This window comes from Miniopterus schreibersii, assembly GCF_964146895.1.
Source record: "Miniopterus schreibersii genome assembly, chromosome: 13".
Lineage (NCBI taxonomy): Eukaryota > Metazoa > Chordata > Mammalia > Chiroptera > Miniopteridae > Miniopterus > Miniopterus schreibersii.
Window position 1 is genome coordinate 33,394,631 of NC_138113.1, and position 144,179 is coordinate 33,538,809.

At 39.2% G+C, this 144,179-nt stretch overlaps 3 protein-coding genes, 1 long non-coding RNA gene and 3 pseudogenes across 10 annotated transcripts; 3 read left to right on the forward strand and 4 right to left on the reverse strand.

The window, feature by feature from the left end:
• Window positions 1-2,099: 2,099 nt before the first annotated feature.
• Window positions 2,100-24,878, reverse strand: FAM161A (FAM161 centrosomal protein A). Of its 3 annotated transcripts, none has more exons than XM_081157070.1 (7): window positions 24,594-24,878; window positions 16,265-16,500; window positions 13,555-14,709; window positions 13,005-13,172; window positions 11,042-11,141; window positions 3,980-4,134; window positions 2,100-3,522 (listed from the first exon to the last, which is right to left on the reverse strand). In XM_081157070.1, exons 1-7 carry the CDS (start codon window positions 24,765-24,767, stop codon window positions 3,384-3,386), a joined length of 2,127 nt encoding a protein of 708 aa, XP_081013196.1. In that variant the 5' UTR covers window positions 24,768-24,878; the 3' UTR covers window positions 2,100-3,383. The 3 variants fall into 3 exon arrangements, with proteins under 3 accessions (XP_081013196.1, XP_081013197.1, XP_081013198.1); XM_081157071.1 differs by having other exon boundaries at window positions 24,714-24,836; XM_081157072.1 differs by lacking the exon at window positions 13,005-13,172 and having other exon boundaries at window positions 24,594-24,856.
• Window positions 24,879-27,560: 2,682 nt separating this feature from the next.
• On the reverse strand, window positions 27,561-41,980 carry CCT4 (chaperonin containing TCP1 subunit 4). Its single transcript, XM_081155933.1, has 14 exons — window positions 41,494-41,980; window positions 37,746-37,798; window positions 36,267-36,356; window positions 35,465-35,573; window positions 34,031-34,173; window positions 32,926-33,047; window positions 32,451-32,583; window positions 31,777-31,916; window positions 30,269-30,365; window positions 30,074-30,184; window positions 29,850-29,980; window positions 29,273-29,507; window positions 28,025-28,138; window positions 27,561-27,772 (listed from the first exon to the last, which is right to left on the reverse strand). Exons 1-14 carry the CDS (start codon window positions 41,618-41,620, stop codon window positions 27,758-27,760), a joined length of 1,620 nt encoding a protein of 539 aa, XP_081012059.1. The 5' UTR covers window positions 41,621-41,980; the 3' UTR covers window positions 27,561-27,757.
• A 3,035-nt stretch (window positions 41,981-45,015) lies between these two features.
• Window positions 45,016-45,510, reverse strand: LOC308566177 (large ribosomal subunit protein eL21 pseudogene; annotated as a pseudogene). Its single transcript has one exon. The product of its transcript is annotated as a large ribosomal subunit protein eL21 pseudogene (transcript).
• A 2,996-nt stretch (window positions 45,511-48,506) lies between these two features.
• COMMD1 (copper metabolism domain containing 1) lies at window positions 48,507-115,706 on the forward strand. Of its 2 annotated transcripts, XM_081157084.1 has the most exons (4): window positions 48,507-48,707; window positions 62,894-63,175; window positions 78,892-78,928; window positions 115,488-115,706. In XM_081157084.1, exons 1-3 carry the CDS (start codon window positions 48,531-48,533, stop codon window positions 78,895-78,897), a joined length of 465 nt encoding a protein of 154 aa, XP_081013210.1. In that variant the 5' UTR covers window positions 48,507-48,530; the 3' UTR covers window positions 78,898-78,928; window positions 115,488-115,706. The 2 variants fall into 2 exon arrangements, with proteins under 2 accessions (XP_081013210.1, XP_081013209.1); XM_081157083.1 differs by lacking the exon at window positions 78,892-78,928.
• Window positions 53,914-57,584, forward strand: LOC308566615. Its single transcript, XR_014000202.1, has 3 exons — window positions 53,914-54,149; window positions 55,312-55,487; window positions 57,137-57,584. It is a non-coding gene; the product is annotated as an uncharacterized lncRNA (long non-coding RNA).
• LOC308565981 (nuclear transport factor 2 pseudogene) lies at window positions 59,901-60,456 on the reverse strand (annotated as a pseudogene). Its single transcript has one exon. The product of its transcript is annotated as a nuclear transport factor 2 pseudogene (transcript).
• Window positions 97,577-98,318, forward strand: LOC308566472 (large ribosomal subunit protein eL6-like; annotated as a pseudogene). Its single transcript has 2 exons — window positions 97,577-97,922; window positions 98,116-98,318. The product of its transcript is annotated as a large ribosomal subunit protein eL6-like (transcript).
• Window positions 115,707-144,179: the final 28,473 nt, after the last annotated feature.

The following is a 144,179-nucleotide window of genomic DNA, read 5'->3' on the forward strand; positions in this document are numbered from 1 at the left end:
GGGTGCCACAGAGGCTATGGTCAGGGCCAGTGGTCAGAGGTGCAGGCCTCCCACCCCTGTATCAGCTTTCACCAAAATGAAGTTCCTTTCCTGCTTTACATTCTGGATTCTGAAAAGGATTTCTTTCAAGAAAGGGTTCCCATGTAACAAAAGTCTGAAAATCACTGCCTTACCCTGATACAGTGTTTATACAGGAATATATAATGGCTTAGCCTTTTGAAGGGACTGCTTGGCAATATCTGTTAAAATCTAAATATTTGCACTGTTTGCCTCAGCAGTTTTACCTCTAGCAACTGATCTTATACAAATAATCATTCAAGGGCACAAAGATATACGTACAGGATATTTATATAATAGCAGAAGACTGCAAACACCTATAAACATGGAATTGGTCAGCAGGGGGCGTTTAGCAAACTGATTTTTTTTTTTTTTTAATACTCACCTGAGGATACTTTTTCTATTGCTTTTCAGAGGGAGTGGAAGGGGGAGAGAGAGAGAGAAATATCGATGTGAGAGAGACACATCAACTGGTTGCGTCCCACACGAGCCCCAACCAGGGCTGGGGATCAAGCCTGCAACTGAGGTACGTGCCCTTGGCTGGAATCGAACCCGGACCCTTCAGTCCACAGGCTGACACTCTAACCACTGAGCCAAACCAGCTAGGGCACAAACTGAATGTCTCTATAACCATGTGAGGCAGAAAATATCAGGGTAAATTTTACAAATCAATTAAACCAATAGTACCATAGATAAGAACAGATAAATGAAAATTACATATTTCTTAAGTCTCATACCAAATCCTAACGGTGCATTTTAAGCACTTTCAAGACATTCCACTAGAATACATCATGGTTTTACTTCCCATCTTCTAATTAGGAAGGTTGCTGTCTTACACTATATATTGTTGATTCCCTGAGAGATTACAATGGTGAGGCCATGGAAAGCACAAGGAATGCTCATCATCTGGAAAGCAACTTAAGACATATGTTGTCATGCAAGAGAGCTCAGGAAAATTTACAATGTCACAGACGAAGGAACAGGCTTTGCTAGGAACTTATAAGCCAAGATTCTGCGAGAAGGCACAGGGGATACAGTGGGGCCAGGGTGCTCTGTTGGACATGTCATACGTGAGCATTCCAGCGAAGGGACATCCTCTCCCCTTTTGCTTTCTCTTCTTCAAGACCAAAGTGGTGAACATCCTTATCAGTGGGGTCCAGAGACCACTTGGTATCAGGCTGTCTGGGTTTAAATGTCAACTGTCAGGAGTTATCTGAGAGAACCAGATGCCTGTATCTGGACTCCTTGGGTGTCTATGGGAAGTTGCAGCCCCTCCTGCCAAGAGGGAGAACGCCACTAGTGCCATGGGAAGTCAAATTTGGAAGAAACAGGGAGGCCATTGGTCACAGCTGGTTCATTGTTTAGGCAACCCAGAGTAATCTGCTGGGGTCATCTATAGACTATCCTGTCTATTTTACCACTTGCACTGGTCAATAGCATCATTTTTTATATATTTTTTAAGAATTTATCTTTATTGTTGAAAATATTACAGGTGTGTGTGTGTGTGTGTGTGTGTGTGTGTGTGTGTGTGTGTGTCCCCGATCCCTTGCATCATCTTTTTTATATAAATTTTTGATATAACATTAAGGGTTCTGTTTCTATTAAAATTTTAAGATGCCTGCTTCTGCCATAATTATTTGCAATTCTTAGGACCTTTTGTGGGCCTTCCATTTTATGTCATTTAAACAAAATTTAAATACTTTAAAAGCTGGCATTTTATTAAGAATTTTAAATATTCAGCGCCATTCTGGCTTTGGCTAGACTAGTTCTCTTAGGAGTTACTCATTGCCACCTGCTGGGGAAGAGAAGAAGTGCAGTTGGACACTTCACTCAGGCAGCAGACCTAAGGATTACTCCTGAACCAGTCCCACACTCTCCCCACGAAGCTGGAATAGAAGCAAGTCCTTGAAAGCAAGTCACGTAAAATATTACACTTTGTCGTTGTGTTTCACAGGTTCCCAATAAATTGGGAGGGAAATGTTTTTAATCCCATGTGTACTCCTTTTGAAGTAATTATAATTAAAAAACATATTCATCTACTTATCATTTAAACCTTTATTAAGTACCTACCATATGCACAATCCTGGGCAAAATATTAAATGAATACAAAGATGAATTTTAAAATGGTGCCAAGTCTCAAGGAGTTTACAATCTAATGATAGTGACAAGTACCTGAACACAAACTATAGGAAAGGAATTACAAATAAACATTTGCCCTTGATTGGAAAAAATCACTTTATTCCTTCATTTAAAGCATAAACTTCCAGTAGGAAAACACTGGTATTATATATACCTTTATAAGTTCATCCTCTTTAAAGGAAGTTGATTGTTTTTATAAAAGAAAATGTCTCACCCTGTCACATCTTTATGACTGGTTTGAGTTCTTATAACAAAAAATTTGCTTTAAGAGAAAAAAATGATAGATTCATAAAATCAAATTAATATGCGCAGAAAGACAAAGTGTATCTGCAATAATATGTAAAAAGTTGAGCACCACTGGGTCTAATATTAAAGAGGCAAGTCAGAATTACTTTGGAGACTTGCCTTGGACAAGTTATTATGCACAATTTAATCACATTTAAAACAGGGTTGATATTTATTAAGATTATAACTCAGATGCTATCATTATTTCCATCTGTCATAATACGCAAGGTTAAAAAATAGTATAAAAACTTTTCTAATAATTTATATATCAAAAATAATTTGAAATAAAGCTAGAGATAAAAAGAAAAAGTGGTGAATTTAATAGTATACTTTTGGTGCAGAAATAAATATAAATTTGAAAGTATTTTTTCTATATTTTATTGCTTTTTAGAAATGGTTCAGATAAGAAACTTTATAAAACAAGCTTGAGGATTCATTTTGTGAGATGTATTACAGAGAAAAAGAATGTGCAAATAGTATAATTTAAAAATATGTATTGATTCATGCTTCCCAGAGAAATTTTTTCAAACAAAACACCAAAGGCCAGTACTTCTCTCAATGCTAAGCCATTTTTTTCTACCAAAAATAATGACGTAATGTATATTTTTATGACTCATCAGTTTGTGACAGCTGTGATTCTCAACCACTTTAAAAAAATACAACATCAGAGTTGCAAACAGAACATGTGTAGCAATTTAAAAAACTGAACAGGCAAAGCCTTACTTCGACCAAATGACCAATCAGCAGGATTCGGCCTTTTCGGCTACAGATGACTTTGCTCAAGAGCTCTGCACACATCAGAGGGCTCCCATCCATATTCCTAACACAACAAGCAAGGCTGCTAACACTGGATGCTGCAAACCGCAGCTCAGGCACAGAGAGGAGGTCTTGCTGATTCTGTTTTATTCTTCAACAGATTTCTCTTCTCCACTCTCTTCATCGGATTCATCTTTTTCTTTGCAAGAATCCTGGCTGTTGATTTCAGTAAAATAATTTTCTTCCCCATTCTCTCCCTCTTCTACATTTTCTTCTTCATTAAAGCTAGAGGAAAAAATTTATCAGTCTTTCAAAGGAAAATTGATTTGGTTTAAAGGTAAACAAACCCTTTGCAATGTATGTCATCATGATGTCAGTCTTCCTTAAGTGTATGAGCTCCAATTTACCAAGAAACTCTCTATATAAGTCCCAATTGGGAAAGTAAATGTGCCCCTGAGAACTTATTTCAAAACTTGGTTGACTCTTTAAACTTCACTTGAAAGCATGTTATTTTCATTATTTATGTCAGTCAGAAACTTACTCTACTTAAAAACAAGATATTTCATCACCATGTAATATTTTGGATTTGTCAAAAATATTAAAATATCAATGTTTGATAACAATTCACATGAATTTATTTAGGTAAAAGACCTTTGAAAAACATTATAGAACAGAATTTTTGCTTTCCTGCAGGTAAGAATTTTTTCAGAGGTATACCATTCAGACATCTTATATATGTTACCTTTCTTTATCTTCAGTGAAACTTTTCATCTCTTGATTGCTGAAGGACTCGAATATTTTTCCACTTTTGCCTTTCTTTGAAACAAACTCATCAGATATCCCTAGTGCTTTTAGGGTGTTAGAATAATGCTTTTCTGCTGCCATTCTTGCATTTTTCTATAGGAAAAACAAACCTTTTTAGATGAGAGCAAAAGACTTTAACTTTCCATTAAAAAATGTATGGGTTAAAAGTTCCAGTGAATATTAAATTCAGTAATCAGTTGGTTGAAAATATGCATCCCCTCTGACCAGCAATTCCACTCCTAGGTATATACCCAGAGAAACTCCTACATGTGCCCCAGGAGACATGTATAAAAATGTTCAGGACAGTACTGTTTATAACAACCCCAATCTGGAAACAACCCAAATATCTATCAGTAGGATGGATAAATAAATTGTAGTCTATTCATACAATAGAGTAAAGTAAAGCAATGAAAATGAATGAACTCTAGTTATACACCATAACATGGATGAACCTCACAAACATAATCCTGAGCAAAAGAAGCAAAACATAATAAATATATATAATTTCCATTTACAAAAAGCCCCCAAAGAGGCAAAACTAAACTATATTGTATAGAGATAAATCATAGGTGGTAAAACTGCAAAGAAAAACAAGGAAATACCTGTCTCAAAAGTTAGAATAGTGGTTACCTCTAGGGGAGCGGGAGAGGGTTTTGACCCGGGAAAGGTGCGCAGGGTGTAGGGTGCTGGCAACGCTCTATTTGTTAACCTGGGTGGTGGCCACATGAATTCTGATCTATAATTATTCTTTACACTGTGCCTGTTTTATATACTTTTATGACTGCTTAAGGATATCTGGAAAAACAGTAAGAAAATATTTCATGTGATAGTTGTCAGAGGGTTTTTTTATGTGCCTACTGTAATTTCTGCTTTTTATAAGCCATATCTCCACTCCACAGATAATACAATCATCAGTGTTGTTATCTTTACTCTGTGGAGGAAGCAAAAAGAACATGAACTTAGAACTGGGTTCAAATCTCCAGAAAGTTACTTCCTGGCTTTGGGGTCTGTGGGAGTTATGATGACCCTCTCATATCAGAAGCAAGTTGGAAGTTGTCACAGTTCCTGAGACCGTAGGCTTTATGGAGCCACAAGATGACTGGGGTTCACACTAGGGCCTTGGCTTTAGTCCACTTTTAGCTCCCATGAGTGGATATGAACTAGTATAGGGCCAAGAGTTGCCACCTGGACCTCCAACTAAAACAAAGTGACTAGGAATGGCCCAGTTCCCGTGGCACCCAGTCTCACCCCCAAATTTAAAAAATAAGGAAACCAAGATGTCCCCACCACCCTCACTGAGGTTAAACGGTTTGCTTAAGGTCACAAGAATGGTTAAGTGGTAGAAACAAGTCTCTTGACCCTTTCCTGGGTCTTTTCCACTGTACCACGCTGTTTTTATCTAAGTGGTAGCCTAAAGCCTGACTTCAGCAATGCAGTGGTCAAATATTTGCCCAATCCAGGTACTCCAGCATAATGAGGGCTCATGGAGTCTAGTATTTCATGGAAGAAATTAAAATAGCAAAGACTGATTACAATGGATTAAAACGATCAACAGTGCATTTTCTGACACTCTGGAAAACTGAAAAACAGCACTTTAACTGCTGCTAAAATGCACCAACTGTGAATAACAACCGTTTTTTTTAAAAATCCTCACCTGAGGATGTTTTTTCCATTGCTTTTCAGAGCAATGCCCTTGGTGGCAATTGAACCTGAGACCCTTCAGTCTGTGGGCCAATGCTCTAACCACTGAGTAAAACCGGCTAGAGCAATAATACTTTTTAGAAAACAAAGTGAACAAGCATCCAGAGGCTATATTCATAGACTAGGCTTGGGGGAACTGAAAGGCATGGCAAAGTAAGATGAGAACTGTGCCCAAAGACTATAAAGCAGAATAAAGAAACCCCAAGTCTAACTCTGAATGCATTAAGAACAGTATATTCTGATTTAAGCAAATTAAATATAAAAGAGATTAAAATACTAATCAAAGTTAGTACTCATAAATGTTCATCTGAATTTGGTTTAAAATTCAATTTAACATGTACTCAGTTAACAAACCTTGTAATTTCCAAGAAACAGGACAACATGGTTTGTTCTGTACTGGATCACAGGCCTACTGGTAGTGGATAACTCAACAACAGCAAGACCACAGTTAACACTTACAAATGAGTAATGCATAAAGTTTGAGTGAATTTATTACAATAACAGCTTTTAATTAGCACCAATAGTCACAGCAAAACAGACTGCAAGAAAAATGTACTAATTTCTGTTAACAAAAGCAAAGCAGACTGATGAATTTCAGAGGGAAGGCAGGGGTAGGTGGGTGGGTGGGGAGAGATTAATGAAAGAACTTATATGCATATATGCATAACTCATGGACACTAACAATAGTGTGATGAAGGCCGGAGAGGGGGGTGCGGGGTGGAGGGGGTCATTGGGGGGAAAAAAGGGGACATCTGTAATACTTTCAACAATAAAGATAAAATTTTTAAAAAAGCAAAGCAATGGTGAGTCACTGCCAGTCATTCTGTATATAGAATTACCTTTTAATATTTTATATCAAGTTGAATAGTGTGTAATTTTTCCTAATTGAAACAAACATTTCCCCCTTGCATTTCACCATGCAAAAGAATGATAAAGACTGCCCTAGCCGGTTTTGCTCAGTGGTTAGAGCATCAGCCCGCATACTGAAGGGTCCTGGGTTTGATTCCAGCCAAGGGCACGTACTTCTGTTGCAGGCCCAATCCCCAGCCCCTGGTTGGTTGCTTGTGGGAGGCAACCAATCATTGTGTCTCTCACATTGATGTTTCTCTCTCTCCCCCTCTCTTCCACTCTCTGAAAAGCAATGAAAGAAAAACCTTTGGGTGAGGGTTAAAAAAAAAAAAAAAAGACTGAGCTAACCCTGGCTGGTGTGTCTCCGTGGCTAGAGTGCTGGCTCATGTGCCCAACGGTCTCGGGTTCAATTCCCAGTCGAGGGCACGCACCTGGGTTGCAGGTTTGATCCCCGGCCTGGGTCAGGATGCATGTGGTAGGCAACCAATCAATGTGTATCTCTCACATCAATGTTTCTCCCTCCCTCTCCCCCCCTTCCTCTCTTCCACGATCTAAAAAATAAATGAAAAAAATATCCTCAGGTGAGGATTAGCAACAATAAAAGACTGAGACAAAAAAAGGAACAGTTAAAATAACTAAGATTATTTTACTATCACACACTTTATTAAAAAAAAAAAAAGGCTGTTTCTTCAGGAAACCAAAATTAGCAAATGATAAAAGTTTGTCTACTATCAGCACCCTAGATTGAAGGGGAAAATATACTTATTTTTTATAACTATAAATTTAGTTTATAATAATTCATTTATTTAATAATTGCTAAATACTTATTTTGTGAGTAGGGGGTATATAGGAAAAGTATGTGGGGCAAAGGGAACAGCATATGTGAGGGCCAAAAGTGGTAGAAGAAATATCAGGTATGAAACTAACCTGTTTTCTACATTTAAAATTTTTTTATGGGTTTAAATTCATACACACCGCTTGTTTTGCCACATTTTCTCTGGTGCTTAGAAACAGTGGGAATTCACAGCATGGCAAAACTGCTTGTTAATGCTGAGACTCATCACTAATTCGTCAGGGTAGTACTCTCAGTCTGGGCTAATCCCAGAAAGAAAATGACAGCTCATTATCTGGCTAATTTGTTCATAACAGTTCAGTTTTGGTTCAACAGATGTTTATTAACATCTCCTCTGTGCCAGATGTTGTCCTAGGTGCTAGGTGCTGGAAGGGAAGAGAGATCATTAAGATAATTTCCACACAATGTGGTAGGAGCAAAGAGAGGTACGCAAAGGGCAATCAAAGATCAGAGCAAAGGGCACCAACCCCACCAGAGGAAACAATGTAAGAAGTGATTTTAGACTGACTTGAAAGAGTGGGACAAAAGATAGGAAGAGGCCCTAAGGGTGTCCAGAAACAGCATGAATAAAGATTTCAAGTTTGAAACTAGTAGTCTAGTATGGTCTGAGAGTAAAGGGTATATAAAGTGTGACTTGGGGGGAGCACAGTGGCATGTGAACTAAAGAGGTTAACGGGTCAGATCATGGAGGATTCTGTATGACTTGTAGGGATATCTTCTGGGAGAAAGCAGGATAGCTCAGTGGTAAGTGTTTGGAAGCAGAGTGATTTGGGCTCCAATTCTTGTTACCTTATTTAACTATAAATCTTATGAATTACTTACCTTCTTTGAACTTCAGTTTCTTCCTCTGCAGTATAGGAATAACAACCTTGTAGAATTTTTTGGAGAAGTCAATGACAAGACCTCTTGATACCATTCATTGAAAACAAGAATGGTTCTGTGAATGCATGTTATCAAGGGTTATTAACTACCTACCCAGGGTTAACATTTTCACAAGGGAATGGGAATGGCAAAATAAAGATATGACCCATGGCTTTGCAAAGAACAGAACAGGAAAACCAGTCAAACAATTATATTAACTCAGATAGGAAATAATAGAGGTTTCACCTAGCATTTCACCATCAGGAGTGGAGAAAGGCAGATCCAAAAATTATTTAGGAGCAAAGAGAGGTACGCAAAGGATAATCAAAGTTCTCTCAGTGACAATTGAATGGGGAGAAGTGGTTCTGAGTCACCTAAATAGTGGCCCAACCAAAACAGGAAATCAAAGAGGAGGATCTAGTTTGGGGCAAGATGAATGTAAGATGCCAGTGGGAAATCTGGGTCGATATCCACCAGACAAGAGGACATAAAAACCTGCAGTTGTGAGCTACAGATAACTGCTTTGAGCCAAAGTCAATCTCTTTACACTGAGTCATATAAAACATCTTATGACTTTTCCCTCCTAAAGTTGAAACTGAGATGTTAAAAGAAACCCACCCCTTAAAATGACAAGCACTACATAAAATTATATCCAAATCAGTAAGTAAAAGGTTCCCATAACTTTGAGAGATTATAATATGTAGATTAACCCATAATACATGTCCCTAGTCCTCAATGAGTCATCGAAAGGACAGTCTTGTAATGACATCTGTCCCAGGCACATGCTGACAAAGCTCCAAATGTAACAGCCTGAAATTCACCTTAACCTCCAGTGATTCTGTCTATTGTTAAGCTAAGTCACCCATAGGAACCTCTCCCTTATGGATACTAAGGAGATTATCTGAAATTGACAAATCTCTCTTAAGGGAAAGATTGTAAAATTGAGTATAAATTTTGTTTTTCCAATAAAAAGGAAATCCTTTCAGTAATTGTAGATAACATTGAAAATTATAGACTCACTTAAAAAAACCTGATCAACTAAATGAAAAGGCAACCTGCTGAATGGGGGAAAATATTTGCAAATCATATATCTGATAAAGAGTTAATATCCAAACTATATAAAATACTCATACAAGTCAATAGCAAAAACAGACACCAATTTAAAAGGTGGCAAAGGATTGAATAGGCATTTTTCCAAAGGAGATATTCAAATGGCCAACAGGTCCATGAAAAGGTGCTCAACATAACTAATCATAGGGAAATGCAAATCATTTGGTGATATTTCACAATGGGGTAATATCTCACACTGGTTAAAATGCCTATTATAAAAAAGACAAGAGAGAAATGCTGATGTAGATGTGGAGAAAGGGAACCTTTGTGTACTGTTGGTAGGAATGTAAATAAGTACAGCCACTATGGTAAACAGTATCTAGGTTCCTCAAAAAATTAAAAATAGAATAACTATATGATCCAACAATCTGACTTCTAGATATATATCTAAAGAAAACAAAATCACTGTCTTAAAGAGATATCTGCACCCCATTCATTGCAGCATTATTTACAATAGCCAAGAAAGGAAACCACCTCAGAGTGCATTGAAAGAGGACTGGACAAAGAAAATGTGGTGTATATACACAATGGAATGCTATGCATCCATAAGAAGAAGGCAATCCTGCCATTTGCAACAAAATGGGTGGACTTTGAAGACGTTATACTAAGTGAAATAAGTCGGACAGAAAGACTAATACTGTATGATCTCACTTATATGTGGAATCTAAAATTTTTAAAAACACCCAGCTGGGTGTGGCTCAGCGGTTGAGCATCGGCCTAGGATCCAGGAGATCAAGGTTGGATTCCCAGTCGGGGCACATGCCTGAGTTTCGGGCTCAATCCCCAGCAGGGGGTGGCTGATTCATAACTCCCTCATCATTGATGCTTCTGTCTCTCTCTCTTTCCCTCTCCCTTCCTTGCTCTGAAATCAATAAAGACATATTTTAAAATAATAATAAAATAAATTTTAAAAAACTCATAAAAAAAGAGATTAGATTTGTGGTTACCAGGAGGAACTGGATGAAGGTAGTCAAAAGGCACAAATTTCCAATTATAAGCTAAATAAGTCCTGGGGATGTAATATACATCATCATAACTATGTATTGGATATTTTCAAGTTGCTAAGAGAATAAATCCTAAAAGTTCTCACCACAAGGAAAAAAAATTGGGAGGGTAAGTATATGAAGTGATGGATGTTAGTTAAACTTATTGTGGTGATCATTTTGCAATTTATGTATGTGAAGTCATTATGCTGCACACCTTAAATTTATCCAGTGCTGTATGTCAGTTATATCTCAATAAAATAAAAAATAAATCTGATTCAAGTAGCCATTTTGTTTCATTTTTTAATTCTTCAAAGACCTCCAAATCATATCATGAAACCTTAACTTAATATTTGGCCAAGCTGTTACTGAAAAAAGACCAGCCATTAAAAACAGGTTGTGAAACTATTATTTTGAAAACGATTAGATTAGTAGCATGTTCTTCATCAAGCTTACGTGCCTCATCAACAAGATTCAATGCTCAGATTTCAGCAAACTTACTTACTTGACTGATTTGATGAAGCTGTCACAGAAACAATGTCTTAATACATTATATAGCACACAAGAAAACGGACTGTAAATTAAGAGCTGGAGATGTTTAAAAAAAACCTGACAATAGCTCTCAAATTCCAACAAACACAACCTGAGCAACTCTTTCAAACAGTAGCGGCCTGTATTTTAATTTTTCTTCTCTTTCTTCTAGTTCTCGTCGGTATTCTCTCATCCTTTCCTTTTCACTCTTTCTAAAACCAAATAAAAGGAATGGAATTTTAAAAAGAAGAACTTGCATATATACCATTTTAGCTTAGATGACAAATCAGAAATTATGAGCACAATTTACAGTTTACCACCATTTCTTTTCTAGACTGGTACATTTTTATGGAAGCAGAATAAAAATTCCAGGTTCTGAGAACAAACATTTTAAATCCTGGGAGCAATCTTTGTACTTTGCAGATTCTGAAATCTTCAAGACATAATGTAGTAAGGGCCTGAAAAAAATGACTTAATGCCCTCTTATCTCATATATAAGTGTATAAAAAAGAAAATTTGGTCCAAAATAGGTATCTTCTCTTTAAGGAATTTCTTCTGAAAATAAGACCTTGCTCTTCTTTATTCCCTTACATAAGATCTGCCCTAGGTTGGTGGCAAAGTTAATTATATTGGAACAGGTCAAGGGAGAAATAGGGAGTGTGGGACTATAACAGAGGAATAGGAACCAAAATGCATAAATTCATAGTAAGTGTACTTATTATTTGGGCAAGATCCTATAATGAATCCTATGCTCTTTTTCTCTATGTAAAATATATGAATTCTACCAAGATAATAAGATTTCATGGATTAAAGAAAATAGTTATACTATAAAATTATAATTATGCTTAATTATATAAAGTTGGTATTATGAAAAATCTAATTTACTTTTAAGGATGAATAGCATATTTTTAAGGAATTTTTGCTCAAGCTCATCAAACTCCTTCTATCAATGAATTATATTTATAGACATTATAAGGAATATATATATATAACATACATTATAAAAGACCTCCAAATATAGGAATATAATTATATACAATATATATTAAAAGAAATACTTATAATTAAAAGGAAATATAGATTTGGGGGGATACTTATAGATCAGGCTAAAAATTAATAAATCATATTACTTACCCAGCTTTGGGGGAGTTATTTTCCTACTTAAATGTGAACATTTTTATGTTTACTTGCAACATAAAAATGTTCCTTTGGAACACTGGTTTTCAAACTTTGTTCTGCAGAATTCCAGTGTTCTGTGAAGGGGTTCTGTGAATATTTTTATTTACTTATATTAAAACTGTGACAAAATGCAACACATATCACTAAACAACACACCTGTTAATTGACACTTCACATAATTGATATTAATTAACACCAATGTGTTAATTTGTGCTATCAGATTTCGAGCAAACCTTAGAACAAAGCTCTTTTACATATCTGTATATTGAAGAATATGCTGAGATTAAATGGCAAACTGTTAAAAAGCTTTATCTAGCCAGGCCAGAGTGGCTTAGCAGTTGAGCATCGACCTTTGATCCAGGAGATCACAATTTGATTCCCTGTCAGGGAACATGCCTGGGTTGTGGGCTCGATCCCCAGAAGGGTCGTGCAGGAAGCAGCTGATCAATGACTGTCTAATCATTGATGTTTCTGTCTCTCTCTGTTTCCCTTCCTCTCTCTGAAATCAATAAAGATATATTTAAAAAAAAAGCTTTATCTATGTGACTCAAGATTTTTCTCAATATTATACTGTGCAATCAAAAAATAATATAAAGAAAAAGATTAAATGCTGACATAAGATTATATCATATTAACCATGGCCATAATATAAAACATTTCTGTTCATCAACATGGCTTCATGGTCCTCACCATCAGGTGAGTATACAGGTTGGTTCTTACCATAAGGTGAGTGAATGTGAGTGTGTGTGTTTTGAGTATAAGTAACTAATAGTAACTTGAATCCAGAAACTAAAATACTAACACTCTTCTTAATCTGCTCATATATTGGTATCCACTGATTTTGAAAAAACATTTGAAAACCAATGGTCTGGAGGTTCAAGGTTCTTTCATGATACCTGAGAGATTTTATTCTGGATTTAGACATCTGAGCTAAACTTTGATGTGAGTCATAAGCCTTAGTCCGGGTTTTCAGAAGTTTCTGCAATTCTTTCATTCTTTGCTTCTGCTTAGTTAGGATCCGATTTCTCTCTTCTTCCAACATTTTCGTTTCCTCAAGTGATCTCCTGAGGGCAACAAACTAATGCTTAATTCACTTTAAGCCAATGAGAATGTTGCTTAGCAAAGATTTAATACAGGTTAAATTCAACCTTTGAATTTAACACAGGGTAATTCAAAGGTTGAAAAAAGGCAACCTTTTGAGAACGACCTGACTTGTGAAATTGGAAATCAATAGCCTGACTATAACCTTTTCTATGCCCAAGGATTCATAAAATGGACAATACATTTCTTAGCACACCCTCTTACAAAATGTCCTCTATTATAGAGTAAAATATATTACCAGATACAATAACTTCTTCATATTTTCAAATTCACCAACATAAAACAGTGCCGCATATACTATTTTAGCAACCGTAAGTCAGTCAGTGCTGTCTCCTAGTTACTTACCTGATGGCTTGCTCTCTTCCTCTGGAAGAAACTGTGGGCATTGGAGGGTTGTAGTAACAAGGCACACGCTTTGCATTTGTACATCTAACTGGTGACCTGTGCCTTTGAGACTGATAAGGAAAATGTGTTTCTTTTAAATTTTCTTCATATGCTTCTTTATCTGCCAAATTTTTCTCTCTTTTAGTGGATGCATGAAGATCAGGTTGTTTGTAGATTGTTAGGAGTTTTGGACCTTTCTGTTCCAAGAGGTGTTTCTGATTTGTCTCAGGAAGTTCTCCAAGATCAGCAGTCTGGTTCCTAGACTTGCCTTTATACTTCAACTTTTCAGCCTGTTCAGGGCCCTTGGGCTTCCTTGCAGCAAAACTTCTGTGAGCTGGTCTATAAGGCGGAGGGGATGAATTCGATAAAAATTCCTGGGCTGTCAGTTGTGTCTTAATGTTTCTGCAGAGCTCTTCTTCTTGTAATCTGTCATTGGCAGCTGAACTATAAGTAGATCGAGGTATAGGTCTGGCTTTAAATAGATTTGTTGTCTTTTTAGACTTAAACAAGTCTCTCAGCTGCTTTTCCCGGATTGCTTGCTTTTGTTCCTCCCTTGCAATAAACTTAAATGGCTTTTGTGAGGCCAAGAGGGTTTCTTTGTTTTTCTCCTTCATAGTCCGCCTCCGTTCTTCGTTTTGCTTGACTATATCCTGATAAAGGGGGAGAAAGACAAATGCTGGAACTGGGTTGGCTCGGAATTTTTTCTTACACTCTGGATCTTCTTCTTCTTTTTTGAGCAGTTTGTGTACCATTTCAATATCTGATTTAGATTTCATGTTCTCTTGTCTTTTCTTCTGTTCTCTAATCATCATTTGAAAAGGCTCAGGTACTGTAATCTTTGGCACCCATTCTTTTGGTTTCTTCTTTGTTTTTTCAACTGCTAGGAAGTCAGCATCTTTACACTGAATGTAATCTTTAACAGAAAAGTTGGTCCACATGTTGTTGATGAGCTCCTTGGCATAGGTCAACATCCCATTTTTCTCAGGAAACTCTTTTTCTAAGTTGGGCAACTCATCTTCAGAGGAAGACACAATCAAGGAGGAAGAATGACATAAATCAGGTTCTGAAAGCGATGTGAATAAGGAGATAGGGTGACAGTTCTTTTCTGATACAGACCTAAGCGAGAAGAACAATTAGGTTACACTTTCAGTTGTATGTGATTCTTAAATTAAAATATATAGAAAAAATATATAAATTATATATATAGAAAAAATATATAAATTAAAAATTAAGAATTATATATTTTCTTAGATCAAGGTATAATCGGTTAGAAGATAGGAGTTGGATGTGGCTTGTCAAAGTTATCACTTTTATTTAGAATAGAGCTGGAAAATGCCTATAAGTTATCTAATCTGATTTCCTCATTTTATAAGGGAGGAACATGAGATAGTCAAGGCTCCTTGTGTCTAACCTCTGAATTGAATTCTCCACACATTTTCCATAGTCACCATCTGAAAACATACATCTGATCATATCACTTTCTTGAAACTTTCCCATGATTTGTCACTGTTATGAAGTCAAGTATAGATTATAAAGCCCATTAATATTAGCCCATGCCTACCCTTCCAGTTTCACCTCTGACTTCTCCCTACCCCATCGCCATCCTAAGTCACACCCAGTTGCGTGAAGTTCCTCACACACACCACCTCTCCTGCTGCCGTGCCTTCGCACACATGGTTTCAGCTGCCTAGAAGGCCACTCCTGGCTTCCTGCATCTGCTGCAGCTACACCCCCCCTTATGACTGAACTCAGGTATGACACTTCAGTAGAAAATTCCTGCCTGCGTCCCTCCAGTGACACCCTGACATGATCAACTGCTTTTTCCTCTGTCTCCATAACACTGTTATATCACATTGTACTGCAAGTTTTGGTTCTGAGCTAGTCTTTGAGCTCCTTGAGGGCATCAGTGTCCAGGCAAGGTGTGCTACCCAGGAGATACGCAATCAGTACTGAACAACTAGATGAGTTAAGGGATTTGCCTCACATTTCAAAACAAGTGAGTTTATCACAGAAATAGTGAGTTTATCTTGAAATTAAAGACTATTTTGAAAACTTGAAGCAGATTTATGTCATAGTCCTAAACTCTTCATACTATATCTTTAATGAGCTCATGTTAATCCACATATTATAAAGGGCTTTTAAAATTTTAATATTCATCATTTAAAAATGGCCCAGACTAAATATTCTGATACATGTCTACAGTTGTATGAATGATAGGTCAGAGAGAAAAGACCAAATGGCCACCAAATGACTCTCAAAGCAAGAAGCCACCTAGTAGGTTGATAAACCGTTAAACATTTTGAATAAAATCTCACCTCTGTATACAATTAAAAATACAAAGGGAAATATGAGAGAAAATATTCTAAAATAATTTTGTTCTGTACTTTTTAAAAGATTTTTAAACTGATTTTTAGAAAGAGAGGAAGAGAGAGGAAGAAAGAGAGTGAAACATTGATGTGAGAGCGCAACATCGATTGGCTGCCTCCTGCACACCCCTCCGGCGATCTAGCCCGCAACTTGGGCATGTGCCCTGACCAGGAATCGAACCAGCAACCCTTCAGCACACAGGATGACGCCCAACCAACTGAGCCACACCAGCCAGGGCTTGTTCTGCACTTTTAAGTATACATTTTATTTTACAGTCCACAAACAACATTATGTACAAACTTACGTGGAAGAAACACTAGAAGATTCATCTCTGATGATCACTGGCTGAACTTTCTTTAAATTTAATTTATTCCGGTACATTTTCTCTAATTTTGCCATAGTTTCCATGTGGGCAGCCTTCAGCTCTTCTAGTTTCCTGAAATATTCTTCATTAGAGTGGTAAATATCAGAAAAGTCCACAAGGTCTTCATAGTTTATAGATGTTTGTTTCTTCAACCCAGAAATGGTATTAAAATCAGTCTGATAAGAGGAAAAAAACCTGTTATATGGTGTTTGGAATTGAAAGACAAATGACGTTGATATTGATTCTCAATACTGCTTACTTGTGGGCTACATACATATATTAATGGATTATAAGTTATTTGTGAGCTATGTACATTTTCCCCTCACAACATTTTATTAAGAACAAGAGAGAGAGACCAAGTTGCCAGAAAACAAATGCTATTTGGTCCTTTTTATAAAGGATGGTTAGATTCATGGATCATGTATGAACCCATACACTGTAATAGAATAGAACAAAACTATCCTTTATCAAGAGGCTCCTTCAGAGCTGTGATAATTGAGATGAAGAAGAAGGAAGTTCCTCTTGCTGCAAACCAAGCAAACACAGCCCAACGCCCTCCCGGAGCTGGGCTCCTACAGTGTGGGCCACAGGGTGTGCCAGTGGAGAGAAGACAGGAGTGCAGGCAAAGGAGGGCAGGAGATGGAGGGGACACAGTTCTCACTGGCTCAACCAGAACCCGGGAAGAAACCCTCCTGGATGTGCAGGGGAGACCTCAGGAGGAGTAGGAGGGTGTGGAAGGCAGTGGGAGGTACCTTCAGAACAGCCGCTCCTGGGGGCACCAAGAGCAGTAGCTCTCTTGGGTGACAGGGACTTTGGGAGTGAGAAGAGAACAAGAGTCAAACAGTATAGTATTGTAACCACACAGAGTGTAGTTATTCTATATATAGATCATGCCTGGGAGAGTCTCACTGATCTTTCCCCCAACTCCTTTCAAATACCTCTCATAGTTCTTTTAATTGAAGCAACTAGAGATGTAAAACCTCACTTTCTCCATATAGAAATTCAGTATCTTCTCAGATGAGAAACAGTTGAAGTTATTCATGATACTGTGCATAAAGGGCTGCTGACCATGGTCTTCAATTTAGCCTACTGCCTGAAATATACTCATCATGAAAAAAGTGTATTTGCCTTAGAAAATTATAGAGCCAGTCTGATAAGACACTAGGAAATAAATCTGAGTAGCTTTTCCCAATGGGAAAATGCAGAAGAGTCACTTGTATACAGAAGTTATAGATACAGTGTTTTTAAAAATGGGCTAAAAACAATGTACAAGAGGCCAGTATTATACTACTTGGGCTAACTCAGAGAAAACAAATGAAGGAAAACAAATTTCCTTCAGCAGAACTGGTATGCAGAAATGTATTACCAACAAATCTATGACTCAGAGAACTGCTTTATGGTCATACAACTCAAGAGAATTTTCTGATATCTTCTACTGTTTCTATATGTGCTCCTCACCATTTTTAGCTATGGAAATGAGTACTTTGTTAACTTATTCATTAACTACTTAGGGACGCCCAGCATTCATTCAGCAGGCTGCTTAAAGATACAAATCAGATAAAAACTCCGCTTCGAGAAGCTTCCAGCCAGTTTGGGGGAGGATGTGTACATAAACAGTGAGTAGCAGACTTTGAGACACAACTCCTGATTCCTCCCAGCTGAGCACGAAGACAGATGAGTGACCATGTGCGTCACAATGTCAGTTACCGTGACAGTTCAGAGAAGGAAGGCCTTACTCTGACCAGGGGGAAAGACGAGGCAAGGGTGCGCCAGAGAGACATAATGTTAGATGAGGGAAAAGTCTGTCAGATTAGGGAAGCAGTGAAAAAGAAATCCGAGGCACAGTGCCAGAACATTCATCAGATGCTACCTCGCGGTGATGCAGCTGGCAGGCACTCTGCTCTGGATAAGGAAACTGGGCCTGGAGGATGTAGGTGACCTGCTTGCAATCACAGCTAGTAAGCAGTAGAGCTGGGATTTCATCCAAATCCCAGTGTTAGGCTCCAAAGACACGCCACATTCCTCCCAAGGGCAGGAAGGGGTTTTCAGCCACGCGAGGAAGGAACAGGCATGGTGTGCTCAGAGAGAGGCAGACAGTGTGGGGGCTAGTGGAGAGCAGGGTATGGAGCACAGGGCAGGATGGGAAACAAGGTGAAAAGGCAAGTCAAGAGCCTCAACCAGGCAGCAGGAGCCTTGAAGGATGTGAGCAGACGAGTGACATGACCAATAATGCTCAGAAGGATTCTTCTGAAAGCAAATAGAGTGAAACAAAGGAAGAAAGGTTAGCAGCAGTTAATGAGCTACTGCAAAAGTCCAAGTCTGAGATATTAAGGGCAGAATTAAAGAAGCAGAACCAAGGCAGCTGCCTTTGTAGATTTCGGAGACTGAATCATCAACTCAATTATGGCCTGTATTGTGGGCAACAAATTCAAGATTTCTGATTGGAGTGCTGCCTGTCTGGGTAGATGCTGCTGCTGCCGTTCATCAATACAGGGAGTACAGGAGAGGATAGTGCTTTAGGAAAAGAAAACTAATCTCTCTCTTAGACACACTGAGTTTAAGGGATGGTAGGGCAGCCCAACGTCCAGGAAACAGGGGGTAAATATACCTGGAGACCCGGTAAGGAGGCTGGGCTGGAGATGAAGGTATGGGAGCCACCAATGCGCACAGAAGTAGCAGGTGCAGCCTTGCATGTGGATGAGGCTGCCTGGGGAGAGTGTGGGCAATAAAACAAAAACCCAAGGATGGAAATGTTGGCAACACCACCATTTAAATAAGCAGTGAGCCCGGCCAGGCGTGGCTCAGCGGTTGAGAGTCGACCTAAGATCCAGGCCATCGGGGTTCGATTCCTGGTCAGGGCACATGCCCGGGTTGCGGTCTCATCCCCAGCAGGGGGCGTGCAGGAGGCAGCTGATCAATGACTCTCATCATTGATGTTTCTCTCTCCCTCTCCTTTCCTCTCTCTGAAATCAATAAAGATATATTTAAAAATAAATAAATAAATAAATAAATAAATAAATAAATAAATAAATAAGCAGTGAGAGGACGACTAATAAGCAGTGAGAGGACTAATTGAAAGCAATCATGAGAAATACAAATACCAACTGATAAGGGTATTCAAGTGAAGGGAGCTTTTGTTTGGTTTCAGTTTGTAAGATAACTGAAAGACTTCCTGGAGGAGGTGATATTTAACCTGAGTCAAAGAATGGAAGAATCTGGAGGATCGAGAGAGTACAGGGAGAAAGAGGGAAAAGGTACTGCAGACTAAGAAAATGACATTAACAAAAGTGCCAGGGGTGAGGGGCCCGGTGGAGAGCAAGGTGCACACAGCTGCAGGGTAAGAGGAGAGTAAAATGTATAAAGCAATTCTGGGAAGCAAGCCTGGAAAGGGAGGTTATGGCAAGAAAGAGGTGGTTTTCATTTCTTGTCTACTACTGGCTCCTAACTACTCACAGGTCACCTGGTCTCAGCCCCCCTTATTACCCTTCAAAGATAAAAGGGTTGGGTGGAAGCTAGTATCTTTTCCGTTTGGAGCACTCTTAAGGCTTGAGAGAAAGATTACAGATATGGTGTCAAATTCTTATTCAAGCCTAGGTTCTGCACTTCTTAGCTATGTGACATGGGCATTAACCTTCTGAACATCAACTTTACGATACATAAAGTAGGTATGCCGGGCATTAAACTATTGTCTCTTGGCTCCAATGCCACCCTTCTATACCCTGCTAGGTGAGGCTGGGGATGGGACTCCATAAGCCATGTTTCTACCCTGCGAGCTGCTCCCAGGTCCACTCTGCCTAGAGGGAGACTGCAGGGCTGGGGGAGGAAGAAGACCGATTCCTTCCTGTTAGCTCTCTGTCTGCTTGTCTGCTTGAGTCACCCCTGCAGTGGTTCTTCCCCGAAGAATCGGCAAAACCACCTCGGGGCCTTTATTCAAATGTCATCTCAACAAGGTCTTCACTGGCTACCCTATTTGAAATTGCAACTTCTCCACCCACTCACTGTCAGCTTCCCTTTTCTGCTTTATTTTTTCTCATAAGTACACACTACCAACGGACATTCTATATATCTTTATTTATTTGTGTATTGTATGCCTGCCTCTTCCACAAAGTCAGCGTCACAGAGACAAGGATTTGTTTGCTTTGTTCATGGTGGTGTCCCCCACATCTAGAAAAGTGGCAGATGCTCAATAAATATTTGCTGGACGAATGTACAGCTAAAAAAATATTATTTCCACCAAGAGAAGAGGAGAAGTATTCCCTCACAAAGGACTGAATCATTCTAAGAAATACTGGCTACTCTAAAGAGTTATTCTAGGTATTAAGGAAAGGGCTTATTTTAAAAAAAACCAACTAACTAAAACGGGGAAGACATTCCAAAGAACCGTTTTTAGACAAAAGCATCCTGGTACTCTCCATTCATTCTTTTAGAAGAAGACCTTATAACAATCATTTTCCATTAAATGATAAAATTTATTTGGTCCTGAAAAAACTAAAAAAGATGCTGAAAGATGAGTAGCTTCTGAAGAGATGTGGCAGGTCTGATAATTTACACTTAGGCATTGGGTTTTAACAGTATCTGTTCCATTTCTGTTTAATACTCTTAACACTAGCCTGAACTTTTCAGATAAATTGATTCCACAGTGTTTTACCAAAAACAGATGAGTGGTTAATAAGGGAATTCTAACTCTAATTTCATCTTTGTCTTCACACAGAAGAAAACATTTTAGTACATCAAATAACCTAGACCAAGGACATTATTTTCTAAGGGCCTGAAATAGCACCCTTTTCCTTTAATTGTTTGGCTTTTTGTGGAATGTTGTACACACAGCCACTGGATTAGAGGATAATCTTCCCTAGATTGGCTTGACCCACTTAGAAGATGATTCCTTCCAGCACATGTACTTCATTAGTAATCAGCACTCATAATTATTTGTGGTATAATCTATCTAGTATCATCTGCAATTCTGGAATTTTTACTAAAATTTTCTTTGCATTGAAAAGAATTGTAAGGAATGAGGCAGAGCTACATGAACTAACATGGGTAAACCCCCCAATAAGTGATGAGTAAAAAGCATGTTTCAGAACACGTATATGTAAAATGCTACCATATATTAAAATAATATGTACACAGGAGACAGGAAAAAGCCCAGAAGAATGCATACACATATCAGTTTCAAAACAGTTGCTACCAATGGGGAGGGAGGAGGGATCCAGACTTTCTTTTGGGAGGAGAGATAGTAAAAGGGCCTAAACCTTATTTGTAACATTTGAAATTTTAAAAGGAGAATGTGTTCATGTATTACTTCCATAATTAAAATATAACTTAAAAAAAAGAAAAAGAAAGTTTTGTGAGTATTAATATTAAATTAAAAACTGAACAATCTCTAATGACTACTTGATCTGTTTGGCACCCTCTCTCACACTCCCCTAGCAACACTGCTTACCTTTCCCTTGCTCTTCTACCTGCTCCGACCCCCACTCCCCAACTGCCCATGAAAACTTTTCTTTTTTAAAATATGTTTTTCTTGATTTTTTTTTTTAGAGAGAGAGGAAGGAAGAGTGAGAGATAGAAACATCGATTGGCTTCCTCCTGCATACCCTATACTGGGAATGGAGCATGAAACCTGGACATGTGCCCTGACCAGGAATCAAACCAGTGACCTCTTGGTGCATGGGTCAACGCTCAACCACAGAGCCACACTGTCCAGGCTAATTCTTTTATTTCTTTTGGAAACCAGAAACCATCAGAGGAAAGTTCTCTCATCTTCCCATCTTAGGGCCTCTGCATATGCTTGTTCCCTCTGCCTGGAATTCTTTTCCCACACCCACTCTTCAAATGGCTACTCTTTTTTATCATCAGGCATCAGCTTAAATGTTAATTTAAATAGGTTCCCTCCTACTTCTTTTTAAATCATAGTAGCCTGTTCATTTCTTTCTCAACATTTCCCATCTTATGATCACTTGACTGTTTGTTTTTTTATTGTCTAACCTCCCCACTAGAGTGGAAGCTATGTCTACTTCATTCACCAATGACTAGTCAGTGACTAGTACTTAATAAATGCTCAATATTTATTGAAATATATTTCAATAAGAAAAAGAGAAAGCCACCCCATTAGGAAAGTCAGTGAAATTTTAATTGTGGATTATAGAATACTGCTTTACCCATGTCATCATCAACCACATAGCAAGGCCTATGAACGGTTATCTTCAACTAAGGCTAGATTCAAGGAACATGCTTCAGTCCTGCAAGGGATGTGGTGGTGGGGAGAGAGGCTTTGGCAAAGGAAAGGACTGACAGGAACCTACTGTGAAGTTGGTTCTCTAATTGATCTTGTGTGGTGGGTTAGGTATCTGAGTTTACTATATTTTACAGATGACAAAGTGCCATCAAATTAACCTTTAAGAATTGGGGTTGAAACCCAGGCCAGCCTTGTTTATACACTCGCTTTCTTTTTCAGTGATTTTTTTCCCCATCAACAGTGTCCTCTGGATATCAGGCAGTGACAGCTCATCAGGCTTGCTTTTGGATTCTTCAAGTGTAGTGGTCTCAGAACAGTGTCAAATTTATAAGATTATCTCAGCTGGCGTGGCCTAGCGGTTAAGCATCAATCTATAACCCAGGACAACTAGGTTTGATTCTGGGTCAGGGCACATGCCCTGGTTTCGGGCTTGATCCCCAGCAGGGGGCGTGCAGGACACAGCCGATCAATGACTCATCATTGATGTTTTGCTCTCTCCCTCTCCCTTCCTCTCTGTGAAATCAATAAAATATATTTTTTTAAATTATAAGATTAGCTTCTTTTTTTCCCTCTCTCTTTTTTCTTGGTAGGCTCCTGTCCCTTTGAAACTAGCTCATTAGATAAATTAATCTCTCCTAAAGTAATATGTTTCTAATACAAATTTGCAGTTTAACAAGGCATTCTGGAAGTATACTGCAACTACACAAATGACTGACTCCTCTACTACAGCAAGACAAAGTAGAATTTAATCTTTGGGCAGGTTGTTCAAATGACAGTCCCACTGGCAGTAGTTACTGTAATTACTAATTTATACAAACTGTTCTTTAAATATGACAAACATTTTCTCATTTGGTTCTCATAACATCTGAGTGAGACAAGAAAGAGAGACAGTTATTATAGCTCCTTTACAGACAGGGAAACCTCTTAATATCATCTAGCAAATGGCAGAGAATGAATCATAATCCAGGACTCCAAAAACTTTTCCTCCATTCAAATCTTCTTCTTCCATCACTTTGTCTCCTTTGTTGGCTACTGAAACTTGTGTTGAGGGGAAGCTTTATCATGAATGAAACTGGTCCTATGACTCTCACCCTGCTGCATGTTCAGGGTCTCCGTCTGCCTTCCTCTGGATAACCTCAAGTAGTTTACGTCTGTTGGTGAAATGCTGACCATAAAAGGTATTGCTACAGATTTTCTCATTAACTGTTTCAGCGTAGATTAAAGAGATTAGAATTCCAAAATATTCAGTGATTTCTATTAGCCCTAGACCATAATGTTTTTTCTTTATGTATCTGAGAGGCTTGGGAAAATGGTATTAAGAATCTTTAACGGAGGGTAAGGAGGTTTATATCTGCAGATTCAAGGTGTCTATCCTTTAAGGGAATAGAGCAGATGGCAGACTGGGCCCCTCTAACTGGTGGACAGGTGTTCAGGACACGTGACACTGAAAAGGCCATCTCACACCACCCTGAAGGGCCCTTTTGGAAATAACGGGTCCTCTGGATGCTTATCCATATCTGTCTCACCTATCCACTGAACTCTTGACGGTTTTAAACATCGCCTCTCATGTATCCTGCTAAAATGCACTAGTAACCGAGACCTTAAGGCGACAACAAAACACACCTCTGACAGCACAGTCGATGCACCTGAATTTTATGGGCTGCGCTCCGTGCTGTGGGGGAGCAGATCAGTCCTCCCCAAGTTAAAGAGAAAAGGGAATACCTACTTCTGAGACGCTGGAGGATAGAGAGTGAGGTTCTGTACTTTGCACCCTCTAAACTAAATAAAGTAAATGTCCTCCAAGAAATTTTTACAACAATCTCTTTGGTGAAAATTAAGACCTGTTAACGCCTCGGTGTCGACTGTTTTCCATGGAGGCGGAGAGAAGGCGGAGGGCCCCGGGGCCCGGGTAGGGAGGGTCTGGCCCGGGCGCCCCGTTCGCCCGCCCGCGGCTCGGCCCGGCGGGGACTCGGACCCGCCCTCGGCCGGCGCCCAGCCCCAGCCCCAGCCCCGGTCCCGCCCCTACATTACCTGCGCCCGCACGCGCCGCATGGCCTTCGGTTCTTCTTCCTCTTCCTCCTCCTCCTCCAAATCCTCTAAGGAATCCCCCCGTCTGTACTGGGCGACCCGCGCTCCGGCTTTGGGGTTTACCGGGGTTTGGAGACTGGCGGCCGCCAGCTTCGCCGCTCGGTGCGAGCCGGCCATGGCCGCGCCGCCGAGGCCTGAGCGCCCGCGCTGGCCCGGGGCGGGGAAGCTGGCGCGGCCTCCGGCTCCCCCGCCGCTCCCTGCTTGGCGCCGGTGGTTACTAGGGGCGCGGTAACTAGGGACGCTACAGGGGCCGCTAGGGGCCAAAAGTCACTCAAATCCTCGCAAGCTGCGGGAGACCCAAAGCGGGCGCTTCCTGTATAGTGGGAGTCAGTGCTGAATCTGCTGGTTTAGAGGGTTGGCGGGCGGAAAGAGGCACCTCTTCCCAGCTTCGCGCCTCACCACCTGAACTCAGACTTCTCACATTATACTAATAAAACAAATGGTTTTGTTGGGGGGGAAAAAAGCGCATTTTTATTCACTGAAATATCATGTCAGAAGGAGACGGCGGTGGCCAAGGGAAGCAGGGGATGTATTTGTGTGGCAGACTCAGAACAGCGACAAGATTTTCATCCTGCTCTCTAACCTGGCTCCCCCCACCCCAGAGCCAGAGCATGGAAAAAGTGCGTACCATTCTACTCTAATTGACTTGGCAGCTGCAGAAATCGACCAATCAGGAGGCTGCTAAGTACGCGTTTTTCTCGGTCTGATCAATAAAAGCCAGTGAGTGACAGTTCAGGTGTACGAACCGGGCGTGTGCTGCTTGGCTTCATCAACTTTACAGTGGTAGGGCTGGAGGGCAGGGGTGCCCAACAGTAACCAGACATACCCCATCTCCAACTTACCCCATCAACATTTCCACTCGAGATTTGGACGCTTCAAATAGCACCTTCTACACCACGTGGCTGTTAAGAAAGACCTAGTCTAAAAGTAGCAGGCGTGGTGCAATCAGCCACCTGCTATCTAAGCCCCGACTTCCTATCCTTCAGCCTCCTCTTGCTCCCCACCCTGCAACCGCCACCATCACCATAGAGTTAGGGCATGCGGCGCGCGCTGTCTAGAACCCATTTCTCAGGCCTGAGCCTTTCTTACCGAGCCTTTGTTAGCAGGTCTGGAGTGTCAGCATCTGCAACGTGCCCCACTCCGGTGTCTCCTTCAAGCTGCTCTTGGTTTAAACTGAGATTTGCTTCCCCACTGAACAAATACTGGCTGGATTCTGAGCAGAAGCCAGAGCTGGTAGCCAATGAGGTAGGGACGCCCCAAGGGACTTTTAGTTATTCACATGCAGCTGGTTCTGTGCCTCTCTTGAGATTTGGTATAAACTCAATCCCAAAACAGCAAGATAGGTCTACATGTTGAAGCACCGCAAAAGACTAGGACAGGACAGGACAGGACAGGACAGATGCGTGGGGGAGCTGAAAAATTTCCATTCACGAGCAATAGTCTAATTTTCAGATATCTAATAACATAGCCTCAAAATACATAAAGCAGAAATGGATGAATCTATAAGAAAAAGGACATACTAAATAATCATAGAAAGAATTGTTTTTGCACTTTAGTATTGAGATGTAACAGTGCTTATTCTTGGAGAGAGATTAGGATTATAGGATAGAGAGAGCCTTTCATATACCTTTGTATCTTTCCGTAAATTTTTCAAGCAGCATATAACTACTTTGACATTTTTATGTAAATGGGGATTTACCAGGGTGATGAGCATATTATATTGGGCCTTTTTTCTTAATTATTGTTTAAAAAACAACATTTATGATACATCTGATACGGGGTTAATTTCCAAAATATGTAAGGAACTCATACAACCTACAAAAGGACGGCAAACAATCCAATTAAAAAATGGGCAAAGGAACTAAATAGACACTTCTCTAAAGTGGATGGCCAAGAGACATGAAAAAATGCTCAAAGTCACCAATCATCAGAGATGCAAATTAAAAACACAATGAGGTATCACCCCACACCTGTCAGAATGGCTACCACGAACAAATCAGCAAGTGACAAGTGCTGGCGAGGGTGTGGAGAAAGGGGATCCCTAGTACACTGCTGGTGGGAATGCAGACTGGGGCAGCCACTGTGGAAAACAGTATGGTTTCCTCAAAAAATTAAAAATGGAGCTGCCATTTAACCCAGTGATCCCACTTCTACGAATATAGAAACCTAAAACACCAATCAGAAAGAATATATGCACCACTATGTTCATAGCAACACAATTTACAATAGCTAAGATCTGGAAACAGCCCAAGTGCCCATCAGTAGATGAGTGGATAAAAAAGCTGTGGGACATTTACACCATGGAATACTACGCAGCTGGGGACAAAAGGATCTCTTACCCTTTGAAATAGCATGGAGGGACGTGGACAGTGTTAAGTGAAATATGCCAGTCAGAGAGACAAGTATCACATGATCTCACTGATATGTGGAATCTAATGAACAAAATAGATCTAGAGACATAGAAGCATGGAACAGACTGACCAATCTCAGAGGGAAAGTGGGGGTGGGGGAGAGATTAATCAAATAATTTATGCATAAGTTTATGCAAAAACAAAGTACTCAGGATTAAGATCCTAAGGAAGTCAACAAGTAAATGTGAATCCATTCCCCTCCTTTAAAAAAAAAAAAAAGTTTTATTATTTCAGAGAGAGGGAGAGGGAGGAACATCAATGATGAGAATCATTGATCGGCTGCCTCCTGCATGCCCCCAGCTGGGGATTGAGCCCCAAACCCGAGCATGTGCCCTGACTGGGAACCGAAAAGAGATCTCCTGGATCCTAGGTCGATGCTCAACTGCTGAGCCACACCAGCCGGGCTCCCCTCCTTCTTATATAGGTTTTTCAACAGTGTCTGAAATAACAGAATATTTGGGGGGGGGGGGGAGAGAGACACAGACGGCAGCAATAAATTAACCTTTTTGAAACCAAATATTTACTATTTTTATTAAACTGTGTTAATACAATTTCAAGTAAATGCAAACTGGAAGACCAGGCCCAGGAATTCATAGAGGAAACAATATTCCAAACAAGAAACACCAGTGATCATCCTTCCACTCCAGCTGCACTATTAGTGGCCACGACTGTGCCAGTCAGCCAGTGTTATCCAGATTACCGAGTGTTTACCTGACAAGAGAAAAACTTGAGTTACAAAACCTGCAATAATTTTTAAGAATGGAAGACATTTAAGACAATTACCTAAATCACCTATTGTTATAAGTGAGAAAAGACTGCAAAAGTATGAACTGTTTGTTATCACCTCGATGACTAGCAAACTATTATTTACAGCCCTGACCCCACAATCTCTTAAAAAAAAAAAACCAAAACAAAAACATCCTTTTGACCTTGTAGGAAAATTCACAATCTATACATACTTACCACATCATCAATTTTCAGGATGCTCCGGACAGTTTCAGTTGCTAGAGTCAGTGCACTAACTGAAACCAACAGAGGTTGGACAACCAGTTCCTCCAAAATGTTGGAAATACCACCCTGCAAATTACAGTACAATTTGCTTTTAGTGTTTGTTATTATACACACCACAAACTATACTCTTAACAATATGACTCAAGGCCTTTTCTAATGTAGTTTTCCCTTAGTCTAGTCAAGGATAATATACTCTCTAAGTCAGCTCTTCTCTACACTATGGGTTGTACTTCAAATCAAATTTGTAAAAGATAAAATTCTTTCTATGTATCTTGCTCTGCCTTTACATCTCTCAAATCTCTTTTAAATTCTTGCCACTACCATAGTCCCATTCTCCTAAGAATTACTGCTGCTGGCCCTAAAAAGCAACCCCTTCTCTTGTGTTCCCACCTTAAAATACTCTCCATCATCTTAGCCTCTTGGTTTTTTCAGTAGTGGCTTCCAACTACTGGAATAAAAACCCCCATACCTGCCCCAATACTCAAGGGCCTCCTCACTTTAATTTTATCTGATCTTTCCAACCTTAAAGTCCACTGTATCACCAACATATAACCTCTGCTCTAGACAAAATTAGGAACTTCTTAGTCTCTCTCACTTGGAAACCATATTTGCTCCCTCTTCTGAAATTTCCTCATATCCTATCAATGAAAGCTGCATTTTCATAATGTGCCCTCCTTTGGAATTCTGTTCTATTAAAAAAATATAACCTTAGATTGTCAGTTTTCCCTCCATTATTATTGGTCTTCCGAATAAAAAGGGACATTAATAAAACATTAATACAAAAGGGGAAATTATTACATTCTATGTTTACCCTAGTAACTGATTACATTAGGTTGGTGGTGTTTACTCTATGCCTCGCGTCTTTGTAAGAGCTTTCTTGTCAGTAATACATTTAATCCTCACAACTGACCTATGAGGGAACTATTATTGTCTCTGTTTTTACAACTGAGAAAACTAAAGCACAGACTATGTAATTTGCCAAAAATCAGTTAATAAATTGGCAGAGCTAATGAACAAATAATACTTTTCACTTAAGGCATCATCCATCTTCATTCTCATTCAATGACATCCTGCGGGCCTCATAGTTAAATCCAATTTTACTTTTAATTACAAAGCTTTTCATTCAACAAACAATTACAAAGCTTTAAAAAATTTATATTAATCAACATTTTCTGCAATAATTAAAGATTAAATTACTACCTTTCGGACATTAATGCCTGTAGTTTTTTCTCCTTGTGCATGCCGGTTCCTTAGTTCTGTTACTGTAGAAATTGGATTCAGGCCAGCATTTTCAGCTAGTGTAGATGGAATGACTTCCATGGCATCTGCAAAAGCACGAACGCAGTAGGATTCCATACCACTCAATGTTCGTGAATATTCAGTTAACCGTAGTGCCAACTCTATTTCTGGAGCACCACCTCCTGCAATAAGAGCTCTGAAAATCACAAACATATTTTTAGTTTATTTTATTCAAGAGAAAGCCATTTAAAATAATCTACCATTTATACCATGGGCGGGGAACCGTTTTTCTGCCAAGAGCCATTTGGATACTTATAACATCACTTGAAGGCCATACAAAATTATCAACTTAAAAATTAGCTATGAAAAAAGCTCCTAGATTTACTGAATTTCAAGTCCAGCCTGTGGTTGCCTTGGCAGGGCCAGATCAAATGATTTTGGCCCACAAGGCAGACGTTCTGCACCTGATCTATATCTTTAAAATAGTCAAAATACAGAAGCTTTAATGTCCTACATGTTACTTAACAATTTATATTACCTCTTTTTCACTAAACAGCGAATGACACATAGGGCATCATGAATGGAGCGCTCAGCTTCTTCAATAACCAATTTGTTAGATCCACGAACAACAATTGTAACAGTTTTTCCAGGGCTTGTACAGCCTGTAACCTTTAGTAAACAAATTCCAAATTAGATTATTTGGAATAAAGATGAAAATAAACAAAAGCCCAGGCAAATAAAGCTTAATTATAATATTGTTACCTTGAGCAGTTTGCCAGAACCATTTAAATTGACCTCCTCAGCTAACTCAGCTGATCCCAGCATGTCAGCAGTGAACTGGTCAATATGAGCAACTGGCTTGGTTCCAATCGTCTGGGAAAAACAGTCAAATCCACAAATTAAAACATTTGATTATTGGACATTTTCACACATACAGATGGCTAGGGAATATTTTACCTTACAAATGAATTCAATATCTTCTCTTTCAATATCCTTAACCACCATAATCTTCATTTTGTTCAGGAAATGTAATGCAAGATCACTTAGAGCATCTCTAAATAAAAGAATTATGTCAATGCTAGGTTAAAACAAACTTGCTGTTCAACCACTTTTTAAGGTTTTCACTATTTTATTGTTGTTTAAATGACTTAAATTATTTGCGTGGAGATAATTTCCAATGGATAATATTAAAATGTACCCCAATGACACTATTTGTAAAACACACGAAATAATTATGTCATTGCTTATTTATTTATTTTTAAATATATCTTTATTGATTTCAGGGAGAGGAAAGGAGAGGGAGAGAGAGAGAGCTAGAAACATCAATGATGAGAGAGTCACTGATCGGCTGCAGCCCACAACCTGGGCATGTGCCCTGACCGGGAATTGAACCCTGATCGCCTGGATCCTAGACTGACGCTTAACCGCTGAGCCACACCCGACTGGGCATTATGTCATTATTTAAAAACAAAACAAAACTAAGTATACCTCTGATAATGAAAACTTTGATATTTCCTGATTTAGAATGAAGTATGATTAATTCAAGACCACAAATTTACACTTTCCCACAAAAATTACCTGGAATGATCTTGATGACCTTGTGATACCAGAGGAGGAATATTACCACCCCTGTTGTAGAATAAATCACTGCCCCCCCCCAATCAATCAATAAAAACTAATAAAATAAAAATCTGAATCTTTCAATCCCAAGACTTTGATCATTTTTTTTTTTTTTTTTTTAAATAAAAAAGATTACTAGCTATTACATGACTTGGGATGAGAACCACGTATTCCAGCTCTTCAAGGTTTCTATATAAAATGAGCATCCACAGCACTTTCTGACATAACATATTAATAGAGTACATGGGAATGTGTCTACATATTAGAACACTGAAAAACAAAACATTCCACTTACTTAACATTTAGGATACTGGTCTACAAAGATTATACATCCCACATTTAAATTATCACAATGGGAAGAAAATCCATTTTAGAGGATTCATCAGAATGGTCCAAAATGCAGATTCATTAGCTGTCTAGTGGTTTATCCACACCAAATGGTTCTTTAAAAATTGCTAGAGGGGCCCGGCTGGGCGTGGCTCAGCGGTTGAGCGTGGACCTAGGATCCAGGCGATTGGGGTTCGATTCCCTGCAGGGCATTTAAAAAAAAAAATTGCTAGAGGGGATCCAAAATCAATTACTATTAGGAGGTGAACAGCCCGGCCAGGTGTGGCTCAGGGGTTGAGTGTCAACCTAGGATCCGGGTGATTGGGGTTCAAGTCCTGATCAGGGCACATGCCCAGGTTATGGGCTTGATCCCCAGTCGGAGGCAGCCGCTCAATGACTCTTTCATCATTGATGTTTCTATCTCTTTCTCCCCCTCTCCTTTCCTCTCTCTGAAATCAATAAAAGACATATTAAAAAAAAAAAAAAAAAAGAGGTGAACAAAATAAATATTCTCACACCTTAGAATAGACTTCTGTATGAGAAGAACATTACATCCTGTTTTTTTAATTTGCTTCACTAAGTTTAGAATGTAGGCTCGTTCTTCTCGCAGCACTCGGTCCATCTGGACATAGTCAGAAACTACTATCTGATTATCCATCTGTTTAAAAAAGAAATAATGTATTAATAATTTGCATATAGGAGTTTTAAAGTAGATTTTTAACAAAAATATTATAGTATAAATTCAACCAAAATCATAGCAAATATATAAACATGCACAGAAAAGGTCTGGAAAGATGAATATACACCAACCTTAATGCAGGTCTTTTCGTAGATCTATACACCTTGCTGTGATATGAGTAATGAATATATATATATACACACACACACATATATACACATTTTGATCATAAAAAAATGTAAAATGATTATGTTATTTCCTGAACATGCCAATTCTCTTTATACAAATACATTACTGAAATAGTTTCACTTGCATCCTTGTTACTCTGTCATGTTTTCGCATTCAACAATTTCTACTTTCGTTTCAATTTTACTAATTCTTTTGAGATATATGCTTTTTATCACTAGTATACTGATACTAGTGATTTTCCATTTTTACAATAATGAATAAAAGCTGAGTTATTAGAAAGTTAAACACATAAATAAAGAACCAATTTTATTTGGTTCTACTTACATCTGTTTTGGGAGCAGATAAGCAAAACTGAATAAGCCCAATCTTAGCCTTTTCGACTCTGGTTATACCAGAATTTGCCACCTTTTGAGTGAGAACCAGCCCTTCCACCAACTCACAGTCATCAATTGTCCCACTAAGAGAAAAGGAAGCAAGGGGATATAGTTAACAGGGAGTAGAAATCTGTGAGTTTAGATTTCTAACAGATTTTAAAAAATCATCAATCCAATAAAATGTGTTTCAGCCTCACTCACATTTACTAGTGCCCCATTCCTGAACCTCTCTGATCACACTACTGTCCTGCCATCATAAGGGAATACAAACAAATTCTTGAGATTCCCAGATTAATACCAGTTCTCATGAAAATCAAAAAGAAGCTTTGTGACTTTCATCTAGATATTTTTCATTTATTTTTAGAAATAGCTTAAGTTTACTTTCAAACTTTTTGTTCATTAAAGTTATAAATAGGTATGCTTACCCGAGTTTCTTAACTATTTTAATATCTCTAAGATCTACACTAGTAGCTGTGGCTGGGTCAATCACTTTCATCACTGCATTTACACTCATTGGAGAAAGCAGACTTGAATACTGAGAGACAACCTAGAAATTAAAAAAAAAAAAAAAAGTCAGCTTCACAATAGAAATAGTTCTATTTCTTTATTGACAAATCACTTTTTTTTGGATGGCAGGGAGGAGGGAAAGTGAGAATATATGAGAAAACATTCTACACAAACTGTCTTTTCAACTTAGGTCATCAGTCACCAAGGGCACAAAATAAAAAGATATACTAACAACTCTAGAGAAAAGCTAAAACAAAATTAATTTTATGTGGAGGTTTCCTATCTAAAATTAATTTGTGATCAGATGCTACATGTATGTAACCCTAATGCTGAGTAGGCTGGTAAATATAGTTAATGGCTAACATTTATTGAGCACTTATATGGAGCACTTATAAGAAACTGAAATACTCAAACAGCTTAGTTAAGTGGAGTCAGCACTGAACCCAAGCAGTCTAGACTCTATGATCAGTGCTTGTAATCATTATGCTATTTTGTCTGTATTACTTCTGGGAACATTCAACATTATTATCTAGCTCTTCACTTAACATTTGAAGAAAATGAATTGGGTATCAATATAATGCCAATGAAAAGAAAATGAAAGAATGTGTGTGACACAGGACATGACAGAAAACAGAAGGTAACATGATTTCCCAAGAAATTTAAAAGAACATCACTGCTTTAAATTTGATAACTAAGAAAAGCAGCATGGATATTAGGTAAAAGGACCATGGATGGGCCACCCTGTCCTGGTTCAAATCTCAGCACTACCCCTCATTAGTGGGTCTTAGATAAGATTTTTAACTTCACTAGATCTATTTTCCATCTGTAATATGGGGATACAATTTATCCGAAAATCTTGGAGTAAATTTTACTTGAATACAAATTGCTTTAGTTACCTACTCTTGGAGACTTAACATTTATGAACTGTATGCATAGCATCAAACAAAATCACAGCATAAGAGGTGCAGTTCTTAACAAACCTTAACCTGTAATTTTACAACGATCCCTTAGTGCTTGTCTCACCTTTGAGTTCAATGAAGTGGTCGCACTATTTAACAAAGTTTCTCTGTCACTCAGTTCCACAGGTCTAGACATGTCATTCAAGACTTCAATACCCTTTTCCAAAGCCTTCTGGAATGACTCCGAAATGATAGTTGGATGAATCCCTGTCATTTGTGAAAATCTAGTTACTTAATTGTAACAAATAAGCTACACATTTGACACACTTAAAAATATTCTATTCATTAAAATTTCAAAGCAGTCATAAAATTTAATTACTAACTATAGGTTATGCTTCAGTTATAAATATAATGGTTTGCATAACCTTAACTGTTAATGGCTAATAATTTATTTCCATTTAATCTGGAACAGATCACACACAATATTTAAAAGTGAAACCAAATTTTACACTTTTAAAAACATCACATATGACCGGGAGTGGCTCAGCGGTTGACCATTGACCTAGGATCCAGGAATCGGGGTTCGATTCTCGGTCAGGACACATGCCTGGGTTGCGGGCTAGGCAGCCGATCAATGACTCTCTCATCATTGATGTTTCTCTCTCTCTCTCTCTCTCTCTCCCCCTTCCTTTCCTCTCTCTGAAATCAATAATGTTTAAAAAAACAACAACCAAAAAAACCCACATCACATATCTACATAAGTAGAATGAGTAGAGTCACAACTATATTAAGCACTATTTACTAGAGCAAGAACCCATACCTTCTCTCACAAATTACTATTCCCATCTAGAGCCTAACATTAGTAACACCACTACCACTTATTTTTGAAAAGCAAAATTTTACCAAGTTCCATCAAAAAGAAGCTTGGCTAGTTGGGGATGAGGGAGTGGGTGGGAAGAGATTAATCAAAGAATTTATATGTATATATGCATAACCCATGGACAGAGACAACAATATGGGGAAGGCCTGTATATGTGTGTGGGGTGGAGGGGATCAATGGGGGGAAAAAAGGCGATATCTATAATACTTTCAACAATAAAGATTAAAAAAAGCTGGCTGGAGCAACATCCTGAACACAGAAGGTTGGTGGGTTCAATTCCTGGTTGGGGGCATTCCAGAGGCAACCAATCTATGTTTTTCTCTCTCTCCCTTCCTTTTTCTAAAAATCAATAAGGGGGGGGGCAGCTTGGCTAAAGAGGGTATAGGGGGACTAAACAGTGATGGAAGGAGACTTGACTTGGGGTGGTGAACACACAACACAATATACAGATGATGTATTATAGAACTGTACACCTGAAACCTATATAATTTTATTAACCAATGTCACCCCAATAAATCCAATAATAATTAAAAAACATTTCTAACTCATAAAATAAACAGCAAAATTTAATCTAGAAATTCCTAGTAAAAAAGATTCCAAATTAAATCTTAAATCAGACATTACTTAGTAACTTTTTGCCTTTATTTAGTAATAAGGTATGTTCTATGTTCTACCTACCTTTCTGAAGAAGCTTGGTACAGGAATCTAAGAGCGAGCCAGCAATGATGACCACCGATGTGGTGCCATCTCCTGCTTCTATATCTTGTGCCTTAGACAACTCTACCAACTAAGTGAACAGAACATGTTAAGTTGTTCAATGAGAAATGTGAGAACCTAATAACATCTAATTCAAATATGAAACAAATGGCTTTCACATCAGTGTGACGATTTATTATCAACACTATAAGATTCAATATAACTCATGACTTTTGATTTGTTGTCTACTGTGCGTTTCATTTTAAAATGAACCACATATTTGTGGCATACAAAATTCTACTTATATACTCTGTAAGAAACTATAGTATGACTTCTGGTCCAGACTGTGGATTGCAAATATTTGCTTCCCAGCTACTTAAGTTTGTCAGAAAGCATAATGTACCATAGGTACCCTGTAGCCTTGGAAGCTATGAAATGGGGAATTTCATATGAGAGCAGTGTCAGTTTGGAGTCCTTTGCCAAGTTTATCTAACTAACCCTGTATGAGCATAATCTGATTCACTTAAAAAGTCATCTTTACAAAATTAAAAGGGACTTTTTAAAAGAAATTTCTTTTTTGCTAGCATGGTGATTTCTCACTTGACACTGGAACCATCATGATTCTTAGCTGAACTGGCAATTGTTTTAAATATGCCTATTTAGCCTAATGAGAAAAAATTTCATGATGCTTAAATTATACCATGTGATCAAATAAAGCAAATTTAACTTTACCAAATACCAAACCATACACTTAAAATAAACACCTATCTAAAATTATACTTACCATTCTCGCTGCTGGATGTAACACTTGCATTTGTTTCAGAATGGTGGCACCATCATTTGTAATGGTCACATCGCCTTTCCCATCTTGAATCTGGAAAGTTTGTGTTGTTTTTTTTTTAAAAAAAGCTGTGATTTCAAAAATTGTTTTCTTTACCCAGCATTAATGTGCCAACCTACAAGCTCTATTAATTTAATACTTCTTTGCAGAGAGGTTAATTTGTTTCCATAGCTTACAATTGTGCTTAACTTCAAACTTTATATTAATATAAATCATTGTACTAATAGACTATGCATAATAGTCCAACTTTACACGTGAAATAGCTGGCTTTGTTCCATCTATTTTTTGTTTGTGAAAAAGAGAAGGAATCTAGACACTGATACCATGAATGCCCCAAAATAGAGAACCATGAATGTGGTAAACACAATTCTTTATTTTCATTGAATATTAGCTATTATTCTTTTAATGTTTTTATAATTTTCAATTACAGATGACACAATTCTTATGGTCAACACATAACTTATTTTTTTTTGTATCCCTGGGAAAGAACAAAAAGCATTACCATCAGGGACAGGTATTAAAATATTCAGAAGGAATAATGATCTGTGTATGACCCAGACAATCCTCTATGTTGGAAGTTAATTAGCACTAAATTTGAGGGTATATTACTTAAAAGTCATTGGAATCCACCTGCTTTATGCTGCCAGTCAACAAAACCAGAAGTAGAGTTGAAATCCGACCTATTTCAGGTCACAGAGCTACATCAATAAGGAACACTGAACTCAAGCCCTTACATCTAGCTTTACTATATTTTCTAACACAAAAGAGAAGGTAACTACTTTTGTGTATATACTTTGTTTAAAAAGCATTAAACAAACAAAATATGAATTATAGTTAAGTCCTATTCCCCCACACTCCCCTCCCCCAAGTAATCTATCATTCTTCTGAACTCTCAAAGTGCCTTTCTAACACCTTTTACTTTTTAAACAACATATCTTAACCCTCTATCAAGATCTTGCAGTGTGAGGCCCTGGTGGGTAGCTCAGTTCATTAAAACATCAGCCTGGCCTGGCCTGGCGTGGCTCAGCAGTTGACCATTGACCTAGGATCCAGGCAATCTGGGTTCGATTCCCGGTCAGGGCACATGCCCAGGTTGCGGGCTCGATCAATGACTTTCTCATCATTGATGTTTCTATCTCTCTCTCTCCCTCTCCTTTCCTCTCTCTGAAATCAATAAAGATATATTAAAAAAAAAAAAACACACAAAAAACCCATCAGCCCGATATGCCAAGGTTTTGGGTTCAAGCTTCAGTTAGGGCACATATAAGAAGCAACCAATGAATGAATAAATAAGTGGAACAACAAACTGTTTCTCCCTTTCCCCTCCCCCATCTCTCTAAAAAGCAGTAAGTAAAAATTAAAAAATAAATCTTGCAGCATAGACAGTAGCATTCAGTAAGTAATGAATGATTTCGTTTTTACCATTTTATCCATTCCTTTTGGTCCAAGGCTTGTTCTAATAGCATCAGCAACAGCTGCAAAGGAAGAAAAAGAAATCAACTCTTTAAAGAGCAAAGTAGCCCGGCTGGCATGCCTCAGCAGTTGAGCGTCGACCTGGGATCCAGGTGATCGGGGTTGAGTCCCAGTCAGGGCACATGCCCAGGTTGTGGGCTCGATCAATGACTCTCTCATCATTGATGTTTCTATCTCTCTCTCTCCCTCTCCTTTCCTCTCTCTGACATCAATAAAGATATATTAAAAAAAAGAAAAAAAAGAATATTGTGCAGAATAATTCACTGTTTCCACTAAAGAAAATTCACTGGCATGGCTCAGTGGCTGAGGCTCAACGTATGATCCAGGAGATTGTGCTTTCGGGTTTGATCCTCAGTAGGGGGGAGTGCAGGAGGCAGCTGATCAATGGCTCATCACTGATGTTTCTCTCTCTCTCCCCTTTCCTCTCTCTGAAATCAATAAAAAATAATTAAAAAAAAAAATTCAGTTTCATAATAATTTACTGGAAACAGGGTAACTTTCCCCTTTAATTGTATGACATACACTGTGTTTTGTTGTTCAAGTACATAATACTTATGCTCTGCCTATGGCAGAATAAATTTTGAGGATTTATTTAATCTTCCTTTAAATGTCAAAATGATACTATCTAGCTCTGAATGAGGACTGCATTCTTTTCTCTATTCTTTAAAATAAAACAAGCAGCAATAGGACAGGCTAGACCTTCTACCACCATAGTATGTAATTAACTTATTTGTTTGACACCCCCCCCAAAATAAGCAACTCAAACATAGACTAAAAAAACAAAACTAAAATCACAACTCTCAGTCATTATCAGTATGTTATGAAACATCTCTGGATATACAGTCTACCATACCAAAGTTACTTATTATTATCTGTTCATCAGAATGTTTCTATTTCATTAGTCCACTTACTATCTTCTAAGAGAAATTGCAATTGATGAACAATACATGACCCCGTTTCTTTGACAAAGTCCGGACAACTGATTAAATCTTCCCTTTTCTCACATACCATTTCACTCCACATACATAGGGTTGAGGTTGTGCACTAATAGTTTCTATGTACTTCACAACTAACATAATGCTTCCCTCTACAGTAGTGTGTGAACAAGAATACATAACCTTAAAGAGATTAAGAGAAAATATTTGGTGTAATTTAAAAATTGTTTTCTTACCTAATTATTTCATAATTTTGGGCTGCTGTTCCTAATTACCTAGTCAATATTATTACCCTTCCAGGCAATTTCAGTGGACCCTCATAGCCATAATTCTACAAGCAGACCAATTCACTTTAAGAATGCCCTTAATTTGCCCTGGCTGGTGTGGCTCAGTTGGATGGTCAGCCCGGACACTAAAAGGTGGCAGTTTCAATTCCTGGTGAGGGCACATACCCAGGTTGCTGGTTCGATCCCGGTCAAGGTGCGTGCGGAAGGCAACTGATTGATGTTTCTCTCTCACATGGATGCTTTTCTCTCTCTCTCAAATGAATTTTTAATAGAATGCCCTATTTCGTCTACTCGAAGACACTAGAAAGATATACACTATCCAAAAAATGGAAGATTTTAGACTGCTTACACCTCCCAAAGTGTCTGAAGTTTAACATATATCATGTGGCACACAGTACTGTCTTTTAAGTAACTCATACAGAATAGTACTGGAACTACTACTACTTGTGTGTGGTTTTTCACACACAATATCAAAATAAAAACTGGATCCCCGACTGGTTGCATCCTTTTGCTCTGAACTTTCCTCATATAATCTAGGTGGTCTCTCCTTCCTACATGCATACCTCCCTTGCCCAGTTTCAATCCTCCCTTGTCCAGCTTCAAAGGTCACCTAAGTAAACCTTCCATGCTGTATCTTCCTTGTTAAAAATCTATCATATTATATAGCTCTTTTGACCTTCCACATGGCCCCAGAATTTAACATCTTGTTTCTAACATAATATACCTAAGTTTCCACTATGCCTCCTAGACAACTATCTACCCCATCTTTATTTCCAGGTATATTCTCTCCTGTATTTCTAAATGACTCTCTAAATCTACTCATCTGGTCATTCTGACCTCTCCAACTAATTAGGCCCAAATTTGAACCTCTTCTCTCTTATTTCACCATTCTTCCTTCAGTGTACAGTAAGTTCCCACTTAATGTCATTGATAGGTTCTTGGAACTGTGGCCAAATGACCTATAATGAAACCAATTTTCCCACAGGCTAATTGATAAACACAAGAGTGAAGTTCATAGGGCATCTTATCAACAATATAAAGAAACCACGTTAAACAAAGACATCATTTAAGGACCCGCTGTACCTATTTCTTCAGCATCATCACACACCCTCAGTCACTTGAGAGGATGATGACCTCAAATATTTTGTTTTTTAAATATATCTTTATTGATTTCAGAGAGAGGAAAGGAGAGGGATAGAGAGATACAAACATCAACGATGAGAGTCATTTATCAGCTGCCTCCTGCACGCCCCCGATTGGGGATCGAGCCCGCAACCCAGGCACGTGCCCTGACCGGGAATGGAACCCCGATCGCCTGGATCCTAGGTCGATGCTCAACCGCTGAGCCACGCCTGGCCGGGCGACCTCAAATATTTGTAAGGCTGTATTTTATACACATGGCTCTTCATATGTTTTCTTATTTAACCTTCACAGCAACCCTATAAGTTAGCTATTAACTCACTTTATTGAAAAATGACCTCTAGCCAGGGAAGTTGTGCCAAATGCTTTCCAGGACACCGGGCCCTTAAAGATTTGGCCCGACCCTACCCTTCCAATCTCACCTTCATGCTCATTTTCTAACCCGAATGAAATACTCATTATACTCACTACACACCACAGTCAAGATCTCTAAGCCTTTGTTCCCATCTTTCCTTCCAGAATCTATCTGAACTAGATTTCTCTTAATCCTCACAACTCTAAAAAAAGAACATTTTCCTCCTCAATTTTATAGGTAAGAAAACCTCGGCTACAGGTTGAAGGTTACAAAGCCACGAAGTAATGACAACAGAGAATGAAATTCAAGTCTGATTTCCACCACGCGCCAAAGTGTTCTACAACACACACACACACACACACAAATCCAACTCCATCCAGCACACTGTCGGTGTTTCTTGATTTGCTTGCGTTTGGTTGCACATGCATGGAGAACATAAAAGCACAATGTAGCATTCCACAATTATTCTCAAACAAAACGTGTAAATCTGTTCCCCCCCAGCCCAATATAAAGGGCCCCGCCCCAACTTAAGCATGAAGAGTTTACTCAATTCGTTTCAATAATTGTGAGAGGGAATCTTATTTAAATGGCATCTAAAAAAAAGTAAGATCAAGATGTAAGGGTCGTGTGAACATTTTAGTAGTGGAGCCAATAAGCAGGTAAGCGACTGGGTTTAACTGTCAGAACCCAAGCGAGCGCCGCAGGCGGGCCTCGGCCTCTTTCTGAAGTGTGGTGAGCGACCAGGATGAAACATTATGGGCGTCTGGGACCCAGGATTGGGCAAAACCAAAAGCCTCCATACTCGGGGTCGAGAATTATCGAAAGAAAACAGTAAGGATCCCTCCACAGAGCTGCTTCTGCTTAAGGACAAGAGGAGAATCATCTGAAAGAAGAGAAAATGAGCCATGCCCACCCAAGACCAGGGAGAGAACGCAGAGCTCGACCCCGTAGGGCCGCGGGCCAGGCCCGGGGAGCGATACCTTTGGCCGCGGAGATGTTGCTGAAGCGGATCTGGGCCGGCTTATCGCGGTCCTGATAGGCGCTTTTGTAGCGGCCGCCGGCAGCCCCTGCGGGCGCCCCGCTCCGGGGTGCCACGTTCTCGGGCATGGCGAGCTGGGTTGGGTCTGAGCGGGCTCGGGAAGAACGGATGGACACGGATTCCAGCCGGCTTCGGAGGAAGAGTGCGAGCCCAACGCCTTCACGAACCTTCCAGAATGCAGCGCCAGCTCCAGGAGGAGGCGGAGGCGGAGAAGAGGACCTGCCTGGCCGCGCGGCGCCTGCATGACGTAGCAGGCTGCCCGCCGCGCGCCTGGTGAAGGAACCGCGCCGGGGAACTCGGGGGTTGCAGGGGAGGTTGGCCCGCCACTCTGAAGGTCGGGGGTCCGGGCCGCGGGGGAACGGACTCTTGCGAGGTAGAAAGGACAACTATGTAAGGCGGGCGTTGGGACACCCACATCTCCCACTTCCGGGTCCTTGGCCGTGAGGTCCCTGAACTTGAGGCGTGTTTCCGGGTTACGCCCTCCGGCTTTCGGCTGAGCCGGTTTTTTGTCCGGCTGTGTATTTTTGTATTTTATTCATTTTGAAAGGGAATCGGAAGAGAGAGATTTGGGCTTTGTGCCTGGTTTCCTTTGCTTGAAGTGTTGGGGTTGTCTCCTGTTGATGGATACTGAATGGTAGTTATTGATTTAAATACACCCACGTTAAATGCTAAAGAATCTTAGAAGTTTTGGACCGGTGATTGGCTGCCAAACCTGGACTGCTTCACAACGCCCTCGTTTTATACTAGTTTTTTCTACGTAACATAGCCACTGGCTCTCAGGGAGTCTAAGCATTTTAATAACGATCATTCAGTTCAGCCCAGTCATAAACGCTTTACATGTTTTAGCTCTTTTAATCCTCACAACAATCCTATGAAATAACTCTTCCTTTGTTCTGCCCTCTCTTACCTCATTCTAAATCTGCTAATTTTACCTTCTTTATATCAAGAATCTCATTTTCTCCGAAGTAAGTGCCACTGCCTTAGACCCACATCATCGTCTATTTTATTACTGTGATAGTCTAGCTTTGAGCTCTCCCGGCTCCTCCGGTTCGTTTTCCATACGGCTACCACAGACGAATCTTTTAAAAACTCAAATCTGACGTTATTACTCTCCTGCTTAAGACTTTCAGTAACTCGACCTGACTGGTGTGGCTCAGTTGGTTGGAGTGTCCCCTGCACTGCAAGGTTGCAGGCTTAGAAATCCAATTTATGTGCTATTTTCAGTCAAAGAGGACAGAAAGGTGTCAGGAAGGCCAGTGATGGGGGAGAGGACCAGGGAATGCAAAGTAAACATGAGTTAGGTTTGTTATGCAAATTTAAATTAGTGCCTTTTCCATTGATAAGGTTTTAAAGTTGTCTCCTGGGATTAACTTTGTTCTTGGTAGGCAGACCAGGTGGGACACCTTGGAAAATTTATGTCCTACTTTTGGGCAAATAAAAGGGCATGAAGCTTTTCTTGAATCTGCTTTTTCTCACTCACCTTCAGCTCAAAAATAATCCTACATCAGAGCGGCATATTTTAGGGTGGCATATTTGTTACCTTGCATTTACATATTATTTTCCCTTACCAGAATGTAAGATTTTTAGGGCAGACTGCCTTATGTGGTTCCATATCCCCTGGAGCCTAACAGAATGACTGGCCCTAAGCTCTCAACTTATACATCTGTTGAGCAGCTGGTTAAGTGGAGAATGAATGGTAATTGTTAGATGGGCCAGATACAGCCCGGGGTACAGAGACTTACCTGGGCAGAAAGCCCTGGATGCCTAGCAAGGGGCAAAACTGGGAAAACAAGAGCCTTGTCCCCAGGGTAACCTAGCCTCCCCTAGCATATCTCTAGTCATGCGCTTTAGACCCCCTGAACATTTCCTCCCTAAAAATGACATGTAGGCTTCAGTCGTATTTCAGCTCCAAGCCGAGAAAAGGACCAAAACCAGACAAGTGGTGCCAGGTCTGCCTCAGGACCAGCTACATTGACTATTGACCCCCTGCCCTGCCACGGACCAATTAGAGGAGACCAGGACCCTGAAAGCACACCTGGAAAACTGATGACTATTCTATTGAGTCACTCCAGAGACCTCAAGATTGCCACTTGCAAAAAAGCGATAAATAGCTCTGGACAGAGGACCCAGTGCGCACTCCCCATTAGGGGAGCAGAAAACCTGCGCTGTCTCCTTACCCCTTCTTCCCTCCGAGGGGACCCCAGGAGATTTGCAACCAGGGGAGCAATGGGCAGGGGTAGCTGGTCCCAGGCTTACCCCGTGAACCTGTCTCCAAGCCCCCCTTCTCTCTCTCTGACTTCTCAGTGAGCCAACACAGCCCAGCCTAGGTTCTCCTGTTACTTCTTCTATGCTCTTCCTTGTTTCACTGTCCCAAGTATATTTTTGCTGCCATCATGGACCCAAAACCCTTTGACTCAGTGCTGTGCAGCCCTTTGCTTTGGATACCCCCATCCTTCATCCCCTTTTCCTTAAGTAACTTCAATTTTTCTTTATTCACTGTCTGAGATGGCTATTTAGCCTGCCCATGCACCACTGACCTTAACCTTTCAGTAATTGGAGTAGAATTGGGCAGGGAGCAGGACGAGTTCATTGCAAAACTTTGGGGTCCCTGTGTTTGCACATTATTTCAGTCCACATTTAAAAATCTAACGTTTTCATAAGGAAAACCTTATGAAAAAAACACGTATTGCTGGCCTGGGACCAAACAGCCTGTGAGCCAATAAAAAGGTAATTGAATAGGAGAAGCTACCAGCTGTTCAATGGAACGTTTGGCAACAATGAAAGGGAAACCTGTTTACCAGGAGGGCCGCTATCAGGTGCTTGTAGTTTCTCTTTGCGCCAAGGCTTCAAGGTGTTTTTTTTCTTTGCTGTTGCCTCACCCTAAACAATTCTTTCAATAGGCCTGTGCTCAGATTTGTTGTCTGTGAAAGAGGTTTTGAGATTTAATAAAGCTTTGTGCTCAGATCCTCTTGTTTCAAAGGCATTTTTAGCTGTGACCAAACTTGAACAGTTACATTGGCAAACAGCCCCTGGCGGCACAGGATGATTTTCTTTTATTGATCACTTTTGTGTTTTGGAACTTGCTGTAGTTTCAGACAAGCAGTGATATGTCCATGTATTACATGCATTGGAATAGGAGTTAAATGATGATAGTGATGTACAGGATTGCCCTCCTGCTTGTAAAGTCTATTTCCTGTGAAGATTAATTAGAACTGGGAGTTCTTAGGGCAAGTGGAAAACTAGGTGGTTTATGAAAAATAGGTAAATTAACCCTTAGATGTTGTAAGCTACATGTGGTATATATTTTCTTTCTTTCTTTCTTTTTTTTTTTTTTTTAGGACACAGTTTTCTTTAACTATCTTTTGGGGGGAAGGGACACAACACTTCTACCCAATTAAGAGAAACATCTTTATCAGCACAGAGGGTTTTTTTGTTTGTTTGTTTGTTTGTTTTTAAACACTTATCATGCCATGAATTCATAGGAAATGGGTTCCAGCAGCTCAGGTTCCTTTCCACTGGCTCTCACAAAGTGTGCTTCTCTGGGTGGAGCAGGCTGATGTTTCAGTTGAGCCCTTGACTCTTCAGGTACCTTTCTCTTTGGCTTCCTTTTTTTTCTGATCATTTTCCTCCACACATTATTGGGAAGGCCATCTCAGCTCTTAGAGTGCTTAATATGCTCAACACGTATATTCATTCTCTTGGCAAGAATCTTGTCCTTAACTTGTTTGTTCACAACAATGCCCACCGCATGCTGGGTGACACTGTAGACTCTTCCAGTTTTGCCATGGTAACATTTGTGGGGCATTCCTTTTTGGACAGTGCCCATTTCCTTGATGTCTACAACATCACCTTTCTTGTAGATGCGCATGTATGTGGCCAAAGGAACAACTCCATGTTTTCTAAAAGGCCTAGAGAACATGTAGCGGGTGTCTCTCCTCTTTCCCTTTGTGTTGGTCATTTTGGCAGATTACCGGAAGATGGCGGTCCCAGCCGAGAGGAAGCTATATTTGCATTTTGAGGGGAAAGTATCTTAGGCTTCTATCAGATTCTGAAAGCATCTAATATTATCATAATGTTTAAGAAACACTATGTACGGTGCATAGTTTTTCTCAGTCATGTAGAACACGTGTTCTTTTAAAGAGGTTCTTTTCATTAAAAGTTTGATTTTAGGATAACTACTTTTATGTCTCATTACATAACTTTTTATTACAATAGTATTACATGTACACTGTAGACGGTTAGAAAAATCAGATAACCAGCTCGGCCAGTGTTGCTCAGTTGGCTAAGTGTTGTGCTGTGCACCAAGAGGTCACTGGTTCTGTTCCCTGTCAGCGCACACGCCCAGCTTGGGGCTGGATCCCCAGTAGGGGGCGTGCAGGAGGCAGCCAATCGATGTTTCTCCCTCATAGATGTTTCTATCTCTTTCTCTCTCTCCCTTCCTCTCTCTCTAAAATCAATAAAAACATATTTAAAAAAAGAAAGGAAAGAAAAAACAGACAGAAGAAAATATAAACCATCCTCAGTTACTTAGAGATGTATTCTATAACCACGTTGGTGAATAACCTTCCAAACTTTTTCTTTTTTTTTGTTAATTCTCACCTGAGGATATTTTTTCCATTGATTTTTAGAGAGAGTGGAAGGGAGGAAGGGACAGAAGGAGGAGGAGGAGGAGAGAGAAAGAGGAACATCAATGTGATGTGGAGAGACATATTGATTGGTTGCCTCTCACACAAGCCTGGGCCGGAGCAGGGATGGAACCTGCAACCAAGGTACGTGCCCTTGACAGGGAATCAAACCTGCAACCCTTTGGTGCATGGGTGGACACTCTAACCCCTGAGCCACACCAACCAGGGCCTTTTTATACTTTTTCTATGCAGGTTAATAATTCAATTATATGCACCCAAGGAAAATATTGAACTATAGGTGACAAACATTAATATTCCAAATATATAAAGAGCTCTTAGAGATTACTGAAGTGACAGAAACTCCCATAGAAAATTGTCAGGAAAATAGGAAGAAATGCAAGCAGTCAATAAATATATAAAATAGTCACTCTCAAAATTTAAGAAAAACAAATTAAAACAAGATGTTTCTCATGTATCAGATGGCAAAAATTATAAAGAATAATACTAGTCAGTGTTAGTAAGTTTTCTTGGAAATAAATAAATACAGCCTTTCTGTTGGATAATTTGGAAATCATGTGCTTAATAGTGCTGTTTCTTTCCATTCACAACCCTTTAATTTTTCCATTACGTTGCCCATTCTTTGAAACTCCTGTAGGCACACTAAACACAGTGTATAGTTTATCTTAGGCTTGCTTCTATTGGAGTCATAAAAGCATCTCTGAATTTGCCCTTTAGAAAAATTAATTCTTTTAGGGAAAGAAGTATCATATCTTTTCTATTATAAAGAATGCCTCTTGACTTCAGGCAAACACTGTATAAACATTAACTAAAGCAGTCTAGATCAGTGATTCTCAACAGTGAAACAAGGTGGCACTCATAATGAATGGGGAGGAATGGCTCTGGCTGGATAGGGGCCAGGGATCCTGCCATGCAGGGGATATCCATGTAGGTGAAAAATCTACCTGTTTGTCATTATCTGAGCCTGAAATCTAACTCCATCATAAATATAAATACAGTGTATTTTTAGCATGGCTTTAAAAGACACAGAACATTCCTGGTTTGCAATTACTGGGTAAAGTGAAGAAAGAATGTTTTTTGTTCTGAACTTTACCAACCATTGTTCACATTTCAGAACAACAAGTTACCAGTGGCAACCTCTCTTTCTTCTTTCTCTCTCTCTCTGTAGTCACCAATACAGCACACCTATACTTATATTTGTGGAAGTCACAGGTGGTTCAAGATAAAGATGCAGGTATCGGACTACTTCATATATCTCCTAGTTACCTAGTGTAGTTGTGCCCAAACACACATTGAAATACATATATTATAAATTACTTTCCTTTTATTTTTATCCTAAATTACAATTAGGTCATTACATTTATTTTTAAATTGAGATATAATTCACATAACTGTAAAATTCACACCTTAAAGTGTACGATTCAGTGGATTTTATTATATTCACAAAGTTGTGCAATCATAACCACTACATAAAATTCTAGAACATTTTCATCAGCCCCCTCCCGCAAAGAAATCTGGTACGCATTAACTCCATTCTCCCTTTCTCCAGCCTCTGGCAACCATTCATCTACTTTCTGTCTGTCTGTATTTGCCTATTCTAGACATTTCATATAAATGAGATCATATAATAGCTGTCCTTTCGTGTCCATGTTTTAAAGGTTCTTCCATGTTATAGCATGTATCAGTACCGCATTCCTTTTTATGGGTGAATAATATATTGAATTTTTGAAATTATATGGGTAGGCAGTTATATTATCTACGCATGTCATTTCAGGACAGTAAAGGTATTGACAAAGTATCTGTTACGGAAAGGAGCATTGGATCAGAGCCGCTGATCTAGCTGGGAACACTAGTAACAGGTATATAAAAAGGCAACTAACACTCCACGCAAACACAGTAAGTTATCAGGGGATAGTTAAATTTTCTTGGACAAAAGGTGGACAGGTAAGAATTAGGCAGAGATTAGATCTGAGCGATAGACCGTATTCCGTTAGAGGATTGGCCAGGTCTGGAATGAGACGCAGCAACCCAAAAATTAAACTGCCACTTTAGTAGGATGCTACCCCATCTCAAGCGTTCTTTCCTTTGAATGGGCCCTGGAGTGATTAAGGAAATCAGTGCAAGCAAAGTGACCCTTCTGGAACTGAACAGATAGCTCAGAGGTGGCCACCTAAGAGGCTGGGTTTTGCAGAGCAAAGCTGGCAGCCGCCAGCGGGAGCCCCTGCTGGAATCCGGCTGCCACGCTCCGCCCGCCGCGCCCTCGCGGCCCCGTCTCGTCCCGTCGGGGCCGCCGCGGCGCCTGCGCGCCGCACTGAGGGGCGGGGCCTCTGTGACCATGGCGGGCGAGCTCGAGAGCTGCAAGGCCCTGAGCGGGCTGCTGAGCGGCCTGGCCCAGAAAGCCTTCCACGGTCACCCGGGCATTACCGAGGAGCTGCTGCGGAGCCAGCTCTACCCGGAGGTGCCCCCCGAGGAGTTCCGGCCCTTTCTGGCGAAGATGAGGGGCATTCTTAAGGTACCGCCCCTCCCCGCAGCCTCCGCCTCAGAGCCCAGCCCCTCACCCGCCCCCTCACTCGTCTCCCGGAGAAGCTGAGAAGGCTTTCCTCCTCAGACCTCTTCTCCGTGGGCTCCACGCGACGCCCCTTCAGAATCGGGGCGCTCGCTCCGCCGTCTCTTCTCCCTTTCTTAAGGGTGACCCCTTTCTACTCAAGCTCCCAGCCCCTCCAAGCAGTGCCGACCCGCCCCCGCGGGAGGGGACGCCGGCTTTTTTCTTTAGATGCTTCTCTTTTGCGTAGGTAGCAATTTCGAGTTGCCTCGGCGGATCTGTGGGCTTCACGCTTTTAAAAATGAAGAACTAACAAGTCAGAATTCCCTGTGTCGTGGAAGTAGGGAGCATTAAAGCGAGCCGGGATGTGGGGTGTATTGGCCGGGTCGAACCCCTATCCAGGAGTGCGCTATGGTTAGGAGAGCATATTGACCAGCTTGAGGTCAAAGGGCAAGCCTGCCTGTCCTGCAGAAATGTAACGAGAGTTAAATATAAACTTCATAATTTTCTAGTAGCCACATTAAAATAGTAAAAAAAAGATGAAGTTAATTTTAATATTTTATTTAACCCAGGATCTTCAAAGTATTATCTCTTTACATGTAATCAATGTACAGTATAAATAAGATATTACAAGCACCTGTCTATTTGGACTAGCCACATGTCAAATGCTCATTTATCACGAGCGGTAAGGGCCACCGTGTTGGGCGACACTGGCTTAGACTGAGAGCTAGTCATAGGAATGAGTCTAGTGCCAGAGTGTAGAGAGAAGGCTGTGAAAATGATTTCCGATTTTTGTGGGCCTCCTGTGTGGTAGAACTGTACTAGACGTTTTACATTTAATTTGTTTCTTGCAAAAACCATGTATGGTGGACATCCATTTTAAAGATTAGGAAATAGGCCCAGGGAGTCGCAAGCAATTAGCCTAAAATCACACTCTGACTAGAGCCAATGTTAAAATTTCATCTGCTAATACTTTTGCACTTGTTATTTGTTTCAAAACTGCTTAGCCCTTGCCCGGTGGCTCTGTTGGAGTGTCCTGCCTACACCAGAAGGTGGCCGTTTGATGCCTGGTCAGGGCACATACCTAGGTTGCGGGTTCCATCCACGGGGTTGTGGAGCATAGGGGAGGCAACCTATGGATTTTTTTTCTCTTCAATATTTCTCCCTCCCCCTCCTCCCCGCCCCTCCCCCTCCCTTCTGAAAGCATATTAAATATATCTCCTATTTTAGATGTCTAGAAATGCATGCATCAATTTATGGATTGGCACAGCTACCAGTGATCCTTTTATCCCCCAGGTTTATATTGTCTTTATTCAAACATCTTAGCTTTCTGAATCTCTTTAGGGCCCTTGGAGTTGCTCTTCCATAAGCCTGCGATGCTCTTCCCCTAGATATTATATGCGTTATTTGCTTCATTCATTCTCTACTTAAAAATGATTTCCTGTTAGATCTCCCTGACCTAGCCAAAGAGCCTCACCTTTCCTTCCCCACCCTTTTTACTTTGCTTTCCTTTCCTTCATACTTAGCACTACTTGAAATTATATTATGTACTTATTAGCTTGTTTATTTGTTGACTTCCCTTTGGAATGTATGCGTTAAGAGGGCAGGACTTTATTATTATTATTATTTTCTTTATTCCTAACACCTAATACTGTTTCTGGCACGTAGTGGGCACTTAGTAAAAATCTGTAAAATAATTAAATAAATGGATTGTGCTTAAGTGTGGAGATTGCTATTAAAGTAATAAGCAAGAGAGAAACCTACACTAATTTTATATGGGCAGAACTGGAAGGTATAATACTCTAAACCAGGGGTCAGCAAACTATGGCCCATGAAATGAATCTGGTCTGCTGCTCATTTTTATAAATACAGTTTTATTGGAACATGGCCATACACTTATTCATTTACATCTTGCCTATAGTTGCTTCCACCACTATAATAACAGAGTTGAGTGGTTGTGACAGAGACCCTGTAGCCTTCAAATCCTAAAATATTTACTTTACAGAAAAATATTTGCTGACTCCTGTCTCAAACTCAAAATCTGTTCTTAAACTAGTGGTGTTTAATATTTGGAAACAATATAATCTACACATTATGTTTAGAAGTTGGCTACTTGGTAAAAACCTTAAAGGTGGAAATGGGGCCTGGCCAATGTGGCTCAGTGGTTAAGTGTCCACCCATGAACCTGGAGGTAACCGTTGGATTACAGGTCAGGGCACATGCCTGGGTTTCCGTCTTTACCCCCAGCAGGGTGCGTGCAGGAGGCAGCTAATCAATGACTCTTCATTGATGTTTCTCTCTCTCTCTCCCCCTCGTCCTCCCTCTTTCTGAAATCATTAAAAACATTGTTTTAAAAAGCAGTATTTGAATTTGGAATTTTTTCCACATCCAGAGGATATAAAATTTATGTGTTAGTTAATATAGTATAAAATAATATAAAATTTAATATGAACCTGAGAATCAAATGAAAACTATCAACATATGAAAACTGGTTTAAACTTATATAAGAAAATAACTTATCAGTAACATAATATTAAGATTTATAATAATAAAAGACTATAAAATATTTGTATTTTAAACACCCGATTCTGTCTCTCCTCCTGAAGCCATAAAAATTTGTAATTTAAAAAAAAAAAAATTAGATTGACCAGAAAGGAAAGACCTGTGGTAATATAGTTTTTGTATATCTTGTAATTGGGTTATGTCACCTGAAGGATGCTGGATTTAATTTTTTTGCATTCAACTACCCTGTATGCTTTCCCTTATTAATTTTTTATTTTTTAAAATATATATCTTTATTGATTTCAGAGAGAGGAAGGGAGAGGGAGAGAGAGAAACATCATCAGTGATGAGAGAATTGTCATTGATCGGCTGCCTCCTGCACGCCCCCGACTAGGTATGGAACCCAAAACCTGGGCATGTGCCCTGACTGGGAATCAAACTGCGGTCTCCTGGATCCTAGGTTGATACTCAGCTGCTGAGCCATGCCTGGCCAGGCTTTATTAATTTTTATTATAAGCTTTATTTAACTTCATTAAAGAAAGCATAGAAATTTGAGACATGTAAAAACACATAACACTGTCAGCTGACATAACCATTTAATATTTTTGTGCATTTATGTATCTTACAAATATTCTTAATAAATGCCATGCACTGTGCTGGGGATACAGCAGTAAATATCACAGCTATGTTCCCTGCCCTTGTGGATCATATAGTTACTGGAGAATATAGACATTAAACCAAGGTTACAGGTATTTTGAAAAGGCAGCCACAGAGTGCTTTGTGCCTACTTAAGTAAATTATAGGCAGTTTAGAGTATTTCCTATCTGACTACAACATGAGCAAAGAAAGAGAAAAGGGGTTGGGGGAAGACCTGCTTATTAGGTATAAGGAACTAAAAGGAAAACAGAAATAGCGCAGAACTAATTTTCCTTTCTCTAGTTGTATATCCCTGGTCCAAGGTAGGGGTTTCTTATGAATATGGTTGATTGAAGTCATGATAATGTCTTTCCTGGATGAAGATTTGGCAACACTGGGACCTCGTTTTAAGCTTCTTGATCTTTGGGGCCAAACTGGCTGTTAAAGTATCACCTGAAGAGGCCCAGATGTGCATTGTGGTAGTTCCATAATCTCAGTGCGACTCAGCTTACTTACTCTGACTCTTCTGAGATCTTGAAGCATGTTCGCAAGTAGTTCTGCAAAAAAGAGGTAATTTTTTTCTTTTTAAGTCTTAATTGTAGTCTCACATTTAATTGCTAATTTGGCTGAAAATATATTTCTAGATTGTAAAATAATTGACTCACAGATTTGAAGGCATTGTTTCATTTAATGTGACTTTTTCCTTTCTTTGGAAATTTTTAGAATTTCCTCTTTATCCTTTATTTCCTTAAATATTCTTGATGCGTGTGTTGTTGTTTTTTTGTTTCATTTCAGGCCACTGTGGGCCTTTCAGTCTGCAGACACATGACTTTTAGTTCTGGGAAATGTATTACTATTTAGATTATTTTCTTACCTCTTTTTTCTCTATTCTCTTTCTAGTGCTCTGATATTTCAAATGTCTAGACTTTCTAGACTGTATCCTCAGATTTTATTTTTTCTATTTTCCATTTCTTTGTTTTTTTCTTTTACTTTTTAAAAAAATATATTTTTATTGATTTCAGAGAGAGGAAGGGAGAGGGAGAGAGAGATAGAAACATCAATGATGAGTCATTGATTGGCTGCCCCTGCATGACCCCTCCTGGGGATTCAGCCCTCAACCCCCCCGGCATGTGCCCTGACCAGGAATCTAACTTAGGCATCCTGGATCCTAGGTCCATGCTCAAGCGCTGAGCCACACCGGCCACACTGAGCCACACCAGCTGGGCTTTTTCTTTTACTTTTTGATAGATTTACTCAACATTCTCTTCTAGCCTTTTAATTGAATTTTTCTCTTGATTATGTTAGTAATTTCCAAGAGTATTCTTTTGACACATAGCCAATGTAGGGGAAGAACAAAAGGTATTTCCTTGATCCTCCTTAGGACTTCTGGCCAGGTTAGAAAATTAAACTGACAAAGACAGATTAACAGGAGAAAACATAAAATTTGTTTAAGCTTTATGTGACACAGGAGCCTTCCTAAAAAAATGAAGACCTATTTTATGCTACGTTTGATGAAGAGTAGACAGTTACAGAGGAATAGGGTAGGTTAAAAAGTATGAGGTAGTTGTAGTAAAGTAGGGGAAAATTATCAAGGCCTGTTTGTAGGGTTCTTCTTGGTGACCCCTTTGTCTTTGTCCATAAGGATGCTCCTTTCCTCTGGGTGTAGGAAGGACACCTCTCTCATGAAGGTTTTATGACCTGTTTCAGGGGGAAGGGTTGTTGGAGAGGGCAGAATGACCTTCCTGCTCTGCCTTTTTTCAAAGTCCTTAAGCTTAAAATACTCAGTATGCCAAAGTGCCGTATTTTGGGGTGGTATTTCCTGAACCCCATCACTAACAGTCTCCTCTCTTTTGTAAAACACAATGGGGAGCATACAATGCATAATATCCTACACTTGGCTTTTAAAATTTTATTCACTTTGACCTTGATTTTATTTATTTATTTAAAAAAAATATTGATTTTAGAGAGGAAGGGAGAAGGAGAGAGAGAGAGAAACATCAGTGATGAGGAGTGGTCATTGATTGGCTGCTTCCTGCAGGTCCGCAACTGGGGATCAAGCCCGCAACCCTGGCATGTGCCCTGACCCGGAATCGAACCACAATCTCCTGGATCCTAGGTCGATGCTTAACTGCTGAGCCACGCCTGGCCAGGCTTGACCCTGATTTTATATCCTGTTCTTCAGTATTAGGAATTTAGTACATTTGTACTGAGCACTGGTGCAGCCTTTTTTTAAGAGGCTTTTGATGAACGTATTGCTAAGGTGCTTTTGATGATGTAAGTATTGAAGAGGTTAAATTCTATGGAGGGATACCCCACTTAATCTTTTAAATATTCCAGTAGCTTAATGTTTTGCATTGGTATGTATTTATTATTGTAAAAGCAGAATTCGATCCTAGTTTCCAAATAACCTTGAAAATACTTCTGGAAAGTATTTACAGTAAAAAGCAGAGGCTTAAAAGTGCATTTTGTATCATTTACAAAATGAGTTGACTGCCCATTAATGATGATTTTTTAAAAATTGTGAGTGAATGGTATTAAAAAATGGTATTTTCAGCTTCTGTTTTGGGATTTGTCTTACGGAGTGTATCCAGTATGTTATTTTTGTGAAAAGGCCAGTTGTGAAAAAGCCAGAATGCTCTTTTTATTTTTAATTTTAATTTTTTCATCTTTATTGTTGAGACTATTACAGATGTACCCCCATTCTACTCCCTCATTGCAGAATGCTTTTTAATGTTGAACTTTCTTGTTTTTGTAGTAGAGCTTTTGCATTTATTATATAATGTAGAAATATTTTACATATGTAAGATACTTTTAAATCTATTATTGGTTTCTTACGAATGAAGAATGGTGTGTCCAGCAGTATCTTTTCAATTCTGAGACAATTTAAGAATGAACTTCACCCTTATACATTTTGGACAGCAAATATTAAGTAATAAGAAGTTAACCTTGATTATAAAGAATGAATACAAAATATCTGGTCTTAAAATGTTTAGATTAGGAGACATGAACAGAAGAAACTGAAAACAATTGACTTATTCTGTTATACTTTCAGGATTCATTTGTCTTCTGTCTAGCATTTTCTTAACTATAAGCAGTAATTCTGTTTTTCTACTTTAGGTGGCAGTAGAATATTGGCTTGCAATACACTGATAAAATGCTGGAATGTTCTTTCTTTTGAATGTTCTAGTTCAGGAAACATAGTTGGCTATTCAATGATAAGAATTTCTTATCCAAAAGAAGTTTAAATATTTGGTTTGATAATTTGAATTTAGAAATACCATTTCTGCCTCTATAAACAGATCCCTTTGCTATAGTTCTCTAGTTTTTGTGTAACTAAATTTTGCTAATTTCATTGATCATTTTTGAGAATTTAGATAACTCATGAAATGCACTTCAATTTCTCTGAAGGATGATGTCACTTTTTTTTTTCCCCCAGAGAGGAAGGAAGAGGGAGAGATAGAAACATCAGTGGTGAGAGAGAGTCACTGATCGACTGCCTCCTGCACCCCCCTACTGGGGATCAAGCCCACAACCCGGGTATGTGCCCTGACTGGGAATCAAACTGTGACCTCCTGGTTTATAGGTCGATGCTCAACCACTGAATCACATCAGGTGGGCTATTTTTTTAAATTTTAAAAAGTTAAAATTTTTTATTGAATTTATTGGGGTGACATTGATTAAATTATATAGGTTTCAGGAGTACAGTTCTATAGTACATTACAGAGGTACCTCGGTTTTCGAATGTAATCCATTCCAGAAGACCGTTCGAGGTCAGAAACGTTAGAAAACCAGGGGATCAGCCACCAACAGCTAGGCCTCAGGATCTTGCACTCAGCAGAAGCCATGTGGCATGTTCGACTTCTGAGGCATTTTTGAAAACTGAAGCATTTACTTCCGAGTTTACAGCATTCGTAAACCGAAATGTTCGTCAATGGAGACATTAGAAAACCAAGGTACTGCTGTATCTGTACATTGTATTGTGTGTTTACCACCGCAGTACATAGCAATATTCTATGTACTGGGTGTTACCAGCATCCAGACCAAGAAACCAAACACTACCAGCACCCCAGAGCCCCCTTTATTACTCCACATTTGTTTATTTTGATCAAATTCAAGTTTCATTTAGGCAGAATGAATAGGCTCTAGAGATCTTGGGGGAGGTCCCGGGGGAGATCTCATTATAATATTCAGCAGTATTCCAGGTGCTTCCTTTCAGGGTTGTGGTCTCCACTGATTGATTGGTCGGTGCCAGGGTGGGGGGCGCTCATTATCCAATGTCACTTGTCCTGAGGTCAGCTGTGGGTGGTTTTGTTGCTCTTCTGGGCCTGGAGCTGAAATGCAACTGAGGCCTAGATGTTATCACTGGGAGGAAAGGCCAGGGGGTCCAAACCACATGACCAGTGATAAGCTAGGGGAGGAAAGACCACCCTGGAGGCAAGGTCCCACCCTACAATTGTCTGTTACTAGGCACCTGGGGCTTTCCACCCTGATGACCTTCTCTGCCTGGCCCATCATCCTTGCTCTGCGCATGTGCTCTGCTCTAACTGCTTATCATATCCTCCCCTCAAGGATCTTGGCTCTGAATTCTTTCAGAAAATGGGGCACAGGGTCTCTTCTGTAACTACTTCCTGCTGAAAGGGGGTGATGTTTTTCTTCAGAACCAAGAGATCCTTGCTGTCTGTTAGAGGGACGATGAGGCCTGGGCACTGAAGGAGGTGGTGATGGTGTCTAGAGGTGGTACTCCCTAAGTTCGAGTAGGGCTTGTAACCTGGTGGAGACAAACTTACAAATCTTAGTATTATTGGGACAAAAGTTAGAACAGTAAGAATTACGACAAATGGTGTGGTAGAAGAAAAAAGTGTTCTAGTTCTCATTAATTTCAAGTCAAAGGATGGGAGAAAAATGAAACATTAGCTTGGAGGGTTGTAGCCAAATATTTAAGAAAATTAGATAAATTCAGGATTCAGTTCCATTCATAGGTGAAAAATAACTTTGAAGACAATTAATTGAATTAGTATAATATTCACATTTGTGTTCTACAGTCTATTGAAACACATTTTCTCTCTAAAATCGTCCTCATTTTTATTAAAGAGCCAAATTAAAACCAATTTACTTACTGTATTAAGTCTAGTTTCAATTTGGTCTGAGCCACCAGAATCTTCTAGCTAATGAGTTTTGACATTTTTCAGATTCGCATAGTCAAAACCTGTGGAATGCTATTATTCTGAGGTCTACTAAATCCAAATTGTTTTTTTGCACAGAGAGAGCAAGCAGTAAACAGAACAGGAACTGAATGTGTATTTAAACTTTGGTGCTGATAACCAGAGTGTTCTGTAATAGAGGACTGGATAAAGAAGATGTACATGTACACAATGGAATACTACTCAGCCATAAGAAAGAATGAAATACTGCCATTTGCAACAACATGGACAGACCTTGAGAATATTATGCAAAGTGAAATAAGTCAGAAAAAGCTAAGAACCATATATGGGATGTAAAACTGAAACTTGTGGACACAAACAAGTGTGGTGGCTGCCAGAGGGAAGCGGGTGGCAGGTAAAGGGGATTCTAATATATGGTGACAGGAGAAGGAGAAGATTTGACTTTGAGTGGTGGGGCACATAGTGCAATATTACAGATTTTGTAACATAGAAACCCACATCTGAAACCTGTATCTTCATATTCACCAATGTCACTCCAATAAATTACAACAAAACAAAACAAACTGTGGTGCTGGCTTGTTCCTGTCTTTTAACTTTCTAAAGAGGTAGGTAACAATGTCAGCTCCTGGAAAACAACTGTCTTCTGCTCCCTTTAAAAAATGTCTGAACATTTTCTTTTAATCATGTATGTCTCCTGATATGAAAACATTCATTCAATCTTCTTACTAAGATCATTGAAACACATTACAGTTACTTTAAAAAAAAAGTAAATGGACTTAATTTTCTAGAGTAGTTTTAGGTTCACAGCAAAACTGAACAGAAAAGTACAGAGTTCTCATACACTCCCTGTTCCCACATATGCACAGCCTCCTCCATTCTCAACATCCTGGTCCAGAGATACATTTGTTATAATAGATGAACCTACATTGACACATCTTTATTTCTCAGAGACCTTAGTTTACATTAGAGCTCACTCTTTGTTTTGTACATACTGTGGTTTTGAAAAATGTACAATGACATTGTAGTATAATACAGAATGGGTTCACTGTCTTAAAAGTACCCTGTGTTTCATCTGTTTATCTCTCCCTCCCCCTTCTCCCTTGGCAACCACTGATCTTTTTATTGACTTTGTTTTTTCCAAAACGTTGTATAATTGGAATCATAGAGTATGTAGTCTTTTCAGATTAGCTTCTTTTACTTAGTAATATGCATTTAAGTTTCCTCCATGTCTTCATGGCTTGATAGCTCATTTCTTTTTAGTACAGAATAATATTCATTGTCTGGATGTACAACAGTTTATCCATTCACCAACTGAAGGACTTTTTGGTTGTTTCCAAGTTTTGGCAAATAATGAAACTACTATAAAACATTCACGTGCAGGTTTTTGTGTGGACATAAGTTTTCACCTTATTTGGGTAAATACCAAGGAGTGAAATTGCTGGATTGTATAGTAAGAGTATGTTTAGTTTGTGAGAAACCACTAAACTCTTCCAAAGAGGTGGTACTATTTTGCATTTCCACCAGCAGTGAGTGGAAGTACATATTACTACACATCCTTGCCAGCATTTGGTGTGTCGGTGTTCTGAGTTTTGTCCATTCTAATAGGTAGGTCCATTGCTGTTACTTTTTGATTTGATGATTTATTCCTGAAAGTCTTAGGGATTGCTTAGTTGTGTAAAAGTGTTATTATCTTTCAGAACATAGATAATATATTTACCCAGGACAGACTCTAATCGCAATTGCTAGCCTTGCTTTGTGTCCAAATGTTTATATTTCCTTTTTAAAAAAATGTGTTTTTATTGAATTTAGAGAGAAAGGAAGGGAGAGGGATAGAAACATCGATGAGAGAGAAACATTTATGGGCTGCTTCCTGCACACGCCTTACTGGGGATCAAGCCCACAACCCGGGCATGTGCTTTGACCGGAAATTGAACCAGTGACCTCTTGGTTCATGGGTCTACCCTCAACCACTGAACCACACTGTCTGGGCAAATGTTTATATTTCTTTAAAGTATATCTATATGATGAATAAAACTACTGTATGATACAGCCCTAGCTGGTTTGGCTCAGTGGTTAGAATGTTCGCCTGCGGACTGAAGGGTCCTGGGTTCAGTTCCAACCAGGGGCACGTACCTTGGTTGCAGGCTCGATCCCTAGCCCCAGATTGAGGCATATGCGGGAGGCAACCAATTCATGTGTGTCTCTCACATCGATGTTTCTCTCTCTCTCTCCCCCTTCCATTCTCTCTGAAAAGCAATGAAACAAATATCCTTGGGTGAGGATTAAAAAAAAAAATTGAAAAAAATAAAACTATGATCACAAATCATATATGCATATATACAAGAGCTAGAAGGGAATTTTAAAAAGTGATATGTTGACCTACCTTTTGTTTTCAGTAGAGTTACAATGTTTGTGTTAAGTCTGAATAGTTTATCTTTTAGGATGTGTTTTATTTATTTAAACTGTTAAGAAAATTTTTGTGGTTTTGTTTCATGAGCATTGAAACATCTGAACAAATCAATATCTGTGCTACGAGGCAGCTGCTTTCTCCTTCACTTTGTTGAGTTATTTGAGCAACCTGTCAGTAGATTAAAAAAAAAAAAAAAGACAACCTTTTTGCCCAGCCGGGCGTGGCTCAGGCGATCAGGGTTTGATTCCTGGTCAGGGCACATGCCCGGGTTGTGGGCTGCAGCCGATCAATGACTCTCTCATCATTGATGTTTCTCTCTCTCTCTCTCTCTCTCTCTCTCGCTCCCTTCCTTTCTCTGAAATCAATAAAGATAAAAAACAAAACAAAAAAACAACCTTTTGCATTACTTAAGTCTTTCCAAGGCATGCACTGGTACAACACAAACTTCTCCTGTCAAATGTAGTCTAGCATCCAGACACCATGCACACTGTGCACTGCACCCACTCCTACCATTGCCCTGCTCATTTGTGTGTATTTGGAGCATCTAGAGGAGTGTGAATAGTATCCAGAAGAGTAGGAAACAGCATGAGTGCCTGGCTGGGAGGACGTCGGCTGAAGTTGTACAGGTCGGCTGAAGTTGTACAGGGCAAGCTTGAACAAGTCATTGGTGCAAACCCAAGCATCCTTGATGTTCTTTAGTTGGGACATCTGGTGGAACCCCGTGATGGTCTTCATGAGCCTTCAGCTGGCCCACAACCATGCTGATGATGCAGCTGTCTGGTGTGGGCTGATGGTCCTGCGCCCTGATGCTGTGCTGGATTTTCTGGAATGGATGGCTAGACAACTTCTCTACAATGGCAGCTTTCTCCTGGAATTGCTGTCCTTCCCACATAAGGCGTGACACATCAATGTAAATTGCACCTAGTTGGGTTCTTTTGCTATGAAATAACTGGTAGTAATGTTGAATGAAGCTAGATCCAATCTGCTCCCAAGTTGGCTTGTCTTCCATTATGGAGCATCACCTGGCCTTGTTGAGACCAGAGGGGCTGGCACAATGGCGGCAGTGGTGGCTGCAGCCCAGCCTGGTTTGCTAGGATGTGTTTTAAATATTTAATATTTGAGTTGATTTTAATTATAATCCAGGTCATTTGTGAAGTCTTTGTGACATTTGTTTTTGTTAGATACACACTTACAAAATCTTTTCTTAAACTTGGTCATTTTTTACTCTGTGTTTGATTATATTCCAGAAATATGGCGATTTGAAAAGAAATGGAATGTAGGCTACCATGGATTTTAATGACTTTGCATATTTAAGACATTAATGATGCCTAAATTACCATACCCATGGGTCTGTAATTCAGGTTGTTCAATGACTTCTCACCTTAAAATTTATTTATTTTTGTTAATCTTCACCTGAGGACATTTTTCCATTGAGTTTTTTTAGAGAGAGTGGAGGGGGGTGTAGAGAGACACAGAGAGAGAGACATCAATTGGTTGCTTCCCAGATACACCCTGACCAGGACTAGGGATTGAACCTGCAACCCAGGTATGTGCCCTTGACAGGGAATCAAACCCTTGACTTTTTGGTGCATGGGCAGGCACTTTAACCACTGAGCCAAACCCACCAGGGCTTTTAAATTCTTGTAGGTTCCTTTGAAATTTGATGAAAATTGATGACTTTGAACTCAAACCAAAATCAATTCCTCATTTAATTTTTTATTATTTTTTATTATTCTTAATTTGGATGAGTTGACCCCAGTTTAAGATATTATTGACTGGAACCCAACCAAATGATATCTGTCACAAGTTAAGTTATATCAGAATGGATATTTTGGTATGATTTGAGGAAAAGAGTGATACAAATAACCCGAATTGTGTTATTGTGAAACAAAGTGCCAGGGGAGATAATTTGACTTAATTTATTTTACATTATATAAATTAATGTTTTTATTGAGTGGCATAGCCAGAGATTTTGGGTCCTCATACCTGCTAAATAGGCAGATATTCAATAAATGTTTATTGAATTGCAATATGAAATACTTTTAATCAAAAAGTCATATTTATTATAAAATTTCTATATATTAATGGAGGAATAAAAGGCACCATGTTTGTTTTTCAGCTCCAGTCCCACTTCCTCTACCTATAGTCTACCTGTACACTGTCTGTTTTTACATTCCTCTGTTCTTACTGCTACTGCCCAAGTTTAGTCAGTACTTTTGGTTCCAAATAATAGGAATGCGATTTAAACTGTCTTGAACAGTCAAAGCAATATTTTGGTGCCTATAGGTAGAAAGGATACAGAGATAATATACAGAATTAAAGGAAGTTTGCAGGAACCAGGGGATTATAAAACAGGGATATCACTCCATTGGAACTCACTTTCAATCAGGCCTTTGCCAAAAGATCAACGATGGCTGTCTGCAACCCCTTCTGGTACCATGACTCCAAGAGGCAAGACCATTTCACTTCCTGCTCTAAATTGGGAGATTTATTTGAGTCATTTATTATTCCCAAAGAAAGGAGGGTGCAGAGATTTGTCTGGTTTGGAGCTCATGCCAACTCCAGTGGCCAGGAAAGGGTAAGGACATACCAAAGAAGAGGCAGGGGAGAGCTTGTCCTGAGACCAGATCATTAATTGTCACTGTCCTCTCCAAGGCTTTATTGCCTCAGCCCTCTAATGATTTTCTGCTTCAGTTTAGCTGCTTACTCCTTTGAGAACAGTAATGGCAATTAAGTTTTGAAATTTATGGGAAAGCATAAAGTATACAATTTCGGAGTAATATTGTGAATGAGCTATTTGGCTGAAGATAGACTACAGAGCTAAAAGAATGGATTCATTTAACAAAACTTCCAAGGCATCGCACAATTTTAATACGTTAGGTCAGATTTCATTAGAGAGCTAATTAATTTTATTCTCTTATTTTATTTTTAAATTTTCATTTTATTACTTTATTATTTTCCCACCATAGTACTGGATATTTAAAAATTAGATTATAGTTATTGACATAGAATTTGAATGACATGGAATTTTTAGCAATAGCTTTTCTGATATTTGATATTTGCAAAGGGAATATTTTTGTACTTATGAAGAGTTTATTCTCATTACTGTCACTTGGCGACCCTTTTGTGAAACTTATTCATTAATTATGAGTCACTCAAAATATGATCTGTAGTTAAGAAGCTACCTTTTACGCCTGGCCAGGTGTGGCTCAGCGGTTGAGCATCGACCTAGGATCCAGGAGATCGAGGTTCGATTCCCGGTCAGGGCACATGCTCGGGCTGTGGGCTCGATCCCCAATGACTCTCTCATCATTGATGTTTCTGTCTGTCTCTCTCTCCCTCTCCTTTCCTCTCTGAAATCAATAAAGATATATTTAAAAAAAAAAAAAGCTACCTTTTACTAGTTATCTACCAAATTACATTTATTACTTTTTCTGTCATTATAGTCTATTGCATCTGCAGACATGGATTTCAACCAGTTGGAAGCATTTTTGACTGCTCAAACCAAAAAGCAAGGAGGGATCACATCTGATCAAGCTGCGGTCATTTCTAAATTCTGGAAGAGTCATAAGACAAAGATCCGAGAGAGCCTGATGAACCAGAGCCGCTGGGACAGTGGGCTTCGGGGCCTCAGCTGGAGAGTTGACGGCAAGTCACAGTCGAGGCACTCAGCTCAGATACACACCCCTGTTGCCATAATGGAGCTGGAAATAGGGAAAAGTGGACAGGTGAGTTCAACTTCAATCAGTTTCCCGTTGTAAATTATATTTTCCCTTACATATTAGCAATACATTCAAATCGATTTTATGTCACAGTCATCTTTGCAGAAGTAGTGAGAAAATAGGAAAAGACTCTTTTCCTTAGAATCCCACTTCAGAGATGGAATCATCTAAAAATTTGGAAACTGAATTGTGTATAGAGTCTGGAAACCAGCCTCAGGGTTATCTTAGCTATTGCAGAAGAACAAAATGGGGCAATAAGGTGATTGTACAGAAGTTCGCCACTACTACATTTTGATTAGATCTCAGAATTCTTGGCATTTGGTCACAATCTCCAAGACAATGATAGAGATGCAAAATAGAGACCAGAAATTGAGATTAAACAATGCAGAACAAAACTATCTCACCTAGTCATCTTTATAGGCAGTCAGGTACAGGAGACAGTGCATCTTAAGTACTGTAATGTATTGTTCCTAAGGACCCTAAGTGTGCTATCTCTGTCCTTGAGCCCACAAGTAATTTTTAATTTGATCTTGATTATTTACAAAACACTGCTGCTTTTTCTTACAGCCATTATAGCAGATAATTTTAGCATATACATGGTTTCTGTTTTAAAAATATATATATTTTATTCACTTCAGAGAGAGGAAGGGAGAGGGAAAGAGAGAAATAGAAACATCAATGATGAGTCATTGATCGGCTGTCTTCTGCATGCCCCCTGCTGGGGATCAAGCCTGCAACCTGCGAATGTGCCCTGACTGGGAATCTAACCATGACCTCCTGCTGCATGGGACGAAGCTCAGCCAGCTGAGCCATACTTGCTGGTATATACAGTTTTGAAACCACCATTACAGTCAAGAAACGTGTCCATCAGCCCCTAAAAGTTTCCTTGTGTCCCTCTCTTCACTGTAATTCCTTGACAACCCCTAATCTACCTTTTGTTATCATAGATTAATTTTTTCTGCTTTATTCTTGATGTCATTTATTACTACCTAGCTTGCAATATACATTTGACCTTGAATAGCATAGATTTGAACTGTGTGGGTCCACTTACATGGATTTTGTTCAGTAGATATATAGTCAGCCCTCCATATCTCTGGGATTTGCATCCATGGTTGCGAATTCACAGATGTGAGGGGCTGTATACATTGTTCTACATCATTTATATAAGGTACTTCAGCACCCAAGGATTTTGGTATCTACTAGGGGCCCTGGTACCAATCCCCTGTGGATACTGAGGGACAGTAGTTAAATTTTTGACTGCCTGGAGGCTGACGCTTGGTGCTCTTAATACCTGCATTGTTCAAGGGTTAACTGTATTTTGTTTTACTTATTGATCTTGTCTGTGCTCCACATTAGCATATAAGGGGGGGGCAAGAATTTTTGCTCTTTTGTTCACTGCTGTATCCTTAAGGTCTGGGGTCTAGGATGCTCCCTGGTAAATGGTGTTCAGTAAATATTTGTTGAATGAATAAATGAATCACATAAGTCACTATTTACTAAGCATCAATCATGTGTCAGGCACTGTATAGGTGTTGGGGATATATCAGTGAACAGTACAGACAAGTGCCTTATTTTATGGAGCTGACAGTAAAAGGAAAACAGCAGTTAGTGTGAGAAAGCTTATCAGAGACTGAAGAGCCTTACCAAAGCTCAGCAGAGGGAATTTCTCTCTTTACCCAGGAAATTGAAGAAGGCAGTTCTGAGGAAGTAACGTTTATATTTGATTTCTCTGACAACTTCAACTCTCTTATTTTGAGCTGAGTGTCATGAACTAAGAACAATAAAAAAGTTGGTACAGCCTAGCCAGTGTGGCTCAGTGGTTGAGCATCGACCCATGATCCTAGAGATCGAGGTTAGATTTGAGGTCAGGGCACATTCCTGGCTTGTGGGTTCAGTCCCCAGTAAGGGGCGTGCAGGAGGCAGCCGATCAATGACTCTCTCATCTTTGATGTTTCTCTTTCTCTCCCTTACCCTTCTCTCTGAAATCAATAAAGACATATTTTTAAAAAAAGTTGGTACATGCAGTACAAATTCTCTGAAGTTTATAAACATAACTCTTGCATGTTACACATAGGTGTGACTTTGGCATTGGTTTAGTGTAGGTTCCTGATGATTAGCCATTTCTTTTTATTTTACCACTTTCTATTGTTTTTTTTCAGTTTTTCAACCCATGGGCAATAAGAAGTATCAGGAAATAAATTGGCGGAAAAATTGTTGCAAGCAAAAGCAAGACTCATTTAGTGCAGTGGTTCTCAGCATCACTATATATCAGACTCACCTGAGAAGCTTTAAAAAATTATGGATGCTAAGACTCCACCTCAGAGTAAGGGGCTACCACTTTAATTTGAGTGAGGAATGCTTCTTTGAGGCAGGCTGATCTGGGAGTATAAAATACAGGCAGAGGGAAGAACAAAGGCAAGAACTTGGCCTTGGTAAGAAATTTGGATTTTTATTCTAAGTATAATAGGAAACCATTGTAGGGTTTCAAACGGGATAATGCAGTGTGACTTATGTTTGGGTAGGATCGCTTTGATTCACATGTGAAGGATGGATTATAATATAGTCAAAAGTGAAGCCATGGTATTAAGATCCCAGGGAAAAATCACTAAGGTTGGAATAGTTTTTTGCACATTAAAAGCAACTCTCTTTTACTTCCAAATCTCTGTGTGATAGTAGTTAGGTAAAATGGGATCTCAAGATAAAAAACAAAAACTTCATCCTTCATTCTGTTAGCAAGGTTAGATATCCAAAATGAATAGAGCCTAAATTGACACTCCACTTCAAAATGGTGTTATGTTCAAAATGGGACTTTAGACAACCTCCATTGTACATTTCCACCTCTGTTCACAGTTATGAAAATTCCCTTTCTTTTTAAGTTTTGTCATAACTTGTTTCAAAATTTGTTTGCCAAGCCTAGGGATTACTAATAAAAGTCAGTATTGTGCCAAAAGAAAAAAAATGAAGCCAGGAGAACACTTAAAGGAAGTTATCATAGTAGTTCAGGTGAAGTAATATTAACAAGGTAGATGGAGATAATTTTAGCAGTCAGAGTAGAGAGAAGTGAGCAGATAGAAGAAATGTTTTGAATGTAGATGAGTTACTTTGAGATGAATTGGAAGGGATGTGGAAAGTGAAAGAAAGCAAGGAATTGGCGATAACTGTTTTTTTGCATGAATTGCATGAATGTTAGTATAAATTGGTAATCCTAGTCTTTAACAGTTTTATTGCTAAGTTGGCCATCTACTATACAACTTGAGTTTTTTTTATTGCTATAATTAGCCCTTCCAGTAGGGAAAAAAAAAAAAAAAAATTTAACATTTGGCAGTTAAGAAAATGCTGTTTGTGCTGAAATAATTTTATTTTTAAACTCCCAATTTATGAAGAGATGCATTTGAGATTATTGAGCTTAAATTTTCCCTAGTAGACTTAAAAAATCTTTTTTATGATATACACTTTTCTATATGTATTTTATACTTCAATAAAAAAGATTTAGCATGGCCAGTTTTGCTCAGCGGTTGAGTGTCGACCTAGAAACCAAAGAGACCTTGCACAGTTTGATTCCTGGTCAGGGCACATGCCTGGGTTGTAGGCTCGATCTCCAGTAGGGGGTATGCAGGAGGCAGCTGATCGATGATGTTTCTCTCTCGTCAGTGTTTCTATCTCTCTGTCCCTCTCCCTTCGGCTCTGTCTAAAAAATTTTTTTAAGAGGGAGAGAAAGATATGAGTGTCTTTGCAAACTTGTTGACTCTCTGAGAACAGGGCTTTGGCACTGTTGAATTCCTTAGCTTCTGACTAGTAACCTGCCAACAGGCAGCCCCTGGTTTTGGACTTCTTTCAAATTTTTGCTGTTCCGGCTCTCTAGTTCTATTCTTGTGGACAGATGGGGTGATTGAGAGGAAGCCAGGAAACCAAGCCTTAAGAGGACTTGGAAATGATTTTTGGATGTCATTGCTTTTTGCTAAACTCAGGGTAACAGTGTATCTTGCCCAGCAATGTTGAAGCTGCTTGTGTTTGTCTAGTATTTGTGTACTGACTGGTTGGCTGTGGGCTTCATTCCATGCCATTGCTCCACTGCCAAGATGCACATAGAAGGCCTCTAGCCCAAGTCCATTCTTAGCATTTGTTTCTTATTTGTAAAATATATATATCATAAAATTTACCATTTAATCATTTTTAAGTGTTCAGGTCAGTTGTATTAAGTACATTCACAAAGTACTTAATACATCATTAACATTAATACATCTGTAAACATCAGTCTCAGTTTTCAGAACTTTTTCATCATCCCAAACAGGAACTCTGCACTTATTAAACAATAACACCCCATTCCCACCTCTCTCTGACCCCTGGTAACTTCTGTCTACTCTATGTGTCTGTGAATTTGCCTATTCTAGGTACTCATATAAGTAGAATCATACATTTGCCCTATTGTGTCTGGCTTATTTTGCGTAGCATAATGTCTTAGGGTTTATCGATGTTGTAGCATGTGTCAGAATTTCATTCCTTTTAAAGATTGAATTATATTCCATTGTACGTATGCACCACATTTTATTTATCCATTAATATGTAGATGGACATTTGAGTTGTTTCCACCTTTTGTACATATATCTGTTTGAGTACCTGCTTTTCATTCTTTTGCATGTATACCTATGAGTGTAATTGCTGGATCATATGTTAATTTTATCTTTAACTTTTTGAGAAACTGCCAAACTATTTTCCACAGAGTGTGCCCTTTTACAGTCTTTCTGACAATACATGGGGGTTCCAATTTCTGCACATTCTCATCAACATTTGTTATTTTCTGTATGTGCTTGTGTGTGTGTATAAATTGCCATCCTAATGGGTGTGAGGTGGTATCTCATTGTGGTTTTGAGTTACATTCCCTAATGATTAGTGATGTTGAACAGCCTTTCATGTGCTTATTGGAGAAATGTCTGTTAAGTCCTTTGTCCATTTTTTAAAAAAAATATATCTTTATTGATTTCAGAGAGAGGAAGGGAGAGGGAGAGAGAGAGAAACATCAATGATGAGAAAGTCGTTGACTGGCTGCCTCCTGCACGCCTCCTACTGGATCAAGCCTGCAACCTGGGCAGGTACCCTGACCAGGAATTGAACCGTGATCTCCGGGATCATAGGTCGATGCTCAACTGCTGAGCCACACTGGCCAGGCTGTCCAGTTTTTAATCTGGTTGTTTTCCATTGTTATTGTTGAGTTTTAGGAGTTTTTCATATATGCTGGATAGCAATCTCTTATTAGATATTCTCATTCTGTGGGTTTTCTTTTCACTCTCTAGATAATATCCTTTAATGCACAAAACTTTAAATTTTGATGTAGTTCAGTATATCTATTTTTTCTTTTGTTTCATGTGCTTTTGGTATCATACCCAAGAAATCATCGCAAATCCAGTCACGACATTTCCCCCATATATATATATATATATATATATATATTTTTTTTTAATATATCTTTATTGATTTCAGAGGGAGGAAAGGAGAGGGAGAGAGAGAGAGAGAAACATCAATGATGAGAGAGTCATTGATTGAGCCCGCAGCCCGGGCATGTGCCCTGACTGGGAATCGAACCTCGATTGCCTGGATCCTAGGTCGACGCTCAACCTCTGAGCCACGCCCGGCCAGGCATCCCCCTATATTTTCTTTTAAGAGTTTTATAGTGTTAGCTCTTACATTTAGGTCTTTAATCCATTTTGAGTTAATTTTTGTATGTGGCGTAAGACCATTCTTGGCACGTTTGTATGGATTTAAAACAATAATTTCTCAATTGGAGAAACAGAAAATGGGACTTTTGAACTTGGAAGCTAAGTTTCAGGTTTATAATGTTTCTAAACTTTCTAAATAGCTTTGTGTGTAATAAAGAGGGCTCAGTAGTATCACTCAAGATACAGATGGCAATAATGGTGAGTGGTAGTCACTAGGAACTAGCTCAGATTAACTGCCAAATAAGCTCAACTTCCTTTTTATTGCCAGGGTTATTAACCTCAGTAGATTAGATTAAGTATTTTAATAAATCATTTGTGGCTCGGCCGGCATGGCTCAGTGGTTGAGCATCTACCTATGATCTAGGAGATCTCAGTTTAATTCCCAGTAAGGGCACATGCCCGGGTTTTGGACTCGATCCCCGGTAGGGGGTGTGCAGGAAGCAGCCAATCAATGACTCTCTCATTGATGTTTCTATCTCTTTCTCTCCCTCTCCCTTCCTCTCTCTGAAACCAATAAAGATATATTTTTTTAAAAAGTCATTTGTAGACTTAGTAAGTCTTGTGGTTATAGTAGAGGAATATGAATGGAATTATGCTGATAAAGGTAGTGAGAGCCCTAGCCTGTTTTGCTCAGTGGTTAGAGCAATGGCCAGTGGACTGAAGGCTCCCTGGTTTGATTCCAGCCAAGGGCACGTACCTCGGTTGCAGGCTTGGCCCTGGTTGGGGAACATGCAGGAGGCAACCAATCGGTGTGTCTCTCTCTCACATCGATGTTTTCCTCTCTCTCTCTCTCTCCCTCCCTCCCCCCCTTCCTCTCTCCTCCTCTCTCTGAAAAGCATTGGAAAAAATATCCTCAGGTGAGAATTAAAAAATAAATAAATAAATAAACTAGTGAGAATGGTGACATGTAAACAATATTGATCACAAATGAGTTTTATCTGTCATCCTATGATACCTCCTCCTCACACACTCCTTTAATCTTGGGAAAACAGCCTAGCCTTCTAAGAATATAATTTAAGGCTTCTGTGCTCTGTCACCTGTTTATATTGTACAGTTCAACCAAGTGGGACCGTTCTTTTCATACATGCATATCCTTTCTTTTTGCTACTTCGAATGTCCTTTATTCATGCCCATTTTTAAAAAATTGATTTTAGAGAGGGAGGAAGGGAGAGAGGGAAAGAGAGAAACATCGATGTAAGAGAGATACATCAATTGGTTATCTCCTGCACGTGCCTGTGCCCTGGCTGGGGATCGAACCCACAACCTAGGTATGTGCCCTGACCAGGAATCGAACCTGAGACCTTCCATGCACAGGATGACACTCCAACCAACTGAGCCACACTGGCCAGGGCCATCCCCATTTTTTATCTGCTAAAATCCTCTCTTTTTCAGAGTCCATATTACTGCCATGAATTTCTCCCTATTTATCTCAGCTGGATCTGATAATCTAAATTCTCAGGATATTTTGAACTTTTCTTTAGCATTGGATACAACTTAGATTTAAAACAAAAAACAAAGCACCTGTATTAGTGTTTAACTTAATCAAAAAAGGAGGTTAGTAGGTTATTTACTCAGGAAGCCCAAATGTGGTTCCTGGTTTCAGATATCTCGGCTCTCTCTGGCTCTGTTTGTGTTATTCTGTAAACAAGCTTACTCCCTGTGATGTAAGGTAATGGCTATCAGGCTCATACCAGTAGAAAGAGGTGCTTCTCTTTTACCAACTTTTGTGTATTGATTAAAGACTAATTCTTATTTTCCCTGATTAAGACACATGGCTACCCATGGAGAAGTCACTGTTTACAGGAAGTAGGGTAATTTAAGCTTGTGGTATTTGCCCGGCCTTTTCACTAGGGGCAAGGTAAGGTGTAGATTGACAGCTGATACCATAGGGAATAGGTGAGGAGTAGTTTCTCAAAGGAATTAGGTATATTGGACAAACAAAAGCAATATATGTCCACTACAGTGGCTTGTTAGTTTATGCCTTCAAGAAGCTTACAGTTTATCATTATATTTGTATCTCTTAAAGCCTCAAAATATTAAAGTAGGTGTTTGATAAATTTTGAATGAATTAATAAGGGAGAGAATCCATATATTAGTTACTACTGCTACATAACAAATTTTTCAAAAAATTAGGGGCTAAAACAACAAACATTTATTATCTCACATAGGACTTAGAATATGAATTTGGGAGCAGCTTAACTAAGTGATTCTAGCTCAGGGTCCCTCAAGTTGTACTGGATGTCAACCAGGGCTACAGCCATCCCAAGACTTGACTGGGGCTGGAGGATCTTCTGCCTCCAGGCTCACCCATTGGCTGTTGGAAGAGGCCTCAGTTCGTTTCTGGTTGTTGACCGTAGAGGAACATAGCAGCTGGTTACTTCCATAGTGAGTGATCCAAGAGAGGAAAAGGAAGCAAGAAGCCTGATGCCTTAATATGACCTAGTCTCTGACTTGTACACCATTATTTCTACTTTTTTTTTTTTTTAAAGTAAGTATATGTCACAGTTTATTTTTGTTGGGAAATAATACGGACTGGAGCAGTATAACAAATATGGAATTAATGAGGCTAGCTCTTGTTGGTTTGTTACCATGTTTTGTTTTGTTTTTAATATATCTTTATTGATTTCAGAGAGAGGAAAGGAGAGGGAGAGAGAGATAGAAACATCAATGATGAGAGAGTCATAGATCAAGCCCACAACCTGGGCATGTGCCCTGACTGGGAATCGAACTCGGATCGCCTGGATCCCAGGTCGACACTCAACCGCTGAGCCATGGCCAGCTGGGCTGTTACCATGTTTTAATTTTTATCTATTTAGCAAATATCTACTAGTGTTTAACATAAAATAATAGCTATTATTTATTATATCCTCACCATGTTCCAGGCACTGTTCTAAACATTTATGCATTAACTTGTTCTGTCCTCTTATAAACCCTCTGAAATAGGTATGATTTTTGATTTTTCTTTGCCATAGATTAACTTTATTTATGAATAATTTTAAATTTACACAGAAGTTGCAAAGATAGTAGGAGTTCTCTTATACTTCTCATCTAGTTTTCCCTGTTAACATCTTATATTACCATGGTATATTTGTAAAAATAAGAAACTAACATTAGTATATTGTTACTAACTAAACTACAGATTTTATTGGTATTTCACCAGTTTTTCCATTAATGTTCCCTTTCTATTCCAGGATCCAATCCAGGGTACCACTAAGTTGCTAACTAAACTAACTAAAATGCATTTAGTTGTCATATCCCCCAGTTTCCTTTGGTAATCTTTCCTTATTTTCCATGACTATAAATCTTGAAGAATACTGGCCCGATATCCTGTAGAATGTCCCTCAATCTGGGCTTATGTTGCTTTTCTCATGGTTAGACTGGGGTTATGGGCTTTGGGAAACAATACAACAGAGATGAAGTTCCTTTCTCCTCACACTGTATTAGGGGATAGATACAATCTACACGACATGACTGTTGATGTTAACCTTCATCACACATTAAGGTAGCATTTACCAGGTTTCTCCATTGTCAAGTTGTTGTTTTTCCCTTTGCCTATGCTATTCTTTGGAAGTTACTTTTTTATTATTGCTAGAAAATAGTCACTAAGTCCAGCCCACACTCAAGAGGGGGCTAGACTCTCTTCCTTGAAGGAAGTATCAGTGAATTTGTGAACATAGTTTGAATCACCACAGTACACTTTCTGGCCAAAATTATTGACATTGCTCTCAATGCAAAATACACTTACTCCCTCCCAATACTCTGCAAAAGTCTCTCCTTTTGAACATCAGCTTACAGTCCAGGATGTTCACATCTAAACCAAGGAAGACCTGTGAAATTTAAAGAGGCAACTTATCTGCTTCCCACACATTCAAAATACAATTGCTGTTCAGGAATAAGATGACTACTATAGGCACTCTTGTTCAAAAAGAGGGAAAATATTGGCATAAAAATGTAATTACTTCATACCACTTCTGAAATTCAGCTGGGCATGCAGATTGATAGTTTCTTGATTAGAATTCAAAGTCTGGGAATAATTCTCCATGGTTCTTAGCTCCATCTCCTGGGCTTTTGGTTCCATACTCTGAGTTATCTTTTCCTATGAAAGGTAGCCTATATTTGCAGTTGCATAGTTTCCTCTACCTAGTTCCTGCCTGTAGATGTTTGGTAGTCTGCAGAACTCTTCATTTTGTACTGTTTCTGTTCCTTTCAGTCCAAATGGGCAGGTTTTCTGCCTATATAATTCTCTTTAACTTTTTTTTTTTTTTAAATATATCTTTATTGATTTCAGAGAGGAAAGGAGAGGGAAAGAGAGATAGAAACATCAATGATGAGAGAGTCATTGACTGGCTGCCTCCTGCATGCCCCCTACTGGGGATTGAGCCCGCAACCCGGGCATGTTCCCTGACCAGAAGTTGAACCGTGATCGCCTGGATCCTAGGTCGATGCTCAACCGCTGAGCCACGCCTGGCCGGGCTCTCTTTAACTTTTTATGAATCTCCTATAAATCTTATTTGGGCTCACTCCATTAGATAAAAACCACACTTCAAAAAATCTCTATTAAATAAGCCATTTTCTATCTTGGGATTCTGCTAAGGGACAGTGGCTTTTAGCTTGTTGAGCCTCTGGTGTTAGATGAAAAGGTTCTGTGAGTCATGCTTTTAAAATCTGGAAGGCCTTTGTCTAACTGAATAGTACTCAGAGGCACCACCTTAGTGCTTTCTGAGGTTTTACAAAGAATTTTATAGCTACGCTCTCAACCTCATCTTTTAGACCTTGTTTCCTTAGCCAGTGCCTTGGATTTGAACTTTCCTTAGAATTTGTTTCTTACTTTAATATTGTTTGCCTCTGTAGAAACTGATAATCTTCAAAACCAACAAATTCTGGCTCCTTTTTGTTGAATTGTTCTTGAGATGTTTATTAGGAATTTGGAAATTTGGTTCTGGGCTTCAGTGGCAAAAAGAGAGGCTAAGAGTCATGAGCATTTGTTCATTGGTCATTGAGTCAAGATATTATTGAGGAGCAGAGGAAGGCCAAGAATGGAACTTTGAGAAATGTGAGCCTTTAGGGTCAAGTGAATAAAGACTGTGAGGGAGGCAAGGTTGGAGGGGATCAGTGATGGATTAGAGAAACGGAGAGTACAGAAACAGAGAAGAATTGACAGTGAAACTGCCTCACTTACTTTGCATATTGGGTTTGGTGGAAGGTTTTTCAGTTTTCTCTTCAGATAAACTCTTTGAGTCAAGGACATTAATATCTTTTATATCATAAAGTTTATGACATTAGCCTTTGTATTAAGCTGAGGTATCAAAACACCACCATAGAAGCATAATTGAAGGATATATCTAATATCTATATAGCTTGCCCTCTGTGGCCATGAAGTGTTCAGTGCAGAAATAAATCCCATAGAAAAGAATGCTATATGCTTAAAGTCATGCATACTTCAAAAAAAAGTGGGTTGTTGGTGGGGGTAGGTGTTAGTAAAGCATAAAGGGTGTCAGATATATGGTGATGGAAGATTTGAGTTTGGGTTGTGGGCACACAATGCAATATACAGATGATGTGTCATAGAATTGTATACTTGAAACCTATATGATCTTTTAAAAAAATTTTATTGATCGATTTTAGAGACAGTGAGGAAGTAGGGGTAGGGAGAGAGAGAAACAGCGATTTGTTGTTCCACTTATTTATGCATTCATTGGTTGCTTTTTGTATGTGTCCTGACTAGAGATGGAACCCACAACTTTGGCATATCAGGAGGACACTCTAACTAACTGAGCTACCTGGCAAGGGCCTGATGCTTTTTATAGATGTAGTCTCTTATTGTTTGGTAGTTTTCTTTATACTCTTAATCATCTCTACCCTGCTTCTCTTCCAAATTTAAGGTTTATTTTCAAAGGTAAATTAAATTTGAGGTTTGCTTTCTATTTGGCACTTGAGAATAATAAACTTGACCTGCTAGTTGATTACTGCTCAAACCTTGGGAAGTTTATGCTGGTGTGTTAAAAAATAAGACTTCTTTGTTTTATGAGCCTTGTGTATGCCTAAGCAATAGTCCTTTGGTTGAAGCACACAGAGTAGTGATATTATAATGGTTTACTCAGGTGGGTGTAGACAGGAAATTTATATTTTACTTTGCACTCAGTACATTTACTTATGCCTATAAATTAAGTGTTATTGCCTCTGTATCTGCTTTAGATGTCAATCCATCAATAGTGAATGCTATTCATCACTTACATTTCAGAAACTGCTCAGAAACCTTGAAATAATCTTTTACTTTTGCCAGCTGTTTCTCCATTTTAGTGTTCCTGGAGCCTTTGGCTGCTTTTGGGAGGTTTGACTTATTCTTCTCTTGGCACTGCCCCCACCCCCATCTATTTATCTAGAATAGCTGATAGGATGCCATCCATATAAGATTTTATTTAAATTTTATGTGAAGAAAGTTATCTATATTTAACTTTGGAAATAAATGGCTTAGCTAATTTTTTTATGTCAGAAATGTAAATGAGGAGTGGTATGGCCAAAGAAATGAAATACTTTCCCCTTCCTATCATATTACACGAGTGCATGGGAGTAGTGCATTAATGAGTAAATCCTTTATGGCCAAGATATTTGGAATGGTAAATATGGGATGTAACTTTTACTTCCATTAATATGTATTTGTGACTATTGAAGGGGTTCAGAACAGGCCTCCCCAAGATGTGCCACTTTGGTATGTGAATTATTTTGAGCTGAAAGCAGTCAAGACCCTGCAGGCTCACAAGAAACCGTTACCTCTCTCTTAAAGAATTTAAATTGGGGGACTTGCCCATAATAAGGGTTATCACCAGAAATAGATTTTTATGACCTGTCTATAAAGTCTGGGAAACTTCTGAGTAATGAACATCTGATCTTTTGTCTTGAGGATTATCTTTCTACCCTCTGAAGCCCCAAGGTGCCTCACCTCATCCTTAGCTCAGAATGTCATATAGACCTCATTTTCCCTTTCTGTCTCTGACCCTCTCTTGTATGTGGGGTTTCTGACTCTCTTATTTATGTGGAGTTCCTCTATGTATGCATGTAATTAAATTTGGTTATTTTTTTCTTGTTAATATCATCTGTCTGTGTAGTTTAATTATTAGACTAGCTGAAAGAACCTAGGGGAAAGTTTCTTCTTCCCCCACACTATAAAAATCTCAGATATGTTTGCTGTGAGAGGTGTTATTTTATTGGTTACTACTCTTATTCATATTTTGATTAGAATTTAACTTTAGGGATTTCCCATAGTGACTGATTCAGAGAGATGACCTTTGGTGGTAGTGTTTTACACTGTGTTCCTGGGAGTCATGATGATCCCCAGAAGTGCCTCAAAGTTTATCACAGCGCCTGGCTTGCAGGGCTCAGCGGTTGACCACCAACCTATGATCCAGGAGATAGCCGTTTGATTCACAGTCAGGGCACGTTCCTGGGTTTCAGGCTCGATCCCCAGCAGGGGGCGTGCTGGAGGCAGCTGATCAATGACTCATCATTGATATTTCTCTCTCCCCCTCTCTCTTCCTCTCTCTGAAATCAATAAAAATATGTTAAAAAACAAAAAAGTTTATCACGGGTTAGGGAGAAAGGTGGAACCTAGGTATTGAGGGTTCTGGCTTTAACATCTACTTCAGTCAGTGCAGCTACAATTTTATCTATTTAATTTGTGGGCTTCCACAAAAGATAAAGTTTGAAAGAGGATTCTGGGGCTAAAATTTGAAACAACCAGATTAGTAGAAAGACCTAGGAATTAGGAAACCTAGGATCTAGTTCTGGCTATCCCATTAACTAGTTTTGTAGCACTAGGCAAGTAATTTTAACATATCTTTCTCAGTTTTTCATATGTAAAATGTCTACCTCATAGAATTGTTTTTAGATAGTGGTTTTAAAAACTGATGAATCAAAAAGTATAATATAGATACTGTTAACAATAGCAGCAATTCCCAATAACAGAAATTCAAAATGGTTTTGAGTTTTGCTGTAGACTTTTTTTATAATAATAACTATGGGCTTTCTTTTTACAATTTTCTGTGATCTAGGGCATTGTTTTCTTTTTTTTTTTAAAAAAGATTTATTGGCAGACTTCGTTAAAACTTGATTTCTAATGGGAAATAATGACTATTTATAAACATATACATATACACACATATATATACAAATGTATGTATGTGTATCTTAAAAAATTTGTATTGATTTTTTTTCACAGTTTCTAAGAACATAAGTAGATAAGTGAAGCTTAGCTTGGAAAAAACTTTAGCTTTCCATGCATTCCCAAAATAAAAAGTCCATAGTGCTTGTATTTATTTTCAGTCTTTGAAGGGCCAGAAAATTGTGCTTGAAACTGTGTTAGTACATTTCTGAATATGATGTTAAGTTACCCTGCTTAGTTGTGTTGATGTCATTTCCTTTCTTCTTTCCTTCAAGCAGAGAATACAAACTCCATATTTATTTAAATCCCACTGCCTGTGAAATCACAGGGACAAGCATAAAAAATAGATCTCATTCAAAAAAGGCTCAGTGATTGTGTTTAAGCCTTAAAGAGAAAAAGTCTAAGCTTTTCTCTTTTACTTACTGGAGGATTAGAATGGCTTCTCTTTAAGGAGTTGATTAACCAAGTTGACACAGAGAGGAAGTGAGTACTATAGGGTTAGGTAGTGCGCGCTAATTATCCAGTTCTTGCATAGCATATGCATTTTAAATATTAGGGGAATTAAGGTGCTCCTTGCATCACACCACCAGAGTTGGACAGCCCAAGTTACAGTTTCGAGCATAGCTGGTAGTTGTGCACATATAGGGAAGCTCAGTCCTATCTCACAAATAATATACCTGCCTATGGAGTATTAAATGTGAGGAAGCCAAATGGGTAGTATTTCCTGTCTTCTGGAAGTTAACAAAATTAAATATTTGAAAAGAAATGTTCTTTTCCCCCCCTCTTTGTTAAAACTCTTCTACTGAACAAAAATGTTCTTAGAACCAGGAATTCCATAGGAATTAGGAACTTAATTGGTTAGATATTTTATGGCACAGTAACATATTTTATTGACCAAATTTTCCTCTTGGGAAAAATTTTATAATTCTATAGTAAGTATAACAATAGCTATTTATTGAGTATCTCTTATGTGCCAGTTCTTAAAATAATGTTTTAAGGTACGTAAATGAGGAGAAAGGTTCAGAGATGTTAAACACTGTTCTCAAGGTCATACAACTCACATAGGAGGGTTAGAGAGTTGAGCATAATTTCTCTGGTTGTAAAACTCGTTTTCTTTTCCTAACTATGCTATCTCAGTCAAGAATCATTAATGAAACATATCTTACTTTTCAGAGTATAGTTTCCCTTTATAATTTATGTCAAGTGGATCCTGCTTTACTTTTATTTTTCATGGTGAAATTAGACATAATATACCTAAAAATTAAAATCCAAAAGACTATGTTAGAATATTTCAGGAAGAAAGTTAAGGTTGGAATCTTTGTAATTCTGTATCACCAGCATTGATTTGCTTTGCTGAGGGTTTTAGTATACCCTTGCCAGCTTGTTTTCTGATTGTGTAATGTTCTTTAATACAGGATTTTTCCTTGACCATGGATCACCATTTTCCTCTTCTCACTGCTGTAATCTCTAAACCTAAGAGATTATGGGGATCTTTTTGGTCCACACCACCAGGAACTTTGTTCTTCCTCTAGATATCCATGACAAATGTAGGGCGCAGTATTACATTTAGTCAGTAGGTGCCATCATCTAACATATGATATGCTTCAGCCTGAAACTTCTTTTATTCATGGCTTTCGTTTACTTTAAATGAATTCATTTTTATTCTCTAGATCAAAAATTTTGGATCCCTGATTTGTTTATAATGAAAACTACTTATAGTTTTCTTTGATAAATTACATTTGTAAAGTTGGTTGTGTTTTCTTCTGCCTGTCTTAATAATAAAAGAAGTTGAATACTAACTGAACTGTTTTTATGTATTTTATATGCTGGTGCTGGGGTAATGGTGCCAGTGGTGAAAACAACCCTTTGATGAATATGAGGTAGCAGGTCAGTTAATGTTTTTTATCTCTCAGGGTATTTATGAGAAATCGAAATACCTCATTTTATTTTTAAGGCCAAGCAATTCTCTAAACGTATTTTTTCTGTGAAGATTTAGACACTTGAGAAGATTGTTTCAGTATCCGCTAAAGAACTTTGGTCTAAGGAACACTGAGTATACAGTCTTTTACCCACTAAAAACACACTGTTTTATTCAAAGAGGCTAAGCCCTATCATCATCTTCAGATCTGCCTTTGAAAATACCAGCTAAGCTAATGATACTGAGTATAGCTTTAGGCAAAGGGAATAGCTTGTATCAGTTACTGTTCACAGAAGATGCCTTTGCTTAATAATGGCTGGGGTTCTATTCAAATGCTCAGACTTGAGTTCACCACCTTATTTCATATTTCTTTGTTAGCTGCCCTCTTTGGTTCTTTATATTTTTTTAAAACCAGATCTCTTTGGAATCATTTTTTAATCACATAAGGAAAGGTTTTTAGATTTTCGTTGTTGTTTAGTAATATCCCATATGCAGATAGTATGGCCGTATTTGCTCTGTCCTTACCTCTAAATTTGAGTTAACTTGAACTTTACTTCTGGAAGTTAGGTCCAATTAAGTCTACCTGCCACATGATTGGAAATAGTGGCAGAATAGACTTTTCTGTAGTGTTCTCTGTCCTGTTCATATACCAGCTATTCAGGATATCCTAAGGTCTGAAATACAAACTTGGCAAACTGGTATAAGAGGGAAGGTGAAGGAATACTGTGTAATTCTTCATATGAATAGCAAGGAAGAAGCATAGGTACTTAACTTACCCTGGGAAACAACCTAATCAACTTTTCATCCTTTGTCTCAAATGTCCCTTGATTATGGAGATTTTTCCTTGACTTCCCTTTTATACTTCCCCTCTTTTACTACTTTCCATATATACTTCTCCCTTTCCCTTTTTATAGTGCCTCTTCTGTTTGTAGTTGCTTGTCTATTGTCTACTGCCTGTCTCACCAGACTTTAAGGGCCAGCTAAAGTAGAAATTATGCTATTCTTATTTTTTTCTGATCCTCCCCCGAGGATATTTTTTCCATTGCTTTTCAGAAAGAGTGGAGGGAGGGGGAGAGAGAAACATTGATGTGAGAGAGACACATTGATTAGTTGTCTCCTGCACAAGCCTTGACTGGGGCTTATGATTTTTGTCTGTGCATTCATTGATTTGATTCTTAAAAGTGATTTCAGATATATAAGCTTTCACCATAGTACCTAGCAGGGTGTGTGTACATTTGTGTGGGTAGAGCCTGAAAGATGGGAAAGGAAATAAAATAGTTGAATGACCCTTTAAACCATGTCTTAAGTAATAAATGCTATTGTTCATAATAGCTCTGTATCACTCACTGTGGCATTTAGGAATATTTGCTATATCATTTGTAGAATATTTTTGTTTCTCTGCGGGGGGCTTCAAAACATTTCTACAGAAAAATTATGATCCTCAAATAGTAAAGTTTTGTTCTTTGCTGTTTTTATGGCCTTCCTGCTGCTAAACTCTAGGTGTTCTTTTGCCTTTTGGCTTCCCTCTTGTTTGTATTAAATATAACAATAATTAAATTCCAAAACCTTTGCAAATTTTGGCAGCAGATTTGTAAGCCATTTGTTTATTCTTTTCCTTCATTATGATTAACCAAGACTAGATTTTAACTTACAGATTTACTTAAATTTGTGGCTTGTGTAACAAATCTTTATTCTGTCCAGTTCGTCTTTGTAACGTTAGGTAGAGGAGAGATGTCATTTTGAAGGGAGAGGGCTTTTATCTTAGTTTTGATTGCCTTCTAACCTATGGCTTGGTTGATCTCTTGCTTTTTGTTGATTTCAGATTTCAGTTTTTTGCGTTGATCCTCTACTGATTTCTATGTTGGCTTCATTTTTTAAAAGTACCAATTTAAACTGGGTATTAGGCACAGAATTTAGAAATGTGAAAGTAGCTCTTTAAAATATTTTGTTTGCATTAGTGCCTTTCCTCCAGAGTACTTTCTGGTTTTATAAGTGTCTTATTTGTCTTCTTGGCATCTTTGCAAAATAGATTTAAAAAGACTGGAATTACTCTGTTTCTTTTTTTATATTCTTTTTTCTCAAAGGTTAAACCAAGCATTGTACTCCAGCAGCCAGTGTCAAAGAAAAGTGAAAAGAAATGACAAAACAGGACTTTAGAGACCAGAGTCCCATTCCTTCTCTCGTCACCTACCAAAGGAACAATCTGGCGAGAATGGGCTTCTGTTCGTTTGTATGTAGGCTCTCCAAGGGAGAATGACCTATTTTTTCCTGTATAAACTATTGGAGGCTTTCCATTGCCACGTTCACTTTAATTTGATCTGTGATACAGACATTGGGGAACTAGGATTATTAATATTGTTTTTAGAGAAGACAAAATTGAGTTCTGGGATAAGTTATATAACTTCATTCCATTTCAGCTATCTTTTAGTATGTGCTGAATGTGTGTAGCTAATTCTGTGCTATACAGACATGCGACCCAGAACTTGGTCTGGATTAAGGAAACAAGGCAGGCCCTGTGTGTACAGTTCTGACCAATAAAGTTTATGATTGTGTGACCTGAAGGACTCTGCAAAATGCTAGGCAACTCAAAGCCAAGAGAAATGAAGTAATAAAAAAAAAAAGTTCATGAAATGGTGACTTGAATTGGACTTAAAAAGAGGGTAGGATTTATCCAGGGCCCCTTGGTTTTTCACAGAGCTGGGTTTGTTATTCATTGTGGAATTCATTTTATACTACCACTTTATGCCTGAAATTAAAATTAGTATGAAACTCATCATGAAACATTCGTTGAAGAAGTTCAGCAAAGAGAAGAGCTTGTGGATTCTTGTACCTATTATCTATTGGCTTGATTTTCTAAGCACATTTCATTTTCTTTGCAGTGAATCTTGACATGATTCAAAGAATTTTGTAAATGCCAGTTTTGAGGAAAGAAACTTGATGGTTTTCTTTTTTTCTCCCTCTTACTCTAATTCGTGATATACAAAGCTTTCTTCTTCTTTTTTAAAATGTTTTTATCTCTACCACCCCAAGGAAGTTGCTAATACTTTGTATATCTTCTTTCAGTTATTTTATCCTAAGGGCCTTTAAAAACATATCCTTAAACACAGTGTATGCATTATACAAATTTGTATCTGTTTTGTTGAAAAATAGGAAGAAAACATTCCCCTTTATTTTTTCTTTCACTTTTATTCTCCTCTCTACTACTGCATTTTGTTGTTCAGCTTTGAATAGTTCTGTTTGGGGGAAGAATTTACCACATAGGAAGTCTTGCTGAGAGGGATAAAGGATCACATGCCTTGCTGTAGAGACTTCATTTTGTAAGATGACTTATGTCATGTGGCAGTTAAAAATATATTTCTCGTAATTGAGAAAAATGAAGCTGAGAAAAAATCAAATTAGATTTTTCTTTCTCCTTGGAGATACATAATGGATATTCTAGGACTTGACCTCATCAAGGAACACCATTGCTATTTGAAATTGAACTTTTATTTGTCTTAAGGAAATCATTTTTCTTCCTTATAATTAGAAGCTCAGTGACAAATGTAGGATTAAAGTACAAGTTCACTTTGATTATTCAGTTACTGAAAATCTGTGGGTGAGTTGAATATTTGTGACAGTGACTCTTCTTTTCCATTTGCTTATATTAATTGGTTCAGAAATGCCCTCTAATGTGATTGTAAGGAAATTTACAGGTTGTTAGAAAAAATTACCCTTTGCTCTATGCTTTTGGTGCAGCTTATTTGTTTTATGACCTATTCATCTTAGATAGGCTAAGTATATCTCCTAATATGCTTCTAGATTAGTTAACAAGCAATTAGTTTATACTCTAGAGTTTTTGATTATTTTAAAAGTATATTTAACTTAAACCATTTGAGGCCCCTGAAGTTTCAGTGAACCATATATACTTCTCTAATGTTAACTAATAGTTTGTAGAAAGCATCAAATTTTAAAAATAACGGTTGAGTTATTTTATAGGGTTTTAAGAAATTTTATTGCTGTGCTGTGCTGAAAAGTGTATTAAGACACATGTATTGTGTCTTATTAATTGTCAATCTAATTCAGTGGTTTATACAAATTTTCTTTTTATCTTTGGTCTTTGTCTTCTGTAACATTGAAATCTTTCAAGCGTCTTGATACTTTCTTTAAATTGACAAATTTCTGAGAGTGATACAGTGTATCCCATTGGTTATTTAGCCTTGTGATGCTGTTGTGAGTGAGTGTTTTACAGATTTTCTTAAGTTTCCTATAAGGTTATATCACAGTTGGTACCATTTGAACCTCCTGGAATTGATTGAGAGCCTCACTGTAAATAGTCCAAAGGTTTTTAAAGCCACATGTTCAATAACACACATTAATGGTTAGTAAACTCGTGTACTTTGTTAAGTCATCAACATGATTAAGCTTCATAGCAACTATCAGCATTCTGTGAATATGCCAGAGATTTAGTTCATTCACTCAGCTGAGTTCCCTCTTTAAAAAACCCTTACTTAGCCCAGCTGGGTACGGCTCAGCAGTTGAGCGTCGACCTGGGATCCAGGCGATCGGGGTTCGATTCCCGGTCAAGGCACATGCCCAGGTTGCCGTCTAGGGAGCCCCATCAATGACTCTCTCATCATTGATGTTTCTATCTCTCTCTCTCCCTCTCCTTTCCGCTCTCTGAAATCAATAAAGATATATTTAAAAACAAACAAACAAACAAAAACAATCAGTGACGTTTGATGTTTCTCTCTCTCTCCCCCTCTCCCTTCCTCTCTCTGAAATCAATAAAAACATAAAAAATTTAAAAATAAAAAATGCTTACTTATGCTATACAAATAACCCTTAGACCTGCCTTATTTTATTTCCTTTCTCAGAGAATATATCTCAGTCTCCTTTAGTGGGATGACTCTGCAGCTCACTCAAAAGGAAGCTTTTTACCATCCTATATTTCATTACTTATTTTATTAGTTGGGATTAAATTAAGTTCAGCTGCCAGTCACAGAGATTCAAATTAGCAAAGGCTTTAAAAAGATAGAAGTTTATTTCTCTTTTATGTGAAAGTCCAGAGATAGGCTCTGTTCCACACAGCTGTCAGAATCCCAGACTTTTCCATCAGACCACTCCATTGTCCCTTGGATGTGATCCTTGTCCTCATGGTCCAAGACGCCATTATATCTACATCTCAGGCAACAGGATGCAGGAAAGGGTCAAAGAAGAAAGGGGCAAAAGTTACATATCTCTTGTCCTTTAAGGAAGATTCTTTGAAGCTGCCACAACAATTTTTCCACTTATTCCCCATTGATTAGAAATTAGACACATGGCCATACTTAGCTATTAGGGAAGGAAGAACATGTTTTTATTCTGGATAGCTACATATACAATTTGCTATGGAAGAAGGGACAGTATATAAGAGGAACAGATGGCAATCTGTTATACCATGATTTCTATTTCTTATAGCCATTGAGTAGAATAAACTTCAACACAATTTTATCCTAATTTTAGCATAGTGTCTTTGGGATATTATTGATAAGAACTTAGGTGAGGGTAGACTAAGATTAGGAGAAATAAACAGTACTGACATGATCTATGTGTATTCACCTAGCTCTTCTCTTTTTTGAATTTTCATGTATCAGTTCAGAGTTTATTTTCTCACTAGTCACTACAGTTTCTGCATCATGCCAAAGGGACAGCTGACTGGAGGTCATGGTTATGGAAGATCCTTCCAGTCTTCAAAAAACACCCTGGGTATCAGAAACCTAGATTGATGAAAAAGTATCATTCTTAACACCTTTTATAAGTCTGATGCCTACCTAACCACCTTAGAAAGGTATGTGCTCCTGAATGCATCAGAGTATTAAAATATGAGTCACAAAATAATGAGAGGATGAGTGTGGGAGCAGTTACAGGAAAAAAGTGACACCAATTTTGTTAAATAGAAAAGTTTTTCTAGTAATACAGGGCATTTAAAACAGGATACTATCCATAGAAACAGAATATGAAACCATGAGAAGTTGGGATCCCTGGAAAAGAAATGAACACCAAGACCAGCTATGGGATTAACAGGGTTTTGTATAATGAAAAGAAATGGGGTGATGCTTCCACCTTGCTATTCCAGTCGGTGGAGGAAGAATATTCTCAGCTCTTAATGATCCAAATTCATTTTTGAGGCTAATGAATTGAATCTAAGGTTGGAACTTTGAGGAAAAAGAATAGAAAGGACTAGTTCCTTCTTTTCAATTGTCCAAATGAGCTTATTGAATTGTGGGATTGACTTATTTCAGCAGTTGAATTTCAGGGATGACTGAAATAGTTGGCTTGGACATAATGCAGTCCAACAGGATAACTGGAAACACATTTGTCCCAATTCCAAGGAACAATGGGCATGTCCATGGATATCACATTGATGTCATGCCTTTTACTCCAGAGAAAGGAGTGTTTTGTGAGTGAGGTATTACAGTTGACATATTTTTTATGTACATAGAGTATATATACACACACATACAGTGATGCAAGGTGACTGTATTAGTCAGGGTTCTCCAGAGAAACAGAACCAATAGGACAGCATACAGATTAATAGATAAGAGGAGATGTATTGTAAGAATTGGTTCACATAGTTATGGAGGCTTAGAAATCCCATTATCTGCCATCTGCAAGCTGGAGAACTAGGAAAGCTGGTGTTAGAATTCAGTCTAAGTTAGAAGACCTGAGAACCAGGGGACCCAATGGGATAACTCTTAATCTGAGGCCAAAGACTTGAGAACAAAGAGCTCCCATGTCTGAGGGTCCAAGATGGCTATCCCAGCTCAAGAAGAGAGGGAGAGAGTCCACCCATCTTCCTCCTTTCATACTGTTTGGGCCCTCAGTGGGTTGGATGATACCTGCCCACATTGTTGAAAGCACATCTTCACTTAGTCAACTGATTCAGATGCCCAGTCAAGTTGACACGTAAAATTAGTTATCATAGTGGTTTTTTTCTTCCTGTGCTTTATAAATTTTCATTGAGATCTCACATAATTTTTGTTATCTTCTCTCATGGAAAGTAGATTTTTGGTTTGTTCACTCTTTTGCTGAGGAAATTTTCAGCTTTATCCAGGAATCTCAGTTCCCTCCCTGCCTTGTATGGACCTAAGGCTTTGTCTTCTGTATTGTGTGATCATTAAAATCCATTGATTTTTTAGCTCCCTTTGTTTTTGACCCCCTTGCTTTTTTTGTGGACTTAGCTGTTTATTTAGAAGGATATGTTTTATATTTATCCAACATTTCTAAATGTCTTTTAAGGGAAATTTTATGTCTTTTAAGGGAGATTGTCCTCCATGTTCTTAGAAACTCAAAAGTTTCCAGTTACTTTAACTCGTACAGTATTATTAAAGTTATTCTGTACTAGATGGTTGCAAATATATAATTCAAAGGAATACAATCAGCCTTATTATATCAGTATTTGTCATTGTAAAAAGATATGCTATTTTTATGTGGTAAGTGGGTGATGAAGCTTGAAGTACTATCAGTAGGATGCAGAGATTCAAAATATATGAACCAAAACTAATTACAACTCCAGACTACCATGACCCAGAAAATTATAGTAGTGATCTTTTGTATGCACTTACTTTAAAAGGAAGCTGGAATTTAATTGTTATTTTCATTTCAGATGCTCTTTCAAGATTAATATCATCTAGATGATGATGACATGATACTTATTATACTTGTTAATTTGTTTTTAATAAAAGTCCTCTGAGTAAAACTTTTGATAGATTATAGCTCAAGGCAAAAATTGACCTAGATGTTTCTGTATAATTCAGAAGAGGAGGAACCATTTAACTGGAAAACTCTTTGTGATTATTTGAATTCTGTTATGCAGTTTAATTGTTAAATTAGAATTAGAAAAACTGTGAAAGAAAATGAGACTAAAAGGGAGAAGTAAGAATGGGAAATAGCTCATCACCATGGAAGGAGTATGTGACAAACCCAGTGGGTTGGTGCAGTGGTTGGGTCTTTCCATTTACCACTCTAGAAGTGCATCTGAATTAACAGTGCTATTTCCCAGTGTGGCTGGTTATAGGTAGTAAAACTGATGTTACTTGGACTTAATTAGAATTGATTAAGGATTCTTGTCCCCATTTTTAAAAAAAAGATAGAGTTGGAGAGGGGAGAACTAGATTCTTGAATTGTGTATTTCTGATTTCACAGTTGTTTACTGAAATGATCAACAGAAAAGAAACTCCTAACCTCACGTTTTTTTTCTTTACTAGTGTGCTTTAACTCTTAGGATGGTCTTATACTGTAGATTGAGGAGAAGAGGGGGAAACGTCAGCATGAGAGTGATTATGAAAATGCCTAAATTCCCAGGGGACACTGAGGGGAAGTTTTGACTGCAGCTGCTTCACTCCTGTAATGGCTGATCAGGGATGCAAATCACCACCAAATTTATACAAATTTGATGGCTGTTTGTTATTGCTGAAGTCCTAGGTTCAAATTTTAATATTCAGGTGTGGAGAAAAGGATGGCAGCTGATGTTCATGAGCACTTAGACTCCTAAATGAAAAATTAGAAAAAGTATTTTATTCGTGTAACCCATTCAGGGCATTTTTCTATGTTTCCTCACTTGACCTTCAATAATCCCACATGGTAGGTGTCTTTGTCCCCAGGACACATGGAGGTATGTGACTTCAGTTAATTGGTGATAAGGCTTGTACTAGAATTACTTTCCATTGATTTTTAGCCCCATTTTCTATATAGAATGCTGATAACTGTCTCAATTCCCAATTAATAAAGAACATACTGATCACAGGGTAGCCACCAAATCAAAGTCATTTGGTTTATGGTCTCAGTTAACTGAAAAAGAACAAATACACAAATCGGTGCAGTAGAACACAAAGTCCAGAAACAGACTCACCTATACATGGTCAATTGATTTCAACAAAGGTGCAAAGGTGATTCAGTGGAGGAAGGGCAGTCTTTTCAAGAAATGGGAGCAAAGAAACATTTGGAATTTAAAGTGACTCCCGGAAGTTACTGCAAAGATAAGTTACCTTTAAGGGGAAGATTAGAGAATGCAGTTGGGAAGAGGGGTGCAGGGGCTTCAGAGATACTGATTTTGTTAATTCTTCAGCTGGGTGATTGGGCACCAAGTGTTTTTATTATTCTTTAAGCTCCACTATATGTTGCATATATTCTTAAATACATGACAAAGTTCATTAAGAAATACAAATAGAAGTTAATTAACTTTGAAAAGATACTAAAGACATTTTGAAAAATGAGAGTATCACTATCAAAACCAATTAGTCTCACCTTAATAATTTTTGTCTAGAGCTGTAATATTTGGGATGTAGGTAAACATGACTTTGTAAAACAAAGAGCAGATATTTTATTTTTTAAGACACTCTCAAATATGAGTTTAAGGTTTTACATCGTGAGAGACAGATCTAATCACTTCCACTTTTACATAGGAGGAAGCTGAGATTCAGGAAAATAAGTTACTAAAAGATTAGGAAGTGAACTCTTTTATCAGTAATAAAAGTCAATATTCTTTACACATCTCTTTCCATAGCTCTTGGAGTTCTAACTTAGCAGAAACTAAGCCCATTAATCCCACAGCCCAGTGGAAAAAAGGGTTCAGAAAGAAATCTTTGAAATATGTTCAAAAACCTAAACATAGTAAGGAAAATATCCTGTTTTGGATACTTGATCATAATTAAGTATTTTGGAGACTGACTTAGAAATGAAGAGAATTTTTCCTCTTTCACATTCAACCTTAACTGGAAAGCCTTCCGCACTCTTAAGGATTAAGTGTCTGAGCTCATTATCCTGAGTAAATGAAGGTCTGTAAATATCTCCTGCATAAGAATTTTTCATACCTTTTAAAGATTTCAACTGTTGAATGGCCATCTTTAAAACTAAGTTTGTCGCCCAGCCGGTGTGGCTCAGCGGTTGAGCATCGACCTAGGATCCAGGAGATCTTGGTTTGATTCCCGGTCAGGGCACATGCCCAGGTTGTGGGGCTCAATCCCCAGCAGGAGGTGTGCAGGAGGCAGCCGATCAATGACTCTCATCATTGATGTTTCCATCTCTCCCTCTCCCTTTCTCTCTCTGAAATCAATAAAGACATATTTAAAAAAATAAAATTAAGTTTGTCCAGTTTTCGCACCATGGGCTTACACAGAGGGATCATGGCAGATGGGTTATTCATTTTATCTCTGCTCTGCTTTTCGGTTTGTCTATGAGCTTCTCTAAAGGTCTTCATTTTTACTTGTTCACCACCTTCCATTTGGGATTGATCTGAATCATTTCCTTTTCATTTTCTTGGAAACTGTCACATGTGGGCTAAGAGAGCCAATAGCTGTGGGTTTTATCCATGGGCTCATGATTGGAAACCATGGAAGCAATGCACTGGTTGTTTTCTATCACTTTACCTCTTACCACAGCCTCCTCTTCTGCTGTCATCCCAAGAGCCACTGGGCTGGCTCCACAGCCCCAGGGCTGGCAGCATGGAGAGGTGGAGAGCCCTTGGACCTCCCCAGTGCCAGCCCAGGTGGTGACCCAGGAGAAGAGCAGTGGGGGTGGGGAGTGGGGATGAGGTGGGAGGGTTAGGGCATCTGTGGGCTCTGCCTGGTGCCACAGCAGCCAGCACCTACTCCCCTGCCTGTGGGTCTGACTTTATTTTTTACTTTTTCTGGTATTGACATCAAGTTTTAATATGATTTTAACCCTATGTGTTTTAGTATTCTGTACAACAAGGACAGAGGCAGATAAGGGAGATGTGAAGGTTTTCAGTGAGATAGCCAAAATAATTTAACAATCTGATAGTAAGTGATAATGAGAGGAAAACTCTCATTGATTAAGGCCAGACAACTTTATTTGACTTGAGGAAATAATTAGAGCTCAAGGAGTGGTGGGAGTAGAAACTCAGGTGGGAGGCCTGCCATGGAAGGGGAGGTGGGTTGGTGGGAGTGGAGGGAATGGCAAAGATTTAAAATTGAATGAAAATAAGTAATACATATTGTTGGTGCCTGAAGGACAAACCCTCACTGGTTATATTTCTGGCAGACTTGTGATGAGAAGTTTTTAAGGGAGAATAAATGTTAGTTTTCTATTTTGCTTTAAGAAAGGGATAACTTCCAGTTTAACTTTGTCTTCTCATTGTCACCTACTTTGCTAACATTACCACCTGTGACTGAAATGCAGGCTGTTGAGTTTAGGCAAATGGTTGACTCCTGATTACTCCTGAGATTAGGATTCTCTCTGGCACCAGCAATTTAGGTTTATTAAACTGTGTTAATAGTGTTAAACTTACACTTAAAGGATATGCTCTTGCAATACTGCAATATTCAATGCTGATGCTAACCACCAAGAGTTAGTGCAGACCTCACGGTTAAAGGCACAGTCCCGAACAGACTACCCTCACTTCAGACTGTGGTTGCAAGTTTTGGAGTCCCAGAACACCCACACTTCTAACCAACTGGTTACAAATATGGGGGTTCCCACCCTCAGGTTTGATAATTAGCTTTAACAATTCATAGAACTCAGGAGATCACTCTATTAATGACTACAGTTCAGTTATAAAGGATATAAATCAGGACCAGCCAAATGAAGAGGCACATAGGTTGAAGTCTTAAGAGGGTTCCAAACACAGCTTCCATGCTCTCTCCCCTTGGAATAAGAATGCGTCACCCTCCTCGAACATTAATGCGTTCATCAACCAGGAAGCTCCACTGAGCCTTGGTGTCCCGAGTTTTATTGGGATCGCATTACCTAGCCATGATTTAACTCAATCTCCAGCTCTTCTCCCCTTCCCAGAGGTTGGGCTGATATTAAGTGGCTCAAAGCCAACCCTCTGATCACATGGTTCGTCTTTCCTGCTTGCCCTGTCTCCATCCCGGATCATCTCTAGCATAAGCTATCTAGGGGCCCACAATGAGTCACCTCATTAGCACAAAATATCGGGGTCCACCAAGAATAACACTGGAGAAATCCCAAAGGTTTAGATGCTCTTTCCCTGGAAGCAGGTACTAAACCAGCTCAATTCTGTGTTATACAACACCATGGACCCAGAGGTAACGGTATTCAAGGTCTCCGCTTTCTTTGGCATTGTCTCTGAACAGCAGTATCTAAATTGTCTTCTCTATTTTGTCTGTTATCATTTTCCCAGCCCAGGGAAAACTAAAATAAAAAGCATCACTCTCCACTCTCCCCAAGCCTTTGAGGCTTCTAGCGAGGGAACTGTATTTGCTGCTGCTTCCTTCCCTCTGAGCCATTAAGGAGTAGATTGCAAATTGATGACATACATTTTAGCTGGCAGATGTTTTATTTTGTGCACACTTTAAAAATGTTTTTAAGTTACATACCAGTGTTTTAAAAAACTGGTGCGTTTACATTAATGTGAACTTTCTGACTTGTCTTAAAATCAAAACATCCCTGGGCCTGTGTTTCAGTACTTGGCTGAAGTAGAATACTGGCCATCCCCTTTAAAAGGCAGTCCAGAAATCTTGACAGCTTTTCACAGTCCTTACCTCCCATCTCCCCATCCTCACCCCACAACTTGATCTTTAAGGAATCTCTGAGTTAAAAAGAAAAAAAAAGACTATCTTTAATGTATCAGCCTCTGGCTAGAGCCCTTTATTTGCCATCTCAGTTAATTCTGGATATAATCAGGTAAGGTAAGTATTGTAGCTCACATTTTGTAGTTGAACAAAATAAAACCGGCTCATCGGATTTCCCCAGGCTTTGTAATACGTGGAGGAGTAAGGATTCAAATCCCATTTTTCTTGGTTATAGTTCTGCTCACCTGGACCTATACCTCTGGCTCCCAGCCCATTATTTTCTTTTGTTAATCCTCACCTGAGGATGGAGGGGGGGATGGGAAGAGAGAGGGAGGGGTTTAGAAACATCGATATGAGAGATACATCGATGGGTTGCCTCCCGCACATGCCCTGACCAGGGCCGGGGATCCAATAAGAATTGAACCCAAGATCCTTCGGCGTGTGGGCTGACATTCTAACCACTGAGCAACACTGGCCAGGGCTCCAGCCCATCCTTAAAGGCAGGTTACTCTTCTTTATATCCACATACACATTAGCCCAATGCCTACAAACAAGAGTGGGCTTTCCACAAATGCTTGTTAATTTCAATTAGATTTATTTGGGCAGAATTGAAATATTTGACAACTAGTTGGATATTAGCCACAGGGAAATGAAGACGTTAAAGGCGACCATGGGAATTAAAGGATGGTGACTGGAAGGATAGTGATGCTCTTTGGAGAGAGAGAACAAAGGGTAAAGAGCAAATTTGAGAGAGAAGATGGCTAATATATGTATATTCAGTGATTTCTGTTTGCTCAGGTCTTTACATGCCTTATCGTATTGCTAAGGAACTACTCTTGCATTTTACAGAGAAGAAAACAGGTTCAGAGAATTTAAATAATTTACCCATTGTCTCACAGCTAGTAAATGGTGGAACTGGGATTTCAACCCAGGATTATGTAGCATTAGAGTTCATTTTGGGGGACATTGGGTTAAAGGCACTAGCAGAATGGCTTTGTGGCAATGTCCAGCATGAAGTTGATAATATAGAACTCTGCTCAGGAGATATGTCAGGGCAGAAATGATTAATCTGAAAGCAATCTGCAGAGAGTTGCCTGCCACAGTAATGAGTTGGTTCACATTGACCCAGGGAGGGAATAAGGAAGATAAGAGATTTAAAGCCAGAAAATTGAGGAACATCCGTTTACTGAGTGAGAGGGTGAAGTGAAGATTATTCGTACCTTGGAAGAATGGAAGTAATTTTGCATGTATTATTTGTTAAGAATAATTCTTAAGAATAATTCCTTAGTTTTATGTTGATTAAACACTAGCGAGTGGTACATACCTAATTTCATTTAAGGTAGGGGAAAATATTACTCATCATTCCAATTTTGTAATAAAATTACAATATGAAATTTATTTCATTTTGTTAAGTATACTTGTTAGAGTTGATATTATAAAGGGAACAAATAGTGAATTTTAAACAGAAAGATGACTTCAGGATTAACCAAATAAATCCCCCCTTTTTATTTTGAGAAGTGACTGGTAGAAGGTAAAAAACCTCAACTGAAGATATTTATCTCTCAGAGGGAGATTTTCTGATACTTTTATTAATGGCAAACTAGAGTTGGCTCACCAAACAGAGCTGAGATTGCTGTTCATGTCACAGGTAACTTGCATAGCCTCCTGCACATACCCCTATCATTATACTTCACTTTTTGGATAGGATCTGTTGATGTGTCTGTCCTCTAGGAGAGTGCAAATTCTGGGAGGACAGAAACCTAGTCTTACTACGCTAGTGTTCCTCATGGCGAGCTATCACAGTGTGTGGGCATCATAGGTGCTCAGAAACAAACCATTTCCCCTTCAAACTATATTTCTGGAGCCCTCATTTAAGAAGACGTCTTTCCAAAGCAAAATTCTCTCTGCTTATGGCTTTGTCAGAAATCAACAGAAAAAACTGAATGAACTGGAAGTCACTGAGAATTGATACATAAGGCTTTTATGCAACATTTAAATGAATAGGGAGTGGTAGAATGTGAAGCATTAAAAAGTCATACCTGTCTGAATATAATCTTTCCAAAAGGCCTGAAGAAAGCACCCTAAACAGTTCTACTTCCTGGAAAATATAAGTAGTTGCGCACCTCAGATTTCTTCTTGCAGAAATGGATGGCGTTTTGTATTATTTGCTCTTGTATCTACTTGTCATATAAAGAATATGTTTCCAAAGAATGTCCTCAAAGAATACCAGGATGAAGGTGAGACCAGCACTGTCTGCTTTGCTCACTCTCCTGTCCCTAGAGTCCAGTAGAGTTTGCTGTACATAAGTGTGCTTTGATTACGTGAGTAACCTGTACACTGGTGTGTGTTCATTGGTGCCTGAGATGTACATTTGGGTGACACTGCGGTCAGGAAAGAAGTTGGATACACAGCCCTGACAGCAGTATCAGTAGAAGTTATATGCAGCTGACTTCTAGCAGAGGAACAGGTTTATGGTCCCAACTCTCTTTAAACTGTCACTAAATGGGATAAAGAACTCCCTTCTCAAGTAAATTTTATTTATTAAGTTCCTTTTTAAGAATTACAAAAGAATATTTGCTCATAAAACTAGTAAAAAAAAATAAAAAAATATGTCTTTAATAAGATATCCCCCAGTTCTACCAATGGTCATATTCTTTTACATTGGCTTCCTTGCAAATACAAACATAATTATACTTATAAAGAGTGGCTGGATGTTTGTACCAGAATTGGACTATATGATACACATTACTCTGACAACTTGCTTTACCACTAAATAGATTATGGGCAGCTCTCCAGGTCAGTAGATACAGGCATAAATTATTCATTTTTTATTAAAGAGCTGCATAATACTCGCTCCACATCCTAATTAACTCTTCTATTTATTGTGCATTCAAGTTGTTTCCACTTTGTTTTTAATTGCTGTTTCTGCCACTCCAAACCAGCGATTTTCAACCAGTGTGCCACAAGAATTTTGAAACATGCAATATCTGACTATTTAGTCAGGGGCACTGACTCCTTTTTCCCCTTTGTCAAAAAAAAAAAAAAAGACAACAGCCAACACAACAGTAGCCGTCCAGTGTGAATGAATCAAAATTATACCTATTTTTTTGTGAGATCGGCAAAAAATACATTTTTTGGTGTGCTACAGAATTTTAGTAATTAGTTTATGTGTGCGGGAGGTAAAAAAGGCTGAGAATTGCTGCTCCAAACAATCTAGCAAAAAACATATCTCCTTCTGTACTGGTGCCTTTGCTTCAGTAAGAGAGCTCTAGAATGAGAGTTCCTGTCGCAAGGGGTATGCGTAGTTTAGCTTTGAATAGCTATTGCTGGGTCGCTTTTCAGAAGGTTGTAATATTTCACACTTCTGCCAGCAACACATCAAGTTGCTCCTTTGCCTACATCTTTACCTTCCCTGAATGTTATTCTTTTTCTCTTAACCTGGATTTTTAAAAATGATACCCTGTTGTTGCTTTCCCCTGCATTTCCTGGCCCACTGGTGAGGTTGAGGCTGTTGTCAGTGTGTCCATTAGCCGTTTATCTGGATTTCCTCTTGACTGCCTGTGCACATCCTGTGCCTGTTTCTTCTATTGGATTGCTTACGATTTCTTTATCAACTTGTAGAAGTTTTTTGTATTATAGGAATTTAAAATCTATTATGTATTGCAGTTTATTGCTCTGTTTTACTTTGTTAATGATGATTTTTTTTTTTCCAGAAAGATTTAAAATTTCTACATATTCAGATATGTCAATCTTTTTTTTTTTTTTTAAAGTCTACTGATTTTAGAGAGAGGAAGGGAGAGGGGAGAGAGAGAGATAGAAACATCAATGATGAGAGAATCATTGATTGGGTGCCTCCTGTGCTGCCCTCACTGGGGATTGAGCCTGCAACCTGGGCATGTGCCCTGACCCGGAGTTGAACCTCAATCTCCTGGATTAAAGGTTGATGCTCAACTACTGAGCCACTCCAGCAGGGCAGATATGTCAGTCTTCTTTATGCTTTTAGGATTCCTGATTTTTGTTAGAAGGAGTTTTAAAAGGAGTTCTAAAATACTTTTCTGTTTATCTTTTGTCATTGACATTAAATTTGTAACCCATTTGGGATCTTTTTGTAGGATCTAATTTACCTTTTCTAAAGTGTCGTTTAAATATATACACTTATCATTGGACCTCCAAATTAACATTGTATCCAGTAATTTAATACAATTTATCATTGGGTGGAAGATTAAGAATTGGATATAGGATCCACCCCAAATGACCAAATTTCAAAAGTTTGTTGCATAAATTTTTGATTTGTGATGCTAAATTTTTTCTCTTTGATGCCAAGGAACAGAACAAAGACATTCCCCCCCTCCCCCCCCCCCCCGGTTCTGAATACATATATACTTTGCAATGACCTGAATCAGGGTCAAATAAATGTTCTCATATTGCATTGTTTTGTGTCCCTTTAATTTAGAGCAGGGTTAGCAACTTTTCTCTGTAAAGACTTGGAGAGTAAACATTTTAGGCTTTGTGAGCTGTATGGTCTCTCACAGCTATTCAACTCTGCCAGTATAGTGTGAAAGCAGCCATAGACAACATGAAGAATAATGAGCCTGTTTTCCAATAAAACTTTAATGAAAAACAAAACGAACCCAGGGGCTAGCTACATTTGGCCCATGGGCTATAAAGTGTGCTAATTTCTGATCTAGAGAGCGTTAACATCTTTTCTTTTGTGTTCTTTTCTTTGAAGAGTCCAAGCCAGTGTTCTTATAGGATATCTTACTTCCTGGATATCTTACTACTGTTGTTTCATGTGTCATTTGTACTTTTTGTTCCTGGGTTTTCTGTAAAATCAAAGTTAAGTCTAGAGACTTGATTAGATTCAGATTAAACATTTTTGACAAGTTCATAGGTGAAGTTTTAAACAGAAGTTTTGCTCAAAGAGGAGAAAGAAGAAACAATTTTTAGGGTATAGAGCTTTGTGTATGATACCCAGGCTCTTAAGGGATCCAGCATCTGAGAAGGTATGACTGGAACAGAGGGAGTGACAGAAAATACTCCCAGGTACTGGAGACAAAGAGGCTTTTAGTCTTCATGAAGCCATTCCTGTGTATTGACCATTCATTAATGGACACACTGCACTCAAAGTATTCAGTCTAATTGGATACTGAAATTCTGGCTTTTAAAATTTGTAATTAAATATCCCTTTGTTTTCCTAAATCAATTAAACCTTTGTATGGTTTCTGGATTGGTTTTGGTTGATGATGTTTTTCTATATAGGATCAGCTCTAAACACAACTTCCATTATCAGGAGAGCACATGGCTCATTCAATGGCTTTCTAATTCATTATTAAAATATTCAGGCTCTTTCCCATCTTGGAAGATGGCAGGTGAAAAAGCTGAGTAGCCTAACACTAAGGAGAAGAAAGCTTAAGCCAAGAAGTCCGATGTGACCTGGAGAGTATTATGCTAAGTGAAAATAGGCAGTCAGAGAAAGATAAGTACCATATGTGGAATCTAATGAAAAAAAAACCAAAACAGTGGAGACAGACTTATGGATACAGAGAACAGACTGACACCTGTCAGAGGGGAGGAAGTTGGGGTCTGGGTGAGAAGGGTGAAGGGATTAAGCAAAGAAAAAAAAGAAAGATTTATGAACACAGACAACAATATGCTGAGGGAAGGGAGTTGGGGGAGGGAGAAGAGGATAAAGGGGGGATAAGTGGTGATGGAGGAAGACTTGGGTGGTAAACACACAGTACAATATACAAGTGATATATTGTAGAATTGTATATCTGAAACCTATATAATTTTATTAACCAATGTCACCCTAATAAATTTAATTAAAAAAAAAAAAAGAAGGCTAATGCTGGTGGCAAGATTAGGAAGGATAACCTCAAGACCAACATGCCTAAGGAGGGGAAGCCCCACTGCAGCTGAAACCCTGTTGTGGTCAGAGGAATTGGCAGGTATTCCTTATTGACTATGTATTCCCAAAAGGCCATGTACAAGAGGAAGTATTCAGCAGCTAAATCCAGGATTGAAAGAAAAAAGAAGGTTCTTGCTGTCACAAAACCAGTTTTTGGTGACAAGAATGGTGGTACCTAAGTGGTAAAATTTTGCAAAATGCCCAGATATTATCCTACTGAAGATGAGCCTCGAAAACTGTTGAGCCATGGGGAGAAACCCTTCAATCAGCATGTGAAGAAACTGGGGGGCTAGCATCACTCCTGGGACCATTCTGATCTTCCTCATGGGCACCACAGAGCAAGAGGGTGGTTTTCCTGAAGCAGCTGAGCAGTGGCCTGCTACTTGTGACTGGACCTCTGTCCCTCAATTGAGTTCCTCTGCTTAGAACACACCAGAAATTTTTTATCACCACCTCTACCAAAATTGATTATCAGTGATGTGAAAAATCCCCAAACATCTCACTGATGCTTACTTCAAGAAGCAGCAAGAAGGCCCTGGCCAGGTAGCTCAGTTGGTTAGAGCGTCATCCCCATATGCCAAGGTTGCAGGTTCCATCTCTGGTTGATACGAGAATCAGCCAATGAATGCATAAATAAGTGGAACAAGAAATCAATGTTTTTTTCTCTCCCCCTTTCTCTCTCTCTCAAATCAGTAAATTAAAATTTAAAAAAAGAAAAGAAAAAAAGAAGCAGCAGCTGTGCAAGCCTAGATACCAGGAGGGTGAGATCTCTAACACAGAGAGAGAAATTCAAACTTACAGTGCCCAATGGAAGTTTGATCAGAAAGCCATGGACTTGAAAATTATGCCAAATATCAAACAGTTCCTCAGCTTCAGGGCTACCTCTGCTCTGTGTTTGCTCCTACAAGGGGGATTTATCGCCATAAACTGGTGTTCTAAGTTTCTTTCAAAGAACCTAATTAAATACTTGATCTGTTAAAAAAGTATATATATATTCAATTGTATGATGTCTGAAAAAGCCTCATTTGATCTTTTTGTAGTTAGATGAAAATATGCCATCATTATTTGTTTTCTGATTGATCTTCGATTCTTTAGATGGTAACCATTGTTTTTATACATGTCTTATCTTACTAGTATTCTTTAAAATGGCCTACATAGGCTCTGTGGTTGTTGTAACTGGCCTACATCTAGATTAGACAAGCCAAGATTTATATCTAAAATATTTTTAAATTTTATTTTGTGGTCTCTTCCAAGCAAAATTTTAGGTAAATCTGAGGTATGAAAAATGACATCAGAGTAATTCCATTTATCATTGATAATTAAGACCTTTTATCTGTACACTTCAGAGAGCTACAAGAACAGTATGTCATAATTCTCAAATGACTCTCTGAAGTGGGCAGGCAAATACTATTATCCTAACTTACAAATGTAGTTTGTGGTCTTTAAAAGGTTAGAATGCTGCTTCACATAAGTTAAAAGCAAAAGTATGAATTTTAAAAACTGGTTTCTAATCTTTCTAGACCACGGTAAGTCTACAATTACTCTTTTTAGAACTAAGAATTATTATAATGTAATTTGAAATTCTTTTTAGATAAAAACCTGAAGTGGTAATTTCAGTCTCTTCTGGTTAGTGTATTTTTTTGCTGATGGGTGCTTAATAAATAGTTAATGATAATGGTCCCTCTATAAAAAATATTTAAGAGTTTACAGAGAACAGTGGACACCATCTTTATTATTTATTACCTAAATGTCCTTAATGTGAGTAACATTTTGTTATTAAAGGTTCCCTAGGACTAGACAGTGTATCTAGCACTCAAAATTAATTCAGGATACAGATTATTAATCTTGTTAACTTTTGGATAGAGACATCTATACATGAATGTGTGTTATTCTTATTTCAAACATATTTCTTCCTCTCATTTCCTGTTTCAGTTAATGGCATCTTATAACCCAGACTGGAAATATCAGTGATCTTCATTACTTTTCTCTCCCTCACCTCTAATTCATTTGCTTACCTACTCCTGTATTTCTACAGTATTTTATGTGCCCATTCATTCATTCATTCATTCATTCATTCATTCATTCATTCATTCCCATGGCCACTGCCCTAAATCAGGTCCTCTTCTCCTGGGTTTTCCTTTCTAGTGTTTCACTCTGCTTCCTGAAATTTACACCTGACTGTTGACCTCCTCTCAAATGGCTTCCATTACCTAAAGTCCTAATGCCTTATTATGAAGTCTCACCTTGATTGTATTTCATCCTAACTCTCCTTCCATTAGATTAGACTTTTAAACTTTATGCAAACAATCTCTGCACTACTTTTGTACTTCTCCTGTTCCCTGTATTCTGAAATATCCCTTCCTCTATTTCTTCCTGTAAAAGTCTTAGAACAGATACCATTTTCTTCATGAATTTCTTTAATTCCTCCCCTCAGACTGAACATCTGCCTCGTATATACATTCACAATACCAGAACTAAACCGTTTCAATTCATCTTTGACATTTTATTTTGAATTGTCATTTATTGTGTATATACACCTCTTCTGTACTACCATGAGCTTATTGTGGGTAGAGACTGTATATAGAACACAGTCATACCCTAAAAACTGCATGTAGCAGACTTTGCTTTCAACTTTTACTTGAATTCTGTAATTCATTGAGCAGATCAATTGAGCAATTTTAAGAATTGATTCATCTTTGTACTACCCCTAAATAATGACTAGAAATAATAATTTTGTTTCACAGATGATAACAGCTCAGGAAAAAGTTGGTCTATGTACATGTTTCTTGAGATCAACCATGTAGATAGAAATGGAATCTTTTATTGTCCATAGTAGACCATTCTTAAATAATTAAAAATTTAAAATTGTATATATTCTACCTGTATATTTTTTTTATGAAATTGCTGTGGGACATTAATATAGGCTTATAGGATTCAAAACATCCCTTAGTTTGTTCCATTCTTATATCCTTCCTATCAGCCACTTATTCATCATTTAGAAGTACCTGCTATGTGCCAGGTACAATTTCAGGTGCTAGAGATACCACTGTAAACAAACATAGTTTGTCTTCTAGGTTCAGGAAACAGTCATATAAAGAAGGCAAATATAGCCTGGCCAGGCATGGCTCAGCGGTTGAGCTTCGACCTAGGATCCAGGCAATTGGGGCTTGATTCCTGGTCAGGGCACATGCCCGGGTTGCGGGCTCCATCCCCAGTTGGGGGCATGCAGGAGGCAGCCGATCAATGACTCTCTCATCATTGATGTTTTTCTCTCTCTCTCCCTCTCCCTTCCTGTCTCTGAAATCAATAAAGATATATATATTTTTTAAAAAGGCAAATATATACAATATAGTAGTAAATTTAGAGTTGTATAAAATGCTAAGAAAACACAGAAAATCTGTTTCTATATGATTGTTAGAATCTGTGCTAAATTTCCTGCTTTGATTTTAAATTTCTATTTAAATTCTTGCTTGTGTATCACCTTTCTTGCCTATGCTAATTTTGTTTAGGGGTTTGTATTATGGGGTTCAGATTACACAGAGGTTTATAAATATTAAATCTAAGTAAAATTTATTAAACAAGTATAATTTTTTGAAGTAAATGTTTTTCATGCTAAATAATATATTCATTCTTAGAGAAATCATGTGAACATCAAATATTTTAAATTTTAATAAATTTTCAGCATTAGAGGATTATATGTACAAGACCAATGAAAAGCTTTAGAAAATGAACAATCATTTTTCACTTGTGTGAAACTAAGTCTTTGTATATGGTAGTTTGCTTGAATTAAGATGTGCACATATGCACATATATACCATTTTTAGTTGAATGAAGAATTTGTTTCCATTGGGTACCGGTTAATCTTACATGTTTGCTTATCTAAAATGGCCATCATGTCTACTTGGCTTTAAAAGTTCTCTTTGCTCTACCTAGGGTAGCTTATTTTCTGTTCTTCCTGAGCTATAGCAAGAGGACATACAGATAGCCAATAGACATATGAAAAGATGCTCAGCATCACTAATCATTAGAGAAATACAAATTAAGACCACAATGAGATATCACCTCACACCTTTCAGAATGGCTATCATCAATAAATCAACAAATAGCAAGTGTTGGTGAGAATGTGGAGAACAGGACACCCTTGTGCATTGTTGGTGGGATTGTAAATTAGTGTGGCCACTATGGAAAACAGAATGGAGATTCCTTAATAAAATTAAAAATAGAACTACCATATGACCCAGCAATTCCACTTCTGGGTATTTATCTGAAGAAATCCAAAAATACTAATTTGAAAAGATATATGCACCCCTATATTCATTGCAGCATTATTTACAGTAGCCAAGATATGGAAGCAACTTAAGTGTTCATCAATAGATGAATGGATAAAGAAGATATGGTACATATATACACAACAGAATATAACTCAGCTATGAAAAAAATGAATTCTTACCATTTGTGACAACATGGATGGACCTAGAGGGTATTATGCTAAGTGAAATAAGTCAGACAGAGAAAGAAAATACCATATGATTTCACTTATATGTGGAATCTAAAAGACAAAATAAATGAAAAGACAAAATAGAAACAAACTCATAGATACAGAGAACAAATGATAGTTGCCAGATCGGAGGGGGGGTTGTGAGGATGGGTGAAAAAGGTGAAAGGAATTAAGAAGTATGAATTGCCAATTATAAAAATAGTCACAGGGATGAAAGTACAGTGTAGGGAATACAGCCAATAATATTGTAATAACTATGTGTGGTTTCAGATGGGTACTAGACTTTATCAGAGTGATCAGTGGTACACCTGAAACTAATATGTCAACTGTAAATGAAAAATAAAAATTTTCAAAAGTCTGTCATAGTCTGCCCTGCCTTGCTAATCGACCTAAGAGAAGCTATTTTTCTGACTGGTCCCAGCTATTTAGATCAGAGGGAACCCTGAACAAGGGTAGCCCATCAAAAGGCTAAATAGGTATTTGTCACATGGTTTGGTGTGACAGTCTCAGCTAAAGCAGAAATAATAATTTTAGGGTAAGATAGACTCTTAAGACTTTCAACTTTTTTTTTTTTAATATATATATCTTTTTATTGATTTCAGAGAGAGGAAGGGAGAGGGAGAAAAAGAGAGAAACATCAATGATGAGAGAGTCATTGATCGGCTGCCTCCTGCACGCCCCCAACTTGGGATGGAGTCCTTAACCCCGGGCATGTGCCCCGACTGGGAGTCAAACCACTATCTCCTGGATCCTAGGTCAACGCTCAACCTCTGAGCCACGCCCGTCCGGGGAAGACTTTCAACTTTTTAATGTAGGGAAGCTGCCAAATGGTGGTGAGCACTGTAGCTGAGAGGCTAATAATTATTAGCCATCTGTTTATTGCAGAAGTTTTCCGGAAAGAGAATAGAACTGATAAGCATACGTAGAGGCACTGTGTGTGAGCTGTGCGTATGCGTGAGATAGTTTGTGCATATGTGAGAGTAACAACAGCTCCTGATAGTTTCCTCGGCCCTCGGACGTCCAGACTGGCCTCACTGTCCTACACACGTACCATGCTCATCCCCAACTCTGTGCATTGCTTAAGTTGGTCTCCCTACTTTTGGTCTTTCTCCCCTCTTCCAGCCATTCTGAATATTACCACCAGGTTAGTGTTAAAATCTGCTCTGATCATTTCATTTATTTGGCTAAAAATCTTTAATGAGTCCCTCACTGCCTTTGTAATAAAGTTTAAGTTCCTCAGAAATGTGTGCATGGCCTTTTCCAACTCTATTTCTGGAATGTTTTCTCTAAAAGAACAAAGTCCATTTAATTTGGTATTTTACTATCACAGATTATGATGAAAGTCACTAGCTCTATTCTCTTGGCTATTTGTTTCCAGAAATTTACCGAGAGTATTAACTGAACTGGAAACCCCCAGAATTGTATTTTGCAGAATAAAACAGAAATGACTCTGTGGCTTGTCTCTACCTGGTGAATGTGGATGGTGGTATGTTCTGGGGCTTGTGCCCCTAGTGGAAGACTTGAGGCCAGCCTCCTGCCATCCAGTTTCTTGCTAGCTGACAGGCAATTTAATGAGAGCCCTGTCTGATGATGAACCTGACAATGTGCCAAACTGTCCAGTAACCTTTTCTGGGTTTTAAATTCTAAATGTTTTTATTGATCAGAAAGAAGTAAGCCTTTGGAGATCATTTAATTTTTGCTTTGAAAGCCTTGACCACCACTGCCAACAAAGTTGACTTATAGTGTGATTGGTTAAACTGGCATTCATTTGGGAATTTTTTAGAACTTCAAATTTCTTGGGCTCACATTTGGCCTTATCCTCTATTTTGGAAAAAATAAAATGGGAAGAACAACATATAACTCTTGGCAAGATAGGAAATACAATGATCTCCCTCCTCTCCATTGTCTATAGACTATCTTTTAAAGGTTATCTATAAAAATCTTAACTCTTGCCCGGCCGGCATTGCTCAGTGGTTGAGTGTTGACCTACGATCCAGGAGATAGCGGTTTGATTCCCAGTCAGGGCACATGCCCTGGTTTCAGGCTCTATCCCAGCAGGGGGAGTGCAGGAGGCAGCTGATCAAAGATTCTCTCATCATTGATGTTTCTCTCTCTCTCTCCCTCTCCCTTCGTCTGAAATCAATAAAAATATATTTAAAAAAAATCTTAACTCTTTACTCTAGAATTCAATGTCTTTCACACTTTTTTCCCATCTGTGTCCCATTCTTTCTCTAAAAGAATTCTCTTTTTCAGCCAAACTGGTCTATTCATTCTTTTCCCTTCCCATAACATGCCAGGCCTACTTCTACCTCAGTGTCTTCGCACATGTTTGCGTAGCCTGAAATGTCCTCTCTCCTATGTCTAGCTTGTAGGCCCCCTTAATATTTATTTCCTCAAATCAGAATAATGATAAATTATATATCAGCATCAATAAATACTTTTTAAATAAATGACTTGCCTTTACACTGGGAGAAGAAATCTGCACTATGAATTTATAGTTGCCCCAGGTGACTGTGGGCATTTTGTAAATAAAATAAAATTTCAGAAGTTTCATACAAAAAAAATTGGTTTCTGAAATCTTTTGAAATAACAAAGATCCATCAACACAGAGCCCACTTTTCTACAAACAATAGGCGAGAGCTGATAAATGATGATTTCTTTGGATGATGCTTGTACTCACCACTTCAGCCCCACAACTCCTCGCTCTCACCATATTTCCCCAGCCTGCTTTGGCTTTCTACTTGGCCCCCCTGCTCCATGGACAGCTGAATTTAAGATGATGGCTATAGAGATACCAAAGGAAAATGAAAGGATAGTCTTTGAAGGAGAAAAGAGAGAGATTATCACATCATGGTCCTTGATAATCCAGGTCTTAACAGCTAAGAGAGAGGACTTGATACATACTTCCTACCTCCTAATCGATAATAATCAGTGAGAATAACTCATAATGACATTTAATCATGGGGTAGGATACCAAGAAATGAAATACCTTTCAGAAAGTAACTTTCTGATCTTAGAGTGGGGAGTAATCACTAAGAAGGTCTGTTCGAATCCTTACATCACTTTTTAGGATCCATTTTCTTCAAAGAGTTGAGCCCTTTGGGACAATAGAATAGAAGCAAAGTTTTAAAAACAGCTAATATACAAGAACAGGGATTCATTTTGTTCTTAAATATAGTTATTTCTGTCTCTCCCTATAAACATTTTGATTTGGCAATATGGTTGGTATTTGTCCAGTGTTTTAATTATTTTCCAGTTGTTTTATTGCTTCATTTAAGGTTTTCCTAAAAAACCCTACAAAGTGGGATGGAACAGATGAAATAAGTCAGGCTCTAGGAGTTTAAGTGAATTATCCAAGTTCACGTGAATATTAAATGAAAGAATTGGAAGTAGATCCTAGATCTTCAGATTTCTAGTCTTGTGCTCTGTAATTTTATACTATCTAGGTCTTCATTATCTTCCTATGAATGATCTCATCCTGCTTTTGTATGTGTTACCAAAGGACAGAGGCAATGACGCTCAGTTCATAGCAAGGAGACAATAATGTGAGAATTGAATTTTGGAACTGGGTCAGCCTCTATAATTTATTCAGTCTTCTTTACTCCTTTGAATAACTACCTGGGAGGCAGCTAGCAATTTTCTCATAATGTCAGAAGTTTCAATCTACATGTCTAATATAGATAAAAAAATAATGAGCTACTGAAATTGCCTAAATTAAAGTGTTTTAATTTATTGTCTTTTCCCCCCATTAGAATGTGAGCTCCTCAAGGGCACAGACTCTTCCTGTTTACAGCTGAATCCTCAGTGTCTAGAACTATACCTGTCTGGTATAAGGCATTCAATAAGTATTTGATGCCTAATTCACTGACTTAGCGTTTTATGATTATCACATTGAGAACACACTGCCCCAAATAAAATGTTGGTTGTTCTTCTGACAGCCACTTTTTCTTTTAGATCTGACAGGGTGGTCAGCCCTGTAGAGGAGTGTGGACATTGACCCAGAGCACCTTGAAGGGGAAACAGTTATGTTTGTGTGATAAAAGTGTCTTCTGTAAAATATTTAGATTGGGAGCCTTGCCCATAATAAGAGTTATTACCAGAAATAACTTTTTATAACCTATCTTTCAGGCAGGAGAAATTTCTAATTACTGAACATATGATCTTCAGATCATCCTCTGTATGACCTTCCTCTTCTATGAAGCCTCTAGGTGCCTTATCTCACCCTCAGTTCAAGATTTCGTACATACCTCTTTTTCTCTTTCTGTCTCTGAATCTCTCCTGTATGTGGGGCCTCTAACTGTCATGTATAGGGTTCCCGTAGATATGTATGTAATTAAATTTAGTTATTGTCTTTCATTAATCTAATCTGTCTCATGTAGATTTAATTATTAGACTAGCTGAAAGAACCTAAGAGGGTAGAAGAAAGTTTCTTCCTCCTCACAACAGTATATTGTATAGTTGTTCTATTTTATTGTTATTGTTGTTAATCTCTTAATGTTACTAATTTATAAAGTAAACTTTATCATAAGTGTATATGTATAGGAAAAAACATAATATATATAGGGTTTGGTACTAGCACAATATATATAGCGTTTGGTTCTATCACAATATATATAGGGTTTGGTTTCAGGCATCCACTGGGGGTTTCTTGAATGTATCCCCCATGGGTAAGGGAGGACTATTGTATGACTTTCTGGAAATTTCCAATAGAGCCATTATGTCCTAAGGAACAGAGGCTAATAGTCACCTTCACAGTACAGCATCTTCATTGTCATCTATTTAGATTTAACCTCCAGTTGATAAGTCCCATTTCTAAAACAGTTCATTTCAATCTACGTATTTCTTGGAAGAAGACCCAGACTTATGGCCTCTACCCTGTAAATGACAGAATTAATGAATGTTCTGTCTTAATATTCATGTTATAGTATTTTTATTCTTCATCGGTGAAGATGAAATAAAGGTGTTATTGGTGGGGTGTCCTCTGCGTCCCCACCTGTTGCTGGTGGAAATGGGCTTCTTAGGGTGCCCCGGGAATAAGAATTTCCTGAAGCACCCATGGGAGGATGAGATGTTATGGAAAGCTTTATTGATGAGGTAACAGTAAGTTCTCTTCCAAGGTCCCATATCCTTCTGTCCCACCATGGAAAAAGTCCCATTTTGTATTCAGCGGAGCTAAGATTAAAGCCACTGCCCAGATGATTCTGCTCCATATTAAGGTCCAGCCCAGCCCAGAATCTGGCTAGGTCAGCTTGTGTTCGCAGTGGCATTCCGTTGCATGTGGGCTCCACAGAGCCACGGGCCATGTGGCTTCTAGGGCCACATGGCTATGGAGATGCATGACGAGTGTCTTTGCGGGTGATGCCTCTGTCATACTCGTCCACCCTCTGCACCGGCCAGCATCTGCGAGAGCGCCACAGGAAGGAGCGCGGTCACGGTGTCGCCTCTGGCGTTCTTTCACCGGCCAGCCCTTGTGCACTTCTTGGGCTGGTGCGGGGGGCGGCAGGATACCTGGAGCCCCCAATAGCAGCATCTAGGAAGCTGGATGCTGCCGCCAGTCTCCAGCTGGTAATGAAGTATGTGGCCAGATTAGATTGCTAGAGGCAGCGTGTAATATGAGTGAAGTATTTCTTTTTTTCCCTTTGGGAAAGTAAAAAGAGATGTTGCTTAACCAACTAATATTATTTTAATATTGCTGGGTATGAGATACTGTGGTTAAATCAAAAAGGTGTAAAATACATTTTTACCCACTCCCAAAAAACTGTGTTAAGTTGCTTTAGATACATTATCTCATTATATCTTCTCAGCAACCTTACCAGTTAAATCCGTTAAATCACTATTTCACAGATTAGGGAACTAAAACCTAGACAGTCTCACAGCTCAAAAGTGGTGGAGTTTTGATTTAGATTTGAATTTAAGTTGTCTGATTTCAAAGCCTGTGTTCACTAATCACTGGGGATAGGAACTAATAAATAGATTAAGCACGTGCACACACAAAGAATCTAATCATGAGGAAACGTTGGGCAAACTCAGATTGGCGTTCTATGAAGTAACTAGCTTGTATTGTTAAAAAAGGTCAAGATCAAGGAGCATAAGAAAGGCTAACTGAGAAACTTATCCGGATTAAAGGTGACTAAAGATACATCTAAACGTAATCAATGTGTGATTGTGGATTTGATTTGGGAGCAGGAAAAAACTTTATACAGGACATTATGGGGGCATTTGATAAAATTTGGATAAAGACCAGATTAGATGACATGACTGTGTAAGAGAATATCCTTGTCTTTAGGAAGTACACACTGAAGTTTTTAGGGATAAAAGAGCATGACACACCCTACTTACTCTCAAGTGGTTGTGTGATAGAATGACAAAGCAGATGTGGCAAAATTTGAACAATTGAACAAATGGTGAATCTGGAGAAAGTATGGGAAGAGTCATATTTTTGTCATATTTTTTTGTAGACTTGAAATGATGTAACAAAGGATTTTAAGTGCCTTAAATTCTACAAATTTGTTTAAAATTCTTCAGAAACCAGCAAAACCCAGCTGAGGCATGGTTAAAACCCAGCTCAGCTAGGAGTTAAGGACTACATTCATTCTTCCTCCCTTGGCAAAGAATTTATCAAACCATGTCGAGGAGATAAACAGAGACTGCAGTTTCACAGAGGAAATATATATCATATTGTCACTATGTTTTTCTTATACCTCCATTAGGGAACATACAGCACTTCCCTTCAAAACAGTTGTTTTTACTATTTTTGTCCCATTTCTTTTGATGCTTCTAGATAATTTATATTTCTGGTTTATTGACATAATCTTGGATAGAGTGATAAATGTGTCCTTCACAGAAGGGTAGACTACAAAGTAGAGTAAGCCTTATTTATTTTTACTAATTATTTGTTTGCTTATTTTTATTTTTAGCAGTGTTTATGCTGCCTGCACTCTCTTTACATTTTTAGACAGACAGTTACATCCGACTGAACTGCGCTATTTTGGGCAGTATCAAGAGCTCTCTTGCCCGTCACTCCACCTATTCCTGTTTACCCTTGGCTTGGCCAGAGAATAGATGTGGGCCAAATATGAAGGATACTAAAGGTTTAAACTCACAATTTAGTGTATTTATCTTTATTACATCCCAAACGTTCCTATAAATGCAGGTGTGATTTTCCTCAAGTTGAATAATTTGGTGTTCTTGGGTTAGACAACAAGGTGGAATTGGGAATTACTTCTGATTATTGATGGAAAAAATCCCAGGTTTAAGCATGGTATGTTGGTTCTGCTGTGATTTGGGTTAATGGGAGAGTCTCATTCAGGGAGCGCCACACATTAGTCCACAGAAAAACAAGGTAAACTTTGCCTCCAACTCTTGGTGATGGGGATAGGTAGCTGTGTGTGTGTGTGTGTGTGTGTGTGTGTGTATGTGTGTGTGTGTGTGTAACTGAATCCTCCCTGTGTCTCCCTTCTCCACCCTCAGCCCCCCAAAGAGGGAATAAAAGTCCATCTTGCCTCAGAATAAAAACTTAGTCTCTTTATGATATGCTTCTCTGCCTGGGTCACGTGCACATAATAGCGTAGCTGTGCTGTCACCCCATTACACTTAGAGCTAAAACTCTTTCTGTGCAACCAGGATGGACTTACTGCCTGTCCAAGTGTTTTTACAGGACACTTTAGATTGACTTTGGGTAATCATACTGTCAGCACTCAGCTTTCCTTTGAGTCTTTGTTAAGGTGAGCTGAATCCTAGAATAACTTTCACATGTGGGTATTTAGTGACTATTAATGATGTTTATGTTACATATGAATGTGGGTCAGGACTGTGAAATGGCTAAGGGCTCAGACTCTGAAGCCCGACAAGCCTGGTGAGCAATGACCTAGGATCCAGGAGATCGAGGTTAGATTCCCTGTTAGGACACATGCCCGGCTTGCGGGCTCCATCCCCAGTAGGGGGTGTGCAGGAGGCAGCCGATCAATGACTCTCTCAGCATTGATGTTTCTCTCTCTCTCTCTCTCTCTCTCTCTCTCCCTCTCCCCCCTTCTCCCTTCCTCTCTCTGAAATCAGTAAAGATATATTTTTAAAAAACCAACAAAACAAAAACTGGCTCTGCCACTTACCACCTGTGTGCCCTTATACAAGTTGATCACCCTTCCTCACTTTCGTCATCTGTAAAATGGGATAAAATGATCCTCACCAACATGAAATAATGCATGTAAAGTACTTAGTGTAATGCCTGGCATATTTTATGTGTCCAGTAAATCTTAGCTATTGTTAATTATCATTGCTATTAATATTATTATTGTAACTTCTGTAAACCTCTGAATTTGCTTATGCCTTCAGATTTGTCACACTTTCCCCACAATCTCTCCTACTCTTGTCTTGCAGACTGACTCTTTTAAAATTAAAATTGTGGCATTTCATTTCCCCCCAGTGTCTAGAGATGATCCTTGCACCCCCCTCAAACTTTTCTATTCCCTCCACTGCTTCCAAACTCTACTGAATGAATGGTGGCCAAATAAGAAAGTCTGTTTCTTCTCCAGTTAGGAGAAGACTACCTACTCTGTCTTTTGCAAAGGACTGTCCTCTAGTTTCTAGATTTGTGGACTCTTTTCTTACATAAATTGGATCAGAAGTATATAAAACTCCACAAAATCCATTGCATTATTTGACAAGGTCTTCCTGCCGAATATAGCTAAAAAGATTTGCTTTGGGTCAAATTGACAAGGTGTCACTTCCACAGTTGTTCAAAGAAACTTATCCCTGACTTGGACTTTTTCTAGTTCACAGGGCTATTCTAAGGATCAGTTGAGGTCAATGCATGTGAGTGTTTTCTAAACTATGAAGCACCGGGTTAATGTGAGGGATGATTATTGCATGTGAACAAAGGCCCAGCAATTTAAGTGATATTAGAATTCAACTCTATATAATAAAGATGCAGTCTTCTCTCTTCTGCCACCACCAGAAGTTTGAATAAGTTATTTGAGCTAGAGAGGCTAGTGACTAACTTCATGCAGCGACTACAGATCTTTTCTCCTTCCCCCATTCCTATGTTCTATCACAGAATGGTGTGCCAGACCCTGAGTCAGTTTTCATGGCTGGGCGTTGGGACATAGCATGGCAGGCTAGGTACATATAGGCTTTGGGAGAGAGGATTATGAGAGATTTCTTTTTAAACCATTTTCCAATCCCCTTCCTGGCAGCTTTTATCCTGGCAGCCCCCATAGATTAAATGACATTTCAAAATCAAGTTCAGCGAAGATGAGGCCAGATATGGCTTTTGTCAAACTGGGCTGGCAGACCTGAGCAATCCTCAGATAGTTTTTGTATATATGTTTTCTTGTCTTTGGACTATTAGAAATTCTTTTCTGTATGATATGAACAGCAAGCCTGGAATCATGTGTGAGATCATCATCATCATCATCATCATCATCATCATCATCATCTGCAAACACTTATCAAATGCTTGACAAACAGAGGATCCTCCAAGCTTTGGGCACTGTATGGACTGAATTGTGTCCCTTGCAAATTCATACATTAAAGACCCAACCGCTAGTAGTACCTCAGGATGTAACTATATTTGGAATTTGTTGGAAACCCAGCAAAACTAATCCCCTTTCCCCATAACCTCAGAAAAAAACCACCCCCCTCCCCCAAATTAGCACTTTTTGAATTTGAAAATCCTTTTACCCTTGGTCATTTCCACTTTGCCCTCTTTACCTATTTGCTTCTTCCAGAGCAAGGCCAAGGGAAATGCTGCTTTCTCACTCTGCCTGTTTCTGTTTAATCATGCTGTCATTAATGACTTAAAAGAAACCACTTTGAAAAAGCTGGGAACAAAGAGATGGTGCTGTTGACTGAGCAAGTTGGTGATCCCTCTAGTTGGAGAAGTCTGCAGTCCCAGAATTGGTTTGATTAATATGGCTTCTGTCTTCCTCCTCTGCCAAGGAGTTTGTCATTCATTGCCGCACTCCTGTCTTTTTATTGGATATATTAAGATGTTTCCCCCATCTTAATCTGTAGATTATCAAGAACCCCTTAGAAAGCAAGTGCCATTGCATACTTGGTTCCTGCCTGACCAGTGGTACTGCCTAAACAAGCAACTCTGGATGAGGTTTTTTTGTTTTTGTTTTTAAAATATGTCTTTATTGATTTCAGAGAGAAAGGGAGAGGGAAAGAGAGAGAAACATCAATGATGAGAGTCATTGATCAGCTGCCTCCTGCGCGCCCCCCACCGGGGATTGAGCCTGAAACCTTGGCCTGTGCCCTGACCAGGAATCCAACTGAGATCGCCTGGTTCATAGGTTAATGCCCAACCGTTGAGCCACGCCTGCTGGGCTGGATGAGTTTTGTTTTGTTTTTAATCTTTATTTCTGTCATGTAAATATATTTTAGTTTGTTTGTCAAACTTGTTTGCAAATGAGTTTGCTCTGGAATATACCTCATCAGGAATGAGGAGGGGCCCCAGTTTGAACTTCAAACTAAAATTAGCAAAACACTTTTTTTAAAGTGCTAAAGAGTTTTGTCATTTGGTTTCTCTAAGATTTAAGTGAAATTTCTCCTTCCTTCAATGTCATTTGCCTTTTCAGCTGTTCAGCAGTTGTTCCTCTGATTCTTTGTCCATTTTCACTTGGGAACTAGTTCTATTTAGCCAAAAACTAGTATGATTTCCTGCAGATCCAACCAGAGCACCTAAAAATAGTTTTCTACCCAAATATTTTTTAGCCAAAGTTTTTCAAAATACAGAAAATCTTAATAAGTAAACATTAAATCCTGCCGAAAACAAAAAGTCATAAAATCAATTGGAGTACAATGTTTTGAAAAACAGAAACAGTCAGTGATCTAATTGTGTTGAGCTTTTTGTGTTTATATAACTTGACTCCATTTTATTTGCTTTTGTTGGGTGTTTCTAAAATATCTTTGAAAATGCTTAAGTCTTAGTATTTATGCAAATCAGCAAAAAATCAGGCATTTTCGATTAGTTCCCATTCTACTCTGTTACATGTACTACACAAATCATATTTGAGTGTCCAAACTCAGAAGCAAATGTGAGTAGTTAGCCAATGATAGGTTAAGTCAAAGAGCTGGGAATTCTGGGTTTGCATAATTGGGGCTAGTCTGTGGGTTTCTTTTGTTTTGTTTTTTTCTAGTGGCAAAATGAAGATTGATGGTACCTCTACCTCTCACTATCCACTGATCTGTAATGGGGATTGGAATATATGTCAAGCTGCTTTGAAATCTCTGGGGGAAAAGAATAGTGATAGTCTTGGTTTAGCAGTACATCATTCAGCCAGATATTTAAACACCAAAGTTTAGTCTTGTCATCTCTCATTATTATGATCAGTTAGGTCCAGATCAGAGTGCAGGACTTTGAAACAAAATGAAGTGCTTCAGATTGCTCTGTACCTTCTGCCTCTGGCTTAATAAGCATCACCTGCATTTCTAAAGATATTTTCAAATGCATTAGATGTACTTTCAGTGGGGTACTCCAGTCACACGTGAAGTTTGAAAAAAGCCCATGAGTTAAGCCCCAGGTTAAAGGCTCTTGAATTCCTGATAAGGTTGATAGCATAACTAGATGAAGCTAGGCATTGATAGTACAGTTTCAGGTACACCTTCTTTAAGAGTCACGTATGGTCACACGTGTCTTTCTAAGAGTGTTAGTGTGCATTGTTTCAAGGGGTGAGAGATGAAGGTTGGGAGAGGATAGAAAATATTTGTTTTACTTTTGACTTTCTTTATCTAGCCTGCTATTTCTCTTTAGTGTTTGGTTTCCTTTAAAAATGAACTGAGCTTCATCAATACTTAAGAGGGCTAATCAAAAATAATGTGAGTACTAAAACCTACAATAAATTAATGACCCTGATCAGAAGAGACCCTGGCTACTTATTAACAAACTCTTCAAGGTATTCCTGCCTCTGTGATCATTGTCCTTGATAATCTCTTCCTGTGTAAATGGAAAACAAGGTGATCTATCACTGTAACGAACTTTCACTGAGGTGAAATAGAGATTACATCAATCTTTTTGCCAGCTTTCTAAATATATATGTTAGGCTCTGCTAATTATTAGTTTCTAGACTATTGTTTCAAAAGCCAAATGTTAAAAAATGTTTTAAAGTCAAGCTAAAGATCTCAGTAAAACTGAAGGAAGACTAGAGGCTTTCAAATCTGAGGCCTGTTCTTCATTTAGCCAACTAAACTGCCTAATTTGCTATAAAGTTGCTCCTCCTGAAGCTCAAACACAGCGAACTTCCTTCTTTTTTAAAAAATTGGTTTTTGCTTTCAACTAAATGAAAACCTGGCAGTTTCTAAGCTCACATATGAGACTCTACCCGTCTCCTATCCAAGTAGGTTTGAGGAGAAAGTTCCCTCTTGTCAGGGAAAGCTGTCTTTCCTCCCTTTGGGAGACTTTCGTCTGAGAGGCCCATTATTTTCATCTGCGTTTGTTTTTCCTGGGGAAATGTTCAGTGCATCAGTATAGACTCAGCACAGCAGCTTAGCAACAGCAAAGGTAGTTTTTCAAAATCAACTCCTGAAGATTCTTTCAGCTGATGACAGTGACTCCCTCCCTCTGAAGAGGCTTGTGGTCTTTTACCTGCCACTTTGGGGACAGGAGTGGGAAATGCCATAGTATTTACAAGAGGAAAATGTAGAGAAGAGCATTGATCTGGTGGCTCTGCCATCAACCGAGAGACGGACAGTAGGCATGTAATTTAAACATGCCCGGGGCCTTGATTTCATTATATGAAAAACAAAGAAGTTGGGTTATATGATTCCTAATAATTCATACTGTTCTAAAATTACATGATTATTGTTATTAAGAGTCTTGAACATAGTTACTCTTGGAGAAACATAATTTGCCCTTGTCTCTCAAGACAGTGCACACCTAGGATTTGTTTAGTGCTCGTGGAATTTCTGTCACCATACTTCAGAGGCCTTTGCCTTTGATATCTACCTAATCTAGGGTTGAATGACTGATCTTAACAGTGATTAAAGGTGTACTTGATGGAAATCTTGGGAGAGCCAGCTTGCAGCAAGTAGAAAAGCCCTAGAAATATTTACAGCTGTTTCAAGATCTGGTTATTTTTCAATGATTGATGTTTCCCAAGCAGCTTGGTTACCACTTGTCACAATTTGTAGTATAACCACTAAATCCAAGTTAGCCCAATTCCCAGGGTAACACAGAGCCAATCCAAATCCTCCTTCCATTTTATACTACAGGGTGCTGTGGAGACAGCATGGCCTTTGGAGTTCACAATCGGACTCTGCCTTTTTCCGATTCTGTGATACAGGTTAACCCCTCTGTGCCCAGGGTCATCATCTATAAAACAGCAATATTTAGTACTTACCTTAAAAAGTATTATGGGATCAAATGTGATGACACACGAGAAGAGCTCCTCATGTGCCTTATAATGAGAACACCTGACATTTGAACACCTCTTTACCATTTATGAAACACCTCAGAGAAGTGTTGGGGCATTGCGTTGGATTTGCTGTGCTGGGTAAAATATCATTTTGGGATATAGAGGCTTGAGTCAGGCTTGCTGGGTAAGGGTCATGCCAGATCCAGAGCCTTGGCTTGAAGGTCTCTTCTATCTAAAATACCCATTTATGTTTTCCAGGAATCTGAATTTCTGTGTTTGGAATTTGATGAGGCCAAGGTCAACCAAGTTCTGAAGACGCTCTCAGAGGTAGAAGAAAGTATCAGCACGCTGATGCAGCCAGCCTAGCTGAAGATGGGAGTTGTTGAAGCAAAAAGTGTTCATGATCCCTCCCCACTGACCTGTTTTTTAAAAAAATATTATTCACCCATTAGTATTAAATCCTCAAATTCAAATCTTGCCTGCCTCTGCTTGCTGGGACTTATTTCTTCTGTTTACTCTTATAGTTGTTCCTCTGCAAAGGTTCTCATACTTCAGCATGTAGAGGTACTTGTAATAGCATTTTTTTAAAAAAAGGAGGTATCCAGGAACCTATCCCCAGAGACTTGGATTCAGGTGGACTGCGCTGGGGTCGACTTGAGAAACCCTTGTTATGGTGGTTTGTTCCTGGGTAGGATTTTAGGAATATATACATGATAAATTATACAAGAATTAGAAAACATTTTACTTATACAAATACAAAGCTGACCAAATACCATGTATCTTGAGCTGAGTCCTAGAGATTTGCTGACCCTTGTCAGTAAAACCAGAGATGCTTCTGGAACTGATTCAGGTGCTTGAAATAGTTCTGCCCAAATCTGGAAGGGTCTGGTTTGGCTTTTCTAGAACCTAGAAATAACCTGGCTCATCACAAAGGGACTCCCTCACTTACCTCGGGTCAGGATTGTGGGAAGAGAAAAATGTCTAAGGAGGTGATACGAGGTTTTTTACCTCAGAAAATTTTACTTGCATCATCAAATAAAACCTCTTCAAGAAAACTAGTGTAAAAACTAGATCTTAGTAGAGAAATTATACGAAACACCAAGATTATCTAAGAGGAAGAAGCTGTCAACCAGTATGTTAAGGCAGTGGTCCTTGTTGAACAGGTTTTGTGATCTGATACTGATGAAACTTAGAAACCTCAGTTGCCTTTGGGATTAATGTGTTAAAAAAAAAAAAGTTCTCTTAGTCTGTGGTTACATCATATATCAGTTCTAATGAGTTTATTCCAGGGCAGGAATATAAGTCCTCTTCTGTTAAGCATTTTCTACTAAATCAGTTTGGAGACGTTTTAGGAGTTCTTCCAACACCCAAGCTGAAAATATTGGCTTCCTCCCTGATTAAAACCATCCCAGCAGTTAGCAAACAATAAGCAGAAGGTTTTAAATGTAGCCCCTGTGGACCCTTCAGAAAACATATTGAAATAGTAGGATAGTGTGGTTTGGCCAGAGAACTATTAAAACTTGCTCTCTGTTCCCAGGGCTACCGTCACGTGATACAAAAGAATTAGATCATGTCTCCGGCTGTAAAATGGAGATAACAGTATTTAGTATTTCATTAGATAGTGAGATTCCAGATGTCATTGGAAGGAAGAACTGTAGCTACCACATTAGCATTAACTTACATGGCAATGAAAGTTTGTGGAAGCCTAAAGGAACAGTCCATGGGCCCACAGTGAAAATCCTGTTTAGATCATCCTATGAAAGTAGAGGCCACAAAAGTGGACATGGGCTTTTTAATATATCTCCCAAACCATAGGTAGTTAGAAAAACTGTTAAAGTACACTGAGTTTTTCATCATCATCATAAAAGAAACTGGTTGTTGAAGGTTAACACTAAGCACTTCTGAATGCAAGTGGTTTTGGACAGGCTGTGTTTGCATGTGTTTTATATTTACTGATTACCAAAGGAGTATAGGTATATTGTAGTCTATTGTGAAAATACAGGACACTAAGAATAGGTAATGACTCATCAACCTAATCTAGAGAGATAACAGAAAGAAGGCTAGAGCCGGGAGAAGAGTTGACTTTCCCTGAATGAATTCCTGGAAGTGGTATACACTGTTTTTAAGACTGAACACTGCCAAATTCTTTCCAGAAAGGTTATATCAGTTTATGTTCCCTCGAAGAAAGTATGAGAATAAAACGCTTCCCTTCTTGCCTAATTGAATATTATCTGTTTTTGTATTTTCTGGAACTAACTTGTTTTTGTAAATTTTTGCAAGGGACACTTACTTAAACTAGGACATCTCCCTGGGGAAAGGACCTGGGAAGGAGAAAACTGGCGTAAGGGTCCCAGAAGACCCCACTAGGTTTCCTACCTCTGTAATCCTACGTTAAAACCACTTTATTTTGAGTTCAGGAAATATAGGGCAAAGTAAAAATAGACCTTGTAGAAATTGTCCCTGCTTGAGCAATAAGCACTCTAACTTGTCTGTTTGGAAACAGTCCAGGCAAGCCAAAAGTTGCTTTCAGAATAAAGTCTGACAGAAACTCCAGACTTCAGTAGTTTCACGTTGATAAGAGCAAAGGATTGGCCTGACCCTCAGGGCTGGCTTTTCTTGGAAGCTCCAGTTCTCATCAGCTTCATCAGTGAAGGCTTAAATTCCACCATTATATATCCCCCCATGTCCTTTATATAACCTCTCTTCCTCCAGCTTTATTCCAATGATGATTCGAAAAGAATCTCAGCATTTTAAAATTTAGTTTAAGTTTTCCTCCCCCAAATGCAGGGCGGCGGTGAAAAGCCATGGATGACACTGAGTATCTGAAATCTTAAGTAGCTGCCATTGTGTCAAGCTATTAGTTACTGAAGTTCTTTTTTTAGACCTGAGTGAAATTTTGGAATACAGAATATAAGTAGACATTAAATGGAAAAGAAATGTTAAACAGAAAGTTAGAAAACAGCTTTTTCTGAAGTGCACAATAATATCTAGACTAGTAAAGGGACAAGGCTATAGGAGGAAGCCTTCTAGAGTCAGCTCGGAAATGAGAGGATATTTCCCTAAAAGAACAGGATGTTGGGAGGGATGGGCCTTTTGGGGACAATTGCCACCTTATGATTCTTAGCTGTCTAACTTTCCAGTCAAGGTTTTCAAATATTTTAGACGGTGAATTAACCAGCAGAAGAGAAAACCCAAATAGAACATAATTAGCTTAATTCTAGTTGCAAAGTATATCGTTTTTACCTCAAATTTTGAGAAATAGCAATTTTTATCTAAGTGCAGTGAATTCCCCCTTATCTGAGGTTGGCCATATTGTCTCTCACAGCGTCACAATCCTATGCAGGACTGAGCTGGCCTTTGTGACAAAGGAACCTGCCTGTGCCTGCTTCTTGTCAGATAATGGTGCCAACTGACATAAGTTACAAGTTCACTACATACCCTATCAGAATAAAAATACCAAACCTATACATGAGCAGATAGAAAAATAGGGGTATTTACATCATTTACTCACCAAGGACTATAATTGGGCCTTTTGTTTCTTTTTTACCTGCTCTTGGCTAGTCTTCTGTTTGCTGCTGGTGTTGGGGTTTCCAGTTTTATTGATTAACAGGATGCAAGCAGGGAGAAATGGAAAGGGGGATAATAAGGATTTGATAGCAGAAGGAGAATAACAGATTAAACTGTTAGTTTAAAAGAAACTTAGGCTGAAAGGTGAACGTAGTTAAAATCTTTAATGATGTTAATATATTCTTTTTATATTAAAAATAAATTTGGGGATTTTATGTGATTCATATTCTGGATATTTTTAGAACCATGTCAGAGATTTGGCACTGATCTCAGAATGACAGATTTGCAGGCTTTTGGCAGAAGCTATTTTATTATCTTGTCAAAATGGGGAAATATTTGGACAGGCAGGGCAGAGGACTTGCACAAGACCATGGTCAGAAAGAAACCTCAGGCGACTGTCTTCCAGCTCTATGTTCTCCCTGCCAGACCCCCCACCCCCAAAGAATAATATGTGCTTGTAAAGAATATCTGTGTCCTTGCTTGTTGTGTTTAGATGATGACAGTTCCTACAGTGATGATTTTGTACACACATGTGACCTTGGGGGCAGTGAGGCCCATTTTTACTTGCAACCTGCATTCGTGTTAAACCTGCCTCTGTGCGGAGCTGCTGATGCTTTTTGTAGAGCCTGATGCTGTTCCTGATGGCCTCGACCTCACTGTCCATTTAGTGCCACCATGTGCAAGATGAATCTGCTGTCATATAGGGCTTCCTTGCCATCCAGAGTTCTCAGGTAGGCAGCAGTTTATCATTATCCTAGCTGGACCCAAGCTTGCTAAATATAGCATAACTCTTGGCCATTAATTCATTGTAACAATGTTTATAGTAAAGTCTGCAGCAGCTCCTTCCTCACTATTATGGTTTTCTCAACATTGTCTACCCACAGGGCTATAAAACAGATCAGACTTTTTTTTACATTTTAATTATAAAGTAATACATGCTCATTAAAAATTATTAATTAATAATTATTTATTTTTTAAATCAGTACATAATTGTATAGAGCAAAAATGAGTCTTCCTTGCCTTCTGCTTAAAAACAAATTCTCTCTTCAGAAGTAGTTACTGTTAACTGCTGTTTGGTGTGTTTCCTTCCAGACACTTTATAAGCATACAGAAATGTGTGTGTGTGTATTTATATAGTTATGAATCATTTTAGAGGTTCTTAACTGTTGGATGACATTTTATGTCTTAAAGAATCCAGTAAAAGGTATGGATTCTGTTTCCCAGAAAACAAAACAAAACAAAAACATGCACATATTCACTGAATTTTTCACTGTGTCAGGAGTTTCCAGAATTCCCAGAAAATAATCTGTGACCAACTCTACCCACTTCTTATGAAACCAAGGACAACCTAGGAAATAGCTACACTATAATGGATTTAGAGGGTGTTACTGTTCATAGCAGAAACCTAATGAGCCAGAATATGCATGGTGCCCTTAGTTGAATTTTCTGGTCAACAGAGTTTATCACAAAATCTTTTTTATCACGAAACGTTAAGTTAAAAACTTTACAAAGAGCCCGGCCGGGCGTGGCTCAGTGGTTAAGCATCGACCTAGGATCCAGGCGATCAGGGTTCGATTCCCGGTCAGGGCACATGCCCAGGTTGCAGGCTACAGCCCGTCAATGACTCTCTCATCATTGATGTTTCTGTCTCTCTCTCTCCCTCTCCCCTCCTCTCTCTGAAATCAATAAAGATATATTTAAAACAACAACAACAAAAAACTTTACAAAGAGTCTAAGTTCACTTTCCTATGTGACAATCCAGGGATTCTCAATACTCCAACCTCAGGTCTTTGTGCCTGTTGAACTTTCACAGATGCCATCACAGCACCTACATTTTGGTATAAGTACTTCCTTGCCTGCCATTTGTTTCCCCCAGAGCTGTGAACTCCTTAAGGGTAAGAGCCTTATCTCACACTCTTTGTATCCTTTCTCCTCCCCCTGCCTGCAAATGTCTCTACCATTGTGCACGAGAGGAGCGTCAGAGGTGTGATGATTGAGCTGAGTATTGATCAAATCCATGGTTTCCATTTAGTGGGGGGAAAAGAAAACTTTAGACCTAGATTCGTATCACAGCTCTCCACAGGGTCCTGGCTGTGTGACTTCAGGCAAGTTTAGTTTTCTCACTTGAAAACAGGAATGATAAATCTAATTCACAGGGGCAGGTACTATGAAGTAAATAGGATTTAGGAGATGATCTAAAAGACATCTTTTAGAGACCTAAGGGCTCTTCAACTTGGGTTAAGTCCTGGCTCCTTTATTTACTAGTTATGCAACCTTGGGCAACTTATTTAACATCTCTGTGCCTCAGTTTCTTCAGCTGTTAAAAAAAAAAAAGTAATAATATAGTAGTACATACCTCAGTAGGATACTGAGGAAATGAAATGAGTTAACGTGGGAAATAATATCCGCACGGAGTGAGGCATTATTAATGGTTGCTGCTGTGTCATCATCATTACTACTGTTAAGAACTGTCCCCTTTGGAAGCTGAAACCAGCAACCATGAAGCAGTTCACGAGCAATACAAATCACTGGCCAAACAGTGCTAAACTGAATGATGCCAGCTGCAACTGCTGTGAGAGTCTCAGCAAAGGGAAAGGTCAGAGGGGGCAGGAGTCAGCAGGAAAGGTTTTAAGCCAAAGCTGCTTTCTTCTTTTTTTTCAGTTTAAAGAAATAATTTATTTTCCATTTACAGTTGACATATAATATTAACTAGTTTCAAGTGTACAGCCCAGTGATTAGACATTTATATACCTTAGGAAGTGATCACCCCGAGAAAGAAGTCTAGTACCTATCTGACACCATACATATTTATTACAATATTTTAAGCCAAAGCTTAATTTATTTTTAAAATATGTTTTTAATGATTTTAGAGAGGAGAAGGGAGAGGGGGAGAGAGACAGAAATATCAATGATGAGAGAGTCATTGATCCGCTGCCTCCTGCACGCCCCCCACTGGTTCACCGCTGCAGCCTGGGCATGTGCCCGGACTGGGAATCGACCCTGGACCTTCAGGCTCATGGGTTGACGCTCACCCACTGAGCCACGCTGGCCGGGCGAGCCAAAGCTTTTAAAATCAGGTGGACGTGTGAAGGATAGAGAGGTATGTCTTTGAATCTGTAGGTGGGAAGGGAACACACTTCCAGAAATGAGTGGGGACATACTTCATGGAAAGGGCCCCTCTTTTTGATGGCTGTTTACAAACCCAGACGATATCCAGCTCATCAGCCTGGGGCTCAAGTCCTTGGTGAATGAGTTGTTATGAATGGAAAGCTCAGGAAAGCTGTGTTCCCATGGAAGACAGTCAAACAAAGCTAAACATAGCTGGAGTAAGAGAGCCCGTGACTGCTAACAGACGTGGAACTGTGCAGCCGAACGAACCCCACGGCTCCCTCCCTCCCTGGGGAGCTGAGGCAGAAGCAGTTTCTGTGGCTTCGCTGGCAGAGCCCTGGGCCCATTCTGGCTTGACCGGGACACGAAGGTGAGGTTTGCTGTTCTCTCCAGGGTCACTTACCGGCCTCCTGAAGAGAATCCCAGGGGCTAGAGTCTGGAAAGGGAAGGGAAAGCGAGGAGAACGTATGGAGAGAACCTGTGGCCCTCGCCAGTTCGGCGCAGTGGTTAGAGCGCTGGCCCTGGGACCGAAGGGTACCGGGTTCTATTCCGGCCAAGGGCATGTACCTCGGGTACAGGCTCAACCCCGCCCGTGTGGGAGGCAGCCAGTCGATGCGCCTCTCTCACAGCGATGTTCCTCTCTCTCCCTTCCACTCTGAAAAGCAATGGAAAAAATATCCTGGAGTGAGGATTAAAAAAATAAAGATAAATAATAAAAAGAACCCTTGTCTTGTTAGCCCATGAAATTCATGTTCACATCCTCCCAACAGTTTGCAGAAAGGAATGAGGGCTCTTAAAAAAAAAAAATCCCCTCCTACTTTTTCTCAAAACAGAGCTCAGTGTGGAAGACTTAAAGGGAGGGAAGATGATTACTCTATGCACAACTAACCTTTGCCTAAAGGGTTTATATTAGCTATCAACCAATATCATATCAGCACAAGAAGGCAGGCGAGCCACATAACTTTTTAATCTTCCCTGGAGCCCCAGTCTGACCTGGATCAGCTGGCCAGGGTCGGGGCTAGAAGTAAGGCGCCAAATCCTCAGGGCACAGAGGGACCAGCTGACTTTGGACCACATAGACCAAGGAGGCGCCTTTTCCCAGATCCCCTTTGAGCTGGAAGAAAGCAGATCACTTTGGAAGTTACTGTTTGATCCATTAAACCGCAGCTGTAGCCATCTGATGGATAGTGTATACCCCCACTTCAAACATGGTCTGTAGGGAATTTAGAGACAAATCTTTTGCCCTACTATCAGGAAAAAAGTGAAGTAAAAAGATGAAGTAAGTAAATAATAACTAAGCAGATAATCTGGGTCCAGGAGCATCTAGTGGGAGACTTAACAGACCCACCCAATTCCCTTGCTGAGACAGGTGGAAAGAGCCGATCCGTCTCTTCATCAAAGGTTATGCTTGTAATTTAACAAATGGGCAAGGATAATGCAACAGTTTAACAAACAGCTCCTTTCCCTCGCCCTGTACACATAGGGAGCAGTTATTAAAAGGCTAAGGGAATTTGATTCGGAGGGTCCCTAAGGAGCTGGAGAAATCTCCTCGCTGGGGACCCGACCCTGGGAGAATCAACTTGCAGCCGCCTGGGGCCAGCAGCGGGGAACCGCTGCGGGAGGGGCGAGGCCCAGCAGGTCCCTGCGGCCTGGCGTGAGCTCAGGAAGCGGCGGTTGCTGAGTAACCACCGAGCCAATGTTTGTAGATCAAGGGCCACACCTAGTTTTGCACCTGGAAGTTTAGCCAATTAACTGTGTGCATGGCTTGTTAAGGAGCTGGTTTGAGGAGACAAGTAGTGATTAAAGTCTTGTCCTTCCCTTTCATTCTTTTATCTTACCCTTGTCTTGGAGGGCTGTGAAGATTGCTGATGATTTGTTCCATTTTTCATTCCTGTGTTGCCAGGTGCTAAATTACCCAGTTAGCTAGAATTAAGCCCATGCTTCCAGCTAAGCCAAAGTTTTTTGGAACGTTCAAATATCAAAAGTATCATCATAGTCATAGGAAAAAAATCAGAACGTTGTAGAATCTTTTTGCTTTCATAGTATTTTTATTTTGAATGATAAATGCAGCTGAAGGAGGAGAATCATCTTTTCATGCTTTTCAGGGGCTGTTAAGGGTTTTAATCAGGCCTGATACCCCGCAGAGTTCCCAGAGTGCCCTGCGAGTGAAGGGCAGGGCTGCCCAGAGGCCCGGGCCCCTGGAGGAGGGATTGTATTCCAGGAGTAGGAGGGTGTCTTCCCTTCTGGGAGCTCAGGACACTGGCCTAGGCATTTTGGGTGGAAGCTTTTGGACATTTCTGTCTTCAAGAGGTTGTTTTGGTTCGGTTTTAACTTTTCAAATAATAGATGGATACATTGTCCTGGAGAAGCACATAAGCCTTACAGTTAAGGCTAAAGTCCCCTGTTACTAACACTGCCCATCGTGGTTTTCGCCACTCCTCCCCCAGTAGTAACCTCTGTGATCACTTCTTTGTGTGTACCTCCTTCCAGGCTTTTAAATAATTTTTACCAACTTGCATATATGCCATATTTATCCTATTGTTTTAAGTATTCCTGTAGCATATGTACAAGGATACTGTATTGTCCTGCAAATTGCTTTTTCCCTTAACAATGTCTTGAGATTTTTCCAAATTAGTACTGCAGAGACGGACAACCCACCAAACCGTATAGAGAATATTTTAAAGTGGAAATATCTGCGCTGTAGAAGATATTGAAAGGAATCTCATCTGAACTTCCCTCATCTGACCAGAACAGAGCTTTACAAGTCAGTGGCTGGCACACTCTCGCCTCACATCTGACCCTAGGCATTGGGACATTCCAAAATAATTGTGGAAGGAAGAATCACTAGAATCTTCCATCCTATGGTTTCCCAATCCCCCCCCCCCCACCTTATTATAGGGTGGTTCTGCATGCGCAAAATTTTTTCTCCTGTTAATCTGTTTATTGTCAGTTCCTATGCAGCTCCCTCCCCTAGTCTGACCTAAGTTGGTAAAGACGTCTTTCTTCCAACAGTTATATATATGTGCTTCATTTCTTTCAACTGCTGCGTGGTGTTCCACAGACACACAATTTTGACGTTTTTCAAAAAGTCCCTATCAGTGGATTTTTGGGTTGTTTCCAACTTTTCCTCATTGCAAACAATGCTGCAGCAAACATCCTTGCACATGGCTCCCTGCGTACATGTGCAAATATATCTTGGAAGACAGGAATTGCTCTATCATGGGTTATGTGCTTTTTAGATTCGAGGCCTTGGCAAATAGAGAGTGTGATAAATGTTTAATAACCAGTCTTCAAAGAAAGGGGGTAGGGGCTGATTTGTAGCATCTGTCCATTTCCATTGTGAGTTCTCTCACCATGGCCAATTTCAAACTAGTAATGTGACTTTACTAAAATAAACTTGGAGTTGAGAAGAGATACACACAACTGGCTCTTGAAAGCTGATAGGAACTGGCTCCAGCACAGAGCCCAGAATCCCTTAAACTCAGGATGCAAATAGATATTGGCAAATAGCCCTCTAAGGTGGCCCAGCCAACTTATCCTTTCACAAGCTGTGTATGAAAGGATCTTGAAAATATCACATTTTTTGGCTAATACAATGAGTCAAAAATGGTATTTCCTTTTGCCTGGCATTTTCCCAGTCATCAGTGAAGTTGAGCATCTTTTCATGTCTCTGATATATATATTTAATCCTCACCTGAGGATATTTTTTTCCAGAAAGAGTGGAAGGGAAAGGAGAGAGAGAGAGAGAGAGAGAGAGAAAGAGGGAGAGAGAGAAACATCGATGTGAGAGCGACACATCGATTGGATGCCTCCCTGCTGTTTTTATTCCCTCTTCTGTGAAATGGTCCATAGCCTTTGTGTGTTTTTTCTTAGGAGTTACTTGTCCTTTTCTTATTGATTTGTAGGAGGCCTTGATGTAGGCTGGAAACATATTGTCCATCAAAGAGTTTTTAATCTTTTCTAGGGAATGAAATTGGAGGATTATTCCTAAATTTTATTGAGCACCTGCTATATGAACATATCCATCGAGGACTGGGACTGAGAGAGAAAAGTACACATTATGTACATCAAACTCTATGTGAAGTTGTTTAACATTGTGGTAGGGTCCGTGGAACACACACATGCATACCAGCAATGCTGCAAAAAGGTAATTATTGTGGAAAAAATAGATTGTATTTTGGCTCAATCAGCCTTTTTGTCATTTTTTTCACAAGCGTCTTTTTTTTTTTGGTGCCATGACTCAGATATGAACAAGCATCTTCTTGATCCTCACTTCTGTTGGGGTTACTTAGGTCACTGGAATTTTTTTTTGAGGGAATTCATACACCAGCCCTTCCTAGTCTCACTGAATTCTCTTGTGAGTTTTTTGTGAGGCCCCATCCATCACCTGCTTCTCCCTGTGGCCCTGATCTAAAGGTAGAGTGCTTTTCTCTCCAGGCTTTTTTCCCCTAAAAATGACTGGCTGCTACCAGCTTGCTGTCCTCTGGGGTGAATTAGGAATTCACAGTTTTTCTCTGGGGTGGACTCATCCCAGAATCCCTCCAATGCCCATGGCATGTTCTTGCAAAGGCAGGGCTGCGTAGGAGGAAACATAACAGGGATGTCATCTTAGGTGGGAGTGGGTCGCTGGAATTTTGACTGCTTTCAATATGCTGCTCAGAGAGATTCATACTCGAACCAGACATCAAGTGTTTTTAATGGATGCTGAAATAGCATCAGGTGGTAATACAGATGTCAGGGAGGGCACCAGCTGAATCCCCCAGTTCCCTGGCATTCTTATCCTTCCTCCCACCTCCATGCCCAGTACTGGTTTGACTAAATTCTGAAAGAGTATCTTGATTCTCTGAGTTTGCACCAAACTGGAAACAGTAGCTTTGACAATGTTAGAGCAGCAGGTAGTTCTTGGACAGGGATGGACATCAGAATCCCCGGGGAGTGTCTGTTAAACATGGGAAGCCTGCCGGTTCGGGGCCTGGGAGGAGGGCAGGCACGCACCTGCGCAAGCTCCGGAGCGATTCTGCTATGCCTTCACGAGCAGGCGCCGCCACTCCAGTGCGTCTGCGACAAGACTGGTACAGAAATTCAGAGTAAACGTTGAGAAACGTTTGCGGCAATTTCAGAGCATATGTCTGTAGAATGTAATAAGTTTGGGCTTGTATTGTACATATCTTATTTTGTATCTTCCAAAATTATGTATGTTACAAAATTATCAAGCTATGATAGATTGGAAATTTAAAAAACAAGTTCTTCCTCACAGTTTTAGAAGCACTGTCCTAGGGGAGTTTAGCTGTGTCCAAGTCAGACAAGCACAACTAAAAATTCTCTGGTTTTGTAGCTTTGTGATCCTAGGTGACTCAGTCTCAACGACCTCTTCTGCTGGGCTGTTGAGAGATTAGAGATAAGGAATGTATCTAAAGCACCTAGCACAGTGCCTGATGCTAATATAAGTGATTGGAAGCCCATCAAGGAGCAGTTTCTAACAAAACAATCCTCTATTTGGTTGTTGACCACACAGAATCATGGAACATGGGGAGGGAGTCTCTTTATTCAGGCTCATGCATAATATTCTAACCAACCTACAGTGCATGGCGTGACGGAGATCTGAGTGGCCTCTGTAAGCTGTTCAGCCATAAATAAGGGGGCTTAGTGACCACGCCACTTACAGGGCCAACCTCTGGCTAGTAGACCTCCCCTCAACCTCCCCCTCCTGCCTCCTCTTTCATCGTCTCCTTTCCCCATAGTCCTAGTCTCTAATGCTTCCCCCAAAGATCCCAACTGCTTTTTATTTCTTGAAAGCATAGTCATTTTCTATTCCTGGTAAGGAGGGTAGGGGATGAAAGTTTCTGCCTGTAGTCTGGGATCCTCTTCAAACATTAAAAATGACCATGCACTCCTATGTTCATTGCAGCGTTATTTACAATAGCCAAAATCTGGAAGCAGCCAAGTGCCCATCAATAGATGAGTGGGTAAAAAAGCTGTGGGACACTTACACCATGGAATATTACTCGGCCATAAAAAAGAAAGAAATCTTACCCTTTGGAACAGCATGGATCGACCTGGAGAGCATTATGCTAAGTGAAATAAGCCAGGCAGAGAAAGACAAATATCACATGATTTCACTCATATGTGGAATCTAATGAAGAAAATAAACTAATAAACAAAATAGACTCATATATATAGAAAACAGACTGACAGCTGTCAGAGGGGAGGGGGGTTGGGAGGCTGGGTGAAAGAAGCGAAGGGATTAAGCAGAAAGAAAACCCCCCAAACCCTCATAGACACAGACAGCAATATGGTGATTACCAGAGGAAAAGGGGGTTGGGGGAGGTAGGAGAGGGTAAAGGGGAGATAAATGGTGATGGAAGGAGGCTTGACTCAGGGTGGTGAACACAATGCAATGTACAGGTGATGTATTATAGAACTGTACACCTGAAACCTATATAATTTTATTAACCAATGTCACCCCAATAAATTCAATTTAAAAACAAACAAACAACAGACCATTCACACTGGGCCAATTAGCCTCCTGCTTGCATCACTCCTGTGTCCCTGTTGTGCTGAGAATCTGCCCCTTTCTCTTGGCTTCACCTTAGAAGTTACCATTATCATTATTCCTGGGGGCAGTGCTGTGTGATAGTTAAAAACAGGAACTCTGGAGCCTGCAACTGTGGGCTGAATTCTGACTCTGCTACTTTTTAGTGGTGTGGTTTAGGAAAAATGAAATTTTTAAAAGGTATCATAATTACTATTAGAAGCAACAAGAGCAGGACTATTTATTCTAGTGGATAATGGATTTGAGCCTTTGGCCTAACCCGAATTTTCAGAAAAGCTGAATAGAGTAAAAGGCTTTAACAATTCAGCTTTTCTTCCAGGAACCACAGTTTTTTTTGGATGACAAAACAGACCACTGGTTTGGTCTGACTATAATGCTGAACTTCTCTGGTTAGGGTTTGAAAATTCAAGACAATGTGATTTTAAAATCCTCTGTCCCCAGTATTTCCTGTAAATCAGAAGTCAGAACTAGAGTCTTGATTAATTAAGATTAAAAATTTTGACAAGAATACTTCATAGTTTTCCTGAAGCTAAATCCTTACACAGATTTAATTCTAGTCACTAACTAGGTAGCTGTTTACCTCTCCATGTTTCCTCTGTTTATCTCCACTGACTTGTTCACCCTTCAGGCCTCAGCTGCCCCTGACTGTCCACATCCAGCGCATGGGCTCCTTTCAGGGCTTCATCAGAGAGGATTGTAGTTGCCTGTTTGCGTATCTGCCCCCCCACCCATCACTGAGCTGCTTGCAGCCCACCTCCCTTTGCTCCATCTCCCCCTGCCGCTCTTCTGCTTGATATCTGCCCACCCTTCAGTCCTCAGCGCAGACAGCACGCCCTCTAAGTCAGCTTTCCTTATACAGAGCCATATTCTCCTGAGCTTTTCTTTCATAGCATTTATTATGTTATTTCTGGATTTTATTTTTCATGACTATCTCATTTATTAGACTACAAACTCCTTGGAGGTAGGGTCCATCTTGGCATGTGCTTAGTGCTGTATCCCCAGCACCTACCATGGGACTTGGCTCTTTGTGGCAGTTACTAAATATTTTGATTATTGATGTTTGTGGCTTCAGGATGTAGTGGGTACACCAGACCCTCCACAAGATTTTGTTGCACAGGTATGTACATAAGTCCTTCATGGCCTGAGAAAGAAAGGCAGGAAAATAGATGTGCAAGGGGGCCAGCAGATGGAAAAATAGGTCTCTATCACTTGTGAACTATTCTTGCCAAAAGTGTTTAACTTGAATCTAATCAAGCCTCTAAACCTAACTTCCAGTTTACAGGAAGTAAAGAGATAGAAGAATATTTCATAACACCAATCAGTGAGCTGCATGCAGCCCAACTCCCCTTGGAAGCAATCAAACACAGAAATTGCAAAACATTCTGTAAGACAATGGGTCTAAACAAAAGGTCATGAAAAGAAAATTGATCAGAAGATTATTCTAGATTCAGAGACTGAAGAGAGGTAACATCAAAATGTGTTATATGATCCTTGATTGAATCATGGTAGAACAAAGGCAATTACAGAAGACATTTTGAGCACTATTAGAGAAGCTGGGAAGTGGACTGTATATTAGATGACACTTTGTATACAGATGGTCACTGTATGGAGTGTTTTGTTTATGGTTTTTGGATGGTGGCTGGGTCAGTTTTATTGAGATACAATTACATAAAATTTAAAAAATTTTAAATTTACGCAGTATATGATTGAGGAACACATGCAGTTGTGTACCTCTCATCACAATCAAGATCTAGAATATTTCTATCACACTCAAAATTCTCCCAAGTCTCTGTAGTCAGCCCCTCATCCTATTTCCAATCCCTGGCATCACAGATCTGTTCTCCATCCCTATAATTTTGCTTTTTCCAGAATATCATATAAATGCCTTTTGAGTCTGGCTTCTTTAACTTTGTGTGTAGTTTCTTAGGGTTGCCATAACAAAGTACCATAACTAGGTGGCTTACACAACAGAAATTTATTATCTCACAGCTCTGGATGCCAGAAGTCCAAAATCAAGTTGTCAGAAGGGCCATGCTCTCTGGATGGCTCTAGGGGAGAATCTGTCCATGCCTTTATCTCAGCGTCTGGCATTACCAGCAATCCTTGGCTCTCCATATTTTACAGCTACACAACTCCAACCTCTGCCTCGGTCATCGCATAGCATTCTCCCAGCATGTTGCCTCTGTCATTGACGGGTTCTCCCTGTGTGTGTCTTACAAGGACACACCACTCATCATATTCCAGTATGACCTCATTTTAACTAATTACACCTGCAATGACCCCATTTCTTTCTTTTTTTAAATAGTGAAATCACTAGCAATTTATTCAGTGCTTATAATGTGTCAGGCACTTAAGCTATTCCTTTTATTTTGTACAATGACCAAGTTAAGTAAATATTATTATTATCTCCATTTTATACATGAGGAAACTGAGGCTTGGAGAAGTTAGTGGCAGCCCATGGACATGCAGCTAGGAGCCCTAGAATTGGGCAATCGGTTCCCTGCTGCTGTCCAGGGCCTGGGGCACCGCGTGTTCATAAAGGATGGGCCCTGTCCCTTTCCTTACCAGCAATGGCCCTATTTCTAAATAAGGTCACATTTTGAGGTGTTAGGGGGTTAGTACTTTTTTTTTTGGCGGGGGGAGGCATAATTGACCCATGACGCATAATGCACTTGAGATTCATCTTTTTCAAAACGTTTGTATTGATTTTTTCGAGAAAGAGGAAGGGAGAGGGAGAGAAAGAAACATCACCCAGTTACCTCCCCACCCTGCTGTGGACGGAGCCCGCAGCCGGCCATGCGGCCTGGCCTGGCCGGGGGTGCAACTGGCGACCCTCAGCCAACTGAGCCGCACCGGGCAGGGCTCACGCGCGTTTCTGCTGCTCTCAGCGGTTTGGTCCTTTTTATTGCTGTGTCTTCCACTGTGTGGATGTGCCGCATTTTATTTGTCCATTTGTCAGTGGAAGGACATTTGGGCTGTTTACAGTCTTAGGCAGTTATGAATAAAGCTACGAGAAACATTGCATATGGAACTTTGTGTGAACACAAATTTTCCCTCCTCTTGGGTAGATACTGAGGAGGGGCATATTTAATTCTGTAAGAAACTGTGAAGCTTTTCCAAAGTAGTGATACCATTTTCCATTCCTGTCGGCAATATATGAGCGTTCTAATCCTCTACATTTTCACCACAATTTGCTGTTGTCCGTGTTTCTGATGATAGTCTTTTTAGTGCATGTGTGGTGGCATCTCATTGCGATCTTCACTTGCATTCCCCTAATGACTTACATTCAGCATCCTTCCGCATGCTGATTTGGTATCTGTATAGTTTCAGATTATTTGTTTTCTTATTATTGAGGTTTGTGAGTTCTTTGTATATTCTGGATACAAGTCCTTTATCAGACGTATTTTAAAAATATTTTCTCACAGTGTGTGGCTTGTCTTTCATTTTTCTTAACGGTGCCTTTCAAGGAGCAGAAGGTTGTAACTGTGATGAAATCCAGTTTATTTTTATGGATTGACTTTCAGAATAGCAGAGTAAGGAGCTCAGCAGACCTCGGCAAACAACTTGGTGACAATTATTTTTTAGACGTCTGTGGGAATAAGGGCCTACTGAAAATGAAGAAACATTCATTCAAGAAAGTCTACCTTATCTCTAGAAGACAGGGCTCCTCCCCAGTTTCCCAGTCTGGGGTCACGGTTCCACCCCAGGAGGGGCGGGCTGCTGGCTCCCCCCCAGCTTTCCTGGCAGAAGGTCCCCAGCAGGCGAGCGGGGCGGGGGCCCAGCCTCCCTTCTCCCCTTCGGCCTTCGTTCGTAGGAACCGATCACTCGCACGCTGCTGGAGCAAATGGAAAATGGTGCAGCCATTTGGGAATCAGCTCGGCAGTTTCTTAAAAACCTAAACACACAACTACCATACAACCCAGCAATTGCAATCCTGGGCATTTATCCCAGAGAAATGAAGACATATGTTTAAACCAAAACCTGAACACATATGTTTATAGCAGCTTGTAATAGCTCAAGGCTGGAAACAACCCAAATGTCCTTCAATAGGTGAATGTTTAAACAAACTGGTACATCCATATGATGGAATACTCCTCAGGAGTAAAAAGAAACAAACCAAACTATTAATCATGCCAACAACCTGGCTGAATCTTGAGAATTATGCTAAGTGGGGGAAAAACAACCCAACTAACCCCAAAAGGTTAGATACTATATTATTTCATTCATATAACATTCTTGAAATGACAAAATTGCAGAAGTGAAGAACAGATTAGTGGTTGCCAGGGGCAAGGATGGGTGGGGGCAGAGGGAAATGGCTATAAACAGGCACTGGAGGGATCCTTGTGGTGACGGAGAAGTTCTGTATCTTCACTGTATCAACGTCAGTATCCTGGCTGTGATATTGGACTATAGTTTTGCAAGATGTTGCCATGGAGAACACTGAGTAAAGCATATATAGACGTTCTCTATATTATTTCTTACAGCTATATGTAAAAAGCTTTAATTTAAAAAAAAAATTGGAAAGGATTTGTCCAAATAAGATATACAGATAGCTAATAAACACATGAAAATATGCTTAACATCGTGAGTCATCAGGGAAATGCAAGTCAAAACCACAGTGAGGCAGGACAGCTATAACCCAAAGCCAGACAAGAACAAGAGCTGGGAGGACACAGATAAATTGGAACCTTACACATTGCTGGTGGGAATTAAAATAGTGCAGTTGGTTTCAAAGATAGTTTGGCAGTTCTTCAAAATCGTAAACAGAGTTACCACATGACCTAGTAATTCTATTCCTAGGTATATACCCAAGATAAATGAAAATATACGTTCACCAAAAAATATTTTTCAGCAATAAAAAGGAATAACTAATACATACCACAGCATGCATGAACCTAGAAAACTTTCTAAGTAAAAGAAGCCAGTCACAAAAGACCACACATTACATTTACAATTATATTTGTATGAAATGTCTGGAATAGACAAATCTCAAGACAAAGCAGATTGGTAGTTACTTGAGGGCAACCTGTGTGACTGCTGATGGGTATAGGATTTCTTTCAGAGAGAATGAAGGTGTCTAAAATTAAATGGTGGTGATGGTCGCACAACCCTGTGAATTTACTAAAGAACACAGACTTTTACCCTTTATGTGGGTAAATGGTATGGTATCTGAATTATATCTCAATGAATATATTTTTAAGAGAGAGCGAGCCAAGCTTGAATCCAAGCTGTCTTGTTCTTTTGTACTTCTAAAAAATTTTATTTGGAAAAAAATTCAAGTAAAGCTTACGGAAAGTTGCAAGATTCCCAATGACTGACATTCTGGCCTGTTTTTAAGGTTAAATTCCATCAGCTTTGGTCTGATGTATTCATTGGCTTTTCTGTAGGTCTGAGTTTCAGGTTGTATCGCCTTCTCTCCCACAGTGGTTCTCAGTCGGGGTATCTGGCAGTGTTTGGAGGCCTTGGGGAATGGCCGCTACTGGCGCCCGGCGAGCAGGAGCCTGGGCTGCTGCTCAACATTCCGCGTGCGCGGGGCAGCAAACCCAGCAGGAGCTCACCTGGCCCAGAGCGCTGACCGCGCCGAGGCTGAGAAACCTGCTGGGCTCTGTTAGTGTATTTATCAAAAAAGAGAAATACCATAGTCCGGTTAAACAGGATGGGGATTTTACTCTCAAATTAGGGTTTGGGAGCATGGAGTGTGTGTATCGCACACGGTTTATTTATTAGTTGGTCTTGCAGTTGGTTCTCCCACCCTAAACATTTGCCTGTTGCCTGAGACGGCAGGAGCCAGAAATAAAGTGCTAGAGCCTCTCAGCTGCGCTATAAACTAATGGGCACTTAGTATTTGGAAACAAGGACAGGGCAGCAGCGGGGAAGTCAGGTGGCAACATTACCATAGCCCAGGGGGGCATAAAGCCTGTGGCTTGGGAGACCTGGTCCCAGTTTGAGGCGGCCCTGTCTTGGCACTGAGATAGACCACAATCACAGAACTTAAAGCATCCGATAGGTTATTTCACATGTGACTTCTTGCTAGTGTGTTTTCCCCATGAATTGGTAGCACTGTGGCCCTTCCTGGAGGCTGAGTGGTTGAAGGAGTGACTACATGCTAGGATATCTCTTTTTATTTAAAAAAAGCTTTTTATTTAATTTATTGGGATGACATTGGTTAATAAAATTATATAGGTTTCAGGTGTACAATTCTATAATACATCATCTGTATATTGCATTATGTGTTCACCACCCGAAGTCAAGTCTCCTTCCATTACCATTGACTCCTACCCCCCCCCCCCCCCCCCCCCCCGCGTGTAAGCACCACACTGCTGTCTGGGTCAATGAGGTGTTTTTTTCTTTCTTCATCCCTTCACCTTTTTCACCCAGCCTCCCAACGCCCCTCCCCCCTGACAGCTGGCAGTCTGTTTTCCGTATCTATGAGTCTGTTTCTATTTTGTTTGCTAGTTTATTTTGTTCATTAGATTCCACATATGAGTGAAATCATATGGTACTTGTCTTTCTCTGACTGGCTTATTCCGTTTCACTTAATATGATACTATAGGTCCATCCATGCTGTTGCAAAAGGTAAGATTTCTTCGTTTTTTATGGCTGAGTAGTATTCTGTTGTGTAAATGTACCACAGTTTTTTTATCCACTCATCTACTATTGGGCACTTGGGCTGCTTCCAAATCTTGGCTATTGTTAATAACACTGCAGTGAACATAGGGGTGCATGTATTCTTTCAAATTAGTGTTTGGGGGTTTTCAGATATAGTTCCAGAAGTGGAATTTCTGGGTCATAAGGCAGCTCCATTTTTAATTTTTTGAGGTAACTCCACACTGTTTTCCACAGTGGTTGCACCAATCAGCATTCCCACCAGCAGTGTACTAGAGCTTCCTTCATTCCACATCCTCACCAATGCTTGTTTGTTGCTTTATTGCTGATAGTCATTCTGATAGGTGTGAGGTGGTGTCTCATTATGGTTTTAATTTGCATCTCTCTGATGATTAGTGACTTTGAGCATCTTTTCATATGTCTATTGGCCATCTGTATGTCCACTTTGGAGAACTGTCTATTCAGGCCCTTTGCCTATTTTTAAATTAGATTGCTTGGGGTCTTTTTGGTGTTCAGTTGTAAAAGTTCTTTATTAATTTTGGATATTAGCCCCTTATTAGATGTACAATTGGTGAATATGATCTCCCATTCAGTGTCTTTTCATTTTGTTGATGGTTTCATTTGCTGTGCTTAAACTTTTTAGTTTGATGTAGTCCCATTGTGTATTTTTGTTTGTTTCTCTCGCCTGGGGAGACATCAGAAAAAATATTGCAACAAGAAATGTCTCAGATTTTACTACCTATTTTTCTTCTAAGATTATGGTTTTTGGTCTTACATTTAAGTCTTTAACCTATTTTGAGTTTATTCTTGTGTATGGTGTGAGAAGATGGTCTAATTTCATTTTTTCACATGTATCTGTCTAATTGTCCCAACACCATTTATTGAATGAACTATTTTTACCCCATTGTATGTTCTTGCCTTTTTTGTTGAATATTAATTAATGATAAAGGCATGGGTTTATTTCTGGGCTTTCTATTCTGTTCTATTTATCTATATGTCAGTTTTTATGCCGTAACTATGCTGTTTTGATTACTATAGCCTTGTAGTTTAGTTGGATATCAGGTAGCGTGATTCCTCCAACTTTGTTCTTCTTTCTCAAGGTTGCTATGGCTATTTGGGGTCTTTTGTGGTTCCATATACATTTTTGGAATTTTGTTCTAGTTCTTGAAATACACCATTGGTATCTTGATAGGAATTGCATTGAATCTCTAGATTGCTTTGGGAAGTATGGACATTTTAATGATGTTAATTCTTGCCCTGGCCAGTGTGGCTCAGTTGGTTGGAGCATTGTCATGTGCAATGAAAGGTTGTAGGTTCAATCCCTGGTCAGGGCAGATTTGGGAGGCAACTGATCAATGCTTCTCTCTCACATTGATATTTCTCTCTCTCCCTCTCTCCCTCTCTCTAAAATCAGCTGACAGTCTTATGGGTGCTCCCTTCCTCTCTCTAAAATCAGTGGAAACATATCCTTGGGTGAGGATTTAAAAAGTACTAATAATGTTAATTCTTCCTATCCACCAACACAGTATATGCTTCCATTTATTTGTATCTCTTCAGTTTTTTTCTTCAGTGTCTTATAATTTGCCAAGTACAGATCTTTTACATCCTTGGTTAAATTTATTCCAAGGTATTTTAATTTTTTAATGTCCTCCTTTGTCTCTTGTATGGCCTTTCTTTTTGTGTCTATTTTGTCTGATATAAGCATTGCTACCCCAGCTTTTTTTTCCCATTTGCATTTGCATAAAATATATTTTTCCATCCCTTTTCTTTTAGTCTGTGCATGTCTTTCATTCTGAGGTGGGCATCTTGTAGACAGCATATGTATGAGTCTTGTTTTCTTATCCATTATACTACCCTATATCTTTTTATTGGAACATTTAAGCCATTTATACTTAAAGTGATTATTGATAGGTATGTATGTATTGCCATTTCATTTTTTATAACTATGTTCCTCTGTTTTCTGTTTGTTTTTGTTTCTTTTTCTTTTTCTTCTTAAAGAAGACCCTTTTCTCATAATACTGGTTTGGTGGTAACAAAATCCTTTAGCATTTTCTTGTCTGGGAAGCTTTTTATTTTTCCTTCAATTTTAAATGATAGCCTTGCTGGGTAAATAGTCTTGGTTGTAGGTTCTTGCTTGTTATCACTGAATATTTCATGCTAATTCCTTCTGTCCTGAAATGTTTCTGTTGAGAAATCAGCTGACAGTCTTATGGGAGCTCCCTTGTAGGTAACTATCTTTCTTTTGCTGCTTTTAAGATTCTCTTTGTCTTTAACCTTTGCGATTTTAATTATGATGTATTTTGGTGTGGGCCTCTTTGGGTTCATCTTGTTTGTGACTCTGAGCTTCCTGGACTTGTGTGTCTTTTTCTTTCACCAGGTTAGGGAAGTTTTCAGTCCTTATTTCTTCAAATAGGTTCTCAGTTCCTTGCTGTCTGTCTTCTCGTTCTGGTTCCCCTATGATGCAGATGCTCTTATGCTTCATGTTGTCCCAAAGGTCCTTTAAGCTATCCTCTTTTTTATTTTGCTGCCCTGATTGGGTGTTTTCTGCTACTCTGTCTTCCAAATCACTGATTCGATCCTCTCCTTCATCCAGCCTATTGTTTATTCCTTCTAATGTATTCTTCATTTTAGATATTGTATTCTTAATTTTTGACTGGTCCTTTTTGTTGTTTATGGATTATTTTTTAATGCTTGCTACCTCCTTGTTTAAGGTCTCCTCAAGCTCCTTGAGCATCCTTATAACCTTCTTTTTGAACTCTATATCTGGTAAATTGCTTGCCTCCATTTCATTTAGCTCTTTTTTTGGGAGATTTCTCCTATTCTTTCATTTGGGGGCATGTTTATCTCCCCTTTTTGGCTGCCTCTTTGTGTTTGTTTCTATGAATTAGGTAGATCTGCTATGACTCCCAGTCTTGGTAGGGTGGCTTTATGTAGTAGGTGTCCTGTAGGACCCAGTGGTGCAGTCTCCTTGATCACCTGATCTGGGTGCTCCAGGCATATCCCTTGTGTGGGTTATGTGGGCCCTCCTGTTGTAATTGAGTCTTGATTGCTATTGGTCCACTTGTGCATGGGGCCAACTCTCAGGCTGGGTGACTATGAGGATCAATCTCTACCATAGTGTATGAACTGCTGTGCAGGTGCTGAACTACATAAAGAAGAATTTGCCTCAGGGTCTGGTGCTTGCCAAGATTTCCCTTTGGATATGCTGCTTGTGAAGCTAATGGATCCTGCTCTCATGTTGTCTGAAGCTGGACACTGGGTGTGTTGGTTCTGGGGCCTCTTGGGAGGGGCTCTGGTGCAGGCTAATGTCAGATGCTGCCTGTGATTGGCCCTGGGTAACCTATTTGGAGTTACAAAGCGATCCACAGTTTGTGGCTGTCTCTGCTGGGCCTAAGTGTGCATAGGGAGGACCAAGCTATGCATCAAGGCCTGTTTTTACCAGCACCGGGCCGGGGGGTTGGTCAGCAAAAGTCCCAAGGCACCCTGAGATCCACCTTGGCTGCCACCACTTGCTGGCTGCCTGATAGGCTCATTTACTGAAAGAGCCTCTGGTGGGACTTGAGTTACATGAGGTAGGTCTTCAGTAAGTCACCAAGTAGGAGCAAGTGGTGTTCACCAGATTGATATAGGTTCAAACTCAGTGCTAGTGTTTGGTCTGAGGTAACTCAGCAAATGTCCCAGGGTATACCAAGTCTAGCTACCACCCGTCAGGTGCTGGCACACCTTTGTGGTGGGGCAGGGTCTCAGGGAGTTATCAGAGTGAGGCCAGAAGTGTTTATCAGGCCCCAAAAGATCAAGATTTGGCTGTGTGAAGGGAAGGCTCTGCACCTGTCTGTGTGAGGGAAAAATGGCCCTCGTCCTAGAGCCACACAACTTAGTCTGTCCAAGATTCTGCCAGGAGCCCTAGCTCAACAGGGTGGGGCCACAAGGATATCTCTACACGCAATTAACCAAGGCTTTTCAGTGGATGTATCCCTCGCAGTTCACATGGTGGGCCTGTGTAGGATTCTATGGCCTCCAGAGAAGATGGGAACCACAAAGGGGATCTTGGCTCTTCTGAAAGACCTTTGCATAGGAAGTTGAAGCTTTCACCCACCATTAGTTATATGTGCTATGATGGGTCTTAGTAGATGTGGGATGCTGATGACGAACTCCTGAATCTTTTCTTTCTGCATATTACCAGGATGTTTGAAGAAAGTATCCTGCTCAGAGAGGGCACTCAGCAATTTCAGTAAATAGTTGAATCTGTATTATATCCCAGGCACTGTATGAGGCATATTAGTGGACAAGAGGGACAAGGCCCCTAGCCTCTGGTAGCATATATTAACAGGCATACCCTAATATATATTTATTCATCAGTTGATGTTTCTCTCTGAGAAAACAGCCTTGTCACATCTTTGTTCGTTATCATCAGAAAGCTTTCAACATCAATAACGTTTGTCCATGGGAGCTACAGAGGGGCCAAGTGTTGAATTTTCTAGAAGGGTTAATAGCCATCAGCTGGAGTCTTAGACTATTAGAAAATCTTTCTTAAGATGCTTACTTAAGTGGATAAGCCACTAAATGCTCAGAAATTGAACAAAATAGTGAAATAGAAAATATGTAAAAGTTGAATTGTATATGTACAATTGAACACACATTGAACATAAAACTTTGATGACATCATTTGGGAAATTCAGATGATGGCTTCCTAAAAGAGTAGCTGCATTTGAGTATTAAAAGCTAAGAATGTTCTTAAAAGTAAAATATAATGATTGTGGATGATTAATACTAATTTGGGTACACCTATTTTCCTGCCACTTTTTTTTTTTTTTTAAATTTATCGTTATTGATTTCAGAGAGAGGAAAGGAGAGGGAGAGAGAGACAGAAACATCAATGATGAGAGGGTCATTGATCGAGCCCGCAACCCCGGCACGTGCCCTGACCGGGAACCGAACCCCAATCGCCTGGATCCCAGGTCGACGCTCAACCCCCGAGCCATGCCCAGCCGGGCTTTTCCTGCCACTTTTAAATAATTTTAATTTTATTTCTTTTTGTTGTTCTATTCTATGTAGGAAAATATTTTAATTTTTAAATTTCTTCAAATCTTTTTTTTGGAGCAGGGTGGGGTGTAAATAAATACTTTTTTTTTTTGGAAACATAAGACCAGAGTATAGACAATAGGTGTCCCCTGTGGTGAAGGTCAGAAAGGGCAGGGGTGGAGAAAGTATGCCAGGAAGGACAGAAAGTCCCCTGAGAGCATTGTGCCTCTGCGAATTCCTGAACACAGTGTTCTGTCGCTCCAGACAAAACTGACCTTTGTCTAAAGAGTTATTTCTTTAAAGCCAAGTATTTTTGATCCATCAAGCCCCCCCCCCCCCCACTCCTTAGATAACTGAGATCCAATTGAACTATATAGTAACATGGTTTTACCTATATTCACAACTGTCAGTGAATGGGACTTAATGTCCTGGACTGCATACAATAGAAATTGAGAAAAGTGAGAGAACAGAACTTGGATACTAATCTAGGAATCTACTTTGACAGAATTCACTAGAAAGGGATAGGGTACCCTCTCAGCTTGAAGATCAGTCCCGTGTTGCCGCAGGGGGTGTGTGCTTTGTTAGCTTTGTCCTGTTTCTTTGCAAAACACAGGCAGAATCTGAGCCCCTTTTTGGAGACCCAGAGAGTAAATGCCAATTCTTTTATCTGGAGTTTCAAATAGCCGACTTAGAGCCTCTGCTGGATCCAGGCAATGATTTCCTTCCCTAAGCCTTCCACAGAGTTTTGTTTTGTTTGCCCCCCTCTGGGTGCCACAGAGATTTCCATGACACAGGTTCCTGTTAGGGGCCAGGGTTCATTACTGGTCAGTCTGCAGGGTTTGCAGTGATGCCTTTGGAGGAATGGGCTTCCCCACATGCCCTTGTCCTGCTTCTTCAGTCTCTTGCATGCAGGACCTTGGTCTCCTCTGCCCTCAAAGAGCCTAACTTGGAGCCAGGCATACAAAATGTTTATGTTATATAAATTGAATCATACAGGTTCAGGAAGAAAGTATGTACACATCTATCAGCTAAATTAGTGATAACACCAAATGCTGGCAAGGATGCAGGAAAACAGAATCACTTATACATGCTGGTGAGGATGGAAACTGGTACAGCCACTCTGGAAAAGAGTTTGGCAGTTTCTTACAAACCTAAACACTCACTTACCACATGGCCCAGCAATTGCACTCCTTGGATATTTATCCTAGAGTAATAAAAACCTATGTTCACACACAAAAAACTTGTACAAGAATGTTTATAGCAGTTTTATTCATAATAGCTAAAAAGCAGAAATAACCCAGATGCCCTTCAACAGGTGAGTGGTCAAACAAACTTTGGTGCTTCTACACCATGGAACACTATCGAAAGGAATGAGCTATTGATACACAGAACAACTTGGATGGAACTCAAATTATGCTGAGTCAGAAAAAACCCCCATCCCATCCAAAAAGATACACAGTGTGTGCTTTAATTTATATAACATTCTTAAAATAACAAAATTCTAGAAATGAAAAACGGATTGGTGGATACCAGGAACTAGGGATGGGGGAAGAAGGGGCAGGTGTGTGGCTATGAAAGGCAATGAGAGATCCTTGTGGTTATGTAACTGTTCTGCAACTTAACTGTGGTAGTGGATATTACTAAGGGAAAGAAACCAGTCTGAAAAAAACACAACATACTGTATGAGTCCAATTATTATGACATTCTGGAAAAGGCAAAACTATAAAGATGGTAAATAGAGTCGTGGCTGCCAGGGTTTCAGGGTGGGAGAGGCTTGAAAAGATGAAACATGGGGGATTTTTTTAGGGCAATGAAATTATTCTGTATGATGCTGTAATGGTGAATACAAGACATTAAGTATTTTTTCAAAATCCATAGTGCTTTGCATCACAAGGAGTAAATCTTGATGTATGCAAATTAAAAAAAAAAATCATTTAGGAGTTTAGAGATCCCACGATGGAATATAGAATGTGACCAAAGAATATAAGTAAATTCCAAATGTACGAAACAACCTCACTAAAGGGGGTAGGGAAATAAGGTACTGACCTAAGTGATTTTGGAAATGAGAGGAGTTTGTGAGACTAAAAGCAAAAGGAATTGTATATAAGTACCATTTCCCATGGGGGTATTGGTTAGAGATTCTGAAACTGCTACACATGCACTTTATTGAAATTGAAGAACTAAATAAATGAATGATGGGTGATGGGAGCCAGGTAGTTGCTGGAGTGGGAGGTTACAGATAAGCAAGGGGAAGATGCTAGAATTATCCATATTGTAATGGGTTAGAGTTGGAAATATCAGTATGAACTCATGTTTAGCTTAATATAAGTACTGTGGTTACATTAGGTACAAGATAGAAATATATGGATTAGTATACACACCTATATTTATTTTCTCTGCCAACTGGGAGGGCCTAAAAGGAATGAGACCCCAGTAGCAATAAACACACCTAGAGCCCGGTTCTTGGTTTCTAAAACCATTCTCCAATAAAAGGAACCAGGGCTTCAGGGAGAAAAGGCTGATTCCAGGAACAGGACAGAAAGATACAGTTTTAGCCTAGAGCATTTTCTAGTGCCAGGAAGTAAAAAAATGCTAAAAAACAACAACCCCAAATATTAAAAACCCCACAATGATGGTCATATGTCAAAGGGATATAGGAGCCAAATGGAAGAGCTCCTAATGACCAAAGCTGGAACAATTTGAGCAATAAGATGAATAAAGTAGTATGGTATTGCTTCCCGAAGTACAAAATAAATATTCATGAGTCCATACTGATATAAATAAATGATTGAATAAGTAAATAAATTGGGGAGTTCAGATATATCTCCCATGTAGAAGAACTGCAAATAATTGGTGTCAACATTCTGCTCTTAAGAGGGTGGGACATAATTCCCCACTCCTTAAATGTGGGCTGTGCATGGTGACTTTCTTCCCAAGAGCACAGTATAGAAAGAGGAAAAAAAAAAAAAAAGAAGTAACTGTATAGTAGGGAAACCTGACAAACACTGTCTTAGCCACATGATCAAGGGCGACATCTGCAGTGATAAATCAAATTGATAGTATGTTCCCTTGATGTGAGGAGCATGGGACTTCACCTCTCTGCTTTTCCTCCCCCAAACACATTATCCCAGTATAACCACGAGGAAGGCATCAGACAGATCAGAATCGAAAGACGTCTACAAAATATCAGACCAAGACTCCTCAAAATTCTCAAGGGCCATCGGAGAACAAAGAAAGTCCGAGAAACAGCTGCAGCCAAGAGGAGCCTGCGGAGATACAACTACCCACATAGTATGGTATCCTGGATGGAACCCTGACACCGAGAAGGGGCAGGAGCAGAAAACTGAGGAAAGCTCAAGTATGAACTGTAGTTAATAAGAACGTATCAAAATGTGTACATTAATTGTGTCTAACGTACCATACTAATGTGAAACGCTAATGACGGGGAAACAGGATACGGGGTGTATGAGCACTCTGTGCTCTCTTCACAAGAATTCTGTTAATCCAAAACTGTTCTAAAAGTAAAATTTTATTTTAAAATAAAAGGGATGGGCGTTGTCCCTCCACAGCCTTGGAGGGGATCCCGTTGCACCTGCGCCCAGAATGGGGGCACCCTTGCGCCTTGGCCTTTCCCTCAACATTTTCTTCTCCACCCCACCCAGAGGACCCAGTGCTGCGATTGTCTAAAGCCACTGGGAAAACGGTGGGATATTCACTGTCGTCTGTCAGAAACAGCAATTTCTGTCTTTGTTCTTAAGCTCTTAATTTGGCTTCAGGCTATATCTCCTGGGGGCCTTTATTCCTGAATCTTGATTGAACTCTTCAGGCTTAAACTTTTGGCCTCAAAAATATCAGGCAGTTGCAGTACCTGTGTACCTCCTTATTTCTATAGTAATTGCTTACAGTAACCAGCTGTGTACTCTTATTTGGAGTTAACACGATGAGTGCCACGCCGTTCAACTCCATCCAGAGTCAGTCACAGGTAACTATGCTAAACGGCCACAGCGGAGGAAAGACCAAGGGAGGCCATCCCAGCACTGAGACATATTCCTGTTAGTGAAATAAACCAGATGCTTTCTTTCATCCAAAGAGCT

Coding starts and splice junctions, on each gene's coding strand:
- CCT4 (XM_081155933.1), bottom strand. CDS start 41,620: ATGCCCGAGAACGTGGCACCCCGGAGCGGGGCGCCCGCAGGGGCTGCC. Junction 30,185..30,268: donor ATATTGAATTCATTTGTAAG/GTAAAATATTCC, acceptor TGTTTTTCCCAG/ACGATTGGAACCAAGCCAGT. Junction 28,139..29,272: donor CAGGCATTAATGTCCGAAAG/GTAGTAATTTAA, acceptor TGTAATTTGCAG/GGTGGTATTTCCAACATTTT.
- FAM161A (XM_081157070.1), bottom strand. CDS start 24,767: ATGGCCGGCTCGCACCGAGCGGCGAAGCTGGCGGCCGCCAGTCTCCAA. Junction 11,142..13,004: donor TCCAGAATAAAATCTCTCAG/GTATCATGAAAG, acceptor ATTTGGTTTTAG/AAAGAGTGAAAAGGAAAGGA. Junction 4,135..11,041: donor TGTTTGAAAGAGTTGCTCAG/GTTGTGTTTGTT, acceptor TTTTTCCTATAG/AAAAATGCAAGAATGGCAGC.
- COMMD1 (XM_081157083.1), top strand. CDS start 48,531: ATGGCGGGCGAGCTCGAGAGCTGCAAGGCCCTGAGCGGGCTGCTGAGC. Junction 48,708..62,893: donor AGATGAGGGGCATTCTTAAG/GTACCGCCCCTC, acceptor CTGTCATTATAG/TCTATTGCATCTGCAGACAT. Junction 63,176..115,487: donor AAATAGGGAAAAGTGGACAG/GTGAGTTCAACT, acceptor TATGTTTTCCAG/GAATCTGAATTTCTGTGTTT.